The sequence below is a fragment of the Idiotropiscis lumnitzeri genome, chromosome 5 (assembly GCF_059441095.1).
Source record: "Idiotropiscis lumnitzeri isolate Australia: NSW breed Sydney's pygmy pipehorse chromosome 5, RoL_Ilum_1.0, whole genome shotgun sequence".
Classification (NCBI taxonomy): domain Eukaryota; kingdom Metazoa; phylum Chordata; class Actinopteri; order Syngnathiformes; family Syngnathidae; genus Idiotropiscis; species Idiotropiscis lumnitzeri.
In genome coordinates this window covers 8,216,859-8,338,754 of record NC_142395.1, presented here as the reverse complement: position 1 = coordinate 8,338,754, position 121,896 = coordinate 8,216,859, and the positions used below count along the sequence as shown (strand labels likewise).

Below are 121,896 nucleotides of genomic sequence, written 5' to 3'. Positions count from 1 at the left end.
GTGCGGTTTCGCTGAGGCACCACAATGTGCTCGCTTCAAAATGCATGAGCTTCGAGCTCAAGTTGTTGCATTCTATTAGTTCACTACAAGATGGCAATAAATTCGACACACTGTACCTTTAAGGTAAGGCTTCATTAATATTGTAATGATGAATATAACCGAAGAGTGCACATATAAACACAATTATTGAATGAAAACTTTTTCAAACCAACTTGAAAATGCAATTTCAAGAGAAATTGCGTGTGTTGGCTGCAAAGCTGAATGAAAAATGTGAGATGACATGGAATAAAGAGTATTTATATTAAATTACATGGAAATATATACATTGACGTGAAATTAAATTACATACATTTTGAATTTGCGATAAGAGTTTAATGTTGCAACAACTCGAATCTGTCAAAAAAAAAAGAATAATCAATTTTAGTTTTCAGTTTGGAATTTCGAAAAAAATAGCTGATGTGGGAAAAAGTTAAAACTTGGAACAGTTATAATTGTTCAAAAAACACGGAGATGGGAGGAGAAAAAAATCCATCCATTAAATGAGCAGCTTTTCCTCCATTGGGCGTGCCTATCCCAGCTGTCTTCGGGCAATAGGCGGGGTACACCCTGGATACAATCCTTGCTTCTTTTTTTTAAATAAAAGATCTTTTTCACTCCATTTTATCACCATTAACTGAATGTTTTATTGGATGAGAATATGCAGGTGTGACTGAAGAATATCTTTCCATCAACAGTCTGACATTGCTTTACCCTTGACAACAGAATGCCCTCTTTAATGGGGAAAAAAAAGAGAAAAGCTTAAACATTTTTATTCTGGAGAAGGTGGGCATTATTATCTTTGTAAACAAATGACAGTCTGGCAATGCAAAGGGTTTAAATAACATTGTATATGATAGATGAAACAAAGTTAAACATGGATCAGAATGAGAAAAGTATGCCGAAGGAAAGGAAACGCCCAGATCACATCATGTGAAATAGTACATTGTAATCTTCAAAGGACAATTTAGGTCCATGAATTTAAAATCCCTAAGATCATGCTTTTCTCTTACTGAAGACAAAAGTGAAGACGGCACATCTCATTACGAAGCAGTAATGGTGGATGCTGCATAAAACTGGCAAAGCCACACCGGCGAGGAAAATAAGAATATGGTGTGGACCATTGGCCTCAAAATTGATTTTTATCACAGTATTAAAAATAGCTTTCTTTAGAATTAAGCAAATTGTCCAAATACTTTCAAACCCTGAGAATGGAGGCACTTATAAGCACGAAATGGATCTTAAAATAAAATAGCTGTAGTTGTTGCTGGTAAATGGCGTATTGCTGTTAAACTTCAATTGCATCCTGTTTCATTACAAATCTGTGATAGTGGCCAATAATACACAATCTTATTTGACATAGACACTTACAATATGTATCCAACTGAAGGGAACACCTCAAGAGAATATGACCATTTGTTTACAACTAGGGGTGTCCCGATCCAATCAATTGCATCAGATTGATTTACGATATCAACCTAAAAAAACAGTATTTGAGAGCGAGCGTTGAGACCAAGCGTGCTTTGCAACGTGATTAAAAAAAAAAAAAAACTAAATAAAAAACAACCACTTCTGTAAATGAGCTAGTGAAGACAGTCTGGGAGTCAGAAGTCTGTGGGAAAAAAAATAAAAATAAAAATATACGCACGACCTGCTGTCATTCACTTGAATGAGATTCGAGGGTCGTGGTATATGTGAAGCAAATCTCTCTCCTATACCTTTTACAAATTTAAAAACTAGTCATGTGGAAAGGTTTGCAAAACTTCATGAAAGTACCAAATCTACTTACCCTCACCAGAAGAAGTTATCTATCGACCTGTCTCTCTGTCTGTGCAGCATGGTGCACAAGTGGTTAATATGTGCTTTGGATTTGAATTGTGGGGCTCAGGCTTTCTCCAGAATTACAAAAATATGCATATGATACAGCCATAAGACGGGGAAAAAAAACAGAGATATAGATAAAAATAAACAACAAAGATTTTTTTTGTTGTATTAATTTCTTTAAACATATCTGGTATTGGAGCAATCCAATTCAAATAACATTTATATTACGACACTTTGATTACATTATAAGTAACTGTATGAACGTATCCATTTAATAGTCAGATACACCCAATGTCGGGAACAAATGGGTCATATAGTCTTCTCATACCTTCCACTGCTGACTATTGTTATACGGTTTAATAGTATAACTTGATCAAGTCTCTTCGAACAATTCATACTAAAAAAATAAATTCCAGCATGTATCATTCCTGCTCACATCATATCGGATGACATCGGATATCGGAAATACTCAAGGCCGCAATATTGGTATCGGATCTAAAGTGGAAAATATTGTATCAGGACACCCCTATTTACAATCTTTTCCGCTGGGATTCTTCCCAAGGCATTCAAAGGCGGAAAAAATAATTAGTTGCCACAAAACCTGATAAACAAAGCCCATTAAAACAAGTGTCTGCAACTTAATACAATAATTTCGTAAATAATTATCAGTGAAAATAAACACTTAACAACTATAGTACCAAAATATTCCAACATCAATCGGTGGCAAAAAATGACAAAGCAGCTTGTCACTGCTTGTACTTTTCATGCGAATTTGGCACCATATTCCTCTCAAATGTTGAGTGTTTGTTTGTTGTCCTTGTGTTCCGTGACAAAAAAGCCTCCCACAGACAATGCGCACCTCATAGGCTGATGACTAAAGTAGACAACCTGCGGCGGAGTCGTTATGGTAACACATGCTTGCCAAACAAGCTGTAGCAAAGGGACCACAGTGAACACACCGCCTGTGTGCCACCTCCCTTCATTTCCATTGGACACTTTTACACGTATGATCTTAGCAGCATTGACATACATGCATTTTTCACACTAAGGGTGAAACAAAGCATGCCACAATGCTACTCGGCTTCTTACACAGGCGCATATCGTAATGGTCTCCAAAGCAGTTGATGCCAGTGCAGTATTTTTTTTTTAAACATAGCAAAAAGTGGGAAATAAACAGTGAAAAACCTTTTCCAAAGATGTGTGAAATTTACGGTTAATTTCCTCCAAGAAATATTTAGGAGTCAGTGTGGGTTGTTTGGAGCAACAAATGTTCTACTCATCCATCGAGCATTCACACCATAGGACCATTTTGAGTCCTGGGGGAAGACATTGGATTCTAACTCCTAACCTCAGAACTGTGAGGCGGCTGTGCTAATCATGTGACCAGCGTGCCTACATTGAGGGATAAAAGACAAGCAAACAAAAGTGTGTATGGTTCATAAATAGCCTTTTCTGAAGGTTGATAGCCATGCTTTCAAGCTGCAATTGCAGTCTTGCTGTTTTGAGATTACATAGGTATGTAAACAGATAAAATTTACTTTGGCAACGATAGTGTTGACACTCAGAACAAAATGTTGCAGGTGCAGTGGTGCACTCTCTCTTTTTTTTTTTTAATAAATATGCAGCAGCATGACGCTTTTTTTTTCTGAGGATAAATAAATTTTTAAAAAAAGTCAGAATCTACTGGATTGGATTGCATGTAGCACCATAACCATGTGTGCAAAACAGGATTGTCTGATATATATGTACATTTTAAGACAACTTGGTAACAGAAATCCATACAAATCATCACCTTTCCCTTGATACTTAGAGCTGGCACATGGTCACATACAATAAAAAATGTCTCACCTCAAGATTTAGTTAGCCATTGAATCATAAAGTGCAATCTTTGTCAGACATTTGTTTAAGCGTACCATGACGCACGACAATATCCAGCCTGGCTACCAAGATGGATTGCGAGCGTTCATGTATAACCGTCATCTGATAGGAAGTCGGGAGAATGTCCTGCTTGTTTTTTTGTGGTTGTGTTTGGTACTACAGCAAGAAGAGCAGCTCTCAACGTTCAAACAACGATGGTAGACAGGAAAGCCATAACCGCCACGCCACAGAAAATGAGAAGGGTCTGAAGTAGGGAGTGCCTACAAAACAAAAGCTTTCGCACTCAGACTCAGAGATATGCGATAAATATTCTAGTCATGATCAGTGTAGGATCTGTTATACCTCAAACTGGATTCCTCAAGCAGGTCAGGAACAACAGTCACCAAAGCTATGTAGAGAAAGCCTCCAGAGGTGAATGGAAGTATCCAGGAAGTAGCATTTTCTAAAAATGGAAGACCAATGCTGTCGTTGACCTGATGTTTGATGGAATGTGTTTATATCTGTAAAATACCCTACCCGTGCCTTTCGGTGACTGAGAACATAAAGCAAAGCAAGCCCCCAGGACACCAACCAGTGCGGTGGACAGCTGCAGACGGGCAGCACTCCACCGGTCGAACCCGGCTCGGAGCAAAATGGCAAAGTCACCCACCTGTGGACAATGACATGTCTCATATGACTGGAGGGGCTACATTTGTAGGCACTTCCCATCCTATTTGTGGACATTTAATTCACAGCTCGAAACTTAAGGCAAGTATGTGTCAACTGAAATCAATATATTCAGGGCCAAGAATCTCACCTCGTGTGGGATTTCATGGAGCAAGATGGCAAAGGTGGTAAGAAAGCCAACCTGCAAGCAAAGTATTATTAGTGAGCGTCCTTTGGCTTGTGTATATAACAAAGACTTCGGAAAACTGCCTCTTGTCATTCCAGCCCTGACATTCATGTCACGTGTCACATGGCAATAGTCTGCACAAGAGCACCAATTAAATGACGCGTGTGCGTGTTTGTGACATCTAGCTAACTTCCTCTCTGGCACGTACATCATAGCTCCTGCTGATAGCCTTATGTCACACCAGCTGGACTCGTCTTGTTCCAGCTACAATACTGTATATGGTCATCTAGTCAATAGATAGCAGGTCCTGTTTCTGCTGATTGCCCATTTTGAAATGTAAGCGTTAGTTATACAAGAAGGAATCTGATGAAAAAAAAAAAGTGTAATTTAAAATTTTTAATACATTTCGAACACTTTGTATTGAGGATGTAATACATGTACAATAAGTGGTTCACCACGACAAATGGATTAAAATAACGTCAGCAAATATCTAAGTATTAATTGTTTTTTAATAGTAACAATTATAATGATTTGGGGTATTAGTCTGAGCTCTGATTTTAATATACCGTCACTGTCCAGCCAAATGCCATTTATTTAATTTATATATATTCATTATTTGAAAAAAATGACAGTCATGGTCCTTCCCCACTTCATCTGTTATCTTTCTGCAAAAAATTAGCAAATACATTGGCCCTCTCGTTCACAACTCAAGTCTGAAAAGTGTAGTAAAAACACTTTAGTTCCTCGTTCTACGGCAGCCGTGTGCTTTGCTTGTGGCAAAGAAAACTCGTCGACACTGGCTTGATATTCACTCCATTTTCCAGAACAAAATTGGTCCATTTTCGTGTCCTATTTTTTTGTTATGGCCACTCAAAAGATGCTTGGAAAATGCGAACAAGGCATCGCCACACAGCGCCGGGTCATTTCGCTGAATAAGGCAAAAACAATGGCAGACAAGCAGCTCACCGGAAAACCAACAATACAGTGCAATGGCGACTCGTTCTCTGAATGACGTCATTCCCGAAGAATTCCGGAGATTGGCGAACAAAAGCATTTTTGTAATAGGGCGCTGCTATCGGTCTAAGGATGAATCTAGGAATTTGCTTTCTAAAAATGATTACTCAAAATACGGTTGGTCAAGTTTACTTCACACTTGGTCTTTAAAAGTTGGCATTCAGACGGTATGAGGATTCCACCCCAGAGCAATAATAGACAAGTCACACCTGAGTGTGTTTGAAGACCAGTCAAACTATGAGGAAAAAGTATGATTTAGTCTGAAAACTACGGAATGTGTAATATTGTACTGGGCTGACTAGATGAGGTATTTTTTTTCTTCTTCATTGCAGAGTTTAAAGGTTTGTAATGTGCATGTTCTTTGTACATAAATGAAAGATCACTGGTAGATATAAATGGTTTTTTTAGACTTAACTGCTTCAAATGGAGACTGAGGGTTTAGCGATATGGCGTGGAATTCACATGCTGTAAATTGAATCCGTTCACAGTAATGTTGAGACTCAACGTGTAAAAATCCTGACGGAAGCATTTCTGAATTGGGTAAAAGCACCGACTCAGGGAGGATGGACCAAAGCGTGACGTGGACACGATGCTTTGCAACCAGTTCAGCTTGGTTAGTGTGACCTGTCCACAAGTAACAGGCAGCTTCTGATTGGTGATCTTGGGGGTATAAGAGTGCTTAAAAAATTTCGTAATGTGGAATTGTTGAGTCAAAAATGTAACTTTTTGGAGGGTGTGCAGCCCGTTACATCTGGTATAAAAATAGCTCAGCATCTGATAATAGAACATGATGCCAACAGTAAAGCAAGGTGGTGTAAGGGTGATGGTGTGGGGCTGCTTTGCTTCCTCGGGACCAGGACAACTTGCTGTGATTGTCTAAAAAAATAATTCTGCTGTTTACCAGAAGACCCTGAAGGAGAACGTCCGGCCATCAAACTTAAGCGCTTTTGGATTATGCAGCAGGACAACAATCCGAAACAGAAGGGCTCAAAAAGAACAAAATTAATGTTTTAAAGTCTGGATTTAAATCCAATTGAGATGGTGTGGTGATAGTCAACGGGCAGTTCATGCTAGAAAACCCTCCAATCTGGCAATGTTTAAACTATTCTGCAAAGAAGAGTGGTCCAAAATCCCTCCACAGCGGCGTGAAAGACTCATCAACAATTATTGCAAACGTTAGATTTCAGTTATTGCTGCTAAAGGTGCAGAACTCACTATTAAGTTGAGGGGCAATTACTTTTTCACATAGGGCAAGATAGGTTTCTATTGTTTTCCCCCCTGGTAAGTAAAGTGATCAATTAGAAACTGCATTTTATATATCCTGGGGTTGTCGCAGTGTGCTATTAAAATTGGTTTGATGAAATTAAACCATTGCGATTGATAAAAATGCGAAAAACACAGAAATCGGCAAGGTGGCAAATATTTTTACACACCACTATAGGTTTACAAACATGAGTTAGTAAGCACTAAATATGTTGCTTGAAAACAAAATAATACAAAATCCATAATTATGAATTACATGCACACAATTGCTCACCTTCTTGCTTACAAGGAAGCTCCCTGCGACAGCCAATCCATGTGTAAAGTTGTCAATGCAGTTGGCCAGGAGGTTAAGGTAGCCACTTGTCTGAAATCATTGAGGTCATACATATGGATTTTAAAACAAGAATTTCTCTCTCAATGGAAATGACCTGCGAAAAGTTTGCTGTTGTGGTGGTGCATCCAAGTGTCGTACCTGAAACGAGTTTAATGAGTGAAAGTTCATGAATGCCATACTACTTCTGCAGCCATCCACAAAAGCAATACGCATTGATGTTTGGCGCAAGTATGTAAATGTTTAGTGTGTTTTAAACGGAACTGAAAACTGTACAAAGGAAATACTTATAAACATATTTCACTTTTCTTGGGCACCAATCCATTTTTTTAATGTAGAAGGGACTGAAATCATCTGAATAAAATTGGGGAAATGCACTGCTAAAGAAAACTAAAATAAAATCTTAATACATAATATTTTCTTTTAATTCCCTGTAATGTATACTCTAATCTACACATTTAAAATGTGGCATGTACTGGATGATGGCTCCGCCTGGACACTCCACTGAACGAAAAAACATCCGTTGACTCCAGTGGATTTACTTCGGTCATGTACATCGGAGGCACATAATTAGACTTAAGAGTTAAACTAACGTGAGTAATTTGAATATTTTCTGAGGAAAACAGGAGAGAATTACATTAGTTGACCATACTTTAATCATGTGTGAGCGAATGGTGGATACAATTGCAAGTACGCCAGAGGGTAACAGCTCACAGAAAACATCTTAGAGTTCAATTATGAGCTATGAACTTAACTTATAATTTGTGAGCTGAACTTTGAACAAGTTCACGTACATTCAAAAACATTGCCAACTTTGGCTCTGCCTATGACTTGGACAGGAAGACATGAGTTCCTCTATTTAATTGATCCATAGCTCAGGGCTCTAACTGAATTTTTAGTCTTGATTAGGCATTTGCTTTAGACGTAATGAATGTTCGCATTAAACATTATTTGAAATTTTAGCAGTAAACGTGTGCACTCTGGTTAATGGGATCTAAAAGTGGAATAAAAAGTGAGCTACTATTAAACTCCACCCTGAACATTATGTAAATTACAACTAATCATGACCTTCCAATAACAATATACAACCAACATGACCAGTGTGCAGACAATGGATGTCACCACACCTTATTTAATAATCGGCACACAACCACCAACTAATTTAAAACCGTTCCAGTGACAGGCCAAGAAATTTTAACTTGGCAAGGCACGAAAGAGCACGCATTCCGTGCTTTGTAAGATGATGCCTCTTGAACATTTGACATTTCTTTGGCACTTGGCGTCCTTTCTTGACTTTTGGGGCCAATGTAGAAGCTTCATGATTGGAACTGTTACAACACTGTAACATTATTTGCTCAATTGGGATTTTGTGTTTTAATTCTCCCCATTTCCTATCGAAAATGTATATCCAATTACAAGAGCTTCAACCAATCACCATTGAAAGTTGGATACACGGTTGCTTCCAAAAACATGCAAGATATCACCATATTGCGCAGAGCTCAAGAAATATTATTAGTGAGCGAAGTTGTAATCAAAGATGCATAACAGTTAAGAATGGTAAAACTCATCTGAAAACATTGCCTGCACAATTAATAAAGGTGTTATAATGGCGACAGTTGAAACCTGAAACTGATTATTTCTTAAAGGATTCTTCTTTTTTTTTTTTTTCTTCGAAATACTGGTGAATCAGAGAACGTTGTCCCAGGACAGCTCGTGTTTGACCTTTAAATTTGTTCACCTACAGCTCATGGAAAACACAGGCATAGGCTACATCATGGGCATTTGTTCTTAATTTGCTGCGTTTATGTTCACCACAAACGTTTGATTATCACTTATCAGCATGCATACCTTGATTTTCTCAGCTGTTCCCTGCAGATTCTGATGCTTGGAAGATTTCCGTGACTCAGTATGAGGTGCATTTCCACGTAACACACCAGCCTTTCCACTGCGAACTGAACTTGACTGTGACAGAAGAGAGGGGGAAATAAAAGCCACAATGATCATACTACCTCAACCATTAATGTTGACCAGACATATCGAGACATAAAATAAGACGAACGCTACATTAGCAATTTGGCAGGCGCTCTCAGACCGGAACACATCGGTTCGATGTCAAACATATATTATTTATCATCACATCAATAATATTTGCACTATTTTGGACCACAGATTACTGGGTTTTGAGAACTACACAATAGAAGTTCTCCAAATTATATTTTTTAATCAATTTAGCTTTGCTATGGGACAATGATTTTATTGACAGATAAGCTGACATTTATATAAAAAGAAAATGTACATTAGTACGTAATGTAAAACCATTTGGAGTATAAAAAAAATGCATTTTTAGATACCGAATTACACAAATACAAAATTATACTTGACAGAAAGTGGTTTTTAAAAACGTGACAAAGACCTGTCCCCTTACTAAACCTCTTCAGTGTCTGCATTACTACAGTAATAGCTTTGATTGTTTTAAAATGGCATAATGGCATTTTCTGTCTTAAGAAGAAAATCAAAATCGCAATATCTGTTAGAAAAATCGCAATACGATTTTTCCAAAAATCGTTTAGCCCTAGTAGCATGGATGTATGACTCCAGGACCACAGACTGCAAAAATCAGCACTAGGTAATTGGGAGTGAATGTATTCTCATCACTATTGAATGCTTTCTTTTATGAGGAAAACTGGATATCAAAAGGCCACGCGTGAGTTGGCTAAAAGATGATGAACACATCATGAATTGATCAGTTGTCCCAGAATGTCTGGCAACTTGAGGCAGTTGCCATTAAACAAGTTGAACAATCAGAATCATAAGGCACAAAGAGAATTCTGAACTACACATACCTAAGAAAACAAATAAACCCACCCACAGCATGCACTTGCTGCATGGTCTTCCTTCAAAAGACTATCTAAAAGGTTTTAATCGAGCACTGCCATTATAACCTTATTATATGAAAGGGTCAAGTATAAGTTACCGGTACTAAATAAAATATCAGCTTTTGGATTTGCTTTCGTCAGATTGTACGAGTGAGTGTATTTTAACAAATATACTGTAGCGCAATGCATTGAGGGTGAGCTCCAGAACTTACAGTCGAGTTGAAATTCACATCTGAATGTGACAGTGGATCTTTGTGTCCCTCTTGGTCTGAGAATATCTTCTCTACGAGAAGGAATGCCAGTAGACCAGTGATTACCCACAAGCCCTGTGTCATGTAGTGTTTTTCTTTGCTGACTGGAGAAAGAGAAGATAAATATTATTTTTCATAACAGACTTAGAAAGAAAAATGAATACAAAAATTAGACTCAACATGATTTAGTAACTCTACATTAATAAACGAGTGTGCCTTATGGAAAGGTGACCCACCTGAAGAACCAGAGAGTGCCCATGCTTCAGGGAGGAGGTGGAGGAATACGTCACCAAGAAGACCACCGATAGCGAAGCTCAAAAGCCTCTTTAGCTTCTGGTGTCCAGCTGAGATAACAAAATTGTGACACCAATTATACAACAAGATGGAAGAGAACTAACATAATTTCATTTTCTTTCATACGCATCACAAATCAAATCATTATTATAAATTGTAAAATGTGATGCTTTTAAGATGAGAAGCTCATGAATGAAATTGAATATATATATATATATATATATATATATATATATATATAATATAATAATATATAATTGGCACTAATTATGTATCACATCAGGTTTTCTGAATAATCATCATCAAATTTATGAATTAAGGGTTAGGTTCAGCAACATCGTAATTTAAAAAAAAGTTTTTATTGGTTAAACAAAAAAATGAACATCTGTCAAACATTTATAAGACATTTCAAGCCATCCCTAATTGAAATAAGCAGCCAACGAGTGTTAAAAAAAACAGTGCAAAAGCTATTTTGACCTGGCCTTGCATTATGCTTGTGTACTGTCATTGTGGACAAGCAATTGCAAACAGGTCAATATCAGCCGTTTCACAGCGACTGTTCACAGTTTCCGATGCGGTGCTCATGTTGATAATGGAAAAGAAACGCTAAAAACATGAAGAAATTCCACATCCGCAATGACAAAAATAGCGGTAGACAAAATACAGTGATTAAACAGAACGTTATGGACAGCTAAACACAGGAAAAGTATGTGTGTGTGCGTGTGCATGCAGGGGTGGTTCAACCATACTTGAGAATAGTTCTTCCCATTTGAAGTCATGTTGAGGTCTGACACATTTTGAATATGTACACCAGGTTTTGGGAGCATTTGTGTACAGCGGCTTGGGGAAGTATTAATTCAGACAGCCTGACCTTTTTGACACATTTCAGGCTAACAAAGATTTAAATTGGGAAATGGTAGTGAAGAATCAACACTAAGTGGGACATTATTATCAAGTGGAATGAAATTCAGACGGCATTTTTTTTATTTATTTAGAAATACGAAAAAAATTAAAAGTGGGGCGTGAAAAGTGGTCCGACCTTTGAGTTACTACTTTGTACAATCACTGTGATTACAGCTGCAAACTTATGGAGTATGTATGTCTCTGAGTTTTGCACATGCAGACTTAAATCTGCCATTCTTCCTTACAAAACAACTCAAGATGAGTTAGATGGAGAGTGTTTGTGAACAGCAGTTTCCAGATATTTCCACAGATTCTCAATTGGATTCAAGGTTTGGACTTTTGATATGCACCAGGATATGTATAGTTTTAACTGATCCATTGTAGATTTTGCTTTATGTTTAGAATAATTGTCTTGTTGTTGTCTTGAAATTCAATGTCGATTAAGACCACACAATTTTAATATGTAATATAATATTAATATATAATATTTTAATATATGTGTGTGCCAGTTATTTCTTTTTTTTTTTTTTACATCGTAAACGTCAATATTTTTTTTAATAAATATGGTGATTGGACCGACCGTCTTCACTAGCTCCTTTTCATCATCAGGTATTCAAGTCAACATTGGAACATTCTGAAATCATCAGTGGAGTGAGTTGCCTGCACTGTCAGGGGCTGAACTATATTAACAAGAAAATAAAAAAAAATAAAAAAAAGGCTTAAAGAACATTTTACTCTTAATTACATAATGCAAGGGCATGATCAAATGTCAGTACTTAGTATCGTTAAGTACTTCAATATAAGTACAGCACTGTGCTTGTATTTGTACGCCGTCTAAAAAAAAGTACAGGTTTACAATCACTGCGCAGATGCGCATAGCCAAAATGTTAATTAACTGTGGAAAGGTTTAAGTATCACGTTTTACTATACACTACAAGACCATAGAATCATCTTGCTACCTACAGCAAACTATAAGTAGTTTGAGTCACACGTCCTACCTTCGGTTTTAAGGGCTGCTCCAGCTTCGATTGGGATGACGAGCAAGGGGAAAATCCCACTAAGGCCTACAACAACTGAGCCCACCAGGGATAAGACCCAAACATGAGCATGCTCACTAGCCAGTAAGTCAGCAAGCGCCTGGAGGCCTTGAAGGTCATCAGTGAAGTTAGGAGCTGGTCTTGCAGCTGTGGCTGTTGCATGAGCCATGGCTGTTTGAGTCATCTTCTGGCCTGATGCCACCTCGGAGGGCAGCATAAGCAGAACGACTATGATAAACAGAGAAGATACAGCCCAGATGGGCATCCGACAGCCTTCAGCTTTCATCCGTCCCATGGGCCAAAGAACGCATGTAACCGGTAATTCTGTAACAATAGGAACAGATCATATACAGTAGTTTAGTAGTAGTAGCACAACATTTTCAAATTCAATTCTCATTCCTTAAAGAATAAATGGTTGTAACAGGCACATTAAATTGGGGGGGAAAATCCAGTCGAAAAAGACAACTGGAAGGCTGTCTGATGAGTTGGCAAGTTGGAGGTTTGCCAACTCGGAAAATTTGAGACAAGATGTCGGCTCTTCATGCCGCAGTCAAAATAAGATATTTTTTTTGTTTGTTTTTCTTTTTTTCAATTGGGGATGGTTATTCCGTGAAATGTCCGATTTACCACGGCACATACAACCAACAAATGGAATGGTAATTGTTTTTTTTTTCCCCAAAGTACCCTGTTTTCCTCATTACTGGTATAGATAAATGTTTTTCAAAGTGCCCCAACCCACAAAGGCCACATACAGAAAATTAAAAGGACACAAAGGACAGTTAGATTTTAAAAGTTATTAAACATGCTGAAACCGATAAATCAATCACGTAATTACGTGGTTTTATATTGTTATTTTGTAAAAACGCGTTGTCAAGGCTTTCAGGTCATAAGGCAGGTAGTCTGGAATTTTTTTTTGTTTTTTTTAGTTTGGTGATGGCCCGCGGCACAGCATTCCACTAAACTAGATCTGTATCTTCACGGAGCAGCAGTTGAATTCCCCACCTCCAAATTCAGAACCAATCCGAAAGCAATCTGTGGTTACGCTGACCATACTTGGGGATTTTAACATTATATGGTCACAAATTGGACTTAGGCACTAACCACAAAGTGGACAAACTTAACTTTATTCTCTAGGCAGGATAAACCCTGAACTTGTTGGCAACCAATTGCAGGATATACATCGATGAACAACCATTCACACTCACAATCACACCGAGGGACAATTTTGTGTGCTCCATTAACCTACCGACCACATGCACAGGGAGAACATAGGAAGGCCGGAGCCCTGAATCAAACACAAATATATAAATACAAAAATATATATAAATACAAAAATATATATAAATACATATATATATATATATATATACAAAATCATGCTTTTAATTTGGTGCAAGCAATGTAAAGCAGGAAGTGTTGGGAGCTAATGTGATATATAGCTCTGCAGTAATCTCTCGCGATTTCGTGCCTCACTTTTATCGGCATTTTTCCAAATTTATCCCATGCGCTGATTGGCTGCGCATCATCGCAGCCTCACCCGGCAATCACAGCACAAGGACGACGAAATATTGACTATTAAAATGTTGGTGTTGGTTATAGTTTGTCTGAACACATCTTACCCTAACTAGAATTGTTACATTTTCTACTAATGTCCTCGTTGATGCCATGATTACTTCCCTGACAGCGCTTTATTTACATGTGTTGAAAAGAAGAGCAAAGAGGAAAGAAGAACATGACAACAACGAAGAGGACAATGAAGACGAAACAGCTGCAAAAAGAACAGAAGTGGCAGTATCTTTCGCTTTGCACAACAACAACGTAGGTTTAAAAGTGCATTAATCCACCAGGATTATTGTACCTTTGGCTAAAATGCACCGCAGGATTCAAGTTAAGGTAAGGTATTTTCAGGATAAAAATGAAAACTTTAACATAGTTATTTGCCAACGTTAAATCAGAATCGTCCGCTTCCGGGTTTGTAGATTGTGTTCCTCTCACAGCCTGCAGCTTGGTATTCACACATTACTTTGCATTTTCAAAGTTGAATTTGTTGTGGAAGTATTTAAAAGGTTGGGAACCATATCGGAATGTTTGCAACGGTGTAATAGAGGATTAAATCCAATTTAAATAAATAAATAAATAGATGAATGAATAAATAAATAAATAAAGAGATAAATAAATAGATGAATGAATAAATAAATAAATAAATAAAGAGATAAATAAATAAATGAATAAATAAATAAATAAATAATGCCAACCACTGCTTCACAGTTTTTCACCTTTCGTGGGGATTCCGGTCCCAATTAACCACGAAAAATGAAGGATTATTTCATATAGATGTAGTTACAAAGTTAAGAGAATAAAGGGAAAAGGGATCACTTTGATTCCTTGTATGCAGTTTTCCCTCTGCGAAACATTGATATCAATATAATAAAAACTGCACACATTTTTCAGGACATTGTGAATCATGTTTCCAGAGTTTAGTTTGCTGTCCAGATCAGACTAAGCATAAACATTTTAGCAAGGACAGTGCACACAGGCATTTAAACTTCAAATATCCGGAAAAAAGAACGCAATGTGAATAATATTCAGACTCTTTGTAGCAGTTTTACATTCTATTCATCAGTCGGGAGCTTTAATGAGACACTTAAGTTGATATAAGATTGTTGTGATGTTGGGTACTTACCCCGGATTAGGAAACTGCCACAGAAGAAAGTCTAATCAGAAGTTTGAAAAGCGGCTACTTTTTTAGATACGATCACTGGTTCAATGGTTGAGTGTCAGGAAGGACACACACTTGGGCTGAAGGATTTAGCGTTTTGGGATAGAAATAATCTTAGACAACACAATTTGGTGATCACCAAAGCTGCGCTTTTGTTGTTGTTTTTTTTTTTTTTAATAAAGGGCTCCTATCCCCTAAGATCACCAAATGTTTATGCATGCATTATTAGAGTAAAAACCTTTTGTTTTGATGGTATGATGTAATTTTCTATCAAGTTTGTAAAAGTTGAAGTTCACAGGGCTCAGGATCTATGGGAGGTGGTTAGATAAATGACTGGATGTTTCCATCTTAATGTTTAATGTATCCACATTTATTTTTAAAGCAGCTATTGTAAAGCTGTTTGCTTTGAATGATTTTTCTGGTCGACAAAGTGTTTATTTTGTAGTATGTGCAGTAGTTTGATGTTGAAATCATAGTACATATAGCTGAATGCCATTTATTAACTTTTAAGATAAATTTTCTATGAAAACAACCGGAGGTACAGTATCCAGAAGCTGCGTGGCATTCTTTAAATTAAAAAGAGGTGTTAAAACTTTTAGGCGTGAAAAAAGTCTCGTATATGAGCCGACAGACAAGCATACAAACATTTACTTACGATGCTATTAAAATCAACTTGACTGTGCTCTCCTCACTGTCTGGCAGTGAACCGTCAAGGCTCAAATTTCGGGGGGGGGGGGAGATTACATAACATACTGCAGATTGCTTCTTCATCCTGTAATGCGTAAGAAGTCAAACTAAACACACTTTATCAAACATCCACTGCGCTAAATGACTATTTAGCTTCATTTGACTTTCCGGTCAGCGTACGTCTAAACAAGCTCCGACCAGTGCATAGAAAAGTTAGCAAGCTAACGCTAGCTCGATAAAAACACTTGCATGCTAAAGTCAGTAGCGAGTAGCGACGACACTCAGTCAGTGCACCGAACTCCCCCAAGCATCATTTGAAAGTTAGTGCCGTGGCACACAACCGATTTCACGCTTCCAATACCTTTTCGTTGAAGCTTTTGCACCAGAGTGTCCCTGCCATCCAGGCCAACTTAATGGAAGCTGCCTTGCGCGGAACACTTGACAGGATCCCCGGACGGCAGCCGAGGGCAGGAATGGTCTGTCCGCAGCTGCTTTCAAGGAGGACAGCTTTTCTTTTTTTTCTCTTCTTTTCCTCCAGCAGCCACGTATGAGGTTGCTGGAGAGGAAAAGCTGGCAAACGAGAAAGGAAGTATGAGAAGTGGATGAGCACGCCCCACAAAACAAAACGCTTCAGAAGCTTGCCGCACAAAAAATACACGCGGAGTTATTAAGAAAGGCGTTTGCCGTTTTTAATTCGCAAATTACCACATTAGTCACATGGTGTCACGTTTAAACACGGTACTCACGAGAACAAAATGGGCAATCCAGTATTCAGTGACACGAAAATAGCTGATTTAACTCCTTAAAAAATCTCTGGAATGTAAGTGCAAAAGTTTTCTTTATTAATATTGCTTATACTGAGAAGGAAAAAAAGATCACTTCACTTGGAGAAGAGAGATTAAACCCCCAAAATAGGCCTTTGACTTCAAATTATGGTGTTAAGGTCACTTTTAGTATGGGAGTTGAGAACCAATCAAAATTTTTGGAAACATCAACTCAATCAGTGTTTTTTAATTAATTAAAAAATAATTATGTTTTGGAAAATGGACTGCATAAAAAAATGACCAACAGTTTTCCAAAAATACTCATGTCTTTGCTAATGTCACTATAATGAATAACATTTGGTGTCAAAGTATACATTTTGGGGGTCATGGAATCAGAAAAAAAATAGTCTGCAAGCTTTATAAACCATTTTTCTCTAGGTATATGTCATGTCTTTGTGTGTTGCTTGTTGCTTGTTCCTGCAATACTTGTGAAGCTCATGCTACAGGATCAAATCCCTTGTGTGTTTCACATTCTTGGCCCATAAAAGATGATTTTGATTCAGAATTTAAAAGCTAACTTGTCACACAATTTCAAATACAAAATTTGTCAGCAAACAAAGTTAGCAGGTCCTCACTTTCTCCTCTCCAACCAGCTGTGATTTCTATTTGAGGCAATTATGATAAAGAGAAAATTATATCGTCAGTTTTATTGCATTTATAGTGTTTACAATTATAAAAACAATTATGCAAAAATAGGTAGACCACACACACCCACAAACACACACCCACACACACATGCATGCACACGCCCGTCACGGAAACATCTGAGGACCTGCAACGGTAATGTGCCTAAGGGGGTAGATACTCCTCATCAAACCAATATGCAGGACCACGTCTTTGGCTGCTCCAGCCCCAAAATATTTCATAATTGCCCCTGAATTTACAATGAAGACACTATTTGTAAGTTTTATCCCACATGCATGTTAGCCAATGAAAGTTACCATAATGCATATATTACAAATATTTGTGAACATCCCAAAAAACTAAGCAAAACACTAGGGATGTAACGTTTCACCCAAGCCCCGATTCGATTTAATTTTCAGTTTGATTCGATTCATATATATATATATATATGTATATATATATATATATATATACGTATATATATATATATATATATATATATATATATATATATATATATACGTATATATATATATATATATATATATATATATATATGTGTATATATATATATATATATATATATATATATATATATATATATATGTATATAAATATATATATATATATATATTTACCACCAGACGCTCACCTTTGAGCCCCACCCCTCCAGGCATGGCTCCAGAGGGAGGTCCCGGCAAACCGTGTCCAGGCAAGGGAAAACATAGTCCAATAATTGCATTCATCATAGGGGTCTTTTGAGCCATCCTTGGTCTGGTCCCTCACCTAGGACCTGTTTGCCATGGGGCATAAAGCCCCAGACAATTGAGCTCCTAGGATCATTGGGACACTCAAACCCCTCCACCACTCATGGAGGGCTAGATACATACATATGATTGCCAGCTAATCGAAGGGCACACATAGACAAACAACCATCCGCACTCACGCTCACACCTAGTGTCCGAACAACCTGCCATGCAAATTTTTGGAATGTGGGAGGAAACCGGAGTACCTGGAGGGAACAAACGCAGGCATGGGCGGAACATGCAAACTTCGCACAGGAAGTCTGGTGCCGGAATCTATCCCACAACCTCTGCACTGTGAGGCCATCGTCCTAACCTGTGCCGCCCACCACACAAAATAAAATACATAAACACATATACAGTAGATACCAGAAGAACAGCAGAACAGCGACAGTCTCATGTTGATCCAAAAGCTAAAGAATAAAAATGTGTCTTGCAACGTGTTAGAAAAGTGGACAGAAAGCGGACATGCTTAGCATTTTATGGGAGCTCATTCCATCGGGAAGGATCGGCAACAGAAAAGGCACAATCCCACCTGAGGCTGCGCTTACTCCTCTGCACCACCAGCAGGATTTGGTCCGCAGACCTTAGGCAACGGGCAGGTGCATAGGGGTGGAGGAGCTCGAAGAGGTTCACTGTGATGAGGCCATTTAATGATTTGACGATGAACAGAAAATAAACTCTAAAGTGCACTGGGAGACGGTGAAAAGAGGCCAAGATTGGGGTTATGTGATTCGTCTTCTGAGCCAGAGTTAAAAAGCGAGCAGCGGAATTGTGGACCAGTTGGAGGCGCTTGAGGGTGGTCTGGTTGACTCCAAAGTAAAGTACGTTGAAGTAATCTAGCCGAGATGTAACAAATGCATGGATTACTGTTTCTAAGTGCTATTGGGAAAGAAAGGGCTCCACTTTAGCCAGCTGCCTAAAATGAAAGAAGCAAGAAAAATAAATAAAAAAGCTGATATTCGATATATCGGCCAATATCCCATATATTGGAGAATTTACTCATACAGTATCAGTTCAAAGTTTAGAAACACTCGCTAATTTAGTGTTTTTTTTTCATGATTTAAAAACGTCCTGTAGTGGAGATGAATACTTAAATTTGAATCTGAATCATCTTTATTGGCCAAATATGTAAAACACACAGGGAATTTGTCTCCGATAATATGAGCTATACTGGTATTGCAATAACAAGCAACTACGACATACACAAAGACATGACAAATAAGTACAGAAAGTTTTTAGACATAAGCATAGTATTGTACAGTAGTACCACCCAATGACAGCTGTGCGGCAATTTGTAGAGTCGTTAGAGCATAGATACAGTGATCAGTGGTGCGGTACTTGCAATACTATAACGGTTTTGCAGATGCACATGATGCAGAGAATCGCTCTCTCTAACAAACCGCTGGAGAAACACTGTCAAATTATGACAGTTGTATACTGTAAAAAAAAAACTGAATTATACACACAAAAAATGATGCATTATGGGATACATGCCTACTGTAGCTTATCATTTTTCATTATTTACGGTCCGTGGCAGTTTTAAAAAGCTTTACCTACGGTTGACAAAGTGGTGGCAGGAGGTTGACTTGGGGGGACGGGTGGAGGGGCTTGGGCATAGTTTATCGCACTCTTACGCGCACGCACACTGGCGCATGCACATGCGCACACAGAAACACACAAACCAATTGTCGACTCATAGCCACCTTCATCCAAGAGAGAACAAATACGTGTAGCACATAATTGCTGATGCAGAATTTATATAGACTACTGTCTGACAGTCGATGAAAACGTACGAGTTTACAAATCTGAAGCGTACCGAATTGTTTTCATTAACTGTCACAATTTCCATTTTGAAGGTTTTGACTGATTTGTAAAAAACAATTAGACCCACACCTTGTTTTCAATTTTTTTACATACATGTACATTTTTTAAAATTAATTTGCAGAAGGCACTGTATAGGGGCCTGTATTTTCTTTCATTCAATGTTATCATTTACCGTATTTTCTGGTCTATAAGGTGCACCTGTATATTAGCCGCAGCAACTCTTTTTGGAAGGAAAATAAATAAACGTTATACATGCCACACCAGGCTATAAGTTTTCTATGTGGAAAAAAGAAATTGTCGTCTACTGCCTCTACAGAACGATTTTGTACTGTGAATATAAATAAAGGAAACTGATTCTTAAAACAGTGCCTTTTAACATTTCAACAACTTTGTTAATTAAAACAGAACAGACCCAAGAGAAAAAAAAAAAGAACTTTATTTAGCGTATTTTTTTAACTACAGATCGCCCCGACCGGTGAAAGAAAAATCCGCACCGTTGTATTTCCCGCATGGTTCAAAATCAAGGAAATAAAAGTAGCGGCTTATTGTCCAGAAAATATGGTCGTTATTTTAATAATTTAATGACATAATTGCTAATTTATCTAAACTTAATCTCAAATAATCTATTTATGATCAATATTTTTCCACATTATCATATTTTCAGAAGTGGCCGCAGAGCTGGAGACTAACACGCAGTTTTGACAGCCAAGGGTGCCCTCAGCTGCACCGTCTGACTCTGTGAATGAGCATACCAAGATGCAACAGCGAGAAAAATCGAATCACAACATTCAAATGAGTGGTACTTCACAAAAATCATGAGTACTAAATTGCACAAATGTACAACACATCATTATTTATTCTGGATCATTGGAAGCTATGAAAAGGCAATCAAAAGTTGACATTGCATTGATTGATATCAGTTTTCATTGTAGCCATTACAACCAATCAATTTTTAATTTTTTTTTTGGCGTTGATCATGAAAGTAGTATTTTTATGGGGCCATTATTGTAGCAAAACTATTCACAAATGCGTATTTCAAGACATAAATGAGCACAAAGAATCCGTATCTGTAACAACAGCCACAAACGGGTACAGAGAATCTACAAATGCGTAATTGAAGTCACAAATGTGTGACAAAAATCTGCAAATGTGTACATTAATTTGTACGCGCAAACACATGCTTAAATGCGAACAGAAATCCATGAGCGTGCGATCTGTAAGCACTGGTCCTCTTTATTGGCTGCGTTCATACGTGTGACTTTTGCTACAGTCCAACCGTGGACGAATCACAAATGCGTGTGGTGATTTGCAAATGCGTATCTAGAGATTTGTGTGTGGCTCCGTTGCTACACATTCAGACCACAAGGGGAGATGGGCAAACTCTAATTTTGTCGCGTTGCGAGGGGCCGTCAATTTTGGCTAAACAGGTGCTCGACAAGTCCACCGAGGTCAGCTTTGAAAAATGTTCCCCTCGTGGTGCAGCTTGCGCTGAGTAGGTGTCCGCTTTGAGATTGTCTTTGTCGCATAGCGAGCAGCACATGTTGCCTTGGTGAAATTTCAAAGTTGGACTTTTGAAAAATCCAGAATTCCCACACACAATCCTAGTGAGGATATGCGTTGCAGAAAACGGATGGATGATCGTTGAAAAATTCGGAGCACTGGACTTCCAGAAATGAGGCAGACCCTTCTGCCGAGTGTAGCGGCTTGCAGCTCCTCATTTTTAGATAAACGATGGAGGGCATAGCGGATGGCAAAAAAAAAAGGTCAAGATGACTCTTATAGTTTTAAATGTCTCAACTAAAAGCAACCTCCTGACTCTGCTACTAGTCAGCATAGTTAAAATTCCTTATTCCTTTTTGGTCCTGCGGTATATGAGGTGGGGTGAACACGTTCCATTTTCATGAAACCCATGTGCTTCCTCAAATAGGCTAATTTCAGCAAGATTTATAAAAGGATGTGCAAAGTGTACTACAATATTGGATTGTTTCTTATTTTGAAATTGTGAGAATTTTTTTGTATGTCCTTTAATATTTTACATATTGAATAATTTTTTTGATAATTTGAGTGAGAATTATCAATGTTGATAGACTTTGGGAACCCTGTAGGCTTATTTGACAGATAATTTGGTTGAGTGTCTGTTTGTGGTTCATGTCACTTCCTCTCGACATACCGTCACACTACCATACTGTGCACTTATTCCTCTCAAGGGTTTTATTTTTTAATTAGATAATGTTAATTTAGTTCCGGCCTTCCTGTGTGGAGTTTGCATGTTCTCCTCGTCCCAGCGTGGGTTTTCTCTGGGTACTCCGGTTTCCTCCCACATTCCAAAAACATGCATGGCAGGTTGAATGGACACTCTAAATTGCCCCTAAGTATGAGTGTGAGCGTGTGTGGTTGTTTGTAGTTGCGATTGTCAGGCAACCAGTTCAGGGTGTACCCCGCTTTTTGCCCAAAGACAGCTGGGGTAAGCTCCAGCACACCCGCGACCCTAGTGACGAGAAGCGGCTTAGAAAATGAATGGATGGATGGATCAGGTGTCCATTACTGTTGACGTCTGTTCTCATCACAACAAGACAGGTTCAGATTATGTTTGAAATGTTTTTCCAAAAATAATCCACAATTGTTTCTGAATCATATTCACATATTGCATGATAAAATTAAGTATTTACAATTACACATATTATTTAAAAATATTTTCCCTAAATGTGGATTCGAGGCAAATATTGTGTCTGGTCAATGATGCTGTGATGCTATCAACATATTTTATATAAGATGTTTTGTTTTGATTTATTCATGAGGAGAAAATATATGTTGTCATTGTATTTGAAAAATCATAACTATGAAACTTCAGCTGGTTTCTTATTAGAATGTTTTTTTTTTTGCCAGCAGCACATACCTGATACCCGATTAACTATGAATTACTAATAGAAATAATTGTCCTTGTGAGCAAGTGCGCATGTAATTTGGCCTGGTCATTCGCACCACAAATGAGTCAACATAGCAGATCATTATGGAGAAAAGTTTGACTTCATTTGGTAAATATGTACAAGGTCCCTGCTGCCGTGGGTAATTTATGTCTCAGTGTGTCTGGCCACCAGGTGGTGTATGCAGAAGCAATTCACTACACTGAGAGCAGACAAGACATCACATATACAGTAGCATTAAAATATATTCATTAAAAAAAAGTATTGGAAACTTTGTAACGCATAGGGTGCAACTAAGTGTCATTTTGTCATCACGGATGCTGTATAAAATTATAATATAATATAACAAAACTGAAAATAATATCCTTGTTACAAGTCACTTTAATTGCACAGTTGTTGATGTTTACTTGATGTCCTTAACATTGTTTTTCTTATTTTAAAAATAGGTATTTGCTCCAAACTTGGTTTGGGGCAGATATGGAGATAAACTCAACAGAAAAAAAGAAAAAAAAACATGATTAATATCCGCACTGAATCATCATTGTCTGGCTTTAAGCAACAAGAAAAAAGAGGAACTTGGTTGTTGAGCGGGATAGGGGCCCAAAGCCTTATATGGTATACATTTCTGAATGTGCATTTTTTAAAGTTGTTGCAATGTGAGCATCCAGTTAACAGGGAACTGTGTTTAAATAAATTGAAAAACTTTTTGAACAGCAATCTATGCTTGCTTCAACAAGCAGTCTTTGGTTCATCTCTTTTTGTGTTGTGCGCAGGAGTGATTGTTTGTCCATGCGCCTTGTGATTCACACTTGTCTAATAATATCCCCGGCCTTGTCGAGGAGTCCAGAGAAAATGAGGAATCAGGAATAAGAAGTGAGAGAGCTGGATGTCCCCTAGCACGCATGTCAGGCAACTGTTCCATGTCATTGTGAAACAAATAATGGCCACGGAAACCTCTGCTGAGTGTCAGTCAAGAACAACGGTCTTCTTTGTGCCCTGTCCACCCACAGAAATAAAATACAGTACAGATTCTATGACTTTTTTTTATGTGTAAAAAGAATCATATTAGAACTAGATACTATTTTCAATGGCACTGCAACTTGCTGGTTCATTTGGAAGTTATGCCTAATTCTGATTTTCTTTTTTCAGTGTCATTCATTGTTAGTTTTGTCATGAACTGGAAAAGAGGTACAGTAGCATATCATAAAACTGTTTCACGAAAAAAAAAAATATTTTATTCACCCCCAAAGTTCACCTGAATTTGACTTTTACTACACTTTTGTGTATTAAAGTTAACCTGTAATTGTGAAGTTCACTGTGTACTGTCTGCCTGAAACAACATGTTCTGTAGGAAGTTTGTCACCTTCTTGTTTTAATAAGGAAGAAGAAGAAATAGGAGAAGAAGCCTTATGGTACTCAACTTAAATTGGCAGAATTAAGGAAGTTTTTAGTTCCCCTGCTAATTCAGAGATATATAGTAAGCTGCATTTTTCAACCACCTTTGGCAATTTGCTTCCAGTCCTAAACGAAGTGACTTTTGCGGGAACGTATCTGCTGCCCACTGGATGATTTTCAACAAACTGGTAAGACCAAATAACTTTTGTTCTTTTTGAAAGATTGTGGGCATTACCTTGGAGGATCACGCTGATCTTTTAGTATTACTTTAGTCCACCATCAAATATCACAATGTGGTCGCTTTAGGAGTGTTTAACCTAACTCTATTTTTTTCATTTTTGCTTTTTGTTCTTGTTTCATTCGCATAATATTATACTTTTAATGACTATTACCACCTGGTTTAAGATAATATGAGTGGCAATTTCAAGTAGATTACTTTAGTCCATGTGTAGAATTCAGTGTTCAATTTAACAGGAAAAGCTTGGTTGCCTTAGAAGTGCACTGTCAGCCCAAATCAAACCGAATCTTTTAAAATTGTTATCAAACCATTCTAAAATGAAAGATGTAGTGTGACAAGGAACAGTGACAAAAGTATTCAAATGTTTTATAAAAATCTAAACGCGGGTGTTTATATGATTTCAACAGACAAAGTGTTTTTTTTTTGTGTTTTTTTTTTAAACTGCATTTCTCAAGTAAAAATGTTGAGCGAAGGTGATTACGAAATATGTGCACTACCACAGGATTTTCAGAGTTTGGACATCAACCAGCTCTCAGTCGGGCTAAACTGATGTTCTGCAGAGGAGGAGCGCAACACTTCCTGTTGCGACGTTGCCTGTATCCTGTTTTCCACAATCAGTGGTCATGCGTGTCATTCCCCTTTGCAAACCTGCGTGGGCACAATCTCGTGATCCTGTGCTGTGAGGCTTCTGAAACTCCAACATGGGAGACTCTGAATTTCCGTGATAAAAACTGTTGATGTCAGCTACATGGGTTTTGCAATTTTGCGGTCAGTTGACCATTACATTGATACTTTAGCGCCATTACTGCATAAGAGGCCTAAAAAAACAAATACTTTTAAGTGATGGAAATTAAATGTTTGTATGACAAATGCTTGTTGAAGGTTTTTGACACGGAGTTTCAGTTGGTCTTGCTCAATTGTCATTCGACACGTCAGCTGCTCATCATGACTAGATTTCAACACTTAACCGAGATGTGAGTTGCCGTCTATCACCACGGCTTCACTAAGATACGATATTTGTTCAAGTGGGACCTATAAATCTTATTGACAGGATTAAACTCAAATGATTTGAGATTGAGCTCATATTGGCATTCAACATCAAATTCCGAGTGCGCTCTGTCCTATGATCGAAAAATAAATCTTTCTAAAACTGTCCTTTAAAATTGACACATCAAAGAGAATTGTGTTAAGAAGCCTTTCACATTTGAATGTAAAAAAAAAAAATCAGGTCAAAGTCTTTAACATGAGACTCCAAAATTGTGAAAAAAAGAAAACTCCTCCCAGGTATCAGATTCTGTGATTGTATCCACTGAATGCGCTGAAAACACGGCCCACACGACTCTTACCCAGTGTAAATAGTTTGTACAGTAAGTGTTCCAACAAACTGTATAATGTTCTGCTTAACAGTTAGTTTTCTATTGGGTCCCTGGTCCACGGGCAGGCGGCCCAGCAAGCTAACAGGCTATCCCAATAACTGTGGACCGGCGTCATCGTCATCCAGCACGTCACTGCCTCACTTGGTTTTGTGTTGCATGTGGGTCCACTTAACCAGGCAAGCTCGTGGGCGAGTAAGCGATTGGGTACACATGACAGAAACTCTGTAGCCTGAATAATACAAAACACATAACACTTCAGGGGATATGAGTTTTTTGGGTTGTCAGCATTGCATGCTAGCTAACTACTGTGGTGGCTCATTATATTATATTATATTATATTATATTATATTATATTATATTATATTATATTATATTATATTATATTATATTATATTATATCATATTATATCATATCATATCATATCATATCATATCATATCATATCATATTATATTATATTATATTATATTATATTATATTATATTATATTATATTATATTATATTATATTATATTATATTATATTATATTACATTACATTACATTACATTGCATTGCATTGCATTACATTATATTATATTATATTATATTATATTATATTATATTATATCATATCATATCATATCATATCATATCACATTACATGACATTACATTACATTACATTACATTATATTACATTATATTATATTACAGTAAGGGCGGCACGGTGGACAACTGGTTAGCACGATGGCCTCCCAGTGCGGAGGTTGTGGGTTCGATTCCTGGTACTGCTGTTTCCTCCCACATTCCGAAAACATGGATGGCAGGTTGATTGGACACACTATATTCCCCTAGGTATGAGTGTGAGCGGTTTGTTGTTCGTCTATGTGTGCCCTGCGATTGGCTGGGAACTGGTTCAGGATGTACCCGGCCTACTATATACTGGATATATTACAGTATACGGTGGGGGAAATACAACTCATGCCAGAAAACCTGAATGCGTACCTAGGCCCTCTTTTAGCCACGGCCATAAAATCCAGGCATCTGAAATTTATAAAAATAGTTTAAGTCTAGCGCAAAGCACAGTCCAACTGTACACATGAGTGGATTTTTTTTTTCTTTTGCTATTTTGTGTCGGTAGAATTGGATGTAACAGGGCTTTTGTGTCTCTGTGCACCATTGTGGGATGGAATGTTGTGTTTTCTATGCCAATCCTGTCTGCATCCCTAATTTGCGTCAAAATATAAGAGGTACTTTGAGCGTGACAAGTATGCTTGACATGCGTGAACAGAAATCAGACTTGCTGGAGTTTCTGCATGACATTGGCTTGGAAACGGATGATGTAGCCGTCCGTGTGCGTGACTTGGGATATTAGAGAATTGCATTGGACCTCATGATCTGAAGTCCTTGTGTGCCAACTAGCCCCCCTGTACTCCCATCGAGATGATAATGAATATAATTTGTTCAATTGATTTCTACAATGATTCAGAGGATATCTCTCACGGTGGTGTCATATTATGAATGAAATACCATGAGGTCCACTACGCACATCTGCGGAGGCTGCTTCATGCGCTGGCAAGCCCAGGCAGGTACAACGCGGCCCCAAACATGTTCGACTCTAAAATGTTCAAAACTGTAGAATGTATGAGAGAAGCCCTTTGTCCGTAAAATGCAAAATAGTGGCATGATCGTTATATTTTCAGAGATTGATGTGGGTCGAAGAAGAGATGCCCACATACATTTTCATGACGAGCGATTGCAGTTTTCTAACATATTAAGCGACGTAAAACATTTTTATCCTTATGTTGAGTTTTAGACTCCTGCCCCAAGCCGCAACATTAGTATATCCCAACACAAAAATAATATGATAAAATAAAACAATCACAATTTAAGAGCTTATTTTTAGAAATTTGTGCCTGAAATGTCGAGGCACAAGCATCTTGGTGGGCGGGCATGGCCCGTTATGATCCGCCCGTGGTGACGGGTCTGCGTCGATGGATAGTGTTACTTTAAATGTCATTCGCTGTGACTGACCAAATATGATATCTGCACTGTGCTTCTCGCTGCATATTATCATTTTAATCAAGTGCATACTCAGCGAGCGATAACATTAACACCTCCACATTGGTCGAACAAAACCCACAATGGGTAACACAAAGTACTGTATCTGTTTGAATGTTGCAACAATCAGTGAGATTAATCTTCTCACTTTGTTTGGACAGAAAACAGAGAAGTACACTTTTTAGAGAACAAACCAGAAAATCATGCTTTGTCACATGCTCCCGCTACCAAGTTGCAATTATGTCAGAGTGTAACTTACAGTGTGCTTGAAAAAAAAAAATGGAATCCATTATGCAAACTTTGAATGACAAATTTCATGTTGGAGTTTAGGTCAAAGAAGAAGCTGAAGTGTCACCAACCTTGGATGATGAACACATTCCTTGAGCATATCCGTTTTGACCTGAGGTGCAAATCTTCAGACCCTGAACGATTAATTCAAAATGTAAAGAAAGGGGAAAATATTTATTGTGAAGGAATGAAGCACTGTTGGATGAGTGATTTCTTTTCTTATTCTATTGTTACAAAACATGCACTCTGTTAAAACTTTGCTCTAATGTGTTTTATTTTGTGTTTTTTTTCAAGCTCCCTTCTGCAATAGAGAAAAAGACCAAATTTGATGAAAGTCAGGCTCATCCTAAGACTGCGGCATGTACATGGATTCATTGACTCAACATTTACAGAATCGAATCCGAAAGAAAAGTTTCCACTTCCTCATTTTGCTTTTAAGCCTGTGTTGTTGTGCGTTTTATTCTGTACAATTCACATAGAAGATATGAGATATAGAAACATTTCATTTTCGTTACGGCTAGAATTGCACTTTACATTGAGTTTCATGTATTTGTATTTATTAAGTTTCTGTTATGAACGTATACTGTTACAATATTGAGCCATTTGTTGTGTTTTTTTTCTGCTTTCAGTGATTTTTTTTTTCAAATATCTTAATGCATGTGTTTAACATGTACCTTGTAAAGCATTACGGATTAAAAAAATATTTGCCCAAAATGATCGTGTTGTAATTGTGTATCACACTCAAAATTCAACCTGTATGCTTTATATAATGACGCCCATTCTATAAACTAAAAGTTCTCACGTCAATTGACAGTTTTCAGTTTTTTCTTTACAGTCTTGTCGACAGTTTTGTGCTGCAAAGTATGTCAGAAGCCATGATGAGTCACATCTGGCGCGTCAACAGAAATCTTCCATGAGTTTGCTGGTATATTGAGCCCATTATTTCATGCCCTTATGTGGCATACACTCAAGTTATTTATGAATGTCTTTTCATCTGTTTTGACGCATACTTAGTAATTTCTCATTTTACACAAAAAGAAAACAACTTATAGCTGCTGACAAATAAAACAGTCCAATCAAAGCACTCCAGTTAACCACCTTTAAATGAATCATTATTACTTCACAAACATTTTTGTACTCCACTTTTCATCATGAATTTTAGTTGGTCATGAATGAAGAACAATAACTTCCACTATCATATGGCACAATGCCATGACGAGATAAAAAAAAATACTGCTTTATTCACATTAATATTTAAGCAGATTAAACAGTAATATATACCAAGCTTGATTGCAAAAAAAAAAAAATATTAAGTGTTGTCTCTGCGGCCAAGACACAGATACTTAGAAATTATATACTAAATATCTGAATATATAAAGTTTCCTTTAAAATTTGTTTAAAATTGTACAAGTGAGCACATGCCAAAAATAAGCATTTCAGCTGACAGTTGAGTCATGCCAAGATGCTGACAAGAGTGTGATTATTGCAATGATGTACCTTGGACCCGTTAAAAGTCAGCTGTAAACATTGCAGACATCATTTCTGAGAAGTTGTCAGTACAACTGAGAGGCCTCACAAACACAGGCCACATGTAACCACGCCATCCCGGTGTCTTCCACACCAATTATTATATATGAAGCTTTATGCTTACGCAGTCATAAACTTCCATCAGGATGATGTTTGTTGGCCTAACTGGGGTCTTAACCTGACTGCAGTATATCACTGAATCATGCGGACATCATACTCACTTGCCTGTTACACTTTGGAGCTCTTCACAGATGAATACCCGTGTGCATTGTACTTGACAGCAGGTATGGCATTGGATTGGTAAAGATCTAATCACAATGCCTGCAAACTGAAAAAAAAAATCCTTGCAGCCAGTATAATCATACTTGATAGCCATGAAGGTGGTAATTCAGGATAAACTTTATAAACCCCAATTCCAATGAACATTTGGCGTTGTGTATGATGTATGGCTGCCAGGATGGCCGAGTGGTCTAAGGCGCCGCGTTCCGGACCCAGTCTCCCCAGGAGGCCTGGGTTCGAATCTCGTGGCTGCCAGGATGGCTGAGTGGTCTAAGGCGCCGCGTTCAGGACCCAGTCTCCCCAGGAGGCCTGGGTTTGAATCTCGAATTTCCCCATTGTGGGACTAATAAAGGCATTATTATTATTATGTATAGAAAACAGAATAAATGTTTCCTGAATCCTATCAACTCAATGGAATGACCTACAAAAACGAGCTATATAATGTATATTTTTATAATACATTACCAATAAGCTGGGACAGGGAAAACAAAAGAGTGGTAAAGATGTGGAATGGATAAAAAACAGTTTGGAACATTCCACTGGTTCATTGGAAAAGGTCAGTGTCATGGCTGGGTCTAAACGGTTCACAAGCAAGTCTAAACTGAGGTTCAGCACTCTCTGAACAACTGCGTGAGCAAATGGTCCAATGATTTAAATCATTTCTCAAGATATAAATGCAAGGAATTTGGGGATTTCATTCTCCTCGGTCTGTAATATCAAAAGATTTTGACAATATGGAGAAATGTGAGCATGAAAATGACAAAGCTGAAAACCAACATTTAATGCCAATGACCTTCAATCCCTGTGGGGCACGTTACAAACTTCATTGTGTCTAGGATATTTCCACATGGGCTCTGGATGACTTCAGAAAAGCATTGTTAGTTAAATGTTAGTTGCTAGATCCAAATCTACCATGAAATGCGAAAACCATATATCAAGGCAGACCTCATCTGAAATGGACTGACGCAAAGGGGAAAGTATGCTATCGTCTGATGAGTCCGCATTTCAAATAGCTTCAAAGTTCAAATGTCAGCATCTGTGATTCTATCGGGGGTGTTGGTGCCCATGTCGTGGATAACTTGCACATTTGTGAAGGGACCATTAATGCTGAAAGGTAGCCAACATATTTTTGATCCATCCAACCCTTCCTCAGAATTCGCAAAGCTGGACACATGACCCTTTTTTGCCGGTCAGGCCCCCGCCTTCCGGCCGCGATCTCTGTACCGTTCCGGCCTCGACCCTCCGGCCTCATTCATGAAAATTGTCGGTCTCTGAATCTTTTCCGGCCCCCACACGCCCCCATTGTAATGGTATGCCCCAGTAGCAGGTGGGAGGCGCGATTTTCGTGACACGCTTGAACACACACTGTTGTCTCACGTCTCTTCATACATGAACTCACGAGAGCCGATTCGTGAACCGGACTAAAATCAACCTCCGGCCTTTGTTAATCAAACCCTTTTTTAAAATTTGTCACCCCCAGCTCCAAAAATTGGCGTCCGGCTGGGCCGAGGCCCTGACCGTTCTGCCCCCTGGAGGGACTGCCCAGCTCTGGGTATTCGTTCACATGACAAAAACATCGATTTATGCGCACAATGTCACATGGCGCAAGTTGATGGAAGACAATATATTCTCACATGCAGTGGCTCATCTCAGATTGACAGAGGAGCAAAGCGGGAGGAGGTAGAAATATTTTGGGATCATTCGATGACGCTCCTCTATCTTCTTTTTTCATGGGGGCATCTACTAAAGATCACATCACATCATTTCCGCAGGTGAAAATTGAACTGACTACTATCACAAAGTAACATCAATGCAAAAAAAGAGCTTGATCAGCCACCAAAGAATGACAAAGATCCTCAGAGAAGCACAAGCCCAAGTGTCTCATTGAAATGTCTCACAAAGTGCAAAATGACTCAGTATAGACGATTGGTGATGTCGTCAGTCTTCTTTTTAATTACTCAGTTGATATTTTAAAACTTTTTTTGTTTTGCAGATCTGTTTGAGTTGAAAATTAAGTCAATGGTTCGTTTATAAAAACAGATCCTTACTATGATCCCAAAAGAGGACACTTTGGGCTCTATTTTCATTCTGGGTGCAAGTCGAGTGCAGTCTAACTGTTCACATGAGTGCGGTTTTCTTTCTTTTAGTATTTTACTCAACTACGTGCCTGCGGAGTTGGGTGGAATGGGGCGTTTGTGCCTTTATGCGCCTTTGTGGGATGGAACGTACTGTTTTCCTGACCAATCTTCACTGCACCCCGATTTCGCATCACAATCAGGAAGGTACCCAGTGCAAACACGACTGTCTCGTTTGACATTCAAAAACAGAAATTACTCGCTGGAGTTTGTGCAGGGACGAAGTGGATGACTGTGGTTAGTCTATCCGCCTCACAGTGCAGAAGTCCAGGGTTTGAATCCCGGCTCTGGCCTTCCTGTGTGGAATTTGCATGTTCTCCTTGTGCCCGCGTGGCTTTTCTCTGGGTACTCCGTTTTTCCTCACACATTCCAAAAACATGCATGAGAGGTTTATTGAACACTCTCGTTCCCAGGTGTGATTCTATTTCCTGGTGAACAGCCCTCCCAAAGATGCATTCAGTTGTAAGCACAGCATTCTGAAAATAATATTTTATTGGATTTATTTCAAACTGACATTTTTTTTTTTTTTTTTTTTAAGTAAGCTCGCGCTCCAGTACACTTTAGTCTTTCCATGCAACCTGTCAATCATGCAGTGTTGCAATCATTCCCAAATACATGTGGAATTGGAAGCTTCCAAAGTCTGAGTGTCTGGAAGTGTGCAAGTTCAGGCACAAAAAGAAAAAAAAAAAGACCTTATACATGAATGGGAGACTACAGCTCTCTATTCATATGATCAAAATTGAATTTATTTGAATGCTCTCGCTTAGATGAGTCAGACGTTTTATAATATTGCATTTTCAATGAATTGTAGGAATATATTTAAATAAAACCAATAATTTTCCCGACTTTAAAAATCTATGGAAAGGCAAACATTTTGAATTCATATTGTTATCAAATTTGACTGGCTTTAGATCATTTTGGGTCATTTCGAGAGAGATGATTCAAAAATCATTGATAGGCCAGGGACATGAATAATATTCGTCACAATACCTACATCAATAACTTGTTTTTTTAGAAACTGCACCACTGATACAGAAAACTTTTTTTTTCTTTTTTATTCGCACAAATTAATGTCGTGCAGACATCCTTGTGGAATTTTACGTAAATTTAATGGGGAAACCCGGCAAGAATATCGCCACATTTATTGCAGCACAACAATTGCGAACAGGACAATAACACAATAAAACAGACAATAAAAAAACTAATATTGGACAGGAATGTAGACCTTCTATTTTAATTGCCCATGGGTTAAAAAAAAAAGAGTGGTTATCAGTGTTTTGTGGTAACATCCTCACAATCCAAGGTATGCATGTTTCTTTGTTAAAAGGAGGTAGCGAGCAGGGGTTATATCCCCCTTTGGCATTTTCTGAAACTCCTGTATCTCCTTTGTGATAATCAGAACTTGCAAAACTGATACTGTTGCTTCATCTTATCTTCCAGTCATGTGCGGGTATGCATGTGATTATATGGGTGCAATTCTAGATTGCGAGCTATTGTAGGGGAGTGAAATTAAATGAATGGGACGAGGTTCCGTTGTGGAATTAAGTGTAGCTTGGTTGTTGGTTTCTTATTTGTTGGCTCAAGTTTCAATGTGGTCTAATTCTGTTTATCGAATTTTGTAGACGTGACATAATCGAATGCATTTAGCCAGTCTTGTGCAATGCACACATTCAGTGCGGGACACGTTCACAACATTTACTATGTTGCAGCCCAGATCATAGCCGGGTGCAATGAGACAGTCAACATGGTGACCACGCACAAAAATATATAAAAGGTGGATAAATGACCAATACAAATATGGCGATTATGCAGTATTTCTGTGTACGCTTTTACACAAAATGTATTTAAAGCGTCAAACAGAAAAGTTTTAATTTACAACCAGATGATGAAGTGACCCGTGAATGAGAGATGTTTAAGTAGACACGGTCACTGATGATTGGCCACCAAGGGAGGTGACAATATAGAGCCGGTGATAAATGTGAAGTTTCGCGGGCTCCCCGAATGCAGTAGACACACTCGGTTGCTCCCACCCACACCAATTTACAGAAGTTAAAAGTTCCTTTTTCACTTCGCCGGCAAACAGTGAGCCTTTGCTTCTTTTCTATTTCTATTTGATCCCGTTGAAGGCCTCTTGGACTGGTTCAGCTCACCAGAGTAAACGATACAATAAGAGAGACAGGGGGACATGTTTTGGTTATCGTTAAATGAGAGGAAATTTTGAAACGTTGTGCAATGGTGCTGCAAAAGTTTTGAAAGGTTGTGAGAGCTTTTGGACTGCAAGGTGTCTGAGCCCACTCGTTGGAGAAGAAGCCCCCATGTTGCATCCCTACAGAATGGAGAGTTACCTCATTGCACCTGTAAGTATCACATCTTTTCTTTTTAATTTTCCACCAAAGGGTCAGGAGAAATTGTTCAAATAAAATGTATACCGGTTCTCATTGCGTTTTTTTTTTGTTTGTTTTTTTTAACTGCAAATGTTGTAAGAGACACGGGATTGAGTATTCATCTCATATTTGATGAATTACCACGAGTTCTAACTCATTTGTGTACAGGATGTCAACTCTAACAGCCCTTTATACTACACGACATGAAAACGAAACTCCAAAAGTTCTTGAGTTTCAGAATAGCTGTTGCCCAAAAAAAAAAAAAAGAGAGAATCCTGATTCATATTTTATTTAAGTAAAAATATCAAAAAATATTGAAAAACATTTTGTGAATGTGTGATTAATACAAGAGACATTCATTTAAATCTATTGACTCCAGTTGAACTTTTTGTTTTCTCTAATGTATGTTTCAACTTTGTCTTTCATTTATGATGTTCATATTTGAATGTGTTTTTGTAGTCATCAGAAGAAATGTATGATCCTGAGATCTACAGACATCAAATTCCAGATTATTATAGTCCTTATGTTCTGGATACAGAGATGCAAGCAGGTCAGTCTTACTTGTGGGTTTCCTAACTTTTACTTGTATCTTTTAAAGGAAACAAGATAAACGTTATGCTGAATTTTAAACAATGTTTTTGATTTTGAACAAATTTATTAACTCGCGTATTTTTACAAAATAAATTAGAAATTAAAATTATAACCTGACAATTCGACTTAGATATATATTTGAAAAGTTTTAGAAAATTAATCATGGTGTAAAATAGATATTTTTTGTTGTTGTTGTACTTTAGGGGAATACAGTGTGTGCAGCTGAAGCGCACAGGAAACAGATGCTACTTTTTTTTGGTTTGCTGCAACTCAAGACATAGAACAAATTTCGCCCCATGGGGTTTTATTGGCTTTCTCTTGGTAGCAATAGTTTTGAATATTCCACCAAAACAGATTTAATGGACATAGTGAAGTGAACAGCAAATGCAAAGCCCTCAACATGGTGTGGAAAAAATACAATTCTCGTACATTTAACACAAGGCAGTATTGATGCAATGAACACACAGATAATATATTTGTATTCTTTCTTTTTAATAGCTGCCTTGGATATTTAATATCTACATTAAACTGGTTGAGTATCAAAATCCAAGAAAAGAAAAATAATATTTTAATTGTCGGCTTAACTTGAAAATGGCTACGCTAATTAAAAAGAATACTTTCCAGGCCTAATAGATTATATTGTTTTCTCATATTTTCTCAAACATTCCTCATTCATCTAAAAATCTTCCTGTTTGTTGGAATAAAGTTTGTTATTGTTATAACTCAGTCTCAGGTAATCTCATGTTTCATTGTGTGTCTCTAATTAGATCACTGGGACTATCACCCTCACAGTCACGCATACCCGATTGAGTTTGAAAACCTTCAAGAGAGCAACTTCACCGAACTGCAAAGTGTGCAGACTCTGCACCCGCCCGGTCTAATCCGACACGAGGTCATGCGCTACGATTCAGAAAATTTTCTGGATGCAAACCTTGGCGCACATTCTCATATGTTACAGCAACCAGTAAGTCCGAAAAAAAAAAAAAGCTTGATTAAGAATGTGCTGTGTTTTCATCTCATGTTTATATATGTATGTAGTAGTTCATGAAGAGAGTTGTGTTTTTTTTTTTTTAATAAATTCATCCTTATCAATGCTGGTTACAGAACGCTTTTGGTAAATTGTATCGTTGGCCAATGCTAAAAGACAAAAGCCCCGAAGAATAAATCCTAAAATTCCCAATTTTGCACAAATTTCATTCTTACCCAGTATTTCCAACAAGTGGAAATTTTCCGCACCATAACATTTATATTCAACAAAACTTTCCAAAAACAAAATGTTTTTGTCATCACTGCTAATCTATGGAATGAAACCGTTTTTTGGGGTTTGTTTCATTCTGAGAGGACATTCGGCACTTTAATTGTCCTTCCACGAAATCCCGAATTTAATCTTTGTGTTCAATTATGAATGCTTAAAACTTGTGATGTTACAATAAATATTTCTTCTAAATAGAACAGGAGACAGTCAAATTTAGGGAATAACGATTATAGCAATATGACACAATTTTGAATTTTAATTTATATCTTCTTGTAAATCTCGTACTGTATAAAGTAAGAAAACAAGCCGACATTTCATTCTGTGATTGCTGAAGTATATTCAATGTCATACTTACAAAAATAACAAAAACCAACCTCAACCCACAGACCAGGAGATGTTGTTGATCTTTGTAAACTGCGAATAGGTGAAGCCCGTTGGGACTCTTCGGTTGATTAAGGCTGTATAAATAGATTGGACGCAAATCTTGGCTTTGGCCTTTTCTGTGTTGACTTCACTATTTGGGTTCTCCAATTTTAAAAATTTGCATTCGCTTAGTTAAGGAATCAATGTTATTAATGGGAAAGCCACTCAAGGTCCAGCTCATCTTTTAAACCTAAAAATGGGTCGAATACATGTAGAAAGTTCATGTTTTTGAACATATTGACTAACAGATCCCTTTATGCCATAATATTATTGAATCACACTTATTCTTATATTGGTAACTAAAGGGAGTTTGTCACCTGTTTTGAAGGTAACATTCTTCCCACGGACTCTGTATCCTACACAAGTGTCCCAGCACAGCACTGATGATGAAGAGCATGGACGTCAAAGTCCCCCCTTGGAGGTGTCTGATGAGGAGAGTCTTCGAGATCAAGTCCCCTACGTCACACCTGGAGAAATGGGTAAGAAAGCCCAATCAAAAAAGTATGGAGACAATTTAAGACGAGAATACAACTCCAGGATCTTCTGTTGAAAATGTGGGAATGGGAATATGTGTTTCGGCGATGGGAGAAATGGATCACATTTTTGCTCCCTCTCTTGGGGCGAATGACATTTTGCAGATCTCAGTGGATATTTCAGAATTTCTCAAAATCTTTGCTTATTCTGAAATACTGTCAGAATGATGTTTTTTTTTTAAACGATTAAACTACTTTTTGTTTCGTTGAAAACTGTACTACACAACATTGTTGGATAATCTTTCAACCACTTTACATTTAATTCTTACTTTAATGAATCACATATTTATCTAGTGCATTTGTTGGTACACAATGCTGAATTTCTTTGTGCTGTGAGAGACCATTTTAGCGATGCCACGGGAAACTATCCAATTTTATTTATTTGTCAGAAAATAATAGGTAATTAAAAGTATATATATCTTTGTTCAGTTTTCAATGCCAATGATGTAAAGTGAACAGCAGAGCAAATGACTGCTCTTCCATTAGAGAGCAGAATGTACAATAAAGCTATGTAGTCGCTTATTGTAATTCCTATAAGTGAATTATTTGTGGTTAAAGGTTGGCACACGCTGCTCTCACGTGCTCAACCAGACAAGTAGTCAAAGTTCTTCTGGACAAAAGTGTCACAAACGCCTGCCTCAACCCACGCAGTTTAAAGTAAAGGTTAAACATATTAAAAACAATTTTGAGAAAAGGTCATTGCAATTACTTTTTGTTGATGGTCTTAACTTCTAATTAATGTTAATTTGGCATGTTTTATGACTTGTTGGTTGGGTGACAAGCCTACCAATTGAGGGCTAATTAATTGAGTCGCCGCACCTCAAAGTATTGTTTTTAGTTACACCATGCACTCATTTTTGTAGGTACACAATATATAAGTCATATATAATTACATACATGATTAGTAATTGTGCAACTTTTTGATGTTTTTCAAAGGCAACAAGAAGAAAATTCGGTTGTATCAATTTCTGCTGGATCTTTTACGGAACGGCGATATGAAGGACAGTATCTGGTGGGTGGACAGAGACAAAGGAATGTTCCAGTTTTCATCCAAACACAAGGAGGCTCTCGCTCACCGCTGGGGAATCCAAAAGGGCAACCGCAAAAAAATGACCTATCAAAAGATGGCGCGGGCTTTGCGCAACTATGGTAAAACTGGAGAGGTAAAAAAGATCAAGAAGAAACTGACCTATCAGTTCAGTGACGAGGTCCTCGGGAAGACTCATTTGGAGAGAAAGCAGTACATGTAGGGCAGAAAACTGAATTATGCAACGCAAGTGGTCCGTTTGATATTGTATATGGCTTGTGGTGTAACTTCTCACTCAATGTTTAGAATTTCTTGTAAATAACATGAAAAGCATCATGAAAGCTGTTCAGAGGGAACTTAGTGGATTACATTGTTATTATATAGCAGAATAGAAATGCAGTGTATCAATTTTTTAAGACAATGTCTGCAATCCATGTGATGTATAGCTTTTGCTATTCGGGGACATTGAAAAGCCAGAGGTGGCAAAGTGTATGTACAGCAACGAATCTGCGTGAAAACAAGGCCATGCCTTTATATGAACCATGTAACCTGTTATTTAAAGACTCTTCGATTACGGACCTGATTCACCAAGACATTTTAAGAGGGATTTTTGTATAATACTATACAACTGCAGAATCACCGAAAATGCAATAAACATTCATTCCAAACGATGCCATGTGAATGCCAAATTCTTTTTGAAAACTGCAACATATTTGTTATCAAAAATGGTGCATGAATGAAGCCCTAAATTTCTCCTACATTTATATTTTCTCTTTTCAAGATGCCTAAAGTCGGATGTACAGTGTGTAAGTTGTGGTCTCTGGTAAGATTAAATATCGTTGGGCTAATTATATAATTTTTTTTTTTTTAACTGTTTTTGGAAAACAAGAAAAGAGCAAACAAACTCACAAACAAGAAGAGTCCAGTTGCATTGATTCAATGACTGCAGATGACTCTCCCATATTTATGAATACTTAGAATCTATGCAGACGTGATTAAAAAAACATTTTTGGCAGGCACAAAAAATAAGTAAAATTAATATTGTTTTGACGCTTACGATATGTAATGTCTGACAAAAAAAACCCAACAAATAGGAATAAATCATAAATTGGAATATTACATCCATAATCTCAATTTGACAAAAAAACATATCCACAAGAAACAATTGTCAAACAAAAGTTGGACACCATTACAGGTAGGCGCGTGGCGCCAGACGACAATGACAAAAACAACAACACATCTGCAATTTGCAGACATTATGCTTTGAAATGACACACAATTGAAGCTTAGTTGTTCGTTGTCCATTCATCCTTTTGATTTCCTGCTTCTCCTCATTTCGGGACATGTGTTAGATGCAGCCTATCCCGGCTGCTTTTGGGTGACTGGCGAGGTACAACACCCTGAACTGGTTGCCAGCTAACCGCACGGCACGTACAACCAACCAACCACATTCACGCCTATAATTTAGTTTTCAATCAACCTTACATGTGTGTTTTTGGAATGTGGGACAGAGATGGTTTAATCGGGGCGCGGCGAGAACATACAAACTCCAAGGAGCCAAGATTCAAAGCCAGAAAGAACTATAAGGCAGATGCAATGACCACTTGGCTAACTGTCTCACGCAGTTAGTTGTACTCGACACTCAGGAAGAACAAGAAACATGATCAGTGTCACATTCTCCATCACATTTCTACAATGAAGCGGAGCCCTTATGTAGTATAAAAGTGTAGGTTAGTGAACAATGTAAATGCTATGTGGATATCTGTCACAATGTTTTCAACATTTTGGATTTTGCATTGGTCATATGGAACCTGGAGTGCTCCAATAAATGCTATGAAAAAAAATTTGCCCAAAATGGCTTTCTAGAAATATCCAAAATATACACTTCCACTACTGCGCCACCATTATCAAAGGGCAAACAGCTCCCCTCTATGGTGAAGATGGAATTGAACCAAACACAAACAGATGAATTCAGCACAAAAGCAGCAAACAATAAGGGAGAACTGTGCGCTCTCCTACCAGGCCAAGATATTTGAGTGGTGCGATCTGCTACTGCTTGGCTCAGAGCTTACGCGGTGGTTTTTATTTTCCAAATAAAAGCAGGATCAATTGTACAGTTTTCTTTTTCAGCTCCAAGGTTCCCTCTAAAGTTTTGCAGTACAATTTATTGCTATTGGATTACATTGCAGCACTGAGGTAAATAAAAATGAAAGGTATAAGACCAGAAATGTGGACGAGTAACCGAAAAGATTATTGGCAAAGTGTTTTTAAATGGAAAAGGAAATGAACGACTTTTTTTTAATAGTCCACTTGTTCTTTCTTGTCTAAACAAAAATGTCAATTCTATATGTTCTTGAATTTTCAGTGTAGTTTAAGTTTACGTTAATTGAAATTTGTGAGTGTAGAATAACCGTGTCTTCAGTTTTAGACACAGACACAGCGTCATTCTTTTTTTTTCAATTTTCAGTTCTAAATTTAACTGGTGCCTAACATCTACGACCCCCGCTCTCAAGGCCTGTCAGTCAGGCGAGGTGTTGGAGGAAATGATGGTTGAAATATAGCCTCTGTGTACGTGAGCGCGTGCATGTGTGTGTGTTGCATACGTGCTGTTGTGATCCTGGGACAGGATGAGCTTTGATGGGACATGTGTGGGCAGCTGTTGTTCTTTGGCCATCATATTGGGCCCGGAATTAAGGCGTCTGGAGAGAGAGGTGGTGCTGTATGGAGGGGGCTCTTCTATTAAAGGCAAAAGCTCGAGATAGACAGAAGAGTAATTCACTTCGTGGAGGAGAGGACGTCCTTTCGGAAGATGCCAGAGCCAGTCAAAAAAACAAGTGAGTGTGGAGCTTATATCCTCTAATGTGTTTTTTTTTTTTTTTAAATTGGGTGTAGCCCACTTAAGACCACACAACCGTTAATTGTAAAAACTGTTAGCGTCACTCCTGAACTTGAACATTTCCTCTCTGACTAAACACAAAGATTTTGAGACACAAGAGCAAATAGCCCGACTGTGTGCTGCCTCACAGCTGTCTTAAGCAATATTAACCACAGCCAAACTGCTCAAACAGGCCTTAACAGATAAGCGTTTACCACAAAATGTTGAAACATTTCATTTTTTTTCCAGTTGTCTTGCAAAAAAAAAACTTTAAAAAAACCAAACATTTGAAGTAAAAAATGCTTCCATATTTTGGGTGGCATAATTCTTGATGATGCACTCGATGAGAAATGTTCTCCCAAAACTGAATTGAGTAGGCCTACATTACAAGGCTTTTATTTATTAATTTATTTAGATATTTTCTTTACATTATGCCACCTTAAATTTTAACACTAAAAGTAGAAGTTCACTATACTGTGGTTCATTGAAATCCGAGTTGGAGTCACTCCATGAACAGGCTCAAATCATCTTTTCCCATTGTAATGAATGGAAACACCCTTCATTTGTTCCGGCACTTCCCCCAAAAAACTAGCAAAAAATGTAATGAGGACAAATAGCTCTCCATAATGTTGTACTTCACTATAAATATACAGTAATTACATAATTAAGAACAATACAAACAAATTTGTTGATATTATTATTTTTTTAATCGCACTGTATTGATTCAATGGCCATCAACCTGCTCTTTCTGGTGTGCTCACCTTGGACATTTGTTGGCAATATAAAACAGACAGATGACATACGGTTCATTGTAATGTCCAAATTCCGCTCAGCTCATCAGCATGCCACTAATATAAGTCTCTCTTTGCAAAGGATAAATAATATATGACGGTGAATACTGTTATATTGTCTGTCTACATGTATTGTTGCACCATTTGTGTTCAGTCACCTAAAGGGTCATAGCAGCTATTTACTGTTAACGGACAGAAAGGTTGTTCAAATATACAACGTATAATTCTCTTTGTTTCATTTTTTAATTTGACAATAAACTCCAATTGGAAGCGGCAATAAAGCCGGTAGCCTCATATTTGATGAATTGTTGAATTGCCACCATACAACGCTTGTATCTCAAGACTGCGCTCACAGGTCAAAGTAAAATAATCGTCCAAATGAATAAGTCAATCAAAAATGCAACCATTCTTGTCTCAATGAAGAATGTATCACATTTCCACATTGGCTGTCTACAAGTGATTATGGTGAATATGTGTTTAGGCTGGTCTTGAGTTGGAATTTTGCAAGTGAATAAGACTGTTCGGGTTTTGATTGAAATCAACACCCAGGCTGCCGAAACACAAGGGTCCTCAAGTATTTCAATGAGTCTAAAGCTGCAAAAATAGATTGAAGCTAATCCCACTGCTGTGATACCTGTGCCTGTGGTGCAATTTAAGCCTGCCACATTCATTCATTAGTCCGCTATATATGCATCCTATATTTAAACTCATTGGGCCTGCCACAAGTTAACGTGAGAACACAGACTGTGGAAAAGAACGAACTCCATTCACCTTGCTCAGAAAACCTTCTGCCATGACCAAGTGTTGATTAACAATGAAGACAACCACAGTGATGTCCCTCAAACATGTACTTTTATTTTAGTCCATACTAAATGTACCAATATTTTCTGTTTTATATAAGCAAACAATTTCATTATGGTGAATAACAATTTTTTTAAAAGGTCCTAATGTCAGTTTGTCATTTCAGTTTCAGCCTTTACCAAGAAGCCAAAGACACAGGAAGCAGAAGAGGGCTCCTCAGCAGTCTTTGAAGCAGAAACCGAAAAGTCTGATGCTAAAGTTAAATGGCAGTGCAACACAAAGGATCTTGTCGGCAGCAACAAATACGAGATTGCAGCCAATGGAAAAAAGCATTCCCTCACGATAAAAGCGGTCACCCAGGAGGATGCCAATATCTATGCTGTGATTGCAGGGAGTTCAAAGGTCAAATTTGATCTGAAAGTCCTCTCAAAGAAAGGTGGGGAAACTTTGGCTGTGGTCTTTCTGCCTGTTGACAGACAGGTTGTGCAGCCTGAGCACAGAACAGGCAGTGTATTTGTATTTCGTATATCGAAATATAACATATCGAAATCTAAATTGATCAGCACAGTAGATAATTATGGTCGATGTAAAGTAGCATTTACTTTCTGGAAAAAGAAATTCTTTGTGTATCATATGAAGCAGGAACAATCACCTTGAAAGTCAATCAAAAGGTTAGCCTATTATTTCCCTGTTAAATAGGTTAAAATTTATTCTTGTCAATAACATTTTCTCATTATGTGAACCCGATTGCTTGAATATAATCACTGATTTCATCTTTACAAATTATTCTATGAAGCCTATAATCCCACAGTCCGTCAATTGACTGAAACAATTGTCTCTTGTCTTTAAGCTCCACCTCCCTAATAAGGTCTTTCTTCTATCGGCCGTTTTCCAGAAACCAGCAGAGGGGAAGCAATTTTGCCCCTAATTTGGGAGTTTCTGATTAAAGATTGCAACATTTATACGCACATAACATCTTTTGGCATGTGAAAAAAACCCAGCAATTTTTATACCCGCTTTTAAATAAATCCATGAGCAATGCTTGTATGCGGCTTGGATCAGGAAAGGTGGGAACAACTTTAAAGACATTACCAGTTGTGTGTTGCACATGTTGCAACCCTCCTTCCTGTGTCTGAGTAGTGACCTTGACCTTCCACAGGCACATTATTTCGTCATGAGTAAGCAGCACTTCACTGGCTCTCATGATAGGCTTGAGAGGCGGCTGATAGCACATGGAAAAACAGACAGTCAACCAAGGACGATAACGTATAAGGATTTAGGTGAAAAATACCACATGGAGCATTCTTCTCGGTATTAGAGTGCATGTGTATTTACTGAATCGAATTCCACTGCCATCATTGAATATATGTAGGTCTGCCTCACAGTTCAGAGGTCCGGTGTTCGATTCCGGCTCCGGCCTTCCTGTGTGGAGTTTGCATGTTTTCCTTGTGCTTGCGTGGTAACTCCGGTTTCCTCCCACACCCTAAAAACATGCATGGTGGGTTAATTGAAGAATATAATTTGTCCCTTGGTGTGATTGTGAATGCAGATCACTCGTCTTTGTGAGGCCTACAATTGGCTGGCAACCAGTTCAGGGTGTACCCCGCCTACGGCTGGCATAGGCCCCAGAATGCCCATGTTCGTTGCCCCGTAGATTTCTTAGTACGCCATCAGAATCAATCATGCCGGCGTCTGTGCTGTGTGAGTGAACGCGCTCATGAGTTGATAGACAGTTGCGATAGCCAATCAGATCAAGAGTTGATGACAGTAAGCCTTCTCGCAGGCCTCGCGTTGAAGGTGCGAACGTGTCCTGTGATTCGATAATCACTTGTGAGAGAGCAGCGCTGTGCACAATCAACAAATCCAAACCAGACAGTCATGCTTGGCGACCGTTAAAAAATCTAAAATATATTCTTACTTTTTTAGCCCACAATGGCTGAAGAAGGGCAAAGTATGGATTTGATTGCAGATATACTTGCACAGCCATTTTCAAGACAGACCTTTCAAGAGAAGCTAGCATTCGTGAGCCGAGGTGGTCCAACACTCAGTAGTGCGTAAATCTGTGTCTGTATATTATTTGTCCAGCCGTGCGTGTCATAAATGATGGTGTCATGAGGGGGATTTATTTAAGTCGGACTAAGTAGGACTTCACTAAAGGCCGACGTGTGAAATGCACGGCCCGCCACAGGATTTCGGAATCATCCAAAATTCACCAAAATGTCTGATGATGATGAATGTGAGAAAGTGCACCTTTGTGTAATCTAGTCGTCATATAAATGGACCTGCTTTGTGGTGGTCTCAAAGATCTGTTGAAAGATTATTCGGGAGCAAACAGCGGCATGAAGAATAAGAAACTCACCAGGCAGGTCGAGGATAACGTTGTGGAGAAATTTAAAGGATGACTAGGATATGAACAAACTTTAAATATCCCATGGAGCACTCATAATGTCTGTGTGTATGTATATAAGACATCAAGAGGTAGGTATTAAAATTTGCCAGACACCTGACCTACAGTATAATGAAGTGGGCATTATGTCTGCTGACATGTGCGTTATGTCTATGCAACAACGAACGCAGAAACTTCAGCCGAGGCTCCTGCTACTGCACCCGAAGGATCAAGTTTATCACAAGAGCAGCAAAATGCTACACCTGCAGCCGTGCCAACAGAAGATGATGCCGCTGCCTCAACACATGATGTCCCTGCATCTGAGGGTGAGCCAGTCATTTCTCCAATTTTGCGCATATGTGCAAAATTTCATATATTTGAATATGTTCCAGTTTTCATAATTTCTTCAATGCATTTATTTATCAAAGAGACAAAATCCTAACAACAAAGGTTTGAAGAAAAAAAAGTCACTCGGTCTTACGGACTGGGGGGGTAAGCCCCCAAGTGATGCACAAGATGTGAGCATGTGCAGGGTGCAAGCACTACGTTTCATAAACAGTAAGCAAAGAGTGATAAGACTCTCTAAAAGTTTAATGTCAACATTAGATTTGTAGTATTATTTCAGTCTGTTTTTTAATACATTACTCAAACACAGGAAGTAAGTGTGCAGCATTACGCAAATAAATTGTAGCAGGGCATGCAAAGCAACGTGCCAAACTAAGCCAAGCCCAACATTTTCAATTAACAAAAAAATTACAGAGAACGGTTCCTCTTTGAGGAGTTAATAATGTAATGTCATCCAAATTGAATTAACAGCTGCAGTTGCCAGCTACTTGGTGGGTGGAAGCATCAAAGAATGCCGACGGTTTTGAATCGTTGCAAATCGGTCTACTACTTTGTTGTGACTAAAGTTGGCTCACAATACTCTGCGCCAAAATACTTCTAAAGTCACAGTAATTATATTTAGGCGCATACTTTCATGCCTAATTGCTTCACTTTCTAATCATTACTTTCCTGAATAAAATTTTCAAGTAAAAGTTTTATGTGATGCACATTGCACGCAATGTTTCATATTTCTGATTACACATCAACGACGGGACAAACTGATGGACAGCAAAGTGCAACAAGTCATTCTGTGTATTTTTAAACAATTTAACATTATTGAGGTAGCATGTTTTTCCTGCATCTTCCAAAAAATGTTATGTCATTTATAAGACTCACTCTAAATTCAACTGTGCGAGTCATCTCGTTGTCAATAGTGAGATTACAACTTGAAAAATATAGATAGATATTTTTCCTCTTTTTTCAGGGTTGTGCTTTCCCTCATTCCATTTTCCAAGAAAACGTGTATTGAATTTTCATATGCATTTTTTGAAAAAAATTTATTTGTTTTATGTATATCTTACCGTTGTGTAACACTGTGTTATCTACTGTAGATGGACAGCCTCCAGACACCAGACAGGACCTCACTGGCCTCTTCTCAGAGAAACCAAAAAGTGGAGAGGTCACTGTAGGTGAGCATCTTGCTAGTTAATGTTGTAACGCTCACCGTTGTGTTGAAGAATGAACATTATTGTCGTCTCCATAATGTTCATTGCTGTCAGAGTTTGTAAATACATACTGTATAAAGTGGCGAAAGTCATCTCAATCCACAAAAACTATTTGTTTACTGCAGGCTGATATTATTCTTACCTCAACTGTCTAAAATATTGGAAAAGCTTTTTACAGGAAGACTAAACACATTTATTGATGAACACAACATACTATAAGCATTACTCTAGCACAGTGCTTCTCAAATAGTGGGTTGAGCCCTGCTGGGGGGGCGCGGTGCAATGCTGAGGGGGGCACAAGTTAACCCGGGAAACGTGCATTTTTTTCCACCGTTCTACAATAAAGTGTAATTGCACATCCTCTCCAGTAGTTGGCAGTGGTGCTCTCCATGCCCAATGTGTGCAGCGAGTATAAACTCTATGGCGTTGGTTTGTTTTGCAACAAAAATGCTGTTATTTATAGTTGCTGCGGAGAGCGGGTGGTGGTGGGGCGGCCCGACTTGTTTTCTTGCTGCTAGGAGGGGCATAACACAAAATAATTGAGAAGCAATGCTCCAGCATTAATAAAACTTTTAAAATAACTTACAAACAATATTGATAAAAAATATTTTCCGGTGGAATTTTTATAGACTTAAATAAAGCATTTGACACGATGCATTACAATGAAGATAAAAAAGTGTGGTTGAATTTCTACTTAAAACAAAGAAACCAGTATGTTCAATGGGAACAATACAGATCCATGTGCGGTGGTATTGTGTGCGAAGTAGCCCAGGGACCTGTACTGGGCACAATATTTTATATATATATAACGACCTATGCTTGGCGTCTAAAAAACTCAAGTTTGTCCTGTTTGAGAATGATACTACGGTGCTGTAATCATGTGAAAATCTTGGAAAATCTTAGACGGAGGTTCCAAATGAAATAGTAAGAAATGCATTGTCAATAAATTCACTAAGACAAACTGAAAGCTGATGTTTTAAAGTATATAAACAAATGTTACTCCTGTTTAGGTGGAACCATCACATTTGTGGCTAAAGTCAATGCTGAATCACTGCTGAAGAAACCAACTATCAAATGGTTTAAAGGGAAGTGGATGGACCTCACCAGTAAATCTGGAAAACACCTGCAGCTAAAGGAGTTTTATGACCGCAACGCCAAAGTAGACTAACTCATGTTGTTGAATTTTGTTAACGGTTATTTCAAGTCTTCAAGTCCACGAAGGACCAGTAAAGAATGACACCGGTCTTTAAAGTTCTGAATCAACTCTCAAACAGGTCTACACATTTGAGATGCACATCATGGAAGCCAAGGCGAACTTTGCAGGCGCTTACAGATGCGAGGTTTTGTCCAGGGACAAGTTTGACAGCTGCAATTTTCAATTGTCTGTTCATGGTAGGTGTATGGAAATTATTTATTCTATTATTTCATCTTTTTAATGACTTCTTTTAATTAATCACATCCATTTTCAACCCAAATGCATTATTTGAGTTGAAACCATTATTACTATCTTTATCTACATACCAGAGGCTTGCACTGCTGAAGGTTTGGACATAAGAGCCGCTTTCCGACGCACGTAAGTTACCTTACTTCACATCTTTCAATTGGGATGTTTCTGTTTGCCGTTGGTTTGCACTCACTGTTCTTGTGTAGGTTTTGTTTAGTCTCTATTTTATATTGAATCCTCCCCAACTGAGAGTTTCCTCTTGTCCCCTGATTATGTACATCCCTTTACAACATGCGTCTGGAAGTCTGGCTGATCTTTGCATCATACCTCTAAGCCAGACCACATTCTGCAAGCTCACATTTACCAGGCCAAACTGTACAATTATTATGTGTGAAATAACTCTGGAAATGCTGACCTATTAGGAGGGATGACGATATGAAGAGAAGTGAAGCATCAACAAGGTAGTAAAAGTTGAATTCATTGAGGCACAAAGTCACATTTTATGGAGTGTTCAAGAAGAGAAAAACAAGGACCAAGGTTGAAGAATTCCTTCAATGAAGTGGTCACTCTCTTCTCTGTTTTCAAAAGAAACAGAAGCAGCATTTAGAATGGTGCAACGTCAAAGCTGATCAATTTTGAACGAACTCCGAATGCAGATCATGTGAGAGCCCTCCAATGAGGTAGAAGGCTTACATTAAAGAAATGTTTCCGACAATATTGTGGCAACTATTACGCTCTAATTCACTGTTGCCTCATTCTGTTTAGTCATGAAAACACATCAATCGAAGCAGTGCAGTGAAAAAAACGCTAAATGAAGACAAAAGACTGTTGGGAAGAATCATTAGAATTTTGTTTATATGCGCTTCTGATCGTGTTTAGGCAATCAGAGAGGGCCCGTCTGGCCATGACCGCATTACATATTATGAGACAAGCTCTCGCTGATCTGCTTCTGGGTCTCAGTCAAAAACAGCAGTGACAGCTGCATAAACAGCGATCCAACAGAGTGAGCCTTGACAGGAGCTTTGGCCCTACTGAAAGTTCTGGATGTGTTAAGACACACAGGCTTTTCAGTATCCGAGTTCCTCCACTGGTTTAGCACACAGTTAAGGAGTGTTTTAATTGCACCGCACAAATCAGGCACTCACCTTCCAGACTGGAGACAACCACAATACTGGTTTGTCTTGTTTTATTTTTTTCCGTGTTCCTTTTTAAGTGCGGGTGTGTTCTGTTGGTACTCAAATACATTCTGATGCTTCTCATGGCATAAACAAACATTATTAAATGTTTGCTTTATGTCCAGCTGTCCAATTCATCACCAAAAAGTCATGAGCACATTTTTGTTTAAAGACTGAGGGCTCTGTTTTTGTATACAGAAGATTCTGATTTTGGTGCAAGCATAAAGCTCAATGCACGCCTCTACCAATTCCGGCACAAGGATTGGCCTTTGAGACGTGCCTGCAATGTCATAATTTAGTGGCAGAAGTCCAAATTCAAGGCTGCTCCGACCATGTCTAAATATTGGCGCACAATAGAAGGACTAATATGAGTTTGGTGAATAGGATTGGGGCACAAGCAGACATCTGAGTGAACATATCCAGGTCACCAGCGGTTATCTCCCTCTTTTTCTGTATACCCCACTCACATTGTCTTTTGCCACACTCCACTCACGCGTAGATTACAAAGCATCTTCTTCCACAAAAACGTGTTCGTCAACATCTGTCCATTAAAACCTGACAGTCAAAGACTGTCTGTTGGGCCGCATTTAAGGGGAATTGAGAGGAGCCTCTTTAATTGGCGGCGACTTAAATCAGCTGTAAACACTCCCACAGTGGCACAGCCCGCCCCCCTGCAGATCCACCAGGCTGTGCTCATCCAAGGGATTATCAACACCAGTCTAACATGTTTGCCGCCTCTCAATGAAAATAGAGCCCACAGTGTGGAAAAATGTTCAAGGACTTATTGAATCATGTTGAATAAAAAAGAACAGTTGATAATTAAATAGGTAGCATGATGCATATTAGAGTTACGATATATTTCTTTCGCATTATGAATGTAAATGAAACCTGTTGCTGCGACTGATATTTGTGCAGTAGCACCGACGGAAAAGAAGACTCAGGAGAACTGGACTTCAGCACATTGTTAAAGAAGAGGTGAGGATTGAAAATATTGAGCACAATTATCCAATGACATTTACTTGCTTTAACCAATGTTACTCTTTCTCTCATTCTGGATCATTTTACATCTAAAGAGAGTAAGCAACATTGTCAAAATCACAACGTTGGCCCCCACAAAATGTTTTGTCATGCAGCACATGCAATACATGAAATCACTGAATAACAAGAATGAAATGTTGGATGACATCGCCTACCTCTTCATCTCATTGTTAATGCCATATAAATTGCATTCATATATACACCACACATTTAGAATAGCAAACTTTCTCACGAACCCAACAAGTCCTCCCACGATAACAGTTTGTTCCTCTTGACATATTCTCAATAACAAGAACAATGCATGCTCGTCAATCTGAAATTTGAATCTAATAACTATTAATGCTAAGCATCACTTCTGATTTCCATGAAAGATTTCATTTGATATTTGAACAAAATGAAATAGTCAAATGAAATTTTCATTTGATTTGACTGAAAAATGTGTAAATGTGATTAAAATGCTTTTAAATTGCCATGCTGTGTTTTAACCTGTTTTGTTTGTTTTGCTGCTTGGGCTCTCCCTGTGAATGAGCAGCAGTTTCTTAAAATCTTCCAATCGGTAAGGAGCTGCTGGCATAATGTCTGAGTGTCTCGGGAAAATCTTGTGATTGCATGTCATTTATTTGGTGAAGTCTGGACATACAACAAAATCCAACCTGCAAAAATTTGCTGTTTACCAATGTGTGAGACTTAGAAAGAAGGAATCTATTTACCCAGGCTTACATTTTTCAAACATGAATTTAATTTAAAAAAAAGAGAAAAAAAAAGATTAGCATGACAATATTTCTTGAAGTGTATGTGTACAATGTGCATTGAAAATGCGATTGAACTGCTTTCTGTGTTTCAGAGCTGTGCAGATGAGCACAGAGCCTGATGTAGATGTTTGGGATATTCTCAGCCATGCTCCTGCCTCAGAATATGAGAAGATTGCTTTTCAGCATGGAATCACGGATTTGAGAGGCATGCTCAAAAGACTGAAGAAGATGAAGAAAGAGGAGAAGAAAAGTGCAGGTTGGTGCAAAGTCAACATTAAACTCTACGACAAAGGATCAAATGTAATCGGACGCTACTGTATCTATATGCAGCTTTCCTCAAGAAGCTCGATCCGGCATACCAAGTGACCAAGGGACATAAAATAAAATTAGCAGTTGAGGTTGCTAATCCAGATGTTGACGTCAAATGGCTGAAGAATGGACAAGAAATACAACCAACTGGAAGGTGTGATTGCATGAACTCCATCTAACACAGGCGAGGGCAAACTACGGCCCAGGGGCCACATGCGGTCCATTAAACGTTTTATTCCGGCCCGCCGAACTTGAAAAAAATTAGAGTAAACCTTGTTAATGTTTTATTTTCTAAATACTTAAATGTATTTTTTTTTTCTCCGATGAGGTGAGGTTACCCAAACACTCCATCCATCTGCTCCGGGTCCGGCCCTTCTGTCAAATTTTAGAACCCGTTGTGGCCCGCCAATCAAAAAGTTTGCCCATCCCTGATCTAACATAATCTTTGCCTTCAGTTGTGAAAAATGACAAATGATTAACACTATTCTGTGAATTTCCCTCAATGCGTGTCATTCTCCTGCATCGCCAGCAAGTGAGTACCCCAAAGTCCTCTTTGCATATTGTAGCGAATATTAATCTATGTTGAATCATTACCCTGCGATTTGTACAGGTACATTTTTGAGAGTGTGGGAAACATGCGATACCTCACCATCAACCACTGCTCATTGGCCGACGACGCGGCCTACTGCTCTTTAGTGGGAGAAGAGAAATGCACCACAGAGCTTTTTGTGAAAGGTCAATTAATCTTGTCACAATTGCTGGGAAGATTCATTTTGGTTGTGAACATTACGACCTGTGTGCTCCAGAGCCTCCTGTTGCGATTGTAAAGAACCTGGAGGATCAGATGGTCATGAAGGGGGAGCGTGTGGAGCTACAGTGCGAGGTCTCCGAGGAGGGCGCAAATGTCAAATGGTTCGATCTTCTTCTTCTTTATGTCTTTATTTCACTTCACAGTTTGATGCATTCAGTAAACAAACACAACCAAATAGTGAGGGGACTGAGAGGGGGTTTTGTAACAGCAGGTAAGTACTGTACAGTAATATGACATATTTTTAATACAAGAATGAAACAACAGAGAGCAGACCTCCGAGGACAAATAATCAGCACCAAATTTCATGTTTATATTTTCATATTAAATTTTCTATTGATGAATTGGAATTCAAATTCATCTAAATTATTCATTGACAAAAAGTTGTACCTAATATTTTGGGCAGTGGGTCTCTGCAAGGTGATGTCAAAAAGCTATTTTCACGACTTGTGATGCTGATGGAGGTGTTGCATATTCAACAGGGAGAAAGACGGTGTGGAACTAACTAGAGATGAATCCTTCAAGTATCGCTTTAAGAAAGATGGCTGCAAGCACTTTCTGATCATTAATGAGGCCGCCAAAGAAGACTGCGGCCATTACAAGGTCAAAACCAATGGTGGCGAGTCTGTGGCTGAGCTCATGGTGCAAGGTGAGTGTTAATTGCATCTATGACATTAAGTTACACTAAATGGATCACATGATACTGGTAGGACATCAATGGCTTTGTTTGGTATCACCTTGGATGACTTTCACAAAAGTAAAGTGACTTTTATTGTGAAGTTTGTAAACCATAAAACGTTGCAAAAACTTGGTGATGTTGACAAAAGATCTGCGTGTCCTCAGAAATTCCTCTTACGGAGCTCTTTCAGAAACACTGGAAACCATTTTTTAAAAATATATAAATACATTACAGGAGCGCGCTGCACACACACACAGAAAAATGTTTTTGCTGTTCCATTATATCTGTTATTGTATTTTATTTAAAGGAGAACATTTATAGATCAGGGTAAATTGATTGGCTAAAATGGATTCATGGGGTTTTGGAAAAGAGCTCTTCAAATTGACAAAGCACTGCTTAGGGTGAAATAGCACAAACACATGATTAGACATTTTTATTTTAAGGTTAATTAGTTTAGTTCTTCTGAATTTTTAGCCTGCTCATTACAGGGTTATTTGGGATTTTCATGATAGTTATCTTATAGATATTTCATTTTGACTTTTCTTTTGCTGTTCAAATTAAATATGTTTTAATTAGATTTAAGAGCAGCACGGGAATTTTTTTTTTTTAGATAATGCTTCATTTTATTTTAGTCTATATTTAGGTTTATTATGAGTGAGATTAAAAAAAGGGTCACAATAAGCATCGTGTAATAATGTAAAGTTAATTACAATTCCCAGATGACTTTTCAACCTGTATTACATTTTGCCAATAAAACAAGTTGTGATTTTTAAAATAACTTAACTTTATTTTTTTATGTTTATTTATATATATATATATATATATATATATATATATATATATATATAAGAGCAACTAAGTTTTGAGTAGATAAACAAAATAGAAGAACAATTATTTCAGCCAACATAAACACGGAGATTTAAAAATACAAAAATATACCGGATATCCATTGTCCACATTGTCTTTGAAACTTACTTTCATCCTAACAGCAAATGACGTCAAATTCTTAGAAGCTTTACAAATAGTGTGGCGTGAGTCATGTCACTTCAATAATCCCTCCTGCTTATTGCCCCTTGTGACACTGAAGTTGTTGCTAAGATACAACACACAAAGACAATTTGAGCTCCAACATATTATTGTACTGTGGCATAATTCATTGTTCGTTTATTTTATGAAGACCACCTTCCGAAGCATTGGAACTGTTCACAAATTCCAATTAAGCTATTTTTACTGTGAACAGAAGCTCAATATATCAACTTGTTTTCCCAGTTATTTGAATCAACCTGTAATACATCTTTCAGAAGATTAGAATTATTTATTTATTTATTTACCAAAAATAGATGTGAGCAAAAATATTGAAAAAGATCTTCGTTGAAATTGGCAGACAAAAAGGAGTTCATTTTGCTGCTGCCACCATGTGATACATTATCAACAAAGCTTAGTTAGCATGTGCCTAAAGAAACCATGCAAAATGAGTGGCAAGCTGTGTATCACAGTGGTCCCCAACCACCGGGTGGTGGCCCGGTTACAGTCCATGGACCACTTTGGACCGGGCAACAGATTAAACAAAAACGACGCAGTACTTCTGATTCATTTATTATTCGAGGCTGAAAAATATTTGAGTTAGAAAAGTGACTGCCTTCTCTCTGTTACATCTATGATGGACTCTAGACACATGTCAAGATGCTAATTGTTTCGATCGCATTACGCTAATTTCAACCCCCACAAACTAGCAAATTAAGTAAAAAAAAACAACAAAAAAAACAAACACGGAATGCGCTCTGCTCAGTATGTGATGAGCGGCTGGTGATAAAGCGTTATAATGAGTTATATATGTTCATACACTTGTTCTGCTGTGCCTAATGTTAAGAAACAAGTTTGAGGACCAGTGATGTATCAGATCCAAAGCCAGCCTATTTGGAAACAAACACTGAAATGTGGATCACTCATTCTTATTTTGATGTCAGACCCCGTTTTCAGTTTAACAGTCAAAACATTTGGTTTCATTGTTCCAAAAGTATTTATTCATTTTATTGTATTGCCTATTAGTGTGGCTGTCTCATTTGGGTGCACCTTATCCAAAGGATCTCAGGCTTTCTATTATGTACCCTGAATAATTTGTTGTGATTATGCAGAGAAAGAGCTGGAGGTCTACCAGAGCATCGCTGACCTCACAGTAAAGGCGAAGGATCAGGCCGTGTTCAAGTGTGAGGTGTCGGATGAGAACGTGAGGGGAACGTGGTACAAGAATGGGGTGGAAGTCAAACCAGATGCCAGGATAAATATCACACATATTGGCAGGTGAGGTTACTTACATTCAGGTATCGTTCGCCAAATGCATTGCCGGGAAGGTTCAACCTTTGACCCCTTACAGGATCCACAAGCTGACCATTGACAATGTCAAACCTGACGATGAGGCGGACTACACATTTGAACCTGATGGCTATGCGTTCAACCTCTCTGCAAAACTCAATTTCATGGGTACCACTGATCCCTTTCCGTTACTTGACGCTTCTAACCGGTAAAGTGATTAAATCGCTCAGGGTCTCTCACTAACTCATCAAATATGTATCTCCTTTTCTAGAGGTGAAGATTGACTTTGTGCCACGTCAAGGTATTTATATGAGCTTATATACTTAAACCACAACACATACAGGCACAAGTTAATGGGATATATTTTTCCTTTTATGGATGTTGTTATGAAATGTGTAACAAAATGATACAAAACACTTCTCAGTGTGATTAAGTACCATTCCGCATCACTGAAAAGATGATTAACCGCATTTTTGAATGATTGAATCAAATCCATTGACTAAGTTCGAAATTGAGTTTCACTGTAAATGTGAAATTGTAACCCTTATTTTGGAAGTCCATTAAAGATTATACAGATGTCATCTTGGGCCTCATTCACAAACTGTTCTTGAGAATAAATCTGACTTGTGAAACATTGTTTAAATACCTGCTAAAATACTTGTTTTTAATTGCATTTTAAGTTTAGCATTGGAATCAGGCCCAACTGTGTTCATTATTTTTTCTTCATAAGACCCTCCTAAGATCCACCTGGACTGTAGGGGCCACACAGCTGAGTCTACCATTGTGGTGGTTGCTGGCAATAAACTACGCCTGGATGTCCCTATCACTGGTGACCCTGCTCCCACTGTTGTTTGGACCAAAGGAGGGAAGGTAGATGTATACCGGTACATTTATGATTAGTTTCTGCAAATACAATATAAAGACACTCTACAAATTGGCCAGTGTTAAAGGTTCAGGGGCAGTCTTAAAAACGCAGTTGCATTAACACCACTTAGTAATGTAGCCAAGGATGTAACACTGAAATGTTGTTGATGCGAACGTGTGGTGGTCAGGTCAGATGGAAAAATATCAAGAAAAACTGCATCCAAATGAATACATGGTAACACTGGTTTCTTTGGCACAGTTTCCTCCAACATTCCAAAAACATGCACGGTAGGTTGTTTGAATGCTCTAAATTAGTCCTAGGTGTGATTGTGATCGTTGATGGTTATTTGTCTTTGTGTGCCCTGCGACAGACTGGCAACAAGTTCAGGGTGTATTCCGCCTACTGCTCAAAGATAGCTGGAATAGGCTCCAGCACAACATTCTAGCAATTTTACAGCGTCAATACTGATTGAATGTCCGTCAATCATCACTGATGTCGCCTGTTTTGCCGACTTAGTCAGACAAGGCATGTGCTACAAAGCATAACAAATAATCAGGCTGTTGTAGCGAAGGCGGAAGCCTGTCTGTGTTGCGAGTCAGGTTTCACAATTTCTATCAAATAGATCGATAGATTAACTTGATATTTTTTTAAATGTTGGGCCACGTGTTCCATATAGCCTAGTTTGACCTTATGGATCTTTCTCCGGAAGATCAGGTAAGGAATGAGGATGGAGCCAGAGACCAAAGTGTCATGAACAATTCAAATTAACATTAACAATATTTGTTGTTCGTAACTAAGTACAAAATCAACTGAAACTTTCTAGCTCACTCATTTTTAAAGCAATCAAGAGAAAGTGGAGACTATTATAGAGATTCTCAATATTCTCGCTGGCTTTCACTATTTTGCTCTGCTCATACATAGGCTAATTCTCTTAAACCTGATATGGAAGAGAAGGGAGGGCCACCTGTCTCTTGGAATATGAAGAGTGGGGTAAGTGTGCATGCTTTTTATGTACGGTGAAGCTATAGAGTCTGCATGCTGGGTGAATCCTGAGATTTTAGTTGTTTAGATTTCATGGTAAGTAAACTGACAGTCCGTGACTGGCTGCTCTCATAAGTCCCTTTCCCAATGGCCGTGTTCTTCATGGCTTTTTCCTGGTTCGCCGTCTAATTACTCATGCGAGATGATGGACTGACGTCGACCCGTCAATTTTTCTGGCTTTCGACATAATGTCAGAAGCAGGAGGCCACCTGTGTAGAAGGTACACAGAGTGTGAGGTTTACCACCCAAGACTCATAGCGCTTACCGTTTTGCGTTCAAAGCAATTGTTGCTATCACACTGGAATTATAGCACATCCAATTATCTGAATGCACAAAGCCACAACGGCTCAATGCATACACAAAATATTTGGTATTTCAAGGGTGGAAGTGCGAGTAGTGGGACCGGGCGCAAAGAGGATCGCTGACTAGAACAAGTCGACACAAAAATGAGACGGAACAGGCACGACAATCATTTCATTGATAAAATGATATGATTTTGTTTTGTTTGCTGCAGTCTCGTAGGTGGCGGGAATGCACCCAAAGTTGGTTTGCCAACCTTCAAATAAAATTCTCAAGAATGAAATGATAAAACTAACATGAACACGAACGCAACGTATGACACTCGGCGTGTGAAAACATACATAGTAAAACAACAGTCTGTGATATTAATGCAAGCATATTTGTTTGGGCCAATAAAGTAAACTTGTAAATAGTCTCAACTCTTGTTTTCACAATGCAGGTCATCACTGAGGGAGATGGCAGAGTCCACGTGGAAACCTCCAAAGGCCATTGTATTTTCACTATTGAAGGGGCGGAGAGACAGGATGAAGGAATCTATTCCGTTGTGGTTCGTAACCCTGCTGGGGAGGATACCGCAGATATCAATGTTAAAGTTGTTGGTAAGAACATGAGCGAGCACTGTTTAACATTACAATTGCCAGAAAAAACATCAAAGGAGGACTTAGATCAAATTAGTCAAGTTATGATTGGAGATTTGCCAGTTATACTTGACTTATAGATGTACAAACTGTTCCCCCATCCATCAGATGTTCCCGATCCTCCCCAAGCTCCCAAAATTCTCAGCGTGGGAGAAGACTCCTGTGTTGTCCAGTGGGATCCCCCTCTCTTTGATGGAGGGCAGCCGATTATTGGTAAAGAAAGCAGAATGAAATGTTCTTTTTATCTGCAAAATATGACACTCTGAGTTAAAACACCCCTGCGGAAGAGATTCCCAATCAAAACAAAATTCTCTTTGTATTACTCAGGATATGTGTTGGAGCGAAAGAAAAAGAAGAGTTATCGGTGGATGAGATTGAACTTTGACCCGTATACTGAAACAACCTACGAGGCGAAGAGGATGATCGAAGGAGTGGAATACGAAATGCGAGTCTATGCAGTCAATGGCATCGGCATGTCTCGTCACAGTCCGGCCTCGCAACCTTTCGTGCCTGTTGGTGAGTCAAAAACATGACCTGTCTCATTTGTTTGAAGGTGTGTATATGTACATAATTAATCCTTTGTGTTAAAATCAACTATGAAAAATGTCATTTCAAGTCTCAGCTGACTATACTCTGTGGAGTTTGTCGGTTAACACACTTAGAATGAGTTTTCTCTGAGCACTCTCGGCACTCTCTGAGAAACACTTATTCTACATTATCTAATGCTGATTGATTGCTGTATTTTGGCAGTATGCAACTCCACAAAAAGATTCGAAAAGGACCAAATATTAATGCCGATACTTCAGATGAGGAAATTGGAAATACAGTAGAAATTTACAAATGTATTTAACAAAATCTAAGATGTTTTCTCTATAAAGCAACGAGCCACATATAGCATCTAATCTGTATAAAAGAATAACAATGTTTGATGTTCTATTTATTAACACAGCTAGAGAGATGTTACTTTAACAATGTGGTTATTGTTGCAGTTGTAAGCATTCTCTTTAATAATGGTCAATAAACATGAACACGAAGACAGCTGGGATAGGCTGCAGCACCCCCGCCACCTGAGTGAGTAGTAGTGGCTTAGAAAATGGTTGGATGGATGATATCCTCTTGGCAAATGACACTGGAGACCCTGTCATATTTTTTTTGTCTCTAAATCCAGCGTTCGATACAGTGGAGCACAGTATTCTTCTGGCTCGTTTACAGCACCAGGTGGGCATTAGTGGTAGCGCCCTAGAGTGGTTTAGGTCCTATTTGGCCGGCAGGACTTTTTGTTTTAACCTTGGTCTCGCTCTGCCCCTCTGACATATGGTGTTCCACAGGGTTCACTTTTGGGGCCCTTGCTGTTTTCACTGTATTTGCTGCCTTTAGAGTCCATCCTTGGAAAAGATTGAATTTCCTTCCACTGCTATGTGTATGACCGTCAGATCTATGACTTGCTGTCATGAGGAAATAAAAACCTGACTGTCACTGAATTTCTTAAATTTAAATGAAAAGCCCTAGTGACCTTTTTACTTTCCACCCTGTTGACCTCGACACGCTGGCATCTTATCTAAAGCCAACAGTCTCAAACTTGGGTTTTGAAATGTTTAACGATTTTAATCAGTGCTGTTTTTCGTTTTTTTCATCTTAGACACCTGGCTAAAGTGAAGCCCTTTCTTTCTCATTGGCACTTTGAAATAATAATTCATGGCTTTGTTACTTCTCTGCTAGATTATTGTAATACACTTTATTTTAGAGTCAGCTAGTCCCTCCCTCAAGCGCCTCCAATTGGTCGAAAATGCTGCTGCTCGCGTTCTAACCGAAGCTTGGAAGAAGGAGCGCATAATTCTAATTCTGGCCTCTCTTCACTGGCTCCCAGTTTGCTTTAAATTTAAGTTCGCTCTGTTTGTCTTCAAATCTTTAAATGGCCTCGCCCAAGCCTACCTCTCTGAGCTCCTTCACCGCTACGCACCAGCCCGCTGCCTCAGGTCTGCGGACCAAATGCTGCTAGATGTGCCGAGATGTAGTCTCACGGGGGTTCTCTCCTTTTCTGTTTTCTGCCAGTCCTTCCCATTAGTTAGCCAAGCCCCCGCACTGCCCACTTTTAAAACTCGTTTGAAGACACGTTTTTATTCTTTAGCTTTCGACGCAACTTGAGACTTCTCACTGTTCTGTTAGTGTCATTAATTTGTCTTTTAAATTACTGCTTTCACTGTCTTTGTTGTTGAATTCTCAATTATGTGATTGAATTATTGCTATTTTATGTTATACACCTACTTATGTTAAGCTCTTTATTACAGCAGCAGCTCTTGTGAAATGCGTGATACAAATAAAGTTGTATTGTATTGTCGTATTTCCCCCAAGTCAGAGGTACTCATTTTGCATATGCTCAGCATGGCTTCAGTGTATGTCTAGTTGCTGTCACTTTATCAAACTACAGAACATGTTCTGTTCCTGTGACCTTCTGACCTTTGACGAAAAGCATTCCCATCATTTCTTGTACAGCTCGGGGATCAGCTATTGTAACAGAAAGTCTTGACCCGAGTGGTGACCAGACCATGACTCCCATTTCACACCTTCCAGTTAGAAATGCTGTCAACATGTGATAAATAAAATGTACATGCTGAACATTCTGTACGCAGTAGCTGATGGACAAAAGACAGGAAAAAAAAAAGAAAAAAAAGCCCACAGCTGGGATACCAAATTTTCCATGGATACTTCTTTTAGAATTCATCTTTTATTAATCAAGCGAATATATTGTCATAACCTGGCATAAAGGCCATGATAAAATAATGGGAGGAGTCCATTTTTGAAAATAATCAATAAATCTGTTATGACTAAAAACAAAGTTACCATAAGGGAACTAAGTAAAAGACAGAAGTGTATAAAAATCGTGTGCCAGGAACGTGGGAAAGTGGAAAGTGGTCCAAGGAACTGTCCAAAGAGTTTGGAGATATGTGCTGCATGTTTCTGCTTCACATAATGCTGCCGAGAGCAAAATTGAGCAATTGTGGGAGACGAACCTTGATGAGAGGTAACCAACAACTTCATCTTCATGCTGTCTTGTTCAGATTGGTGAAGGGCTCTAAATTGCCCGCAGGTGTCAAGTCCTTGATTCTTCCATAATTCCCGTCATTGATTTGTCCAAATGTCCTGTTGTGATTTTAACATTTGTACTCTTGACTGGGTCTCTTTGTGCCTCTGTGGTAGACAAAATAGCAAATGATCTCGATGAGAGTAGCTGTTAGGAGGTCACTTATGATTTTCAAACACGTCTCGCTGGCAGGAAATGACTTGTACTCTCTAATCGTTAATTCACTCTAATATGATTACTGTAATGTTTTAACTGGCAATTGAGGCCTTCAAGCAGCCCGATGTTCCTCTTTCAGCCCCGACAAGTGAGCCCATCGGACTGTGCGTGGACGACATCAGTGACACTTGCATCACACTCAAGTGGCGAGCGCCTGAACGGATCGGCTCAACTGACCTGGAGGGCTATGGGGTTGAGTACTGCAAGGAGGGCAGTAAGTGCTCGAGCCAAACCGTGACATGCTTTCAATAAGGGTGTTTTTTTAGGCTGTTATAGTGCTGTGACCGCTTTCTTGCTTTGCTTTCCTTACCAATGGAAATCTGGTGGCACATATGTTCGTCCACTTAAGACGGTGGAACCCCACATTGGTACATGGGCTAAGCAGACCCGCGCCTCTCTATGGGAGCAGTCAAGGGAGTATAAGTGCAGCAATCCTGCTGGACAGGGCAGACCCTGTTCCGCTTCCAGCAGAAAGAGCTCAACCCCTTTGTACTTGAACTTTTTAGCATTCATTAAATAGTTGAGCTAAGAATATACGATCTTCTGGCAGTTAATGTTAGTACAATGTAGCGAGCAGCAAAGATGAAGGATTTTAACTTTCGCCGGTTCCCTACCTTTAATGCTTGCTTACATTAGAAGAATTGAGTATGATGCTTTAAAGCGGAGTCAGTTTTGTTCAACAGTTGTCGTTCACAAAAAAATTGTATTCAAGGATCAACAAAGCAATTAGACAGTCTTTGAATCGAAACAAAATTTCTGTTGGATGAGTTGTAATTAAATGTGGAAAATTGTGCTCTCCATATATTAAAAGCATTTAATTCCTTGACAACAATAGCGACAAAAAGTATGCCAATAAAACAGCTAATCAGCTCGTCTTCTGGCTTTCATTTTGAATTTGGGTGGGTCATATTATGATTTATGTGTTATCTGAGCACAGCAGATGAGTGGTTACCGGCCATTCAGGGTCTGACTGACAGAACGTCACTGACCATCAGAGAGCTCACAACCGGAGATAAGCTCCAGTTTCGTGTGCGGGCGTACAACATGGCCGGCCCGAGTGCAGCCGCCTCCCTTGCTCAGCCTGTTACCATCAGAGAGATTATGCGTGAGTCGAGACATTCTTGGACAAATGCTCAAGAAGGAAATCACAACATATTGTGTCCACGTTCAAGACATAATTTGTGATTTGTGTGTATTTTTCTTGAATAGAACGGCCTAAAATTTGGCTTCCCCGAAACCTCCGTCAAACTCTGATCAAGAAAGTTGGAGACACTGTCAACCTTGTGATTCCATTCCAGGTGCAGTACGGTTCATTTGCATATGCATAACTAATGTGTTACATTCTCCGAATTTTGAACTACAGAAGTGGTGATCTACTAAATAAAGAAAATTGAAAGCAATACATGGAGAAAGAGATGCGTTCAAATCATCTGTGATGGTTTTGTTTTTCTCATTGCGCAGGGTAAACCCAGACCCAAGGTTACGTGGAGTAAAGATGGGCAGCCGTTAAACTCTACGCTCGTCAGCGTGAGAAATAGCGACACCGATACGATCCTATTCATCCGCAAATCCGAAAGAAACCACTCGGGGCAGTATGATCTCCACGTGCAGATCGAGAATGTGGAAGACAAAGCCAAAGTCATGCTGCAGATTGTTGGTGAGCGATACCACCAGATAGAGGCCAAACTCATAAACTGTAAATATTGAGGTCTTTATTGGCCCAGACGCTACACAAATTCTAAATATTGGTAACTGTATCCGCCCATTTGCTGTTAGACCTGTCTGTAATATATGTTTGGGGAAAGGGTTAAAACAACAAAAGCAGTACGATCAGATTTTTAACACGTTTGACACTTTATTGCAGATGTCCCAGGACCGCCTGAGGCCCTAAAGGTTCTGGATATCTGGGGCTTCAATGTTGCTCTCGACTGGAAACCCCCTAGAGACGATGGAAACTGTGAAATAGTTGGTTACTGCATTCAGAAAGCTGACAAGAAGACAATGGTTAGTATTGCATGAACTCAAGACAAGAGAATCAGTCGTGATATTGATGAATCATCACTTTAGCTCTTGCGACATGTCATCATCTAGTTTGCCATCTGGCTGGACATTTAAGAATAGTTGCCTCCATTATGAGACTCTAATTAGCAAATGCTGATAGAACAAGGGGGCGGCACGGTGGTCGACTGCTTAGCACGATGGCCTCACAGTGAGAGACAGCATCGGGCGTGGGTTCGATCCCGGCTCCGGCCATCCTGTGTGGAGTTTGCATGTTCTCCCCGTGCTTGCGTGGGTTTCCTCCGGGTACTCCGGTTTCCTCCCACCTTCCAAAAACATGCATGGTAGGTTGAATGGACACTCTAAATTGCCCCTAGGTATGAGTGTGAGCGCGGATGGTTGTTTGTCTCTGTGTGCCCTGCAATTGGCTGGCAACCAGTTCAGGGTGTCCCCCGCCTACTGCCCGAAGATAGCTGGGATAGGCTCCAGCACCCCCTGCGACCCTAGTGAGGAGAAGCGGCAAAGAAGATGGATGGATGGATGATACAACACGTTGCTTGCAAAAACTTTCTTCTCCCCTTTCTGCCGCATATTATGAAAGTCATCACCTCCAAAATCTGTAACCTCAATCTCACTTGGACGGTCTGTGCACAGCTCTAGTTTTTTCACTGATGGGTTAATTTAACTTCACAGAAATGTAGTGATTATTGTTTTGTAAGATACCACACATTGTGTATCTGATTTTAGCAATATGAAATTCCTTGTAAATGTTGAAGATTTTCCACATAAGATATGCTATTCGCATTCTTTATTTCAGTGGTCCCAAACCTTTTTTTCCACTGCGGACCGGTGCATACAAATCCATAAATTTTGCGGACCGGCAACTACGGGGTCGGGCTTAGTGAATGGAAAAATGCTTCAACAACAAACGTAATTATTATGTACTTTAATATGGTCACTACGGTAACGGACAACTACAACGTGCATAAACGAGCAACGCAAAAACTGTTTTTTTTTGGTACAATAAACGTGAGGCCACATTTTGTAACTACGTATATTGGTGGTTGGGAACCATTGCTTTATTCATATTCAGCCCACTTTTTTGCCGTGCAGCTCCTTCCACATAATTCATCCAATTCAGATCATTACAATTTCACGCCAATCAGGGTATTATTTTTCTCATTCTGAAAATTCTGTTTCCCCACAATTTCTCATTATCGACCCAAAAATTCCCTTTTCATTCCCAATTGCACATTGAACATAACAGGTTCACACCGTTCTCATTCAAAATTGGAAATGTTCACTTCATTTGATTTTCAACATTCCAGAAATTTCCACATGCAAAAAATATCTTTCCACATTTTTCACCAACATACTGCATGTTTTTCACCAATACCCTTCCACTTCATTCCATATTATTTAATAAAATTCCATCGCGTTCCATATCTTTCAGTATCATTACATATCATACAGTCATTCCAATCCACGTTTGCATTTTTTTTTTTCATTTTTCATTTTATTTTCATGGTTGTAATTGAAGTCAAATTAAGCGTCTAAGAGCATGGGCTGATTAAATTTTATACAGTACACCATGATTAAAGCAGCAGTAACAATGCTATGATATTATAGTCTCATATAGACTTTAAACAAGAAAATGTTTGAGCACTTTTAATATAATAAACAAATGTTTTTTTAAACACTTTTTAAGGAGTGGTTCACAGTCTTCGATCAGTACCGCAGAACCAACTGTGTCGGGTCCGACCTCATCATGGGTAATGAATATGTCTTTCGAGTCTTTGCCATCAACCTGGTGGGTCAGAGCCCTGAAGCCTGCAACACGAAAGACAGCATCTACATCCAGAAAACCGGTAGGTGCGACTGTAAAGGTACATTCAGGACACTGGGTTATTGCTTTGATTGTGGTCACTCATGTCAGAGAGAATGTGACAAAATATAATTAGACAAGTAAATTTCATTCATCTTCAGGGATGGACTGGAAGCCTGCCACCTACAAGGAGATTGACTTCTCACAGGCTCCTAAATTCACGCACCCATTAGTGAACCGGTCTGTCATAGCAGGGTACAATGCCACGCTCAGCTGCTCTGTCAGCGGCATCCCAAAGGTCAGTGAGGTCATTGCACTGCCATGAGGTGATTTATGAATTCAGTTGTGAACATGATATTTGTTGAACAGTGTAATAAGTTGTCAAACTCACAGCAATTATTTTTTTGTATTATTGTTAGGAACGGGCTACATATAATTCTTTACTTGCATATTATTTTATTGGCTCCCAGACGACTATCTCTTTGCACAATAACCTCAATTGTTAAGGTCGGCGGGAGGGGGTAGAGGAGGACCCAAAATGCAGGGAAGCCAGGCAAGGGTAACTTAAAGGGAATTTAATTAACGAAATAATAGGCAAACAAGGTACTAGGAACAGACAAACGTAACAAAGTGCAAAACAACGACAAGTAACAAAACGCAGCTGGGCCGAACTAAACTGGACTAGGACACAGGGACAGGAACCAGGGATAAGCGACCGTGACAATGAAAAAAGAACACTGAGCATGGACGAGGAACAAGGGCAACAGTGACATCCAAAAAAGGGCAATGCACCGACGGCGAGTAGTCAGCGTGGGGTGTTTAAGTAGCGACGTAATCAAGGAGTCAACGAGTAACAGGTGCGTGGCTGGTGGGCGCGTCTCTCCAGCCAAAACGACACAACAGGACACGCGCTGGAAGGAAACGCCCCCACGCCAGTTGAGCAAACGTAAACAAAAACAAGACATGACGGAAACGGACCATGACATCAATAAGGAACTTTGGATAAAATGCAACACGTCCTTGTCTTTCTGCTCTAAGCCACTTGTCGGATCGCTCATGCGGCGTCTGACTAACTGTCACAATAAGGAAATGGGATCAAATTCGTACAATCTGACAGACATATGAATGGAAAATTGACTCTTCCATTGCTAGTATGCAAATGGTTGGTTCTCTGGAGTGCCGGTTCACCCATTCAATGAGAAGTAACAAATAAAAAAAAATAAAAAAAAGAACCTCTGTTCTCTCAACTGAACCTCCTGCCAACCCATGTAAATCGGTTTATAACCGCCACTGTAAAAAATATTTTCTGACATATTTTGTTGTTCTTAGCCAAAAGTGACATGGTACAAAAACAAGATGGACATCACAAATGAAGCCAAATACAGGATGCTCAGTAAGCACGGTGTTTTGACCTTGGAGATCCGAAAGCCATGTCCATTCGATGGAGGGGTGTACATGTGCAAAGCAGTCAACGACAGCGGGGAAGACGTTGTGGAGTGCAAGTTGGAGGTCCGCCGTAAGTATACACACGGAGACCCTTTGATATACACTAGTTGAGCTTTTTAATATGTTAGAAGTTGTTGTATTTGTGTGTGCGTTTTCATGCATGTTTGTCAGGTGGATATACTTGGCACCATTTAATCATTCACAAAGAAGACAAAGAGGGCAAAAGAATGAAGACTTCCATAATTTAAAAAATTTGATTTGGGGCTAAAAATAATTCTGGATGAACATTAGATTTTACCTTAAAACAATTAAACGCATGTAAGGACTCTACTAGAGGCATTATAGAATTGTACTTAACATTCACTAAGCATTACATGTTAAATTTTTTAATATTATGTCAGACGTTACAGCGAGTGCTCTTATTCTTGAATTAAAAGTGTATTGGTACTGTACTGTATATGGACCTTATGCCATGTTGTTCTTTCTGGGATAGATTATTTGACAGCTAATTCAAAGGGGTCAGAATGTTTTTTTTTCTTTCGAAAATCTAAGTGGTGATGTGTCCATCCCCAAGTTGGGACAAATATCACACCACGACTTAAGTGACGAGAGATTTTAGAGTCTTAATAGTTGTGTATTTTATTTGCCGTCCTTGCAGCTCAAGTTGCAAAAGAAGAAAAGAAGTGAGGGTCCAATGTTTGCTGAGCTTCTCTCACTGAATGTTCACCTTTTCTTTGTTTTTTCTTTTCTTTTGTCATGAGAGGCTTTTCACCTGCATTGCAGTTTCCCCTGCAATCACATCACACCTGGTCGTGTATCATGTATCCAACAAATGTACTGTACATGTCAAGCTGTATAACAATAAAAGTAGATCTGATTTTTGTCTGTCAAATGCAAAAAATGCACTGATGATTTTCAGACATGCTCAGGAAGGGATATTTGAGTTGCCATTGGCTGAGTTTTTATTGCAGCAGAGCCAAAATGTGTGAGGCATGTGTCTCATGTGTACACCAGCGGGACATATGCCTGTGTGTGTCCGAAATAGCTGACACACAGATCACGTGTGTTAGAGAAGTGTAAACACATGGTGGTTTGTTTCTAACAGAGAACGCTTGTGCTGTCCTAATTATACATACGACACATTTATTTGTAACGATTTCCTGCATCCTCAACATTTTGCTGCTCTGCTATTTTAAGCACTCTGGTGCTGTTAGCCCTGATCAGTTACAAATAGAAAGTAGCCTTGTGTTCTACAAAAAAAAACATCAACATGGGAGGCAAAAGCACAACCAAGCATGTGTGCCACAAGAAGCATTGACCCAATACTAATGCTAATATAATTTGTATATTACATTTACATTGCTATGATTTCATGTGTGCAAAGTTCCGTACTGCTTTTTAACTGTGTGCAAGTTGTTTACAGAATACTGCCCACACGATTCTGTAAGACAAACAATATAATTCACGACTACTCATCATCAACCTACATACTTAACCATGCTTTAATTAACCCTGAAAAAGAATAGCCAATATAAAAGTATACAGTCTACATTTTCAATATCTCAGTTATCTAACTTTGTGGCTGTGAAGTACCGAATTCTATGTGTGAATTTTATAGTTGTGAAGCAGTTAAGTTGTTTCAGTAAATAATTGACTGGAACTGTATGGTCAGTTTTCCAACCCCCCTGTGGAACAATAAACTACAATTTGCAACTATGGTAGTTGTTGAAGAAATGCTTGTCCACTTCCTGACAAGTACTGAGATGCCCACTGAACCGACCCAGACAAATCTCTCCTCAGTCTGACAATTTGTAATATAAACTAAAGCAGTACATTTATGATGTACAACACAGAGATAGAATGCACTAGTTACGTCGACATATTTAGGGTGCGCTTGCAAGGCTATTTGTGACTTCTAGTTTGAAGAGGAACAACAATCGGTCATAAAGCGGTTTTGTTTGCACAAATTTATTCATTTTTTTTCTACATGAGCAGATAAAACAATGCAGCCTGTGAAGATCTTATGAAAAGGACAAAAATATGAACGAAACAACATCTATAAAACAAATTCTTAGTGTATAATTTGGTTAAAAAATAAAAATCACAGTATACAGTATAGATTCCTCCCACAAATAGCACTTAACATTATGTTCACACACAAGGGTCAACATAAAGCCAGGGATGCCAACAAAAGAAACAAGTAAAAACATATGTGGGGTGGGGGTCGTTTTTAAAGTACTGCTGCACACTGGCGGAGTTTGGATTCTTTTCCTTTTTCTATGGGGTACCTCTTCGGGTCCGCAAAAATAAAAATTCTTTTATAAATCCAGAAAAATTTACCAGAAAACGCTGATAAACATCCATTATACAGTATGTTCCCTTATTATGGACAGAGGGAACTTTAATACCCAAAGGTCAGTTAGCTGGCCTGGCACCTGGGGGATCTAAGTATATTTCAAGAGGGGCCTGTGCCCCTCTGGCCCCCCTATAGCTCCGCCAGTGTTGCTGCAAACTAGAACCGCAGAGGTAGCTTCCTCGAGTAGCATCCCAGTCTTGATAGTTTTGTTCAAATAATTTATAGACAGCTATTAAAATAGACAATGTCTATTTTCTAAATAAGTATCAACCTAACTACATAAAGACCTGTAAATTTTCACTAGTTGGGATAGGTGATATGTCGAACAAACAAGACATTTTGGCAGGCATGACAGACAGCAGAGGCAATGCCGACGTGTACCAAAAAAAGAAAAAAAGAAAAGATTCACTTAAGGACACAAGATTGTCTTGATGGTTAAGACAACGTTTCATTGGCTACATTCCTGAGCACTTGTAGATACATGCTCTGAGGGTGGAACCCACATAATGTGTAAAATTACTTCAGCCAAGTCCTCTCACACCGTCACATTTGAAGACACTTGGCAATAAGAATAATTCGCATAACAATGAAGCAATGCTCTTCAGACCGTTTGCACAGAAAGACACAAAAAGGACCGGAATAAAGATCAAATATCCTATGATAAAATTATGTTGCTGGGACAGTGGAATACATTTGAAAGCCAAATTTGCCATTTATATTATTCTTGTTAATTTTAAAGTCTGCACACCCCAAACAAATAATTAATTTCATGTGTTCAAAGTATGGACTGTAATTCATGTTCAATTAAGGAATTAGATAATTATCTGGAGCCCAGAGTGATTGAAGCATTTCAATGGGGAACAGATGCAATTTGCACAAATAATGTAATCGCATTTAGTTTCATTAAAATGGTCTTTGAAGTGCTGACTCAGTTGAAAATAAAAGTGCACATTGGTCAGCAAAGCAATGCAGCATCCCGCATTAAAGCGACCTGATATTGTCTTAAAAATCTCACCACGAGTGGCGTGTAATCAAGGGCATGACGATGAAGGGTCTTAGTCAGATGAATTTTCCTTGTACCAGTTCATGTATTTTAAAAATACACCATTTCCAACAACCTGACCAAAGCTGGTTATTAGTCACTGAAAAGGGTTACCGTTCAAAAACAAAACAAAACTAACTTGCATCCAAACATTGCTGCCGCGCAAACAATAAATAAGACCAGCATTCAAAACAAGCGAGCGGAGCTGTTGCTCAAAACAGTGATATCTGCTACTTGATCACATTCTTAGTCTTGGTGACTTAATACAAGCAAGTGTCTGACTGACAACTCGCAAACCATTATCACACTGTTCCATCACAATCACAGGCAGGTAGCGCAGATCATACATTTTTCACCTTTAAGGTGGACGCCAACAGACTTAGACATTCACAAACTTTACAACTTTAGTCTACTTTAATGTAAAAAAATAAAATGAGCATTGGCCGCAGAAGCGCTTTGACATTTGACAGGGTGTAAAATAATTCAAATTACTTTGAAAAAGCTCATGAGCACACATAACGAAGTAGCCTTGCCCAAGACAGGAAGCAGGCACAGGTGGCGTGATGTCTTCTGCAACGTCTGTTCATTTGTCAGCTTCTGACAAAACCGCTTCCTCATAGACTAAATTCAAAGTTCCCTTTAAATTATTACGCATGTCTGTTCACACCTTGAGAACAAACCTAAGTGCTTGCTGTAATCTTTCACCGAGGTAATTGTTTCCATCCCCAGGTGAACTAATGTCACATTGAGCTTTGCGCAGATCGAACGGCGTGGCGAGGAGGGCCTTAGTCTTTGACTCGAGGTATGCTGTATGAGTAGTGCACAAGAGGGAGGCCTCTGCTCTGACAGAAGCAGGCTCTGCCGCACGCTTGAACTTGGTCTGAGCTGTCAGATACAAATGAGTCCCCCTCGTCGGCGTACTCCGACTGAGCGGACGGCGTACCGCTCTCCGGCCAGAATCCCTCAGCACGTTGGCACGCGGTCACTCCTGTCAAGAGGGTGGGACAGCTGTGAGACTTTACCAAGTGTCTGCAGACTGTGGAGGACGAGCGTGAAGAGCAGGTCTTGGCATGCAGCGTTGCCTCACACTCTTCACACACAACCATCTCTCCACAAAGTTGGGAGTACACTCCGCAGTCAAAGTTTAATTGAGCGGAGGAGCCGGTACCCGTGAGCTCAGAGTCTCCGCCTCCATCGTCTCCGTGACTTTCGTCTACTATTTGTTTTGTCTCTCTGGTCAAACGTCCACAGCTGCGTAACCTCAGCCAGTCCTCCCTGAAGGCTGGACTGAAGAAGACATAGAGAACTGGGTTGAGGCATGCTGGCAGGGGGAAGAAAATGAGAGTGACAGACTTGGCAATCTCAGGGCCTCCAGCACTGGAGCCAGTTAAGAGGGGTGCGAAGGAGAAAGCAGCCACGGGGCAAAAGAAGATGCAGTTGGTGAAGATGAGCCAAGCTACATGCCGCAGGGCACCCGTCTGCTCCGGGTCAACCAGCTCCACCCTTCCGAGGTAGCAGTACAGCTGAGAGTACACAGCTGCCGTGAAGAGGTACGCCAGTGCGTTGAGCAGCACCAGGATAACCGTGACGCTCAGGGCCGGACTCTCTGCCCCGGCGAAGGGCAGGCAGAGTGGTGAGGCAGACTCTTCGCTGAACCTCAGTAGAGGCAGGCAGGCTGCAGCGGCGGCAAACAACCCCAACAGCGCCGCGGCCAGGCTGAAGCGTCGATCTCGTCTCCAGCATCCTCGGCGGCCGAGGCTGCTCCTCCTGGGTGACATCATCACTTTGCCGACAATATCCCGCACAGCCACGCTGCGCTCCACTGCTGCCAGTAAGAGCAACAAAACTGCCCACTCTGACGAGAAGACTGCAAGAGAGCCCGCAAAGTGGCACCCAGGTCCCATTTCCCACCACACGCCAAACTCGGCAAAGGATCCCCACGTAGCGGCGTCCAGCACGGTCAACACGCCCACATAGAGGCCTGTGAGCAGGTTTGCCAAGGCGAGAAGCCCCATCAACAGCCTGGCTGGAGGGATGGATGGAGCCCACCAGTGGGAGTGGCTTAAGGTGCAGTGTGTGGGAGAGAAGGTGGCAACCAGCACTAGACTGTTAAAAAACAGCGACACCAGGCAGATGAACCAGACTGTCAGGCGAATCATCCAGTTGCCTAAAAGATGCTCGCAAGGCTTAAAGGCCCCTGAGCACGGAAAGCGAAACAAAAAAATGTGAATCAACAGCAAGTTAAGGATTGCAGCATTGAGGGGAAAAAAAGCAACTGTCTTACCTGGTGACGGAGAGCAATGCATAATCATTGAAATTCGTTCCATCTCCTCCCCATCTGAAAGAGGAGTAACAAAATGTTAGAAAGGAGACCCGCCCAACGACATTTAGATAGCGTTCATTGCAACGTCATGAAATAAAGTGGAGTGGTTTCCATCAAGATAGCATTGCAAATTTCTAGTTTACACGCCACATTTTGAAGGGGAAAGGTGTGACTGCAGGATTCTCACCTGCTGATCGCTTGACGTCACTTTCCCCACAAGTACTTGTCACCGAGTCACATCCCAGAAATGCACAACACTGGTAGGCGTAAGGGACGGAAACGGATCTACAAGCAGATACGACATTTAGTCAGACAAAAATTTGCCTGGAAAATAATAAAATTTGCATCTGAAGATAAATTGTATCCAATTTTGTGGGAGCAACAAGTTACTTTGAAGCCACTGGGCTAAATACAACTGACACTGGTAAAATATTTGCAGTAATAAATGCGTCTCATGTGTTTCTTCACCTGAGTTTGGGTAACTGGCTGACAGTCAGCACATTTTTCATCTGTGGGTTCCCTGAGAGTTTCAATTGACTGAGGGCACTCAGTCCAGTCGTTGGAAGCGTAGTCAGAGAGTTCATACTCAGATCTCTGCAGGAAATTATTGCACATAAGCCATTGAACATTACTTCATCTTCAATAGAGTTGCATCTGGCTGTTACAAGCAGGGGTGCACAAACAAATGTTGGCGTGGTTCTCAAATGAGACCCAGGAGTTGGTGTTGGCGCTTGTTGGTTTCCTGACCCACCGACCTCATAGACGAACTTGAAAGACTTACGGGACATTTGAGCAAGGTTTATCGTTCGTGTGTAGATACAGTATGCATTTTACATACTGTACATTTTAATGTCGTTTTCAATTTTTATTTCCTAATTATAGCAACATATACCAGACACAGGGAGAATCATACTAAAATAATACATTGTACAATTTTATAAGAAGATTAAATTCATATTTAAAACAATTGAATTACAAGGCCCATTTCTGGTGAGCAGCCTTCCGTTGACCACTCTATTTGTTTTTTGCACCACGGACCGCTTTTATGCAAGGATCTATTTTCAAGGCCTGTCTAAGCCACTCAGCAGCGACACTGAGACAAACGTCTTGCCGGGGGCCCTCTTCCGACGCGTTTGGCCACCGTTTCAAAACCCAGGGTTGGCATTAGAGGGGTGCCAGCCTAATCAAGCTAACCACCACAAGGTTTGCTCATAGGCTATTATGCAATGCGCTTTGAGGGTCAACTTAAAAATAAAAGCCCAACAAGTAATATTATCCATGCCTTAAATTTATTTTGAAATTCGCCCTGAAAAAACAATTGTTGTGGCAGCTGATTGACATGGAATTGAGGCTGGCCTGACCTTATCGTTCGTACGCAATGTACTGAAACGCAACATTCAATTTCCATTTTTCATGTGCCCCAGCGCACCGCAAATGTGCACCCCTGGTTATAAGGTAATCATTTATACTTACAGGTTAATGAGAGCAGCAAGGGTGAGAAAAGCATCGTGATGGATAAATTGGATTTTGTTTCTGCTCAGGTCTCTGTGGAAAACCAGAACAATGAAAATATGCAACATTTTAGGGCATCCATGTATGTGTGTGTGAGAGAAAGAGTGAGAGAGAGAGAGAGAGAGAGAGAGAGAGAGAGAGAGAGAGAGAGAGAGAGAGAGAGAGAGAGAGAGAGAGAGAGAGAGACTGAACTGACTTACAGTAAACGGAGACCAGCAAGACCTTGAAAATGTTCCCTTCCTATTTGCTCAATTTGGTTGTGCTGAAAGCTTCTGTTGATTGAAAACAAGAGGACATTAAGACTTACATTGTTTGAACAAGATACAAGTACATTTTGTATAATTTTAAGGACATTTTCAAGCACAATCATTCTTATGCATATTGAACTCACATCTCATGTAGTTGGACGCAGCCCTGAAGGGATGGTAACTTATTTATCTCATTGTAGGACAAATCTCTAATGAGGGGAACATAAGACGACTAATTAGCTCGCATGGAGCATCTGAAATAAAGGCGTGATGACAACGGCAATTCAAAACACAAAGAATGAGAAGGGAAGATTTCTTACAATGTCCTTAGCAGCTTGAGATCATCACACAGATCAGCGGGGACAGACGATATCTTGGTCCCCGACAGCGTCCTGGGAATACAAAAACCTCATCAGCCACCACTGTGACGCACACAATCGAATCTGCAGTGATTATTCATTCAGGTTCCCTCACAGGCTCTCAATGTTGTTTGTCCACGTGAGGATTGGAAAGTCATGCATCATGCCGGCCCCACGCAGCATCCTGGGAAACACATGATGAGAAAATATACAATGTCATTTAGACTAAAGCCGAAGACAGCAATTGAAATTTTAGTCAAACAATCAATTCTGTATATACAGGAACATATACGCCGCGTAACATTCATACACACAAACATTGATGAGGCTCGACGGGATTGTCAGGGAATTGTGTGACTTACAGGGAGTGGAGGTCAGACAAATTCTGGAAAGCCGTAGCACCCACAAAGGATAGCGGGTTGTCATAGAAATGTCTGCAATGAGGAACAACCATTTCTTACAACAGGAGCGGATCCATCTTTTGGACAATGTATGCAACAACTCAACTTGTTCTTTAAGGGTGTGTGTGTTTGATCTTACATGGTTCTCAGTAGGGGGTTTTTATGAAAAGCCCCTTCTGGAATGGAACCAATGTCGTTGCTATGGAATCCCCTGCAAGAAAAAGGACAAATATATTGAGAGAGCATACATAAAATGGATACATGTATTGTATTGTATTATAAGTCAGGTAAACAAAGCAAACAGGGTAAATGAAAAATGATGCCACACAATTCCATACCCGACCAGCCTAGTCAAGACATTCGCCATTCTCATGAGATTTTACCACCAAACTCATTAATACAGGAGATGTTTGGTCATAGAGGACATTCAGGTCCATTTTCATTGAAGCGGGGGAGGAGCCTTTTTTTTTACAGATATTGGAAATTAAAATAATATATTCTGGCTGCACCTTGTGTATGGATGTGTCAAAAACTTAAAGGACCTTGAGCCAGGAGTCACATTTTAGTAAATCTTTTTTTCATTGTATTGTGCAGTATATACACAAATGCTACCCTTCTTACAGTCAACTACGACTGCAAGTCGTTGTAACATTTTTATTTTTATTATTATTTCCCAAATTGTGTCCGGGAACTTTTCTGCTGCCTTTTTCTGCACGTTGAAACGTGTTGAAAATTGGCAAGGATCTTTAACAGGTGAATTTTCATTTATTTATTTATTTATTTTCAGCAATTAGTCATTGACCAATTCATGACGTACAATGTGTGCAGAAGGGAGAGAAGAGTGGTGTCACAATTCATGGGTGCCAACTCATGAACAAGAACATGAAGACTATTTCTTAACATTGCTGCCCAGACAAAGTCGCTACGTCTCTTTTGTGGGGCCAGACTGTTGCCTGAAGATCATTTCACCAAAACCAAATTTGCTAATTATGGCAACCTTTTTTTTGCGATTTGCTCTGATCGGTGGGCTAATTTGAATAAAACAAAAACAAAAACAAAAAAAATCACAAAGAAATGCGACAAACAGCTAGGTCATAAGAGGATGCACGTCATCAAACTGGCACTGTACGAACAGCAATTGTGGCAAAATGGCATACTACACTCAAGATGCGTGATTAAAAAAATTCCAACTCGTCAACGTATTACCAACAAAAGGTGCATCTGTATAGACAAAGAAACAGACTTGACGAAGTTTGGAGGCACGTACAACAATACCTGTACAGTCACCAGATGACAACAAATCTAAGCGATACTGCAAGAACAGCTATATACTTACAGTTCTTTCAGTTTGGGCAGGGCTTCTATTGCTTTGGGGAAAACAATCAGGTTGTTGAAATTAAGATCCCTTGAATAAGAAAAGACATGGAGATAAGCAAAAAGCTACCCAGCACTTTGCAGCTTTACAGAATTAGGACATTATATACAAACATAACTTGTGGACAAGCCACAATCACTTAAACTGCAACTGTATTTAAGTTTGAAAAAGGTGTGACTGTCTGGGGGGGGAAAGCTGATTCAAATTTGACAGCATTGCAAGCACATGCAAAAGCACCCAACTGTGTCATCATACGGAGCAGCTAACAGTTCAACAGTACAGTAATACAACAAGAGTTAGTGTCGGCCGGCTTTGACATGATAAATGGAGGGTAATATAAATTCCCACCACATTCTTGATCACTATCAGCAATAAAAAAAATACACACTTAAAAAAAAGAGGCCAATAAAGACCTGTGCATCGCTTCGGCTTTTAAGAATTTTAACTTCTCTGTTAACCAGTAAAGGAGTCCGCCAGGAAGAAGCAAACAGTGGGAGGGTAGATTTGATAAGAATCATGTACTTTGCTCTATTTTCATCAGCAATTACAGGAGGAAATGGAGACAATGATGTCTGGAGGACCAGAGCAAAGGTGGGGGTTGGAGGGGGGGGTTGAGGTCTCATGGAGGGCACTTGGTAACACACACACATGCACGCACGCACATGCACACCACCCACTCACTCACATTAACTTGCAACTTACAGTGTTTCCAGGTTCACAAGACCAGTGAAGCAATCGTTGCCGATTTCCGTAATCCTGTTGTTGTGAAGATGCCTGAATGAATTTAAAAAAAAAAGAGAAAAAGAACCATTCCCTTATAAAACCTTGACCCGCAGTATACACAATCAATGTATTTATGGCAGGTGTATTTATTTTAGTTGTTTTGCATTTTCTCGCCCACTGTATTTTCTTTCAATTCTTATGACAACATGTTCACCATTTGGTGTGACTTCGGGAGTTACCATTAGGTAGGCACGATTTCTTTAAAATCAACAGTATAAGAGGGATCAACCACACGAAAAGCATCACCATATTTGAATAGGCTGTTCTTTTTTAATTTAACTCCTTAAAGTTATGAAAATAAAATAGCATGATAACGTTTTTTGTTGTCACGTTGCTTTTGATGGAAACTCAGAGGCATAAATCCTTTCGCTGCCTCGGGTTATTTTAGAAAAGCATAGAATGTTCCGAGTTAGTCTGGCTCCTTAATTAATGTTTGACAAAGCGCTCAAGCAGGTTAATCCTGTTGCATCTCTGTTATCATACAGACTTGAAGGTTCCCTGACTCTGCTTAGAAAAAAAAAAATCATTACTTAAACGATGTGTGTCACACATAACAATAAAAGCTCCGTCCATACATTTTGTGTACCGCTTGTCCTCTTGAGGGTCGTGGGTTTTTATTATAATATAGAATATGCTATTTACAAAACGTTAAAATCATTTACCTGTAAATAATTAACTGTAAACCACCTCATTGGCATTCATAAACAAATATCACTGTTGTGGAGTGCTATACATATACATATACATATATATATATATATATATATATATATATATACATATATATACATATATATATATATATATATATATGTAATGAATTATTTTTAACTAATTAATCACAAAAAGTCCATGATTAATCGTGATTAATCACATTTTTCAACTACTTTTTTTTGCGAAGCTTATAGCAGATATTTCCTTGAATAATATTTTGTTATTGATGCAAAATCACCAAATATGAAGTATATTTAATTCAAAGACAGTTGTAATAGCTTTCTTGGATTCTTGAATACGATCTAAATGGAGACATCTTTGCAGACATTTATTTTCGAAACATTTCAAACTGCCCACAAGCGCCACACTCCAGCAATGTTGGTTTGCAAGGCCCAGTGGTAACTTTGTTTTGTTCTGAGACGTGCTAAAGACAGCTAATATGGCACAATATTTGCAAAGTATGCAAATTATTTTTTAAGTAAATCAAACTGAGTTAAAATATTTAACTGAGTTAAAATGTTTTGGACTAATCACCTGAGTTAATGCTTTAATTTTGACAGCCCTAATATATATATATATATATACATATACATATATATATATACACATATATATACATATATATACATATACATATATATACATATATATATATACACATATATATACATATATATACATATACATATATACACATATATATACATATATATACATATACATATATATATATATATATACATATATATATATACACATATATATACATATATATATATATATACATATATATATATACACATATATATACATATATATACATATATATATATACATATATATACATATATATACATATACATATATATACATATATATACATATACATATATATACATATATATACATATATATATATATACATATATATACATATATATATATATATATATATATTCTTTTTTTGGGGAAGTTTTCTTTACTTTGGACTTATACGTAAATAGTTCATGGTGTTTTGGCTATCAAAGGTTTTACAGCTCCAAACAGAGAAATGGGTACGTGAATTAAATACAGAGACAAAAGAACCTAGCAAAGGTAAAATGTCACAATGGTCAAAACCTCACGTTTGTTTAGTTTGTAAGTCAATTTAACATGAAAATTACAACAGTAGAGTGATAAAACTTACAGCACAACGAGACTGGTGAGGTTTGCAAAGGCGTTGTCTGGTATGTACAAGATGCGGTTCAGAGCCAATGTCAGTGCTTGTAGGTTTGCCTGGTGCTGAAGAGAACCAACTGGGACCTCTGTAAGGTTGTTGTCATCCAACCATAGATGCCGAAGTTGCTGAAGATCCTCAAAACTGTCGTCTGGAACTGTGGTGATGTGGTTTGCATCGAGTCGGCTAAAGCACAGAAGAGACGGGGGCACCGTGGGAGGTAAAATAATATATTTGTCGCAGTAAGGGCTTAAACACTAATAATATAAGTATAATACAAGTATTATTATTAGTAGTAGTTATTATAAGTAATAATATAGCTCTTCTTAACCTCATGACACATCCATTCAAAATTCTTAATGAAACATGACAAAAACGTTAATACCCCGTATTCCCACAATAGTGTAGCCCGCTCGCACATCAAAGCCAGTCTTGGCATTGATGTATGTAGTGTTAAACATGTTTATTAGACCATCCAATGTAAGGTTTATGCCACACTTGAGTTTAAAAAACGAAATATCTTCCAAATCAAATTCTTGAGCAGAAAAATTTGTTTTCATGGTAAAATTGTGCTCATTTGATTTCTCCGAGAAGCTCAGTGAAATTTGGAATGTGAGATTTACAACAGAAATTATTTCGTATAGAATAGCGTTTTAACACCATCACCAAACTGTTTTCTCCCGTGATCCTCCCTTTCACTCTGTGTCTCGCCCTCCCTCAAAATTCCTCAAGTGTCTGGGCTGGAAGGAAAAACAGTCTTGATTGACATTTCGCTCTCTGGGGCGTCATACAAAGTAAGTTTGGCTCTACAAGAGCATTACTTCAGCAAGATTCCCCAAATCCTCACGCTAAAGAGAAGATGAAAAGAAGAGGGGAAACAAGACAATGGGAAAATGTAGAGAGGTGTCAATGGCTTAAAGTTACATTTCCAACACGCTTCTCCTGATGGACCCAATTGTACATAACACACGGTCAAACTAAAAAAGAACACACTGAGCTTACATATTTTGCCGCAGGAATTTTAAAAAAATTTTTAAATATGGCAAATATTGAGCTATAGCAATAGTCAACATTCATATCACATATCAGCAGGGGTGTGTTATCGTCAGTATCTCAGACCCGGCCAGTCAGTCCAAGTCAGCCAAACGCCTTTGAGAACAGACCGAGAGGTACCACGTCACACGGAGGTGAAACACAACTGACAATGCAGCCAAATAAATAAAAAAATAAAACAGTATTGAATACCTTTCGCTCCCACCGAGCTTGACATATGTCCCAAATTGTATTTATTTCACCAATCACCACACCATGTATGTGGTTGTGTCTATTGTTTCTATTTTTATTTTTTTTTCGTTATTTGGCTGCGTTTCTGCTTGACTGTGACATGGAAATTATATTCTCAACCATGATTGGCTGATGCCAACAACTCACACAATCTCAAAATTTTTTATTAAGACCACCTTAATACAAATATGCACATGATATGATTAAACATCTAAAAGAATAATACCTCAAATTAATATTGTACGCCCATCTCTACTGTCTTTGTGTGTGCATGCAAGTAAAGAGGTTTGAGTAACTCACAGAGACTGGAGAAAATGAAGATTCTTCAGGGCAGCGCTCGGTACCGTCTTAAGTTGATTATTCTGGAGCATCCTAAACGTAAAAAGCATAGCCAGGTTTTCAATCAAACCACTTGGTTAATTAGATGCAGTGCAACCAAAGCAAACAGTATTGGTAAGCTTTGTAGGATCGTGTCAATTTGTTGACATTAACTATAATGACTTAATTCTATATGATGTTGGACTAAATTAGTCGCAAATTCACACCCCTATTTAGGGAATCGTGCTCTTTCTTATCCCCTGCTTCTAAATATGATTATGTTGAGTGGAGCGAGGCCAACACCACCTGGCTCCCATCGACTGCTGAGCGACACGCTGGTCTACTGGCAGCATTGCTCATTGGGTGAGCCCGCAGTACGTGCAATGTGTTGATGATCAGTCTCTACTGTAATAAGTAATTGGCATTGTTTCGCAGAGATTGTGGCGCTTTTCATTGACGTACAAACACGATGTTGACATCACTCACAAGAAGACTGTTGGGGCAGCTTTGGTAGAGACTGCGCGCCTTCAACTGACTGAAAAGAGGCCAGGAAAATTGTAGAAGTGGGTCTCATGCTACGCAAGTATGTTCGTCTGCATCAGATACTTTTCAACATCTCCCCAGAAACACGTCCCAATGTTTGAATTATGTTTTAATGTTTTAATTTTAACTAGTCTTTGACCTTAAAGGAATTTTTCAATCATAGAAATCAGCTTGAACGACCACCTACCATCAAGGCAAACGGCAGTCAGAAAGTATGTTATATATAATTGGCTGTTTACCAGGTATGCCTGATCATTGGCATTCTCCTGCAATCAGAGAGGCTTCTACAGATGTTTTATATATGCCCGCAGTAAGACACATCTGCATACCCCAGCATGCCAGTGTGTTTGGTGGAATACACACAGATGCATGTGCTGCCAAACTTACAGTGTCAAATGACTGAGGCAAGAGTGGAAGCAGTCTGGGATGCGTACTTTTGGTCTGTGCCAAAGGAAACCCAATGGCATAAATTCCTCAAAGATTGGATATAAAAAAAAAAAGGTGCCTGGTAATCACCAAATAAACAACCTAACAGTTTCTATTATTCTAGTATTGTGTTTTTTACATTAAGAATGAGTCCTATAAATAAATCAAAGTATAAATTGATCAAAGATAACTGCTGTCATATAGTTGTCATTTTAAGAGTAAATATTATATTGGGACATCTATTATTAACTGGATATATAATAACTAGGGGGCTACGTGTAAGTATTTCCAAGTTTTCGATTGAAGTAATGAAAACTAATTTGATACTCAAAATTCACAATGCCCTGTTTTTTATTTCGGTTTGAATGTTATTGTTAATGAACTTACATTAATTTTTTTGATTGTGCACGCCATTTCAGGTCGGTGCGGCAGATTTATGTCAAGCGCGAAACATAGACAATAATAGATCAGCAAAGATGAGGGCAGCGGTTCGTGTCTGTAGATGCACTTTGAATTTGGCAAAAATGGAGATCGTCTTGACAAGACGGCTGCCTTGTATAGCCTTTGCAAATGCAGTGAAATATAACGGGAATGCGACTATTTGTCGAGGCGTCTCGGCCGTCGCCATGGCATCACAAACAGCAACAAACCCGTCATGAATCAACAGCGGCAGCAGCCGTGCAAGGTAGTGGCACAGACCAAAAAAGTGTTACTGCCTGATTTATTCAAAAACTTGATTAGAAATCTTCTCCTGAACAAATATGATATTTTTGAAAATGAACATGCAAGCCTTTGGCAAAATTGTTTACTGTTACGTCGGGCTGCACGATTTTGAAAGAAAAAAAAACCTAATGGCGATTATTCAGACCAATATTGCGATTACGATTCAATTTGCGTTCTTTGTATTAGACACGTTAAAATGCATTAAAATGCTACTGTTTGTAAAATATGTATTAAGGAGTATTAATGACAAGAGCCATCAGTATGTCAGTCTAGGCTGTAGCGCTGTCTGTCTTGATTGTGCACTTCTGTGACTCGCTGCCGCTCAGTACGGCAAGCGAGATGGACAAAAACAATCGCGGACAGTAAACATATCTCACAAAACATTACGCTGTCATCCGTTTCTGCTTCGACTTGCTTTATTTTATACACTCTTTAACTTTTCCTTTACACTTGTCTCCCATTTCCTCGCTCGCCACTGCAACATATCCGCTCATCTCCTCCACTGCAATCTTCCTTACGCATGCACGCGCAGACCCACACGTCACACACAAGCTTGTCACAATGCTCGCAAAACTACGATTGTGAGTTAGTTTAGTTTCAGACAAAGAATTTGATCAATACTATAATAAAAAAATCACTAATGTCACCATTTGATGAAAAGTATAAGGCGCTCTCCTCTGGCGATTATATTGTATTAGTTTTTTGGGGGCTAGAAAAAGCAGCATATTCGCCATTGCCTGTATCAGACATGCACGATCACAATTTACGATCTTGCCATCAGTGCTGAAAAGATGCTCTGAGAGGGAGCTTGTCACCGGTACGCACAAATACTTAGGAGAAAGTCTTCCGATGCCAATTTGTTTCAAAACGTGCATGCTACTGTTAGTGATCTTAGCTTAGCATGTGAATGACCGCTAGTTGTTTCCTCCCCTTCATCTGTTTATTTCAAATCTGTTTGACTGGCCTCATACTCAAATTGGTGGTGCTGTTTTAAACGTTGAAATACGTTGGTCGTGTTGCATCTGGATCTGATGCTTTTATTTTATTTATTTTTTTGATGCGGTTCATTTTTGTAGAATCTGCCGTACATTCAAATAATAGACGTTACGCCCGTCTATAGCACGAGCATCCCCCCTCCTCGTCTACGGCGGCAGAAGTTACTTCCATTACATCCACTTCGGTACACAACAATGACAGAAAAAAACAGAGGTGCACGCGGAGTGTGTTATTGGCGGACTGCGCTGACTGTTGGCACCGGAGCGCAGACGTGTTAGCCAACTACACTGATTGGCCAGCGCTATTAAGACCCGAGCATCGACAATTCTGGTTGGCTAATTCATCCGTCACTCAAACGCCAAAGGTTGGTGGAGAGAGGAAAAAATTAAAAAACCTCACTGTCTTGCGACAGATAATCGCACTACGTCAAACCTCGATGTTGATTAGATTTCGATTTATCGTGCAGTCCTACTGTTAATTAAAAAAAAAGCAGCAGCATGTTAAAACAGACAAGCGTAATACTTAGTAGATTTGTAGTGCCACGAAATAGAATGTTGAATATTGTTCAGATATATGAAGCACTTCATCAGAGGGGTTTGTTTACATTGACGTTTTAATGCATAAAAAGAACCACCTTATTCTCATAATAAGGTAAGTTCATGTATAAAAACAGAAATAACTGTTTCACTTTGCTTCTGCTAGAATATTTAGAGAACTTGCTTGTTCTGATATCATTCTCTTTACATTTTGGAATCATAAAGCTTACTTGTTTTTACAGGAAAACCCAATGGAACAGCAATCTATTAACATGTTTATTTGTTGTTAACTTTAATTGGTCTAGGTTTAATTGTAGCCGTACTGAATTATCGTATCCAAATCACCTTTATCGTATCGAATTGTCTTGTTCCCAAAAAGGGATATAGCGTTAGGCATTATATCGATACGCATCGGTCAAAAAACGCACGTTACACCCCTAATAATTACCTACATACGCATATATAATTGTGTCCATATCGCACAGCACTACCTTGGACATTTAATAATTGATTTTTATTTAAGTAGTAACAAGGTGCAACACAGTTCAAGCACTACAGGTACACTACTTTTAGGGTCTTGAGCAAAGAGGTCACTTCATTCTTTGCACGTGTATAAAATCATATGTACCTTTCAAAGCGTGAGCTTTTGACAGTAATCTACACTGTGCAAAGTATGCAGAACTAACACAAAGAGTGTTAACAAAAACAGTTGTTGGGCCTGGGAGAAAAAAAAAGCTTTTTGTTCATTCCACGTAAGCTTGAATTCATATGTAGTGGGATATCACTAACTAACAGAGCCACAAAGTTGCACCACAACATAGTGAAATATTTACTTTTCCCCCACCCGGTGGGTGGAAAACTTCACACTGTCACAGTGTGTGTTTGTATCTACATGAGAGTGTTGACAGTGGTGGCAGCAAGGAGGGTGCATGCTTACAGGACTTTGAGCTGATGCAGTCCAGACAGGGCTTCGGGGTGGATGAAGGATAAGTCATTCCCTGCAAGTCTCCTAACAAGACAAAACAAGCATAAATCAACGGTAGTATGAAATAACATTTTAATGTTAAATGTAACCACATGCAGTTTATGTATGTCTGAGGGAAAAAAAAAACAAGGGAGGCCTTAAACTGAAAAGGTCTCTGTGTCGGAACCTCAGATGGGGTTCAAGTTATCACACTAAACGTGGGGCCAAGGGCGTCAAAGACACGTTTGTCATGGCCTGTTGTCACTTTGTCAGTCACCCAAACAAGATTAGAACTACTTCCAGATATACCCTGCGGAAATTGCTTTTAGGTCCTCCCACTAAGAGTATGTCATTGGTTTTAGAGAATGGATGAATGTTTATCTCTAAATGATAGCGGGCCAGTTTGTGAATACAGTCATTCATTTCTCAGTAACAGTTTATTTTATTATATATTTTTTTAAAGTCCTAAACGTACCCATAAAATTGTGTTGGGACACCTCCCTTTCCTGTTGTCAAGAGAAGTTGTTCAGAAAGTGTGCGTGCGTGTGTGTGCGTGTGTGTGTGGGGTGCGTGTGTGGAAAAGGTTGACTGGCAGACACAGTCCAAGTATACCATCAGGCCGGAGAGATTAGCAACAGATTTATCACCCTGCAATATGAGTCTGACCAGACTAAAACTCCTGAAACAAGAGCTGCTGGGTGTGAGCCCGAGAATCAAGGCTGACTGTGTTCGAGGACCACATGCCTTTCATGTCCCAGAGGGGGGGGACACTCAAAATAAGATATTTTCTGAGACATTGCACATCTTAATACAAATGGTATGTTTAATTCATTCAAATGACTTATCTTTCCCGCTGTCACAATGCAATCCTAATATGTCTTTGAAAAAAAAAAAAGTCTTCCAGCGACACCGTCTTTGCTTTTCTTCCTACATCCTCATGTGAGATAAGTTTCATACAAAGCAAGCGTAATAGAGGAAACTAAGTTGGAATTCAGTTGTTTCTAAATAGCTCTCACTGTATATAATGAGACACTAATGTTTCCAGACCAACACGTGCATATTACGTGAACGCGAAATACAATTTGTATTGGGCGTGTCCATTCGAGAAGTAACGCCAATTTCAAGTATTATGTTGTTTAAGTGAACTAGAGCTTTCCTTCTCACTTAACAGAACCAAAAAAGAAAAAACTTAGATCTCATACAAAATGGATGCTTTGCTGGGTACCATTATAATACAGGTTACTTTTCAACAATAAAAACACGCTGTTAAGGAGGCAGGGCATATCTGTCATCATATATTTTAGCCGTGTTTGTGCATTTGGCAAGACGAAATAGAACAGAGCAAAGTTGCGTGACTACGAACAAGGGAATATTGCTTCTTGGTGTCAGTTCTTGTCTGGCTCAGGTATGACCTGCCCTCTTTTCCCTCTCTGATCTCCTTTTCTGTCAACTTCTCAGCCCTCAGGGCCGCCGCGCCGGTTCACTGACACTGCAACAGCCCTTAAGCAAAGAGGCCCTACACCGATGTTCATTGAAACAAGTTTTCAGATTTGTTCCAAGAAAAGCATTAACCAAACATGCACACAAACTGAAATCATGTCGATCAAGATACTTTTTTTTAAATAAAAGACTCCACGAAAAAGATTTTGATGGTTCAGTTTCAGAGAGAAGTACTGCCCAGATCGAGCTAGTCTTTTTTGTTGGCATGAAAACAATTGTTTTTCCGGCAAACGTCTAACACTGGCGACAGGCACCTCGCTACACAATATCAGAGTAATTCAGAGTTTTTTTAAGCATCCTTAATTAGCGATTGAACATAATTTTCAGGATGAGATCAGGACGTGTTCGAGCTAGGCAATAGTACAATATAAATATGTATCGCAATAGGCTCCTGATGAGCATGTGCGCGGCAAATCAAAGTGAGACTTAATTTGAACAGATTTAAAAGAAATGAGCAGTCCAACTCTTACAATAAGATTATTTTGAGTACACGAACACGATCAATCACTTTTGGATGGATACATGGTGTAGAAGTAAAGTGCTTGCTAGTTCCAACGCTCCCAGCGTCGCACTTCACAGCTAAGTAAAAAAATGTCCTATGATATAATTAGCCAGCTAAAAAGATGAAGTACAGTAATACCCCGGTTATCGCGGTTAATGGGGACCGAGACCACCCGCGAAAACTGAAAATCCGCGAAGTAGCGGCGCCCCTTCAAAAATGCTTAAAAAAACCTATACAGGTATACAGTATACCCCCCTGTATACAGTACACCATATAGAATACGGGTAGAGAGAGAGAGAGAGTGAAATTCATGTTATAACAAAAAAAAAATATATATTATTAAAACGTATTATTTTTTTATTCCCCAGCAATTATTTTTGCATTTATTCAATTACTTCTTTTTGTTTTGAACGTGCTCTTCTTCGTCCACTCTCCTCTTCGCCCACGCTCTTCTTTGGCGCACGCTGGCCGTCTAACCGCTCCAGCGCCCCGTCGTGCCGCTCGGCGAAACTACAATGCCCCCGCGGAGCGGAGCGAATGGAGAGCCCCAATCGTGCCCGGGCAAAAAAGTTTTTAATTTTTGAATATTTTTTTTAGACCTGCGAAGCACTGAACCCGCGACAGGTGAACCGCGAAGTAGCGAGGTATTACTGTAGTCCTAAAATGGATAGCTGTAGTGCACGCGCTCCGAGTGTTACAGTGTATGAATAACGAATGAAGGTAAATTTTATTGTGCTAAGCACAAGGAGCATGGATGTTCGCTACAAAGTACAGTACAGTCTACATTCACTGAAAAATTGTTTTGCTACCATATATTTCAAATGGTACGTTTCCTCTTGAAAGCGCTGCAGTGCATTATCTTTAATCAATTGACTTGTTTTTATTTATTTTTTCCTTGATTTAGTTTTTTTCCTCAATTTCAACAGGATAAAAACCTGAAATACTTATGTTGAAAAACATTCCTTCAACCATGTCCCCCCAACGACGCACACCAAATAAACTCAAATATTGAGTTGCGGATCCTCGTTTTTTTTTCTCGAAATTATTTATTATTTCTTTACTAAATTTAGGTACTGAAATTGCTTAAGAACTTGTTTCAACCTTACTCCCATGCATTCCTCTAGACAGCATGATGAAAAGTAAATTGACTATTGACAAAGCAGATTGTAGTGGAGGATGAAAACGAAGAGGGTGAGGACTCTTAACGCTGAAAGATCCAGGAGAGCTAAAAAAGCATTCCCGCAAAGACGAAGTGGCGTTGGAATCACAGGAGTTTCACATTTAAGTACGAGTCATTTAGCATTTTCTTGGCAGCACCTGATATCAGGTAGGCTGATACTATCACCAACTCCCTCCTGCACTGAGCCAGAACGAGAAGCATTTAACACTGCACTTAGATGCTTGTCATTTAAAAAGGCCCAAGAATACACACAGGATGTCACATGACTTTATTATGGATTCAAGCCCTCACCAAATCTTTTTAATTGTGTTTTACTTGCTTATCGTCGCTGCATGGAGTGTATTCTTTTTTTAAACCAGGCAAGAAAAACATCTTGCAGTGTTAACTCAAACAACTCTGTCCATACCATAAGGCCCAACCCTCATGTCAACATTGTACTGTGTCAATATAGCGCTAATGAAAGAAAAGAAGGCATGCACTCACAGCTCTTCCAGATAAGGGAAGTTCTTGAAAACATTTGCTGGAAGCTCAGTGATGTTGTTCATGCTCAAATCTCTGTGGAAAAGAAATGAAAACAATATTAGTTCACAATTTTGTCTGCAACTTTTTGGCGACTGTAGACATAAAATGCATTGACATGGCTCAACGGTGTTTAAAATACACGTGAAACAACGTTACTCTTTGAAGGTTACTAGTAGGCAGAGAGGGATAGTTTTCAATACAGAATACATTCATATGCATTGGATTATAACAATTTCAATCTCACTGACTTTCTCGTGTTTTCTGTTCAGTCCAATGCTTCTGGACCTAAAAGTTGAGACGAACTGGCAGCGACTTGAACTGTGAGATTTGAATCACTTTGCTTTTGCTCATATGGTGCACAAGTGAAAACAATGGCTACAAATATTTACAAGGCATCAAAGTATGAAAAATAAAAAGGTACAAGAGCCGTAGTTGGAATGGTGTCAGTCAAGAAACAACTGTAACTGGGTGGAGACCACCAACTATATTTTCAGCACATTCGTGCACTTACTGGTGCAGACTACGGTGACTACGAAACACAATTATCGAGCAGGTATACTTGAAGGGGCGCAAATATTTGTTTCCAAAGATCCATTTATTTAGACTGGTATGCAAAGATCGGATAATACAGCGCTTCTCAACTGTGAGCCGAAGTACCCATTCTACTTCTAGAAAAATTTGTGGTTTTCCAAAATGATGGTCAAGGAGTGTGATATGAACATGAAAAATGACCAAAAATTGACTTGAAAAAAAGAAAACCAGGCAAACATGAACATGAAAAATGACCACAAATTAACTTGAAAAAATGAAAACCAGGTAAAAATGATATATGCTTTAAATTAAACCTTCCTGCTCAGAAAAAAATATATAAAAAATAAATTTCACTCAGCCCTTTGTTTGCGAGAGATTGTTGAATGTCATGGTACACCATTGTTTCATAATAAATTAAGGTTGTCCCAATCCGATATTGATATTGGATATCAGTCTAATATCAGCCCCAAAAAGACATTATTGGATTATATTGGTCTATATTTAAAATCTATAATATTAGCACTCATATATAAGGGACTCGTTCACATCCTATAATGAATGTAAAAAAAAAACATTATGAATGTACTTAATGAACTTTGCATTGTTATTTTGCACTTCAAATAGTCCAATTTGTTTTGACTGACTTCATTCGGGTTGTTTTCTCAGGGTCCTTTCATGTATTTTATTATGTATTTAATTTATTCAAGTGCAGTACATTCACATGTTTGTGGCTGAATTTGTGTCACCCAAATTTGTGGAATAAATGAAAGTTATTAGCTAAGAACACATTAAGCTTGCTCATTTCGCTCCATAAAATAACCATCATACAATAACAAAAATGTCATTTATTTTTGTGCGTATTAAATCTCACAATAATAACAATATCACTATAGTCAACATTCATGTTGCATATTGCATGTTTCTCCAATAACATGCAGCCATAGTTTCCATCTCGTCCTGCCTGATGCGCCGCGTGTGTGTGCATGAACAGTCAATCATTGTATGAACAATAAATGAAGGTTCATGTCACGGTTATTGTTAGGAAATGTGCGTTTATGGAGGTTGAAGGGGAATAAGGCATTATGGTAAAAATAATAATCATGTTTATTTGGTCGATATTGTAATCACCATTAATTAATTAAAAAAAAACATTTAGGTAGTAGGCATAGGCCTATTACAGGTTTGACGAGTTATCGTGGTTTTAAAAAGTCAAGGCTTCAATAACCGTTACCGGTTATGAGCTACTGTTTCTTTTTTGAGGGGACGTCTTTGCAGGGCTCAATATGATAGGCTTCTGGCAAAGATGAGTAAACGAGCCGCCTCTTTGAGGTTAATTGCCTCTTATTAGCTTTTTTTTCGCCTTGGCAAGTTGTTATGCGCGGAGGAGGAGGAAGGGAGCAAGACGAAAGACGGAGGCCATTTTGCTCGGTGCATTGTCCTTAAAAAAATCATTTAAATGGCACGAGCTACTTAGCGCCAATGACAACAAGAGTATCCCACGAGTCTGCTAGAAAAATAGCTCATCAGTGATGGAACACTGTGACTTACTAAGAAGAATTAAAAGTGAAAAATACGCGTGAAAGGAAAAGTTTCATCTTCACCAAATATTCCACATTTTGTTTAAAAATAAAATAGTGTGTCCAATGGGTTGCATGCTGTTTTTGTTTGCCCAAAAATGAAAAAAAAGAAGGTATTTTATAGGTGTAATATTGCTACCATGACACCGGTATATTTTTGGTCACAGTTATCATATTGTCAGAATCTAAGATCAGCACAGGCCTAAAATGATTATGGATTGACTTTGTCTTGCTACAACTACCAAACCTCAACTACTCACAACTACACACCTTACCTTCATGCCTAATCATGGCAACATGCTGGACGTAAGTCCAAAATGACCTTGCAAATAAGTGAACATTTTCATTATGCCACACCCTTGCTACATTGCATTTGCACACATAGATGGCGTGAATAAACATCTCCCTCACACTGTAACTTGATCCTATTTACTTTAGCTTACTTTGTTTTTCTATTTTTAATTTTCACAAGCATTGGGACTTACTAGGCTAACGTGAGACTTTCGGTATTAAGATTTTGATCCATGAGGAAATGTGTGTTGGTACGCAAGTGTATTATTATATGTAATTTGAAGGAATATCACTCCCGCAATATATGCTAATTTACTGTTAGCATATCAATGTGATTTTACATTGACTTCATCAGTGGCAATGCGTTTAAACTGAAGCCTGGTTGTGACTGCTGGTTGTTGTTTATATATGTAGTTGCTATGCAATTGCCTTGGTCCTTTTATACTTTATTCTTTTGTTATGTCATATAGGCCTGATGTTTTAGAGCATTTAAGATCAAGTTATATTGTGGCATGTTGTCACTAGTCAGTATTAGTGATAGACTGATATTCTTTTTTCCGGGCCGATACTGATACCCATTTTTGTAGTAACAAAAAACAAATTTTGAAAAATAAAAACTTAGTTTAAACACTTTTAAGAACATATTTATTAAACATCTTTAGTGATTTCCAACATATTAAAGTTTTTTTTTTATAGATGCTGGAAAATAGACATCTTAGTTTTAAAAGTCTAACAAAAAGTGCACGGAGCTCCCAGGCTTTATTATTGTCTTATAGTTCAATGAAAACAAACATCTCTTTAAAGTTTACTGCGGAAAATATTTTTATATTAGTTGTGAGTAGTAGACTTTTAAAATTTCGGCAAAGTCTGTTTCCTTTCCTTCCCATGCTCGCGGGCGTCTCCCGTAGTACGTGTGACTCGAGGCGAAAAAGCAAACAGGCAGCTTACTGCTGATTGGCTGCAACAAGGAACCAATCAGACCTCTAATCTCGTTGCACACTTGAGTACAATGACAATAAAGGGATTTCTATTCTATTCTATTCTAAAAGATAGTGCTGTGGGGAGGACAATCTGCTTCTGCAGGCAAGGCCACGAGCACAGCAGAGAGCGAGAGAGATGTGTGCTGCAGCGAGCCAAAATAAACCAGCGTTTAATTTATTGGCCTTGAAAGTTTAAAAAAAAAAAAAAAAAAAGGCAGATGACCGGCAAAATGCCAATTATCGGCCCCAATAAACGGCCCGGCCGATAATTCCTCTATCAGTATGTCAAGCTTTCTTTGAGTGAGATGATCAGCTTTCTTTCATGTCTTCTGCAGTTCAGGGAGGGCAGAATCACAGACACAGTGATTCTCAACCAGTGTGCAGTTGCACATTAGCGTGTCATGAGAGAGCGTCAGGTATGCCGCAGGAAATTATCCAATGGCAAGTATTTTCAATCCGAATATATACATTTTCTAATAATAATCTGTTAAAAACGGTTTTATTTATTTATGCCCATTATGTGTAGTAGAGGCAAAACAATATTTTTGTGAATTGTTTTGCTAAGTGGTGTGCAATGACATTTTTTTCCAATGTGTGATATGTGCCTTGGCTCAATAAAGATTGAGAAACGCTGACGTAACACCATTATGGCACAACTAACATTGGGCAACCAGCGTTCTCTCTCAACGTCAGGAACTTGCAAACACACCGCGATTCTTCGATTGTAATGTTTTTAAGCCAAAATTGATATCATAATTAAATTTTGATTATTTGTCCAAACCTAATGTACAGTAAACATCATTGCACATTAACATTATTATATAGTGCATATGATTATATTATACATACACCCCAAGTGTACATTCCGAAAATAAAGGTCTTTACTTTCCTCCCGCTTACTTAGTATCGGTTTTGGTGAGTATTCAAGAATTTGAGTAGCAATAGTGCTATTGGTCTGAATAAAGTGGTATTGAACATTCCTAATATTAGATCTATTTAAAATTAGAATATACCAGAATGAAGGATTAATTAATATTAAAGACAAAGCTACACATTAACTAAATACCTCGATGTTTCAGTCTTGTAAGCATATAACACAAGAACAAAATTCTGTGGCGTTATTGTAAATATGTATTGTACGGTAGTGATGGGCGATATGGCAAAAAAAAAAGATCACGAAATAGTCAATTTTTCATAATAACGATATACGACAATATATTTTCAGTTATTAAAAAAACAAACTATGTCATCTGCAATGTAAATGAAAGAATTGTGGCAAAGGAGTGTCATGGCTACTTGGTGTTAGCAACGGAGTCCTAAAATTATGGCACATTTCAACCACAAATACTTAAGATGCAAACGTCTCTGTCACGGCAGCACGATTCTTGATAATCTAGAAAGAAAGCACATTGTGGCTGATGGTTGACATGTTCAGTCGTGTCTGGAAGCTCGCTGTACTAAGCATACGCTTGTTACGGTGTGTGCTTGATGTAACTTTTTAACACTAGCACGATGTCCTTTATGGTACGCTAACATTTTGTTGCGTCTACTTTGGATTAAGGCGGCATAAGAAGTGAACTCACTTTAATTAACATCTAAAACAGTGTGTGTGTATGTCCGTGTTTAACATCAAAGGAGACCGATCTCACACACTCTCTCTCGCAAACAAAGTGATGCCTTCAAGAACTGGGAAATACCAGTACTCAAAGTAACTGAACATATTTTCCATAATCCCACATTGGCATCACATAAAAATAAAACGCATAATTAAGTTAATTGCAATGTACTATGTTATGCGCTTATTATTATTCACATAAGTACTTTTTTGTTTGTCCCATGTTGAGTGATTTTTGTAAATCAATTTACTACAATTAAAATATGGATATTAGTGAAGAAAAGAAAAACATTTTGGATAAAGGTTAAATCAAATAAAAATTAAAAACCAATACAAGTGTTTGTTTTTTTGTTTTTTTAGCACAGTGCATTTTCCTAATTTACTACCATACTCTGATTTCATGACCTCTTACGTTTGAAAAAAGGTTTGGTGCCCAAAAAGAGTGAAATTCTTTTTCAAGTATTTCTTTTTCTTTTCATAGATATTTTTTTTTTTTTGTGTTTGTGCAACGCTGCATAGTGTATAGTTTTGATTCCTTTTTAAAATGCACGAAACAATTAGTAAAAATGTTACAGCCACAGCATTGCCTTAAATTTATTCTACACCATTGTCGATAAACATCTCAGAAATGTTGGTGCAAGCTGCAAAGTTGAACCAGAGTTGAATGTGCTATAATCTTACTTATTTATTTGTACATAACTTAAAGAATTCAAGCTTTAAGATACCGATGGTTATATAAGAGCAGCTGCTTGCTGGTGTGACATGCCGCAGTCTATATATTATCCGGTTGTGTTGGTGATTAATTGACTAAAATAATCGTTTGTGGCAGCCCTACACAAAATACTCATTTGTACTCAGACTTTATTTCGAGCCTTTTGTAGTTTGAAGTGACCAAGCATAGCCAGTCATTTTGAATTCATATTTTCCCATGGCACATTTCGTAAATTCGATTCACCCACCTTCTTTAGCAATTTTCATAAACTATTAGATTTACTATGCAGGTCAAAAATTATGACTGGCACGATAGAAAAAAAATTATATACATATACATACACGTCATACTTTACTGTTAAGTAATAAATCACAAATCAAAGTGCAGATGACAGCAATAATGCAAACAAACATGTGGTTTTACCAGTTCAATATAACCAACTTTTCAAGTTGCATGTAACTTGATATAAACACGTGGACGGAAAAAACATGTTAGATAGATACTCACGTCAAGATGTCGTGAGATGGAAAACTTAGAAAGGCTTTAATTACAGCATTGATATCTGCTCCACTCCCAGTAACCAGTCAAATTGGAGCCTTTGCTAGTAGCAAACTTTTTATCATTGCGCTTATATTCCAAATACAATTAATCGTTCAGCTGTACTGCGGATTTTCCCCAGTTTCACTTTGCAGTAATTACAAAAACATTATCTTTTTTCTTTTTATCTAAAGCCACCCCAATTGTACGTCATCTTTGTGTAATCCTCCACAGAAGGCCATTGTGAAATATTTATCTTAGTATTTGTTGTCTGAAGTTTCTATTATCACTATGTAATGATAGAAATATTACGCTCTGTTTTTATGTTGTGCATAATCATTTAGAACACTTTAATCTGCATAATTTTACAAAAATACTGTTGACATAATTTTGTTAAAAAAACGACAAAATCACATTCATCAATAAAGAAAATAAACACAAACAGCAGAAATGTAATGATTTAGGACTGCGTAGAATCAGTTATTGCTGCCATCCCTAAAATGTTAAAGTCCCATGGCGTCTAGATTCCAGTTTTAGTTATTAATAAGTGAAATGACAAAGGCTTTGTTTAAAAAACAAAAACAAAACTATTTTAACTCCACTTCAGCCCCAGGGATCTTCACTTTTCAATCCACCTTCAAGATAAGCATGTAGCAGCATGACAAAATATGCACTCTCGACTTGATTTGCTTCCACACAAAAGCTAATATTAGGACATGTGAAAGGATCACAGATGCATGCAAGTGATGCAAAAATTAAATCAAAACAACTAACAAAACAAACTGCCATATTTTCACATCAAAAGGTGATGACAAACTACTGAGAAGGCACAAATTATTTTGACTGCTTCAGAGAAAAGTAACCACACAAAAAATGAATTATGAAGACAGAAACAACATCCAACATTCTGAAATAAATCAGCAGCCTGCACACTGCCTTAATTTTCACGCTCAAATTGGTCATGTTGAATTTCATTGCCAGAGCTCTCTAGGACCTGTGTGGGCCTCTGAAATCCAACAAGGATCATATTGCCCTTCCTCTGCATTTCCAACTACACTCGCATACACACGGCAGCATTACAAGGCGGATCCATGCCAGAACGCTCAGCGTCCCTCCGATCCATGTCCTGTCTACATTTACCCAGTGTTCCAGTTACTTTATAGACAACAGCCTGATTGTTATTTATTTTCCCTACTCAGGCAGGGCAACCGTGACTGAGGATCTGCCACCACTTGCAATCGTCCAAACACATTCCTGAGCAAATTTGACTTGTTGGATATGCAGCGAGTTTATCGACACACTTTTGTAACCACGCAGAGAAAAGGTGCGTTTGCGAGGGCTGCATGACGATACCGCTTCCTCCCTGCCTCACTTTCTGGCTGCTTTACTCATCAAGGTCCTTGGCCTGCCACTGCTAAGATAGACTGAAGAGGATACTCAAAATGCAGCTGTGATAATTGATGACAAGGCGAAATGGTTATACAACCTGGTATTGCTAAATATGAATCCCATGTGCTGTTTATTCATGTAGAGAGGAAATCGACGAGCTGAAACAATTAGCAGACCTGTTTTGAGAAAATGCAAATGTCACATTCTTAGCATTAAGCTCATCATTTAATATCTTAAATCCGAGGATTCTAGCTCGCTCACATGGTATGCTTTGTTTTAAAACACACTGTGACAAAATGGGAAAATACGCTTTGACGACATAATTCCTGGCTGTTGAAAATGTTGAATGCACTATAGATTCTATATTCCTGTCAAAAACTTGCCACTGTTCTTGAAAACCAAAAAATTGACTACGTACACATACAGTCAATAGTCGAGCTAAATTAAAAATTCAGATTTTTGAGTTATTCGGAACAACCTGTTTACATGGCTTGAGTGGACAAAGTTATTAAAAAAAAAAAAATATATATATATATATATATATATAAAAAATCAGATTGAACCGGCGACGCATCGACAACATCATGATGCAAAAAATATGTAACGCCAATGAGGGAGGAGTCGCGAGACTGCCAAAACATACTTGTGGCTAAACTACATACGGTAGCTTGAATCATCAAACAGTTGCAATGAGGTGAAAATGTAAATGCAAGTATATAAAGTGGAGTGATTTTGTTATGTGTGGTGTAGAAACGTAAAAAGCGAGAGGATAAGTGGTACAGAAAATGGATGGATGCATGCATACTGCAGCAATGAGAATATTTTTGGTGAAGTTAGAATTTAATATATTTCTACAATTCCAGATCGTGCATCCAGCAAGGTTATTCCCACTCCCGTTAGTAAAGCAAAAAAGGAGGTTGAAAAAAAAAAAATCAAATCACATTGCAGTAATAAACAAAATTAAAAGAAAAAAAAGAAAAAAGATTTATATCGGGTCATTGTTTATTTTTTTCTATAATTCACATGCTGGCATCAAGCCGGCTGGAAGCCAAAAGAGTTGCTGCAGAGTTGGACTCTGACTGTCCGGTTGACTGTTGGGAGCAGTTTCTCACATACACATATTGTGGATGAGACACAAACTTTTGTGTAGTTCAAACTCAAAGTAGATAATCTTTTTCCAATGTAAAAGTCTTAAATAGTAGTAATTGCGGTGAACGACACACGTGCACATGCATGCACAAGGACATGCTGCACCCAACACGCAGACGTAGTTGCATATAGTTCAAAGCTGATACAGTATGGTCAAATTAGAAAATTGTAAATACCGTACTGTCAATATATCATTTCGCCATCAAGATCATTTTGTCAGTGTTGGTTATGTTGTGGTAAGGAAGGAAAGCATTGTTTTGATGTTTAAGACGTCACAAAAGCAAAAAATATTTGTGTCATAGTTCAGCTTGAAATGAATAGTTTCACCTTTAGCTAATTTTCTCTGTTTTCTAATCAGAAAGGGGATAAATGGTGACACTTGGCTATGTTCTACTGCTGATTACGAATGGATGGAAAAAGGTAGAAAGAATTGTTTTCTAATGAAAGAAGAGAGTTGAATCTTTCTTTTGGTAGGTTCAAATAGCTATTCCTGTATTTGAGTCCTGTATTTTCACAACCATAGGGCGCACCGTCTTAAAGGGTCCAGTCTCAGTTCCGGGTGCTATTTCTGTATTTAACACATACATAGGGCGCAGCGTTTTATTGGGTGCACTTATGTCAAGACATACCCTAGCACGAAAACATATGCTAGCATACATGCATGCTAATATGTTTTGAAAAAGGCAGCGGGGGCAAAACTGAGTTTGTCACGCCATTGGCAGTCCCGCTGTGCCTCACGTTTTCGGGAAGCTTTTGTGACTACTCAAACAGCAGTGCATCAGACACATTAACTTCAACAGTACGTGATTACACGATGTCGGGGGAGGGATGTCACAAGTCACCACACTACTTACAGTAAAACCAAAATTATAATCCAACAACAACTGAATAGCATACTAGCAAACAATGACAGCCAAAATAAGGAACAAATAAATACAATTAACACAAAACGTATCTCTCATGCCAGTCATATGCCAAGTGCTGCAAAGCATTCTGGTAGTTCTTTAGCCTCAGACAATCAGGCTAGCTTGAGAGACGTCGTTAGTGGTGTGCTTTGGGCAGCATGTTTTTTCTTTTCTTTTTTTTGCAGGATATGTTGCATAAAGTTTAATCTAACCTCATTAGTGACGCGTGATTGTCAAGAAACAATTTGTTTCCTTAATTAACTAGATTTTATTTCTTAACATTGTGCATAGCAGTCAACTGTATTTTATTGTCGAGAAACATTTACTGATTCCATTCAGGTCCTTTATATTTCTGTCAGTCAAGAGCGAGAATTAATCAGAATAACGAAATTCATCATAAACAGTAGAACAAAACCAGCGAAAGACATTGTAAAAAAGAATTGATTGCCGCAATCAACTTTTGATTTTACCAGTGCATCTGCAAGTTTGCATATGCGGGGAATCAAATCAAAGTTTGATTGGTCGTTCAATAAATCACATTGAACAAAAATTCTCAGCTAGCCGGTAGTAGGCTCGCTCCTGCCGCAGAGAGGGGCGATTTCATTCAAATATAAATTTAAACTTGAACTTGTCATTTCTTCTATGAAACACACAAGGCATTAAAAACAAAACGGCTTTAACAGCCTTTGTGCAGGCACATTTGAGCAGCAAGCAATTTAGCATTCACCATGGGGAGTACGTTCATGAGCTTTGCACGGATGAAAATGACAATTGATGAAAAAGATGGAAAAACTTAATTGTCGACGGAGGGGGCATTGGTGTAGACGGCGACCACCTTGAGCTAAAACATACATTGACAGGGCGGGGTTGTGACTAAAATTTGGATGTGAATGTACTTCTCAAATTCACAAGACAAATACAAGACATATTAATTGAGGTAAAGTAGCACCGGTGACCACAGGTGGGAATTCATCAGTGCAGCCAAATGTCCTTACACACACCTAAATAAATAAAGATATGCAACAATGTTTTATTTTTTCAAATCCCAGAGACATCAATTACGTGTCCCATATTGTTTTTAATTCACTGATCACCCAACTGTGTGTGGGCGTGTGTGTGCCACATTGTTTTTATAAGGCAGGCAAACACGCCCCTTTTGCCAAACTAATCAAATTTGGTGGGTTGTAGCACCAGAACCCCTGCTCCCATTGACCTAAAATATGAGATTCAGTGTTATGCCATCACTATCCACAAGTACACCAAGTTTCATTAAAATCAAAATCCACTTGGTAACATTTTATGGGATGATTTGGCATGGAATGGCCCATATATAAATATAATAAGAGACATCCCAAAAAAAAAAAATGCGATCAGGACATCTCTTCACACCACCAGGCAAAAATGTCACCCACTGAATATACACTATACTTTCGTTATGATGGCTACACTGGTCGACAGTATTTAACTGTTCTGCATGTCAAGTAGGGCTGGGCGATAAACCGAAAATTTACAGTTACCGAAATTTATTACAATGACCGAAATCATTTTGCCCATGTCGGTAAATTCGGTGTTAAAAAGAATTTATCGTGCATTTATCGTTATCGAGGTAAAATTCCTCAATTTCTCGCGATATTGATTTGAGGTCTTATCGCCCAGCCCTAATGTCAAGTGAAATTGGATAATTTCCCACGGCACACCTGACGATCTCTTGCTCTAACTAAGGTTACGCGGAAGTTGTTGGCAATGACTGCAGAAACATAATTAGATATATTGTTTAACAAATTGAAAATCAAATAAATGCACAACTATGTTAAAAATGACGTGAATTGAGCGGGGCTCCGGCATGCCAGTGATCCTCGTTAGGATAAGCAGTTTCAAAAATGGATGGAAGCAATCGCCCGGCGCCATTGTTTAAATTTCATTTACCATTATCCAAATCCTCTGATTTTAGCCTCCCGACAGCAATAATTCTCTGATTTCTTTAGTCGTAAAAAAAATAAATCATATAAAGAACGACATTAATTGAAAATCATAAATGTTTTTGTAATGCACAATAACCTAAATCAGTGTTTCTCAGTTATTTTCTGTTACGCCCGCCCCCAGCAAGGAGAAAACAATCCGCGCCCGCCTACGATCCACTCGCCGTCGCAATTATTGTCACGATCGTGCCTTTGTGTTGCAGCCGAGTGGGCGTGGTCGACGGCGCGTTGCTCGGCAACGCGGCCACGAGCGGACGCGTTCGCGAGACGGCCCAGCTGCAACCCATCATGCCTTGATTATGGACTATTTAAGCCTCCGACACGCAAACCTGCGTGTCGGATTATTGACCTACTTGCTCTCGCCTTGTGCCTTGCTACAGTCTTTGCCAACTTTGCTCCGTGTATTTGTCGTGTATGTTGTTACCTTGTTTATTTCTACAGCTACGTTTCGGCTCGCTTTGTGTTTTTTCGATGATTGGATTTAACCTTACCCTTTGGAGGAAGGACATTCTTGTTTTCGGTTTTCTTGCATTGCAAGCTCCTTTTGTTACTCGTTTTGCTTTTCCTGGGGGAAGATTGTTCCCCCAGCGTTTTCCGTTCACGTCTCCCGACGTCTGTAAGTATAGACCCTCTATTATTATTGATAGCAACCCTCCTTGCCTATCGCCTGCCAATTGTTTTTTGCCGGCCACAATAAATATTGTTCCTACCATATTTTCCCTTGTCTGCGCTTTAAGGATCCACCCACACCGCTTCCCAGCCCCGGCTGGGGAGCGATCCTCACAATTATAAATAATAGCATTTGTCTATAAAATACTCATAGGTACACCTCTGCATAACATTGTATCCTTGTTAACATAAAGAAAACAAAAAGAAATAGATACAAGAATAACCTTATTAGCATTGTTTATTAGTCTGTAAAAGAAAATATTTTAAGTGCATCAATTTGCCTGGACTTCAAAAAATAATAATATCCTTGTTTAAGCTGTAAACATTTTTGACAGACTTATTGCACCATTTGCTGCTGAAAATAAAATTAAAAAAAAATCAATGCAAGTACACTTTATTGTAGTATGGCAGAAAAAAAAGCATGTTCCCTCAGCATCGCAGCGTGCCGCCCCGGGGGTGCCCGCCCCACTATTTGAGAAGCACTGACCTAAATAAAGGTGTATTTGATTAATTGATGTAATAGCTGATAGAATAATCAGTTTTAAAAATATTTTATAGTGGCAGTCCTTGGCCACTGTTTCTTTAACTTCACAATATGGCAGCAAGTTACATATCCAGCAAAAAGTTGAATATCGGAGCCAATTCTTTTTCACTAGATCTGAGCGAGAAACTCCTGTTTGCGGTGAACATTGTTACTCGTAAGTAGTATTAAACGCATAATAGAGGTGTCATAAGATTGCATTGACACATTGTTAAACACAAACTTACACTGATAATTTTGCCTGGAAATATTGATAACAATGAGAAAAGAATTGTTGTGAGATATTCTACTTTAAAGGTGTGTCAGCTCATATGACATTGTTCGAGTTGAGCAAAACGCATCATGCAAATTCAAATTTGCCTTCATTTGTATAATAATGTATGTAAACATTCCTACAACATGGATGTGCGGCTACAACGATTAAGTGGTACAAAGCACTACAGAAACATCAATCATTACTTCTCAGTATCTGCTTAACTGAAATGCAACCAAACGTCAACTTACAACTTTGTGGTTACAGTCAACACAGAACGGAAATAGCTGGCACAAGAAGAAACTGTCGAGCGGGGTAGTAAGTGATGATAGATGAAATGTGTTCAGAAGTCAGGGGGAGCCAATAGTGCTAACATTTTCCTTTCAGAAGTCCTCCTGTATTGATTGACTGACTTTTTTCACCTCTGCTGACCATGAACAAATGCATCATTCATTTCAAAATGTACAGCGGTCACAAGTGGCAATGAAAGGAATAAGCCAGTCGAGCTGGCCCATTTTTCACTAACGAGCTCAGTTTATATATTTTTGATCAGGAAACTGAAATTAGTTGTTTTCTTTTTTAATCCATTCATTTTGGAGAAATTGGGAAATAAGTGACGACTTGAAAAATACCTACTTTTAAGGAGGAATATGGCCACCCTTCCGCTCTCCCCATGTCTTGTGGGAGTCATGAAAGCGACCCATTACAAAGATCTCTATTGAAAATCGTACTCTTGTTGCTCGGGGATCAATTGTCACCAAAATTCATGTGGCTATCCCTACCCATGACCACTTAAACATCAAAAGGATTAACCTCTCGGTGGCTGATATATATAAGGATAAGGAAATATGGAAGTGAGCCGATGCACCAGCAGGGCTAGATATATGTAGGCTTATTTTTGTTTTCTTTAGCACAGTACATTTTCTAATTTACTACCGTACTCTGATTTCACGACCTCTTACATTTGAAAAAAGGCTCGGTGCCCAAGAAGAGTGATATTTGTTTTCAAGTATTTCTTTTTGTATTCATAGATAGTTCTGTATATTAGTGTAACACTGCATAGTGTAAAGTTTTGTTTCCATTTTAAAATGCACTAAACAATTACTAAAAATGTTACGGCCACAGTATTGCCTTCAATTTATAGGTCGTCATTTATAAACATCTCAGAAATGCCGGTACAAGCTGCAAAGTTTAATCAAAGTTGAATGTTGTATCTATTAATATATCCAACCAAAGGTTTTATGTGGGTTATATATCGATTTATGGTTTAATGACTCAATATCAGGCTAAAAAACGGAAAATCAATTGAAATTGATAAATCAATGTTTTAAATGCAGCTCTAATTCTAAATGGACAAGAGTTGAGGAAAATAAAAGCGTACTTAAGTGGTTATGTTTTTTTCTCCAAGGCAGTGGTCCCAAACCACCGTTCAACGAGCTACTTGGTACGGGGTCGCAGAGAGACAGACATTCTTTTTTTTTTTTCGTGGAAGATATAAATCAGACACAAAATTCCCCTCACTCGTTCAGTATTTTCCAAATGGCAATATAAATAGGTCTCTGTGATTTTGTGATCAAGAATTGTGACGTTACGGTGACCAGCTGTGATCATCAGCGAGCAATCAGACATGCCGGAAATGTGCGTAACAGTCACAGTAACAATCAGAGTCCAGGCTTTCTCTACTTTGGTTAAAGACGTACACAGAAAGACACACAAAGTAAACAATAATGATGAAAACCACATTACAATTGTAGTTCCTGCTGTTGGAAATTGCTCAGAGATGATTTAAAGGGCTAATCATGGGACAGCAAGCACAGATTATTGTTTACTAAACATATTACATTATGCTGGTGTGCTGGTTGATTGAAGACTAATCAAAATCGTTGATACTAAGATGCTGATTATGATCCCACTGCATCTGACAGTTTCTCTACATGCCCACAAATCAAGTTACATTACAAGTTAATCATTTACAGCAAATTCTAAAGGCAGCAGACCATAAAATCAGCTAAACAAAATGTCAGTCACTTGGACTGAGAGGTAATTCAAATTATGACAGCTGAATACCGAGACTTTAAATAATGCATAATCTCCACTTTTCAGTACATAACCACTTACACCACCAAGAGAAAAACTGCCAGTTGATGTCATGTGGGCTCGTGTAGGACAAATGGATAACGTTATAATATGGCATAACCGCAACCACAAAATGTGTGCAGGCACAGCATAAGATACAATCTGTGTATACACCATTCATGCACAAGGCTGAGAAAACCATTTGACACATTGTGTATCCATCTCCCCAAAGTAATTTGTTTGAGTCTGTTTAATGATGACATGTGAAAGCAAAACTTTAACAAAGATAAAAAGCTTCAAGTGTGAATATGTTGTAAGGCAAGAAAATATATCTCAGATATACAGAAACAAAGCTGACAAAAAAAAAATGCAATTTAGCCTTCACATATGAGCATATCATTGTTTGAGGCATTAGCCCAGAAAGAAAGAGCTCTTGCAGCTGTAATACGTCTCACTAATCCATCACAATCCCCAAACCCCAGCACTCCACATACAAAAGGCAGAGGGAGTGGTAGAGGACAACTAAAGTTCAAGACACTGAGAGAACAAATGAGTTAAGACAGCAAGCGGGGACAAACAACCTTTCACAGTGCTAAAAGAGTTCCTACTGCATATTTACTGGAGGTAGCTTCGTGTTAAATCTACCAAAGTGTGCCGAAATAGCCATGAGTATGCACTTAAATAGTTCACATAATCATGCAAACAACATCAGCAAGACAAAACAAACAGATGTGTGAAAACTCAGCTTCTTGTTAAGCTTGCAACGCAAGACTGAATGACACACAGGAATTTGTCAAAAATCAAAAACTGGAAAAGAAATACAACTCTAAACAGAACGCCAAGTGTAACATCATGTCTTGATGGACTAGTATAAAAACTCACTTCCTCTGTTTACTTTTCCAAAAACATTCCTAACAATGGCGACTTCAATTAGCCTAGTGTTGGTTCTGCTGAAGAGGGATCTAAGCTGCATTTCTTTTAACTAATGTATGTTTTTGTTTAATGTGCTAAGGGAAACATAAATACAAATGATTTCATTAAAAATAATGTTGTCTCCATTCTATGATTTCTATTCCTAGAATCATTGGTGGTGAATTTGTAGCCTATTATTAGTTTATGTTACATTCCTAACGCAGAAATGCCAACCAAGTGTTCTCAACGCACGAACCAAGCTCGTTAAACAAGTTAATGAATAATGCCAAGAAGTTGTGAAATAAACTGGAAAGTCTCCTTCCTGGTGCAATCATTAATAGTATATTTACCTGGCTTTGAAACAGATCTGCCAGCTGTGCTGTTTTTTTATAAACATGAGTTGTTGATCAAGTTATAAGTGCTGACGTTTGAAAAAAAGTCCGGCGTTGACTGTGGATGACGGGCACAAACTTCAGTTTTGGTTCTTAAGTTTTGTTATTCATTTTTTTATGAAAATTTCTTTGCACATAGAACACCTATAAATACAGCACCGCTGAATACTACACTTGCTGAATTAGATCATCAAACACCTAAATTGAACCAAACATTTCTTTCCTTTGTTACTGCAAATACAATGGTTTTATTTCCTGAAAATACACCAATCAGATATATTTTGAACAACTATGGTTGTCTGAAATGGACTGCATCTAACCTGTTTCTCCAATTTTAACTATATGACAGCTAATAAATTAACCAAAATATTAGCACTTATCAGTGTGCCGTTGCAGTTCTGCATGTAATCCACAGTGTTACATGGAGAATAATTAACACTCAAATAGATTATGTTATTATTAAATATGTCTAACAATGAATCATTGTTGTGACCAACGAGTCAATACGTATGTTCCACTACTTTGTGACACTTGACACACTTTGCATGATAATATTCCTTAGAAAAAAATCATCCCTAAGCAAAATCATTGTAAAACGAGTACGCAGAACAACTTCCACGGTGTTGCTGTTAAGATGCAAAGTTGCCAGTTCGTCAATTTCCCATGGTGAACCATGAAGACATGAAATAATCGATACACAATCACAAAAGGCCATCAGTGGAGCTTTCAGTCTAAATGTTGTGCGGAGCCAATACTTGCTGTGACTATCATACGTGTTCCGGGCATGAATGTTGCTTGGGGCTCGGGCGAAAACTTACAGGTAGTAGGTGAAAGCACTGAGGCCAGACGGGACGGTGGTCAGTCCTTTCCCGGAGCAGTCGGCACCTCCATCTTCATCGCAGCTGCATGAGGGAGAACAAACAGCCGGAGTCGACTGTCCTTGGCCGGTGGCTCCGGGACGAAGAAAGCACCACAAACACATCCAGAACAGAGCCAAAGGCATTTCCCCCACGTAGATTCAGGTGACTCCGATAATTAAATAAAATAAAATAAACAAGGGGGGCCTTTGTTTGTAGTCTTATCGACGTCGACCTCTCATGTGGTGGTTCGGCATGAAGAGAGGAAACCTAATCGAAGTTAAGCCTTCGCGCGCTTGGTACTAAAAAAAAATCCAGGTTAAATGGGTAGATAATGTTAAAAAAATAAAACATGGTCCTCGAAGACATGCGTACGCCTCGTCGAGAGACATTTATACACTGCCTGTGCGTCGCCTTAGTGTGTGACGATAAAGTTGTAATGCAGGCGACAGCCGCGGTAACCTACCTTGCTGCCCCATTAAAAAAACCACAAACCGAGCGGCGCTTGTTCGTGCCAAATGCTAAAAGCCTCGCTCAAGTGTTTCGGGAATCTTCAGTTGAGCAGCGCAAACAACCATTTGCCGCCTCTGCTTTGCTTTACACCGCTCGCCGCCGATTCCCTCCCTCACGCTCCGGAATACTGATATCAACAGCATGCGTGAAGCTTTGCAGGCACCCTGCCGGACAACCTGGAGGACTGGGCCCTGCTTGCTTGCTTGCCTGCCTGCCTGCCAGCCTGCTTGTCTGTGTCACAGTGAAAGCTGCACCGTGTGCTTGCACACTCCTTCCAGGCAGCTTCAATACCTAACCCGACGGTGCAAGTTTATTATTAGAAAATACACAATTACAGTACACATGAGCCAGATCAGGGGGACAGACTAAAACGCTTAAAGTAAAAATAAATAAATAAATAAATAAAAGTCTTCTAGCCACAGGCTCTTCTCTCCATAAAATCCGAATTATTGGCTGGATCGGTCTAATAATTTCAGAGGTTGAAATGAGTACAGATGTCCACATTCATTATGTTGATGATTGATCGCAGTTTTCGCGTTTCTCTAACTTAAGCATTGCTGGAAAGCTTGATGTCCATAAAATAAAAAAATATTGGAGCGATAGTTCTTATATTTCAGCGGTTGAAGTGGGCAAAGTAGAGATGTTATTGTAAATGTTGCAGACAATTGATCGCCATTCTCTGACATTAAGCTTTTTTTTTTTTTTTTTTACAATGATCTGAAGTAGGGGTGCAAAAAAAGAAAAAAAATACTCAATATAAGGTTTAAATTTTCCCAAAAGTATAATTTGGACCCGACCAGCCAATCATGGTAATGCACTTAATTACAACTATCGTTCACTGCTCAGTGAGACAGAAATGCCACGAGAAAGGGGAAAAGACCTCTATGAAATGTAAATGTTAGTTTAAGTCGTTAGGCCCACATCACCACGTGATCTTCCAGTGTTCGTATTCAGGGTCAATTGCTTGTTGCGCGCTATTTTGCGTAGCCTGTGCTAGTCTATGATCTGCGGGTGGATAGCTAATGTGGTTAATCATGATTTTATGGAATAAGTTGGCTTTGCCTGTGTTGACAATTGCATAAGTCATTTCTCATCATCTCCATGGGAGAGTAAAGGCTACAATTCTGTAAGCATCATTGTCATAAAGCGTGGGTGAGTATTAAGAAAGGAAAAAGATAGCGACTATCGAAATGCTGTCACAAAACACAGAAATAGGTGCTTACATTATTTTGACTGGCACACTTCTTCCACCTTAATTTGATGTGCTTCAAGCTGTGACAACTGCAACAGTGTTCAGAAATATTTTCTGTCACTTAAGAGTGGCAGTTCATTCTAAAATCTATAATACAAATGAAAAAAAATGTGGGTGGTCGGGTGACTAACAATGTGAAACAATTTGAGTTACATTGCCAGGGTGGCCGAGTGGTCTAAGGCGCCCCGTTCAGGATCCAGTCTCCCCAGGAGGCCTGGGTTCGAATCTCGAATTTCCCCATTGTGGGACTAATAAAGGGAATATTATTATTATTATGAAAAAAATGCGCTCTACAAATAATGTGTGATTTATTTTTTAATTGATTCAGTAAAGTTTGCCTTAAAATCGTGATTGTTTGCTTCACTTTCTGCACTCCGACGAGACCAACAGTATCCCTTGAACTTGTTTTGGTTCTGAATTAGGTTCTGCTCCTGTTTAGTGCTGTTCAATATTGTCGTGGAATTCAAAGCCCCAGCTATTTAAAATCTCTAAATCTCTCGCTCTTTCGCTCTCTGTATATGTAATGTACAGTGGCTTGCAAAATTATTCAGACCCCTTGAACTTTTTTTTACCTTTTGCCATATTTCAGGCTTCACTTTTTTTGTAAAGGATCAACACCAAGTGGGACACAATTGTGAAGTGGAACGAAATTCATTCAAAACAAAAAACTTTTTTTTTCGAATTGACCTAAATGACTGATAATCATACACACAGTCCATCCGTGTCTAATAGATCTCAATATAACTGCACTCTCTCTTTTATAGTCTGAGAGATCTGTTGGAAGCGCAAACGCAATCACGAACACCAAGGAACACAGGCTGGTCCGAGACTCTGCTGTGGAGAGGTTTGAAGCAGGATTAGGATATAAAAAGATTTCACAAACTTTAAATATGTCACTGGGCACTTTTCAAGTAATCATTTTGAAATAGAGAGTATCAGACCACTGCAAACTTACCAAGACCCGCCCATCCCTCTACAATTTAAGCCCAAAAAGCAGAGCAGTGATCAGAGATACAGCCAAGAGGCCCATGATCACTCTGAATGAACTGCAGAGATTCACAGCTGAAGTGGGAGAATCTGTTCATAGGATACCTATTAGTCGCACACTGCACAAATCTGAAGTTTATGAAAGACCAGCATGAAGAAAGCAGTTTCATTAGCGGTCCCAACTGAAGTTTGTCATATGCCACCTTAGAGACACACACCAATCATGGAAAAAAGTTGCTCTGGTCAGATAAAACCAAACTTGAACCTTTTGGGCAAAATGCAAAAATGTTATGTCTCACTGCACATCAACGTGAAAACATCATCCCCACTGTCAAACGCGGTGGTGGCAGCCTCGTGGCTCTCGCTGCTTTTCTTCAGCTGGGACTGGGAAGATGTATAGAGCAGTATACAGGACCATTTTTGAAGAAAACCTGTTGGGAGTGCGCATAAGACCTGGCTAAGACTGGGATGCAGGTTTGTCTTTCAACAAGACAATGTTTTGGGACATTTGATAAATGTTCATGGAATTGAGCTACTACCTCCGTACTCTCCTTTCTTCAACCCAATTGAGGATTTTGTTGTTCCGCTTGGAGGTGGAGAGTATATCAATATCCGGTTCAGGATCAGAGATTCCTGCTCCATGCAATGGATGTTGCGTGCGGGGACATTACATCAGATCAGTGTAGGCCATATGTTGAGATGTTTGCACTATTTCTTCCCTCGTTGCATTGCGTTGGAAAATAATGCGGACCAAAATCTATGGGCAAACTGAGAACCGGGCATCTAAGGCCAGGAGGATGAGGATGGTGGCCAGGAGACGGAGGGTGACAACAGCAACCACTGAAAGTGCTACTGTAGTTATGAAAACTTGATTATTTATTTATTTTTGTGTGTGTGTGTTTATATTTCTTACATGTACAGAATACTGTATGCATTTTCTTTTTATGTATTCTACAATAATGTACGGACGGTTCCAATTTCCTTAGCATTACGAGTGCTGTGAGATGAAATTAAATGTTAAATTTGAAGGCTGTGTACCCTGCTAAAAAAAAAAAAAAAAAAAAGCATGGATCAGAATGGTTTTGTTGTGTTTTCGTGCTGCTCTTGCTGGAAAACAAATCAAAGCAACAGCAGATGCGAAACAAAACAGCCATGATTTGAAGAGTCAAACCTTTCCTTCAATGGGCAACCTGCTCTACCAGCTGAGCCACTACTGCTAAGCAAGACCAACATGCTGGTGCCATGTTTATCGGCGGGCACCAGCTATCACAAGCTCCTGGCTCATCTGCTGGCTCGTTGTGGCTCAGTTCCTACAAACACGTTGCCCAGTGAACGGATGTTCGCATCTTGGCTGTTCTGTCTTGCTTACAAAAAAAAAGAACAATGTGTGTTGAGGACTGACTACTTTGTATGAGAAAGGAATTTAGTTTTGCCACAAGCGCAAACTGTTTTGGGAGTGATATGAGCTTTTGGTGTTGTTCTGAACCAATTCCGGTTATTTTGGTTAAAAGTACGAAGTGAGTGCAAATACGGCAACTTAATTGAGAAGAATCTTTGCAATTTTGGTTGTACTGAGACCTCATATGAGAAAGGGATGAGAAAGTTTGAAGCATGTGTGAACAGTTTGGGGAGATATATTAGCTTTTAGCTTTGAGTTGTATTGTTGCACAGAATTGTGAGACTGGCCAAATGACCTCTTAATTTTAAGAAGGTCATTTTTTCATTTTCAATATCCATTTTCTGTCCCGCGTGTCCTCGTAAGGGTTGTGGATTAACTGGGGCGAGAAACCTATAGCTGACCTGGTTGCCAGCTAATCTCAGGGTGCAAAGACAACCATCCGTTCACACAATAGGACAATTAAAAGTCATCAGTTAGCCTAAGAAAAATGTTTTTGAAAGCACAAGGAAGTCTGAGTACCCTGAGAGAAGCCAAACAAGCAAGGTGACAACATACTAAATCCACGCTGGTGGGGGTCTGGATTCAAACCCCCAACCTCAGAAAAGTGAGGCACATTTGCTAAATGCAACCCTTTTTTTTCAGTACCTGCCATTAAATTAATTTAGCAACATCATTTGTTGATGCCTATTTTCACATTTGTACAATTAATGAATACAATAGGTCTAGGATAGAGAACCTATACAAAAAGTAATATTTTCTAATACATTACCAGCTACTTCATCTATAAAGTGGTCTATCGTATGCTTTATTACTGTGATATAATATGTGACAAGGGTATGGTATTTTGTGTCTGCATTTCCAAGACAAAATAGTATAAAGAATAACAGTAAGCTCGTATGACCTGCACCTTCAAATGTATAAACGGTTATACAGTAGCCTCCATGGTTACGTAGCATGAACAAAAAAAAAAATGGCAGTTTTGAAAGGCAGAATTCCAACAAGTAGTAATCAAGGTCTAACAATTGTACACTATTGGAGTGCAAAAGGTTATACTGTACGCCACTGTAATATGTGATTATTATAAAAGTGGCCTTTTTACATTTCAATTGCTTGCATGTTTTGACACAGACGCAGATGTGGCTGGATTTGTATGAAGGGAAACACTACCCCACAGTGGTTAGAGTTTCTCAGTGCTTCACACTATTTTCTTCTCTCATTCTCATTCGACTTAAGTCCACCAGGTGAACTGTATTTGCCTTTTGACGCTGTTCTCAAGTGAAGGTTAATTAAACATCAAATCAAGTTTAAAAATCTCTCCTATGTACTTCTACTTGTCCATCCCTGGTACCAGTACTGTATTTAGAGTCTAGTCCTCACCAGACAATTTCCATCACGTTTAACTACAATTTCACAAACATTGTCATGTTTGAGTCCAAATCATGTTTGTTTTTGTTCATGCATTACATAACAACAATTCATTTAATAATATGGCACTTTTAGTAAAGCAATAAAAAGTTTCAAATTTTACTCAGCTGCAATTTTATGAAGGCAACTGTTTGCCGAGATTTGTGTTTTTAACACCTTTTACTATATTATGTGGTATAAAGTAATTATTGTAAGGTTGTGTTCATACTCATTATTAAATTCTTGCGATGAATTAATCTTACATTGTGTCGCTAATATTAGAGCAGACCTCTAAAACCTAGCTCATAAATGAGAGAATGAAGTAGTCAATATGGACTGCCATTATTCAAATGGAAAGACATGCTTTCCATAAATCAGCCGAGTGGCAGACGCAAACACTTGCATTCAAAATGAGCAGTTGACGTACCCTCAAGGGGTTTGCGACTATTTCGCAGTCCTCAAGGGAAATGTTCCACGATTAGACCCACTCTCTGGGAAGATTGTGTGCAAATGGAATGCTCTATTGCTAATTTGATGTGACTTATGCAAGTCGAACTATTCTTTAGCAAAAGATTATTATTTCTAAAAGACGCACGTTAAATTGTGACCTTCTTATTACCTTATTTAAGATCTAAAGCTTTTTTTGTTTTTAAGTCCTGCTGAAATAACCACATTTTAACTATCGCAATTACAAGGCCACTCATGCGGTTAAAGGAATTCGTGTTTCTTAGTCTTACACCAAAATTGTCATTTTACTGACCCAGCATCTTGTGTAAATGCTTTTGAGATTAGACCTCAAGAACAACCTCATTTTATTTGATTTTTTTTCTTCTCATACCAAAATATAGTATCAAACTGTCTCACCAAAGGAACTTCATACGGATCCATTCCGCCTTTAGGAAAACTGAAATTTTAACTGAATTTAGGGTTAAAACCCATCTTTCTTAAGTGGCTGCATTCCCAGTGAAATCACCTCACAATAAAAATATATTGCTATATTCTTTTCCTTTCACTACCCAGCTTACCCTTTTTGCTTTGATGCTCAACTGGCCCCACAAAATCCATGAACCAATATGATGCACGTCTTTCTGTTCTCATGCATGTGTCAGCCGGCACATTGATTACCTTCTTCTCCATCAACCTTGAATAGTCTTTTTCTGCGCAGTAATAAATATAATTTTGTCAGACGACAAAAATGAGGAGCACCTCCTGTAAAAAGATCAGCAAAGAGGGCTTACCGTTTATGAAGGAAAATAAAGACTTCATTGCTGTTTCAGGGCAATGAAGTGTGTTATTTTGTATTGTATAAATGGGCACGCCTGTGATCTTGAGCAAGTGAAAGATCCTTTGAGGACACACGTACATCGCCATGTTGCAGTCGAATGTGCTGTTGTTGCTCATAGGTGTCATTTACACCAATTTCATATCTCACAAATGTGAGCCTCGAGTGAAAACTAAATAGAACTTCATCGAAATTGGATCGGGTTGTACTGACTTGTGAACACAGTGACCCAGAAATTGAAACTATTAAGGCCTTCAGCTAACTTTAACATATTAAAGATTAAGCGTGGATATAATTTAATTCCTTGGCAATAATAAAGGACAAATTACACCCCAGTCTTATAGTCAAAACCTACTGTGGTTGTTAAAACTCACTGATGGAGGTGACGCATCAGCAGGAAACGGAGACAGAAGATTCCATGTATTTAAAACACAACTGCGATGAGAAATAATGGCATTAAGAGACAGAAGATACTGAATATGCATTTCAGCTGTAGTTTGACTTTCGCCAAAATGTCAGAAATTTGAGTCACAAATGATCCTATATGGTCTTGCATGACTGTCCTTTGGCACTGCCATTCCTTCTTTCTGTCTAAATAAATGCAATTTGTGATATCGTGCCCTCAAGCTATATTCTTGTATTGGTGAATGCGTCAGCAAAGTGCCCCCGTTCTTTCTTACCATTCGGAGACAGACATCTGATGTCTTCCTGATAAACGCAAAGTGCCTGATTGAGACCATCTGTCCTTGTAGCACATCTCCAAAAGTTATGTTCTGATGTGAAAATTCTTGAATAATATCTTGTAATTAATGTAAAATCACCACTTATAAAATGTATTTTGAATCAAAGACTCTTCTAATAGCATTCTTTGAACCTTTAATACGATCTAAATGGAGTCATCTTTACAGGAATTTTTCTTAGAAACAATTCTCCAAATGTATACAGCACATTTAGTCATAAGCAGCACTCCAGCAGTGTTGATTTGCAAGGACAAGTGGTAACTAGGCAGGGTGTTTTGTTCTGAGATGATGTGCTAAAGATATATAGCCAGCTAATATGGTACTGTGTTCAAATTTGTCTTTTTGAAGTAAATAAAACTGAGTTAACAGAGTTAAAATATATAATCATGTTAATTTTTTTAAAATCCATCCATCCATTATCTGTACCGCTTCTCCTCACTAGGGTCGAGGGGGTGTGCTGGAGCCTATCCCAGCTATCTTTGGGCAGTAGGCGGGGGACACCCTGGACTGGTTGCTAGCCAATCGCCAGGCACACAAATACAAACAACCATCATCTTACCCTCTACTGTGATATGGTGCACCATCTCTCGGGCTTCTTTGCACAGCCTACACCAAGATCCTGTCTGATATGGTAGACCCAAGCCGCTATTGATCATGTGTTTTTGACACCTTCTTGTGCTGCCATGATTAGCGCTTCTGATATGTCATCCAGCCAATAGTATGTTTTCTCAGTCAGCCACTTCTTCAATTTTGCAGTGGTACATGCCACGCAGGGATTGTCTTTCCCTGACAGTTCATCTGGATCCTTCTCCTTACCTGAGGCATTCGATAAGTTGGTCGTCCCTTGGGGCCATCACCCCTTATATGTTCTTGGAGGCCTGTTGTTTTGTGCCCTGGACACTCACAAGTCAATTGTCTTTCCGCTTTGTGTACAGTCTCAGGATTCTGAACTTGGGATAGACCCCTCTGTGCATTTTAAGGCACCTTCTTGTCTCTATATCAGTGGTTTGCATTTCTTCCAGTGATCAGGGAATTATACCAGCGGGGTATCTGATTACTGGCAGGGCATAGGTGTTAACGGTCTGTGGGACGTGCCAAGGGAGTCGGGTACAAAGAGAGCTGGGTGCCGGCCGAAGGCAGGGCCCTTGGCTCCAAGCGAGTCTGGCTACTGTTCCCCATTCTCAGCCGCACCTCCCCACCAGGATGTGGAATGTCACCTCCCCCGGCTGTGAAACAGCCTGAGATGATATGTGAGGTTAAGAAGATCGATATATTGCGGGGGTCTGTGTGCAAATGCATTGTCAAGAATGCTCCAATGCAAAAAAAAAACCACACTAAACACATACATTTCATGAGTGAAAAGCTGCACATCATGGTAGATAATATTAAGGTTGTCGACGGAATAGTTTTCTTGAAAAGGAAAGATACATTTAATAAAAAACACATTTATAATATAGGCTGGACATTTTTTTTGCTACCCCTCCTTGACCATCAGCCGCCACTGAGAATTGTAAATATTAGTTTTTTGCCATTTGTATGTTTGTGAAAAGAAATTAGGCATTTCTTTGACTTAAACAATTCAGTTGTGCGCAAAAGACTTTTGCAAAATTTTGCCAGTTAGTAATTTGTCATCCATCAGCGGCTTGGGTACCCATCTGTTGTTCGTCAGTCCAACATTTTGTCAAGCCGAACCAAACTGTATTCGATGATTGGTCATTCCGACTGTCAGGTATTTCATCAAGTATTGTTATTAGCATCTAGTATTTCTCCTGCGGCAGCGTCATGCACCGAGGCCGACAGTTTTTATGAATAAGGTCGGAGGGTCGAGGCCGGAAGGCTATCCAGATTGTGGCCGAAGGAGAGGGGGCTGACCGGCAAAAAAGGGTTAAGTGCCCAGCTCTGTTGTCAAATATCTTTGGAAGTCTTGGTTTAGTAATCTGTATATGTAATTCAATGGCTTACTGGCTCACAAAATACTAATTTATTTGTAAATAAATACAAGTGGAATTACTTTCACAATTGCATGAGGAACACTGAAATTTTGTAGAAATGGTTATTTAAAAATTGGGCAGTATTTCTTGATACACAGTGTGGAACTGTGCCCAAAGTGTCCCAAAACATAATAATTAAGAACAGCAGTGTCGAGAAACGTATACCGTAAACACGTATTGGGCGTTGTGTGTGCTGTAGCCACAGGCTGTCTTTGAATGCATGCTGTCAGATAAATTATTCAACCTTTCAAGCTGAAAATCGCACTGATGGAGAGTTTCAATTTATCCTGGCTGCTAATTCTGAAACTACATTTGCCATGAATGTGATCACTGGACAACGTTGCTGATTTGTATGTTTCTAGCCTTTGTTTTGACAATCAAAAGAAAATAGAGAGCAATATAACTTTGTGAAATTGAAAAATATCTGTTAAAATAGACCACACAGTCGGTGCATTTGGAACAATGTCGTTTCCAGACATTGCGTGACTGTTTGAGAGTGGATGAAATGTACTTGGTGCACTGCAGTCAATCTCTAATGACCTTGGTATGTACAGCATAAAGCAAGTCTTTCATATTTCCAAAATAGTCCTATTTCATCTTTTGAACTTGTAGCGTTAACACACTCTATGAGAAGTAAAAAAAAAAAATCTAACGATTTTCTATCAGTTGTCATGATTCACTGTTGTCTTATGTAACACAAACGGCCGTAGTTTTCGAAGCTCTCCTCCCCTGTTCTCTCTCTCTTTGTGTCGCTCTTCTCAGTCTGTCTTTCTCTTCCCATTTTCTTCACCATCGTGTAAAGTCTCAAGGGTAAACTGAATGTCCTCTTCCATTTGGCTGCTATTTTGGTCTCCATGTCAACAAGATATGAGTCACTACACCCTCCCAACGCGTGGGCACAATCACTAAAACACGTTACTATCATTAAATCAATCAACTGATTCAGGAACGGCTAAGCCATTGCTGTGCGTCACTCATCATCAGATAAATATGCTGGTCTGATCGAAGGACAATGAATAAAAGTACAGTACTATACATGGAGAATTGAACAAAGCTTTGCACTGTATGCAACTTCTTGGCTGATTAAGGAATCTGACTCCTCTGAGCCTATTTGACAGACTGCTATTAAAGCATGAGTTGAGTCTGACTATCTGTCAAGTTTAAATACCATCGGACAAATTATGTGTGGTTTGTCAAGTTTGACTTGATTAATATCAAGTAGGCATCTCTTTTGTCTGTAAGAAATTCATCTTTCCAAATTTGCAAATGCATTAAATGCATCGTACAGCACTATAAGGTTTCTTTGCGCAAATTGCACTCCATTATATTTCCTACAGAGGATTTGGGCACAATATACAGTTTAAAAAACTGCAATATTCTTTTATTTAACCTTTATTTATCCAGGTAAGGCAGTTGAAAACAAATGATCATTTGCAATCCATACCTGACTGCAGGCAGTAGTGTGAAACAAACCAAAATAAAAACAAATACACTTACCAACGCAACAAACTGTACAATGCGATATCTTTCGGAATTTACATCATACGTTACATTACATCACAGCATATGTGAGTCAAAAATTCATAACAGGATAAAAAACAGTGCGGCTATTGTGTACAACAAGGCTCAAAATAACTTTTTAATTTTGAGGAGCATTTTTTAATTTAATTCCAAGGTTGTTTTTTTTTACATGAAAATTCGACAAGGTGACTGAGAGTTGAACGTAGGGATGCAGCTAAGAAATATATTTTTATTCAAATAAGTTACTGAAAAAATCAATCGACTAGACAAGTATTTGGATAAAGTAAAATTTGATGGGTTAAAGAGCTAGTATGAATACAAAAGAGAAAATGAGATTTCACTTAATGGTGAATAAGCTTTGCTTTTTTACCTATGTGGTAATCAAATCTCTTTAACGTTGTCTCCTCATAAACCTACAAAGGATGCAGCATCTGGAGCAACTAGAGGCCCGCTATCTTGCTCCAGGACACTTAAACACGATCACAGGGGCTGAAGATTGAACCCACAACCTGGACCACTCGATCACTCTACCACCTGAGCCATGTCACTCTGTCATGCGCTACCACTTGCGCAGCTGGCAAACATCAGAAACTCACTTCCAGAAGAATTTGACTGAATTTAAATATTGTCATGTCATTATCTACACCGCTTCTCCTGTACAGGGTCGCGGGAGGGTGCTGGAGTCTATCCCAGCTGACTACGGGCGAAAGGCGCACTACACCCTGAACAGGTTGCCAGCCAGTCACAGGGCAGACATAGACACCGGCACTGAGTGCGAACTAAACCCACGCTGCCCGCACACAACTCGGGCGAGTGTACCACTACACCATCAGTGGCCTCCTAATTAATAATAATAATAATAATAATATTGCCTTTATTAGTCCCACAATGGGGAAATTCGAGATTCGAACCCAGGCCTCCTGGGGAGACTGGGTCCTGAACGCGGCGCCTTAGACCACTCGGCCATCCTGGCAGCCAGGATGGCCGAGTGGTCTATATCAAGAACAAGACCATGGTACAATTATTGAAGTATATTTGGAGAAAATAATTCAGCATTCTGTTCAATTGAACAGCATAAGTATTGCACTATAATATGATTGAAAATCAATTATGGCTTGAATTTTTTTATAATATTAAATTTTGATAAAATGCGGAGTGACATGAGTGACGGTTTTCATCACCAAAATGTGAGTATACAAGTGGTTGAAAAGGTACATTTTATAAATATTCTTCTCAATTACAGCAAAAGTGCTCTGATGATTCACTTTTTAGATTATATTCCTCACAAAGGATTTTAAGCATTTAACCGAGCCCAGCAAATAGGAGACTTATCAAATTTTTAAAATAAGCATTAATATTTAATATATTCTGTGGTAAATATTTGTAATTTGTCACGTTGTCACAGACAGCAGGACAAAGTCTGATGATTCGTGGCTATATATTGGGGATAATGAGGTACATTTTTAATAAAGATATTAGTTGCAGAGTGTGCAAGTCATTTGGGGCAGAAAACTGAAAAGAAATAGGTTGGTAAATGGCTTTATCCACATCATACGTTGCCCAAAGTGCTTTATTGAGGCTCACATTTACCAATTCACACGTACATTCATAAACCAATGGCTGCTGCCATGTCAGGTGCTGATTATTAGTAGTAGAGCATCTCCATAATATATGATTGGGAGGAGAGTCACTTTTTGACGCTAAGCAATTTAGTAGAATGTATTGACAACGTTGGCATTTGAAGTTTACTGTCAGTCCACTAATCATAGAAATTGTTAAGCTTCTCTTCATTTTGTATATGGTACTGCACTGTGAGCCGGATTGACCCTGAAAGAGGCATTGTTAATGCCCCAGACAACTCCAGTATTTGGGTCATGTGGTAAGTAAGGTCTGTTGGTAAAACTGTTTCTGCACTAGTACTTAGAGAGGAATTTTGTGGAACACACCATAAAAGTTTAAACACGCTTTAGTCTGGTATAAGACTGCTATATTTGTTTGTCTTTCACAATGTTCACTATGTTAAATTAGAAAGTCATAAATAATTGCCATGAATTGGCCAACAGACATGGCTGACTTCACACTGAACTGAAACAGCAAAGCTTTTCATCAGGAATGAGCTGGAGCTGCAATGGCAGCGGCGTCGCCGGACCCCTTTTACTGGGGGACGTGCCCCAGTAGTCACGAGCTGTGCCCGAGTATCAGGCGGGGACTGGCCATCAGACTGGCTGGTATGGCCGGAGTAAGGAAGGGAAAATAATTCAGCGCAGTTTTACGCATGTCGCAGCCAGCCACAGTGCTTACCTTCATTCTCAACGACACAACTCTAAAAAGTCATTGCAATGACACGTTGAATAGTTATATTATTAACCGTATGTACTATGCTGCACGAAGTTAGTCCTGTTCTGACAATGATCATATATCCTATTCACAGAATAATGCATTGCTGACAAATGTGTATGTGCATGTGTGTTCGTGTTCGTGTGCGTGTGTGTAGGTGTGCGTGAGTGCGTGCGTTTTTGTAGAAGTGTGTTGATATAGTTGGGCAGTGGTTCCCAAAATGTTTTCAGCCACGGACTGGTTCATGGTTTGATTGTTATTTTGTGGACCTGCAACCATATGTTACAAAACCTGGATCGATAGAAAGAGAGAAAGCGAGGGAGAGAGAGAAAGAGAGACAGAGAGCGAGAGAGAGAGAGAAGAGATGAGAGTAAATTGGAGAAACACAACTGGTAAGAAGGAACGGATTGAATGAGACCAGGTGAAACTAAAATTACAATATACCGCCTGAAACCCTGGCGTATTCAATTGAATATTTTTAAGGCAGGGGGAGCCAAGTGCAGAGACTGTAGACAAATAGTTACTTTATTTTCAGTGGTAGAGGAGGTCGTGGTTACCAATGGCAAATGGTTCCAGGTGGAAAAAAAGGAAGCCGAGTGTTGCTTCAGGGTCGGCTTAGTGAAGGATGCGAGGCTGGCAGGCAAGAGAAGCAAAAATCCATCTGCAAAACAAGTAACATGGCAAGCCAGAGCCAGAATATGCTGAGATAACTCAAAACTGGCTGCATGAACAAAACAAACTCGAATTCGAGAGTGTGGATCTGGCGACAAGGTGGAGTTTGGGATCACTTTAAGTACGCGACTGATTGGAGACGGCACCTGCTCCCAGCACCACTTGCCTGTCCAATCCTACAAGCACACACACGCACACCCCCACATGCACGCACACACAGGCAAAATAATAGAGTTTGTTCTTACTTCCAATTTACATAACATCCCAACTACATTGGAAGTGGGTTTTGTGAAATATGTATCATAATCCAAGTCAGTTGCCACAGGGGGAACATGCAAACTGCAAAGAAGAAGACCTGAGCCAGAATCGAACCCTGCACCTCTGTACTGTGAGGCCATCGTGCCAATCAGTCGGCCACTGTGCTTCAAGCCACTGAACCACTTTAGAAATTGTCAACTTGGCAAGCAAGGCATCTGAGCTTTAGCGTGCATGCATCTAATTAGATGTGGCTTGCAGTTATTGTAAGTCCAAATCTGTGGACTGATAAACTGTATCCTGAATTATCAAAATGTATTCAAATAGTATATTTGTTGAATTTTCTCGAAGCAATACTTAACATGATCGTTTTTTAATCATGCACACGAGTAAGACTTATTTTTTGGGGAAAAAAACAAAAACTAATAGAAAAGTGTTTTTGAAACCAAAAAAATAATACTAATAAAAACTAATAAAGCTGCCCTGAAAAATAATTAAAATGAAATTAAATTGATTAAATAAATAAAAAAAATAGTCAAAATTAAATAAAAACTAACTATAATTAAAATTTGCAAATTATATGAATCATAGGGGCACGGTGGCCCGACTGGTTAGCACGATGGCCTCACAGTGAGAGACAGCACCGGTTGTCGGTTCGATCCCGGCTGCGGCCATCCTGTGCGGAGTTTGCATGTTCTCCCCGTGCCTGCGTGGGTTTCCTCAGGGTACTCCGGTTTCCTCCCACATTCCAAAAACATGCATGGCAGGTTGATTGAACACTCTAAAATTGCCCCTTGGTATGAGTGTGAGCGCGGATGGTTGTTTGTCTCTGTGTGCCCTGCAATTGGCTGGCAACCAGTTCAAGGTGTCCCCCGCCTACTGCCCGAAGATAACTGGGATAGGCTCCAGCACCCCCCTCGACCCTAGTTAGGAGATGCGTTACAGAAGATGAAGATGAATGGATGGATATAAGAACCATTGCTCCCAATAGTGGAAACATGAAATTCTGAGTTTGTGGAATATGAATTAAGTAGCAAAATTCCCCATTTTTCATCCATCGTAGGGGGCATCTTTTTTTCACGTCCTGTCGACTGAAAATTATATCACAGCTGCTTGGGGCTCAGGAAATGACCAATGACAGCTCACCTGTTTTTGGAATTTGGTCCTATGACATTTGCAAGCTGAGCCGTAGGCACTGTGATACCAGAGGGGCTCCGTAAAAAGATGAGAATGTAAAAGAAAACAAAATTTAAAGCATACATGTTGATGAAAAGTCCCTGTTAAAGACCTTCAACATTTCCTTCTTAATTCTGAAAAGTGCTTTTGTGGGACTCTTCTTTCTTTCTTTCTTTTTTCTGATTCAGTTGCAAAATTCTGTACGAAAAAAAATAATAGCCCCTTTCAGAGTCCAAGGAGCTCCAAAGTTTCCCTGTGAAAGATGCAGAAAAGCAAAAACTAACAAAGCAATCAGACAATCACTACACTCAAACACTGCAATACACTACGACAGAGCTAAAATGAGAAATTGTGTTTCCACAAAAATCATGTTAAATCTATAATAAACGGCCATCACTAGTGCAAAGG

At 38.8% G+C, this 121,896-nt stretch overlaps 4 protein-coding genes across 4 annotated transcripts; 2 read left to right on the top strand and 2 right to left on the bottom strand.

Annotated features, from left to right (window-relative positions):
• Positions 1 to 665: 665 nt before the first annotated feature.
• On the bottom strand, positions 666 to 16,592 carry slc39a13 (solute carrier family 39 member 13). Its single transcript, XM_088296982.1, has 10 exons — positions 16,307 to 16,592; positions 12,501 to 12,863; positions 10,542 to 10,649; positions 10,267 to 10,409; positions 9,027 to 9,140; positions 7,122 to 7,211; positions 4,535 to 4,585; positions 4,255 to 4,387; positions 4,081 to 4,180; positions 666 to 3,998 (listed from the first exon to the last, which is right to left on the bottom strand). Exons 2-10 carry the CDS (start codon positions 12,832 to 12,834, stop codon positions 3,923 to 3,925), a joined length of 1,149 nt encoding a protein of 382 aa, XP_088153108.1. The 5' UTR covers positions 12,835 to 12,863; positions 16,307 to 16,592; the 3' UTR covers positions 666 to 3,922.
• A 17,617-nt stretch (positions 16,593 to 34,209) lies between these two features.
• On the top strand, positions 34,210 to 39,110 carry spi1b (Spi-1 proto-oncogene b). Its single transcript, XM_088297242.1, has 5 exons — positions 34,210 to 34,583; positions 35,070 to 35,160; positions 35,969 to 36,165; positions 37,208 to 37,358; positions 38,349 to 39,110. The coding sequence occupies exons 1-5, from the start codon at positions 34,431 to 34,433 to the stop codon at positions 38,660 to 38,662; spliced, it is 906 nt and encodes a 301-aa protein (XP_088153368.1). The 5' UTR covers positions 34,210 to 34,430; the 3' UTR covers positions 38,663 to 39,110.
• A 1,890-nt stretch (positions 39,111 to 41,000) lies between these two features.
• On the top strand, positions 41,001 to 67,606 carry mybpc3 (myosin binding protein C3). The gene is made up of 31 exons (XM_088295812.1): positions 41,001 to 41,273; positions 43,073 to 43,342; positions 45,484 to 45,618; positions 46,729 to 46,806; positions 47,853 to 48,001; positions 48,117 to 48,234; positions 48,367 to 48,415; positions 50,377 to 50,436; positions 51,032 to 51,055; positions 51,344 to 51,507; positions 51,582 to 51,714; positions 52,090 to 52,092; positions 52,171 to 52,295; positions 52,367 to 52,472; positions 52,851 to 53,017; positions 55,183 to 55,348; positions 55,422 to 55,528; positions 55,632 to 55,661; positions 56,091 to 56,230; positions 58,006 to 58,165; positions 58,313 to 58,417; positions 58,532 to 58,720; positions 61,582 to 61,716; positions 62,440 to 62,607; positions 62,712 to 62,800; positions 62,964 to 63,159; positions 63,367 to 63,506; positions 65,209 to 65,368; positions 65,487 to 65,623; positions 66,655 to 66,841; positions 67,430 to 67,606. The coding sequence occupies exons 1-31, from the start codon at positions 41,249 to 41,251 to the stop codon at positions 67,456 to 67,458; spliced, it is 3,744 nt and encodes a 1,247-aa protein (XP_088151938.1). The 5' UTR covers positions 41,001 to 41,248; the 3' UTR covers positions 67,459 to 67,606.
• Positions 67,607 to 68,723: 1,117 nt separating this feature from the next.
• lgr4 (leucine-rich repeat containing G protein-coupled receptor 4) lies at positions 68,724 to 106,745 on the bottom strand. The gene is made up of 18 exons (XM_088295811.1): positions 105,921 to 106,745; positions 88,556 to 88,627; positions 84,864 to 84,935; positions 80,685 to 80,756; positions 79,071 to 79,286; positions 77,090 to 77,161; positions 76,349 to 76,417; positions 75,152 to 75,223; positions 74,974 to 75,045; positions 74,727 to 74,795; positions 74,573 to 74,644; positions 74,396 to 74,461; positions 74,205 to 74,276; positions 73,966 to 74,037; positions 72,961 to 73,086; positions 72,680 to 72,777; positions 72,454 to 72,507; positions 68,724 to 72,366 (listed from the first exon to the last, which is right to left on the bottom strand). Exons 1-18 carry the CDS (start codon positions 106,103 to 106,105, stop codon positions 70,955 to 70,957), a joined length of 2,943 nt encoding a protein of 980 aa, XP_088151937.1. The 5' UTR covers positions 106,106 to 106,745; the 3' UTR covers positions 68,724 to 70,954.
• Positions 106,746 to 121,896: the final 15,151 nt, after the last annotated feature.

What these genes read in the sequence shown, in the direction of transcription:
- slc39a13 (XM_088296982.1), bottom strand. Translation starts at nt 12,834, where the DNA reads ATGGGACGGATGAAAGCTGAAGGCTGTCGGATGCCCATCTGGGCTGTA. An exon ending in ATGTGAATTTCAACTCGACT is followed by an intron (nt 9,141 to 10,266) that starts GTAAGTTCTGGA and finishes CTTCTGTCACAG; the next exon opens with TCAAGTTCAGTTCGCAGTGG. An exon ending in CTTGAGGAATCCAGTTTGAG is followed by an intron (nt 3,999 to 4,080) that starts GTATAACAGATC and finishes TTTGTTTTGTAG; the next exon opens with GCACTCCCTACTTCAGACCC.
- spi1b (XM_088297242.1), top strand. Translation starts at nt 34,431, where the DNA reads ATGAGAGGAAATTTTGAAACGTTGTGCAATGGTGCTGCAAAAGTTTTG. An exon ending in CTCATATGTTACAGCAACCA is followed by an intron (nt 36,166 to 37,207) that starts GTAAGTCCGAAA and finishes CCTGTTTTGAAG; the next exon opens with GTAACATTCTTCCCACGGAC. An exon ending in CGTCACACCTGGAGAAATGG is followed by an intron (nt 37,359 to 38,348) that starts GTAAGAAAGCCC and finishes TGTTTTTCAAAG; the next exon opens with GCAACAAGAAGAAAATTCGG.
- mybpc3 (XM_088295812.1), top strand. Translation starts at nt 41,249, where the DNA reads ATGCCAGAGCCAGTCAAAAAAACAA. An exon ending in AGAGCCGCTTTCCGACGCAC is followed by an intron (nt 48,416 to 50,376) that starts GTAAGTTACCTT and finishes ATATTTGTGCAG; the next exon opens with TAGCACCGACGGAAAAGAAG. An exon ending in TGACTTTGTGCCACGTCAAG is followed by an intron (nt 55,662 to 56,090) that starts GTATTTATATGA and finishes TTTCTTCATAAG; the next exon opens with ACCCTCCTAAGATCCACCTG.
- lgr4 (XM_088295811.1), bottom strand. Translation starts at nt 106,105, where the DNA reads ATGCCTTTGGCTCTGTTCTGGATGTGTTTGTGGTGCTTTCTTCGTCCC. An exon ending in AGTGCTTTCACCTACTACCT is followed by an intron (nt 88,628 to 105,920) that starts GTAAGTTTTCGC and finishes TCTTTTCCACAG; the next exon opens with AGATTTGAGCATGAACAACA. An exon ending in ACAAACAACATTGAGAGCCT is followed by an intron (nt 74,645 to 74,726) that starts GTGAGGGAACCT and finishes TTGTATTCCCAG; the next exon opens with GACGCTGTCGGGGACCAAGA.